Source organism: Siniperca chuatsi, linkage group LG23, assembly GCF_020085105.1.
Source record: "Siniperca chuatsi isolate FFG_IHB_CAS linkage group LG23, ASM2008510v1, whole genome shotgun sequence".
In the NCBI taxonomy this organism is placed as follows: domain Eukaryota; kingdom Metazoa; phylum Chordata; class Actinopteri; order Centrarchiformes; family Sinipercidae; genus Siniperca; species Siniperca chuatsi.
In genome coordinates, this window is record NC_058064.1 from 9,177,729 (window position 1) to 9,321,907 (window position 144,179).

At 39.7% G+C, this 144,179-nt stretch overlaps 7 protein-coding genes across 17 annotated transcripts; 4 read left to right on the forward strand and 3 right to left on the reverse strand.

The window, feature by feature from the left end:
* Positions 1 to 12,784: 12,784 nt before the first annotated feature.
* Positions 12,785 to 29,015, reverse strand: tspan11 (tetraspanin 11). 4 transcript variants are annotated; one of them, XM_044185567.1, is made up of 9 exons: positions 28,992 to 29,015; positions 25,401 to 25,508; positions 23,263 to 23,454; positions 20,684 to 20,758; positions 18,898 to 19,002; positions 18,421 to 18,579; positions 17,730 to 17,816; positions 16,480 to 16,603; positions 14,079 to 14,215 (listed from the first exon to the last, which is right to left on the reverse strand). In XM_044185567.1, the coding sequence occupies exons 2-8, from the start codon at positions 25,485 to 25,487 to the stop codon at positions 16,526 to 16,528; spliced, it is 783 nt and encodes a 260-aa protein (XP_044041502.1). In that variant the 5' UTR covers positions 25,488 to 25,508; positions 28,992 to 29,015; the 3' UTR covers positions 14,079 to 14,215; positions 16,480 to 16,525. The 4 variants fall into 4 exon arrangements, with proteins under 4 accessions (XP_044041503.1, XP_044041502.1, XP_044041500.1 ...); XM_044185565.1 differs by lacking the exon at positions 28,992 to 29,015 and adding an exon at positions 28,251 to 28,399; XM_044185566.1 differs by lacking the exon at positions 28,992 to 29,015 and adding an exon at positions 27,859 to 28,230.
* prmt8b (protein arginine methyltransferase 8b) lies at positions 25,564 to 50,829 on the forward strand. 2 transcript variants are annotated; one of them, XM_044185561.1, is made up of 10 exons: positions 25,564 to 27,503; positions 39,715 to 39,939; positions 41,211 to 41,366; positions 42,122 to 42,185; positions 43,398 to 43,540; positions 43,851 to 43,938; positions 45,996 to 46,111; positions 47,762 to 47,912; positions 48,913 to 49,034; positions 50,021 to 50,829. In XM_044185561.1, the coding sequence occupies exons 2-10, from the start codon at positions 39,886 to 39,888 to the stop codon at positions 50,102 to 50,104; spliced, it is 978 nt and encodes a 325-aa protein (XP_044041496.1). In that variant the 5' UTR covers positions 25,564 to 27,503; positions 39,715 to 39,885; the 3' UTR covers positions 50,105 to 50,829. The 2 variants fall into 2 exon arrangements, with proteins under 2 accessions (XP_044041496.1, XP_044041495.1); XM_044185560.1 differs by lacking the exon at positions 25,564 to 27,503 and adding an exon at positions 38,183 to 39,092.
* On the forward strand, positions 33,283 to 35,745 carry LOC122871035 (zinc finger protein RFP-like). The gene is made up of 2 exons (XM_044185559.1): positions 33,283 to 33,407; positions 33,568 to 35,745. The coding sequence occupies exon 2, from the start codon at positions 33,570 to 33,572 to the stop codon at positions 35,199 to 35,201; it is 1,632 nt and encodes a 543-aa protein (XP_044041494.1). The 5' UTR covers positions 33,283 to 33,407; positions 33,568 to 33,569; the 3' UTR covers positions 35,202 to 35,745.
* Position 50,830: 1 nt separating the features above from the next.
* cracr2ab (calcium release activated channel regulator 2Ab) lies at positions 50,831 to 66,399 on the reverse strand. Of its 5 annotated transcripts, none has more exons than XM_044185553.1 (18): positions 66,338 to 66,399; positions 60,268 to 60,645; positions 58,920 to 59,031; positions 58,475 to 58,664; positions 58,169 to 58,315; positions 57,111 to 57,201; positions 56,400 to 56,495; positions 55,852 to 56,039; positions 55,538 to 55,609; positions 55,280 to 55,328; positions 55,088 to 55,170; positions 54,108 to 54,798; positions 53,801 to 53,939; positions 53,194 to 53,275; positions 52,386 to 52,500; positions 51,761 to 51,862; positions 51,545 to 51,621; positions 50,831 to 51,452 (listed from the first exon to the last, which is right to left on the reverse strand). In XM_044185553.1, the coding sequence occupies exons 2-18, from the start codon at positions 60,418 to 60,420 to the stop codon at positions 51,365 to 51,367; spliced, it is 2,475 nt and encodes an 824-aa protein (XP_044041488.1). In that variant the 5' UTR covers positions 60,421 to 60,645; positions 66,338 to 66,399; the 3' UTR covers positions 50,831 to 51,364. The 5 variants fall into 5 exon arrangements, 4 of the variants coding, with proteins under 4 accessions (XP_044041488.1, XP_044041491.1, XP_044041489.1 ...); XM_044185556.1 differs by lacking the exon at positions 66,338 to 66,399 and adding an exon at positions 61,514 to 62,173 and having other exon boundaries at positions 54,108 to 54,705; XM_044185554.1 differs by lacking the exon at positions 66,338 to 66,399 and adding an exon at positions 61,514 to 62,173 and having other exon boundaries at positions 53,801 to 53,936.
* On the reverse strand, positions 62,178 to 64,749 carry ccdc59 (coiled-coil domain containing 59). 2 transcript variants are annotated; one of them, XM_044185562.1, is made up of 4 exons: positions 64,455 to 64,749; positions 63,767 to 64,127; positions 62,631 to 62,739; positions 62,178 to 62,458 (listed from the first exon to the last, which is right to left on the reverse strand). In XM_044185562.1, the coding sequence occupies exons 1-4, from the start codon at positions 64,600 to 64,602 to the stop codon at positions 62,294 to 62,296; spliced, it is 783 nt and encodes a 260-aa protein (XP_044041497.1). In that variant the 5' UTR covers positions 64,603 to 64,749; the 3' UTR covers positions 62,178 to 62,293. The 2 variants fall into 2 exon arrangements, with proteins under 2 accessions (XP_044041497.1, XP_044041499.1); XM_044185564.1 differs by having other exon boundaries at positions 62,631 to 62,742.
* On the forward strand, positions 64,840 to 78,995 carry mettl25 (methyltransferase like 25). 2 transcript variants are annotated; one of them, XM_044185557.1, is made up of 12 exons: positions 64,840 to 65,203; positions 67,406 to 67,567; positions 67,724 to 67,830; positions 67,978 to 68,562; positions 68,843 to 68,990; positions 71,673 to 71,767; positions 72,022 to 72,051; positions 72,603 to 72,676; positions 73,922 to 74,015; positions 74,500 to 74,574; positions 75,095 to 75,166; positions 78,646 to 78,995. In XM_044185557.1, exons 1-12 carry the CDS (start codon positions 64,987 to 64,989, stop codon positions 78,751 to 78,753), a joined length of 1,767 nt encoding a protein of 588 aa, XP_044041492.1. In that variant the 5' UTR covers positions 64,840 to 64,986; the 3' UTR covers positions 78,754 to 78,995. The 2 variants fall into 2 exon arrangements, with proteins under 2 accessions (XP_044041492.1, XP_044041493.1); XM_044185558.1 differs by lacking the exon at positions 72,022 to 72,051.
* A 6,573-nt stretch (positions 78,996 to 85,568) lies between these two features.
* Positions 85,569 to 143,214, forward strand: tmtc2a (transmembrane O-mannosyltransferase targeting cadherins 2a). The gene is made up of 12 exons (XM_044186557.1): positions 85,569 to 85,954; positions 112,044 to 112,656; positions 122,589 to 123,423; positions 124,676 to 124,790; positions 125,579 to 125,664; positions 126,381 to 126,565; positions 128,018 to 128,096; positions 129,581 to 129,702; positions 132,748 to 132,829; positions 135,393 to 135,507; positions 138,390 to 138,453; positions 141,251 to 143,214. Exons 1-12 carry the CDS (start codon positions 85,872 to 85,874, stop codon positions 141,452 to 141,454), a joined length of 2,583 nt encoding a protein of 860 aa, XP_044042492.1. The 5' UTR covers positions 85,569 to 85,871; the 3' UTR covers positions 141,455 to 143,214.
* The last annotated feature ends 965 nt before the right edge of the window (positions 143,215 to 144,179 follow it).

Below are 144,179 nucleotides of genomic sequence, written 5' to 3' on the forward strand. Positions count from 1 at the left end.
GCAGCAACAGGAGTGGACAGCGGTGTCAGTAATGAGAATAGATAGCAGCTTAGCTACACTGTCTCAGCCCCATTGATAACATGAAGAGTGATGGAGCCCGGCGCGGCGAGAGAGCAGTGTGCATGTTCTAATTCCTCTTAGATCCATTCTAATTTGGCTCAATATTGATAACTTCTCCCCTAGAACCCTATGTAGAAATGTGTTGTGCATGTTAGATTGCAGAACAGAGTAAACATCCTTTTACAGCCATTGAGCAGTATTCATCATTCTGCGGAAGGCGGATATAATTGGACACATTTATGGATGCATTCAAGACTGCTGTGTGTGTATATATGTTCAACTGCAGTGATCACTTCTAACTGAAGGCTATGTCGATACATATATTAATGGTTACTCTGGGCAAATAGCTGAGAGATGAATTATTTGATCTAGGTACTTTAACACTCGGCTGGCTCGGAGTTTGTCGCCATCAATCAGAATTGAATGATGCTGAGGTGGCAAATGCAAGAATGGCTCACTGTCATGGTGACTTCATCTTGGATGAGGACTTCATTTTATGTATAGATGTGGCATCTTTCTCCGCCCTGCAAACACACTTTAGTCCTCATTCCGTCTCTCAAAAGGTTTCTTTCTGAAGTGGTAGTGTGTGTCGGCAAAGGGTCACATTTGATCCAACACCATTACCCTGTACTATTTCCCCCTTCTTCTATCCTCTACTCCAGTCCATGCCTCATAAATGTCATCCCAGTCTGTCTAAGCATTAATCTCTATGAGGCCGGGGCCCTGTGACTGTCCAAAACAAACCAGTCTTGTTGAACTGCTCCCCTGCTGAACAGTAGAAGCTTGGCAGAGCTAGAGGAAAGAGAGAAGTATGGATTGGGAGAGAAGAAGGAGGGGTGTCTCTGTCCATTTTTTTAATGGATGCAGGGGAGTGCAGCAGCAACAGTGGGGTCTCCAGTGGGAAAAATATCAGCAGCATTATGGAGTGGGGTTGAGCCTGCCATCACTATCAATGAGAGGAAGCGGCCTGTCAGAGCACACAAAGGGGAAAAAGACACAATCCGAGACAAAAAATAACGGGAGGGATGGAGGGAAGGAGAGAGGGAAAGAGGGAGAGAGAGAAACAACACATGAGGAACTGAGAGAAGGACAAAGAGAGGGATTTAAAAGCATTCCAATTAGAAATGGAGGAGACAGTGCAGGAAAGAGCTAAAGAGAGCACTGATGAGAGTCTTAGATAAACCACAACAAACACCCTGGCAAATTGAAAGAGATAGAGAAAAGATAGGGAGCCAGAGAGAGGAAGACAAAGAGAGAAAGACAAAGAACAAGCAAGAGTGAGCAAAAAGAAGGCACAGGCCAAAGAGAAATTAATTAATGACTTTAGAGAATGAGGCGAAGAGGAACAATAGGGAAAAAATAGACAATAGGAGACAAAATTAGATGAAAGGAAGAAAAACGTCCTGTCACAATGGCACATCAGAGCCTGCATGTGGCACCACTAAGATAAGTCTTTGCCACCTTCCATGCTGGCACCCAAGTCTCCCCTCCTCTCCCTTCCCCAACCATCTGTGCCACACAAACACACCAAGCTGTCCGTCAGAGGCTCACGACAACGCCAGTTTTGTGACATCAGCCCGGAGTTCGGCTCCCGATGACAACGAGGGGCCACCCGGATATGTGACATCACCAACCCATATGTGAAAGGTGCCAAACAGTTAGCTCCCACAGAGGAGCATTTGAGTCATGTGAGCTCGGACTCCAACCACAGCAGCCTAATGGCTATTCTTCACACGGCACAGAGAGAGACAGAAGAGAGAGACGGAGTGAGTTTACTGGGACTTCTGAGAAGCCGGCCGACTTCACGACTGTCAAGTTCCGCTCTCCTCCCTCTTTCCTCTCCCTCCATCTTTCCATCTAAACGGCTGTGAACAGCTGTGGGTATTTGAGTTCGGCCTACACACCACTCAGCAGGGTAGCACCCGCTGGCCAAGAATGACTGACATCTGACAGAGAGGAGATAGGCGTGGAACACAGCGAGGCAAAGTTCGACACAAGGATGAATGACAAGTAGAAATCCGCTCCCCAAGAATAGAACCTTGATTTACTGATTTGTCGGGGGGGAGGGGTTAATTAAATTATTCACTTAGCCTATAAAATGGAAAAATGCCTCTTACATTTTTCCAAGTTGCTTCTTTTGTCTGACAAAAAGTCAAAACCCCAAAGGTATTCAATTTACAATCACACAAAACAGAGAAAAGCAGCAGATTCTCACATTTAAGAAGCTAGAATCAGCAAATATTTGGCTTTTTTGCTTGATAAATGGCCTGAACGATAAAATGTTGACATTTTTCTGTCAACTGACTAGTCGATTAAATGACTAATTGTTTCAACACTTATGTAATCAGTTTAATCATGTCCAAATGAAGACCTATTATAGACCTACTAAACTTACACTAAAGTGTACCTTATCCATTTTTAATAAATCCATTATTTTAAGTATTTTTATTGTGAAGAAAAGCCTTGAAATAATTATTTAGGATAACTACAAATACGGGACTACCAGAAATACAGAAGTTAGCATCAAAAGTGTTATTTATTATTATTATTTATTCTCTTCCTCTTTCCCACCTCAAGTTATAGAAGGCAAGACTTCCACTCATCATTGCCATATGTGTGCGTGTGTGTGTATATGGTGTGCTTGTGAGGGAGCTTTTTTAGAAAAACACATACTCAAAACCTAAGAAGGGACAAAAAGTAATATCATATCCATGGCAACAAATCAATTATCCCAGAGGAAGAGCCGAAAGGGGTGACAAGTAATGGAAAAAGATAGATGACTACAAGATATTTTCAATTGGTCAAAGTAAAAAAAAAAAAAGGCTGCACTTTATCTTTCTCTCGCACACACGCATATTACATGACCTATCACAATCTCGATATCCAGTAAAGTTCCTGCGCTGCCTGGTAGTATATAGAAGAGGCTATAACAGTTCTTCCTTAGCCCGGGCAGGTATCCAGACAGCCTCCGCAGGCTTTGATGAAGTGTCCTGTCATGATGTCAGCCTCCATTGGTCTCTAGCTCACCTGGGACCTCCCTCACTCTTAACAGCTCCCGGCTGAGCGGAAAGAACGAAAAAAGGAAGATATAACTGGCCTCCTCATCTAAAGCCTTTGCTTCTGCTTCTCCCCACGTCCTTTCCTAACCTTGTACTATAGCCAAATAATAATAAAAACTCAGATATGGACTAATTCTTATCTCCCATCCCTCTCCTTCCTCCTCCTCCTCCTCCTGCTTGCTGAGTGTCAGCAGGTTAAAAAATGGCTCGGCACTAGCGAGGGAGAAACAATTACTCATGGCGCAGGCTGTATAGACATTAGAAGCTCTGTACTCCTCTGCGATCTCAGGGCCATGTGTTTCTAATTAAACGGTGCACTGGAGGAATTATCAAAGCTTAGGATTGCATAATGAGCACTGGCAGAAATCTGCAGCAGGCTGTGACACTCTTTGTCTCAAGAGGCACACAGTGGTTATAATGAATTAAAATGGAAGCGTGTCAATAAGTGTCTGGTAGAAGCAATCATTTTTGTTGTGAGAGGATTCCCAGGCTGAATCTTAGACGTATTTGTTAGAGGTTTGTTACAGAATCATCACATGGTAGAATCAGTTTATAATATTGCTAAAATCTGCACTCAGACAGTGGTCAAATAGCTAGATTATGGAATTCATTCAAGGGAGCTTTTGCAAGGCTGTTTCTATTCATAAAGACAATTCTGCCTTCAGATCCCATTTCTATGCTTGTGTGATGATCACTAACACCTACCCTGTTTTTCTCTTGCCAGTGTTCTTCTATCATCACACAACACCAGTTGGCCAGAGACGGACATGGTTGATTTAGCTCGCCAAATGGAGGCATGTTCGTCCTTACACAGAGAGACACTTCTGTAATAGACGTCGGGTCAGCTTTTGTGAAACATCACACATGAGCCTGCACACGTATGTGCTTACCACACAAAGCACACTTGCACACACACGCACACTTAAATCCTGGTCTCCATGGTGATTGTTTTAGTGCCCATGTGAACTTGCCTCCTGCATCTGTTTGTGTTTGTTCCTTGTGTAAAAAAAACCCCGACAATTACTTATTCATAACCACATGACTATTTTCATTTTCTACACAGCATTCTCTGAGCACCATAAATGAGCACAATAAATACCAGAATACAACAACAAGAAACCAGTTCAGGGAACAAACAGTTCCTAATTTCTTTAGAGGCACACAATGTTTTGTTAAAGCCTGTTCTTGTTTTACTGAGGATTGCTGAAGACACGATTCACATGTTCGCCATTGATGCACACCATCATCACAGCCATCAGCACACAGTCCAAGTTGAAGGTTTACACTTCTAACAAGGAGGGAGACTAGAAAGGGATGCCTGCGTGCTCAGTGCCAAAATGGCCATTTAAAGCACCGAGTCCATCTGGTGGATAAAAGGAGAATCACATGTAGGTTACAGTGTCATTTTACATCCTAATCCTGTTATTTTAATGCTGACTCCAGCCAGCACTTTAGTGTAAGTACTATTGAAGCAAATTGGATTTTCATGGAGTACAACCCTCATGCAAACACATGTAAATAGATAAAACTGGACACACACACAAAAACGTATACAACTCACTATGAAAAGCAAGGAAGACGCCAGGAGTAATGTGAGGCATGTGTGTCAGAGACAGTCTCTTAACTCTATGTTATGTGTAGCATGGATCCTATTCTGGCAGAGGAGAAGTGTCAGACAGACAGACAGAAACACACACACACTTGCGGTCACAGTATTGGTGAAACTTTCCTTGCTACACCGAAGAAACAGCTTACCAATGTCTGCTGAACTGTCTGAACACCAAACCACACTCAGAGTTCAAACTGTCACCAATAAATCTTATGTCCGTGTAGTTCAGAACTCAAATCACCTGAGAGAAAACCGAAAGGAAGAGTCTTTGCTTTGAAACTTGTTCCATTTTTTTAAGGATCGGCTGCATTTAGGCACTAAAGCCCAGACTATATTTTCATACTATGTTCACATAAAATATAACAAAAACTACAGTGAGCTATTATACAATATGTGTGGACATACAATATATTGATGTATTTAATGAAATACAGAGTATGTATAGAGTTGATTTTTGGCGCATATAGGCTCTGACCTCATTACTCCCCACAAACGTGCAAATTCAGCACAGCAAAGACTAGGGAGTGACAATAACAAAAAACTCCTGGGAGCTTTTTATTTGCGGTTAGCACATTTAACATTGCAGGCCCCTTTAACAGCTTGAATCAGACTTTCAACATACATAGTGAGGGTAAGAACACCCTTTTCTCTGCCTCTGTTCTCTATTTTGTTTGCATTTGATACATTTTGTTCATCCTATGTACATTTAAACTATCAACAAGTGGGTAAAGAATGGGAATTTTATCCTTTATACTGAGGTGTTTTTAAATTAACAAACCAGCTCTAGGGCAATTTCTGAACTAAGAACCACCACTCTTTATTTAATCACCGACTGAAACCATTTGCAGGACAAATAATGTTGTTTTAGGATCACTAGTAGAGTGTTGGCAGTGCAGATTTCACTCACATTTGCAAGATTTAATAGTGCATGCAATTGAAGGTAAGCCCACTTATTTCTTTCTGGCCAAACTACCAGGTGGGTTAACTCAAAGCTCATGACTGCTCTACAGTAGTGTATCAAGGGTATACAGTACTGAGTTTCGTCATCCAGGCATAATGGGGAGGTTTTTCCTATAGTAGTGCTACTTTACATGAAAAAACTGAAGCTATCTTTGTTTATAAATTACAACAGACTGTAATCATTTTATTTGCAGATACGTTTCACAGATGGGATGCAGCAGCCACAGGGACCGACAACTACAACATTCAAAATCATGTTCACCGGATAAATCCTGATTTATTGAGACACGTTTCATCCTAGCCAATGTTGAAAAGGATATCCAGATGTAAAGACTGTAAAGCTCCCACAGCTGCACACCTTAAGGCCTGACACGTACCTTTGTGTCCTCAGTATCTCACTCCCATGAAATAGAACAGTATCTTACTCCCATGAAATACCATACACTGTTTATGTTTCCAACCCTGCATTACAGGTTCAGAAATGTCAAAGTTATATTCATATCAAGACTGAAATAAAGATAAATAACTCAAGTGCACTGCTGCCGTGAAACTGTCAATTAGAATATTCATTTTTGTAAACACAATTTCCTGTCGAGGCATGAGGAGATCCACATGCTTGGTTTACATTCTTCTGACTGTATCAAAGGTATATTAAGCAAAGGAATACAGGATAATTCAGGCAGTAATGACTGCTATGAGCGATGACAAATGCTGGAGAAATTGTTGGAAGAAATGTTACAACACTCTGCATTGCTGTAATGCACATCTGCTTTAGGGTTGATAAATTTGGTGTTTTTCTGGCTTAGACATAGAATACAATTTCAATCCTTGTTAGCTCGTGGTCCCACATACTTGATATTACCAGCTGAAATTTTGTAATCATATGAGTGGTAAAAGAGATTTAGTAAATTCCTTCTTTTAAAAGGCAATTAATATGAGATTGTGATGTGAGAACAGACCAAAAAAAGCCCTGTCTCAGTAAAAAAGTAAAGTTTTAAAGTGCTGTTTACTATGAAAGTGAAATTGATAAACTTAGCAGGAATCTTTGGAAAATCGTTTCGCAAGCTGCCTACAGTTATGCAAAAATGCCATTCAGCAAATGAGTCTGCTTTCTGAAACAAAGAATGTGCATCACAGTGTGATGCCGGTGCTCATTTGGTCTAAATTCTCTATTGAATTTAGTGCATTTTCAAAGTCCAAACATCTTTCTCCTCCCTTTCAACCAATTTGCCATCTGTCTTCATTGCCTCTATCTTACCTCTCAAGGCCATGCGCTGTAATGGCACAGCGCCTTATGTTTAAGTGTTTACTTCCTAAAGGGCACTCGAGAGCTGTTTACTGATTACAAACTCTCCCTCTCTGTTTCTGTCTCTGAGCTCCCGCCACTCTCACGACCAAGTCAAGGTCGCTCCCATGCTCTCCTCCATGCCAACAATCTCAGAGGGAGAAGCAAAACTTCCTCTCACGCTATTTTCTTCCTGTGCCCCCCCCCTCTTTTGTGTATGATAAATACACTTTCCCTCCAAATATCATATCCGCTTCTTCCTCTTCCATTTATCTTGGACGATAAACACACACAGGTTGACAGACTAATCTGTTTTCATACTAAAGTCGTATCCTTTCCAGCTCACAGCTCTGTGTTTAAACCAATACCACTGCTCTTCATTTCTGAAATACTGTCATGTTTTTCGTTGACCGGAAAGGTAGAGATTATTGATATCATGTGGCATTCTCACAAGCAAACACAAAACCACATATGTGCATCAGTTGTACGCATACATAACCCTAAAAACTGCACACACCAAATACATGTATAATACCAAATACTGTTTCTTTGTAATAAAATAGCATTTCTGCAGTAACAGGTTGTTGCAGTTTATTCTGTCTAGTTGCAGCTTTTCCCTTTTTAAGAGGTTTTTTTATAGACAAAACACTACAAAGCTGAGTGTGTAGTATTTCTTTGTGCTCGCTAACCAACTTACAAAACAATCCATAGGGTGCAGAGACAGACTACAGCCAGCTTGTAAAAGTTTACAGACTCCAACCATCGCTTTAAACAGAAACACCACTCAGCCCATATAAATTACAGTGTAACGACGCCATCAGTGAATGCCAAAGAAGCCGTGTTAAAGCCCAGCGCTCCTGACATACTTGAAGCATGAAACTCCATAGCTTTGTTGGCCCGATTTACCACATATAAGCAACACCACATCCATCACTTTGAAACACATTCTTCTGACCCAACAGACAGTTCTCTTGGACTCACGCTGGGAAACAAGCACAACTGTATGTAAGCAAATCTGATCACATACCACAAATCACAATCTATCTGGTACAAAGAATGGGTGTTACACAAACACACTGATACACAAACCTAGATTATGTAAGCATGCTAATTTAACTGTCAGTATTTCTCAGAGTGGTTGATGCTCGTCAAGTACACAATAGGACATCATTGACTTTATATTTCACAGGAAGTTTCAGTCAGAGGGCACAGACGCTGGCATCAGTCTCACATTTCTATTGCTATACAAATTCCTGCTTTATCACTGTTTCACCAGGTACCACTATGGTATCTGTGCAATACATCACAATGTGGCTGTGTAACCCTGTGACCACCCCGCCATCTGTTTGGTATCAATCAACACCCTCATCAACATGACGCTCATCATCATTATCAGAAAGCAGGCTTTTGAAACACTTTCTGAAGTTTGTTTCCATCTAAACTCATTCTCCCATGGACAAAGACCTTCCCACACACAGTGTGAAACACACACACACATATACCTCAGAAACCACATCTTTCTCAACTGTGGGGGCACTTGGAAGCGAGTGAGAAACATTTAGGGGTCTGGGGTATGCACTCATAGCCCTCATTTCAAATCGCTGGGTGACATGTTACAGTTGTGTTTGTCTGGGATTCAGTCTTATTAAATTACCACGTTCACCATCTTAGTTCAGCATGTCTGTTAGCATGTTTTAGTCTGACAAGAATGTCATTAGTTTTGCAGGTATTGGACAAATTAAAATTTTGACCTGATGATAAATGTCTGACTAGATCCACATTGTTAGCATGGCTAATAAAGAGTAGTTAATTGTGTCAGTATGAACCGTAAAACCTCAAGCTGCCATGTCTTCCTTCTGCAGACTATACTGTATGGACATAGTGTGACATCACCCATAAGTTTCAGAGGGGACATTTCATATATAGACAAAAGTTGGGTTTACGCTTTGCACCAGCTTTGTCCCTTATTTGAGCTACAAACCCCAAGTTTGGACAACATGGTGGAGCCCAGGTAGAGCTGAGGTGAATTAAGCAATCAGCATTTATCATAACTTAGTGCAGTGGTTCTCAAACTTTTTCTGTCACGCCCACCTTCAAAAGCCAAAAAAATGTCATGCCCCCACACCCCAGCAAAAGTGGATTTAATTTTTTATCAATCATTAACAATATGGGCGATTGAAATAAACAAAAGATTCAAATTTGCAAAATAGCCTTGCAAGCATCAGAGCACTTTTGTTTATGTCACCACATGAATCATATTCATGTAACTTTAGGTCTGCTCAACACCCACACCCCCCTGCTGTGGCTCCTGCAGTTTGAGAACCACTGACTTAGTGTAATGGCATAGCAGATCTGTCATTCAAGGCAAACACAGCTCAAAACATAGTCTGCTTTAAGTGCTTCCCAACCTTTTTGGCTTCTGACCCCTTAAAATTAAGCTTTGTCTAGTTACGACCCCTAGTCACAGATTACATTATGTGTATGCGTGGTGGCCATTTCAGCACAAAGATTGATTTAACTGGACCTCAAGATGTGAAATTATACAGCAATTCACAAGCAAAGTGCAAAGATTGCAAAAAAGAAAACAATGAATACAGTTTTGCGCAGCAGAAATGTGTCTTTCTGTTTTCCTACCTAACCTGTGTATCATCACACGACACGTCAGATTTATCTTGCGACCTCTTAGGTCCCGACCCCCAGGTTGGGGAACCACTGCTTTAAGACTTACATTTCTCCTGAAACCACTGACAAGACACACGTAGGAAGAAATTAACTACTGACACACTAACTTGTTGTGGAAAAGAAGTGTTGACTTTGTATTTCCAGAGAGAAGGGATTTCCTATTGGAAGGATGGATGGATGGATGGATGGATATATGGATAGACAGAGCACTTTATTAATCACAAAGGGACATTGCACTGTTATAGGAGCCACATCCCGCATGATAATCACAAAATACCATGAATAACTTAAGGACACTCAAAAGAGGTGGATAAGAAATAAGTAATAAAATATGGAATAAAACATACGTGCCTGGCAGTAGTGTATGTCCATGTTGGTACCTATACTAATTTCTAAATGCCAAATAAAAGTATTTTTTTCTCAATAAGGACAAATATTAGGTTTCGATTTATGTTGCCGTGCTGGTCTTCAGGCCCCTAAGCCTTGACGTCCAGTGCTGCAGTTATCTACACACGCCATCTCCCTCCCTACGCCTTTGATCCCTGTAGAAATCTGTCACACACATTTATGGCCAGAGATAATGTGTTGCAGGCCAGATGCACACTTGTTGAGAGGTGAGTCAGAGTATGAAGGTAAATGTAGATTTGGAAAACCAAATCGGATAAAGAACTGGTTCTAGTCTGAGGCTGGACCAAACCAGGCTTGGACTTGAATCACAAAATTTTATTATAGTCTCTGTCGTAGTGTTTATTCATATTCAACGATTATGTAATTCTGTAGTTTTTCAGCAAATACACCTGCAGTTTGTGTACAGATAATTTAGCCTCTTTGGACCTTGGTTGATTAACATGTTGCTTTGAAGTCCATTTCCAGACCCCTTTAATAGCTGACAAATGCTAACTGACATTCAACCTAATCTGACCCGCCTTTGTAGTAGTAGTGTCTGTAATTGTGATGGACTTAACGTCAAACTCCTTCTCCACAAAGTGTTTACAATATTTTGTCTAGGCAAGTCTAGTCAGCTACAATGGCCAGACAAAGACCCAATCCTCAGACACCGATGTAATCCTAGATTCAGTTCAGGACTCAGGTCTTCCTGATCTTAACACAGACATGTAGACAGAGGCAGTTTCAAAAACCATGCTAACACAACGAATCCTTAACCAGACTTGTGCACCTTTAGGCTTGTTACATTGGGCAAAAAATGTGTTGCTGAGTCCTTTCCCACACATCTATTATCCTAAAGTCACCGCACTATTCAAACACCACAACTGAGGCCTTAAGTATTTCTGCACATATTAAACACAGGTGCACTTACTAAGACAATAGCTTGTGTTATGCCAGAAAACGTTTTACGAGAGCTCAACAAACGCCTTATAGACACAGAAAACCCATAACTCAAGTATGTGATAGCGCGCTGACATGTAAGGGGACATATACAGAACTGCACAGAATCACATGCATTCATTTAAAATTTAGAGATGGCATCAGTACATTTTGTTTGTGCTCATTCCTGGAATGCTTTGTGTAATCCTTTGAGTAAATCCGCAGGTATTCATGTGTATTATACCTTATCTCTGCACATGCAAACACACGTTCATGGTCGACAGATAAATTACATACATTGCAACATGTGTTCTTAAGTAACTTCTTGAGCTGTCCCATTGAAATATCGCCCCTACGGCTACAATGTGATGAGGATGGAGGGTGTAAGTAATGTGCGAGTGTGTGTGTGTGAGTGAGTGTGATGCAGGGGCCTCAACACATGGGAGTGGTGAATCTCCAGCTGCTCCTAATTCTCCCTCATGGGTCTCTTCTGGCAAATGGTGCAAACCACATGCTAATGTGTGCAACCTCTGAGTCGTGTGTGTGTGTGTGTGTGTGCGTTTCTATCTTGTCAGTATCATTGTGCCCTTTTTCTGCATCGTGTGACATCTGCAGGAAATGAGAGCCATCCTCCTATAGCTGGTGAAGACAAAGGGACTGACAGACTCTGTAGACTCGCTGAAGCCGAAATGTTGGAGAACATCCAAACTCTTTTCAAATTTTTTGCCCTTTTTCCTAAATGGGTGACAATGATAGATTGCTCTGAACTGACAGTGTCTCGTAAGTAATCTGGAGCTGTGGGGAAACAAAAGAAAAAGTTGAAGTAGTGCTTCAAAGACAAATAGTTAGATCATATGGCAACAATATAGCACAAATTAATGCACAAACTATCTATGTGCATGGCATAGTATTTGATATATGGAGACTTTGCCTCAACAAGACCATAAAACTGCACTAGCACTGCATCATGAAGAAATGTGGTTTGAACTGGGAACCCAACAAGATTTTCCGAAGTGGAATTGTGGGAGACCCCACACGTGACAAGTGTTTTCACAATGTTCCCTTACTGAAGCCCACACACTCCATGATAATGTGAATCTCAACCTGAGATCTCACGCCAACTTACATTATCTTGCAAGACTTTGATAATGCTTATTATGTGTACACTATTGTGCACAGAGTAAATACAAAGACGGATTTAAAGATTTACACGAAACAGTCGTGGTAAAAGCACCAATTCAACTACTTTTGGAATTGCACTGCTGCATCTGGCCTACTACAGTAAGTAGGGGTTGTTTCTCACAGGTATCAAAACACAACAAGACACATGCAAATTATATGAAACATGTTTGTTCCTATTTGACTGGTCTCTGTGAGGTCCTGCACAGATCAGAGGTGTCAAAATAGAATCTTTACAAACATGACACTGCAAGATAATCAGGTAAGAGTATCTTCTGCTATCAGGGAATGTCACTTTGAGCGTGAGGTGAGACTTTAGCAAAACAGCAGGATTATTTGACATGATTAACTGGATTACAAGTCTGTACCTCTGCAAATGGAAACTATTTGTCTCCCTCTAGTGGTTTTCTACTCCAGCTGTTGTAAGCCCTCGAATATATGGGTACATGGAGACATGTCCCTCTGGGACAAACTTGTGATTCTGGCCTAGATAAATGAACTGACTTAACTTGACATAATGCCCCCGTGATCATAATCTCATCAACTAGAGTACTGCCAAACAGCAATCATAGCTGTCTAAAACAACTCTTAAATATTTGTCTTTCATTAACACAATGCAATTTCTTAATGCAACAATCTTTAAATATTTATTTGAGTTTCATATCAATATTTTGAATAGCACAGTCAGTAGTTGGAACACATGCCAATGCTTTATCATCATCCCATAAACAACCATCTATATTCATTTGTAAGTCAATAGGAGGAAAACAAACACAAATTCTGAGGTCCCTTTTCAGAGTACTGAGTCTTGGCAATGGGGTGATATTGTTACAAAGGATTTGAAAGAAAAAAAAACACTACTTCCTTTGGTTCTCGCAGAAGTTAGCTTCTTCACTGTAGAGAAAGAAACCTCAGTGTATCTGGTAAAGTAAGTAAAATAAGTCAATTTCACAGAAGGCAATGTGTGTTAATGTTACAATCTACAATCGGACATGTATATGTATCTTTAGTGTCATATATTAAGATAAATAGCTGATTTTGTATTGTGAAATTCTGAATTTCACAATATGGTATCAGAACAAAGTGCAGTATTCAGTTATAATGTCACACACTGTATAGTATATGACAAGTGCCAACCACTAGGTGGAGTTATAAATTCATGGATCTGCAACCATTTGAGAAAATGACTTTCATTTACTTATTAGACTGTCTGGGAACATAATGTTTAATGTTTGTAACACTTGAGTGTTACCATTGGTGTTCAGTTAATTTAAATAACTATCCTACAGTTCAACATTCAGTGCTATTTTCAGGAATATAGACATAACTACAAATATAAAGATAGTAAACTAGATTTCATTTGCTGCAGTTTATCACAGTGCATTGGCAGCTCCCTTTAAAAGATTTCAGGCACAGAATTAATACGTAATGATTTACCAGCAGAATTATGAAAGAGGCACATTGTGTTCACAAAAGATACAACCATAAATTACCTTTCTTCCTTAACAGTGACACCAGTGTACATTGCGCCCTTACTCAGCTTATTGAACTAAGAACTAGAATAGTCAAAAAAACACTAACATATAAATCTCTGCACAGTGAGAACATGATAAATCAATTTGGATCATCATTAGTTGAGTAGAATGCATTATGAGTACATATGTCCTTTTTTTGTCCTGCTCAAACTAAAGCATGCATCTAAGCCAAGGCAATGATGCAAACAGACATATTGTTCCAGTTGGCTGAGATCAGTCAGGTATCAGAAATGTATAAGCCTGGATTGAAGCACATTGTAACGTAAGTACAATACTGTACAAGAGGAACCAAAAATCAGCCTGGTTGGTCAATAGCACAATTTGTTTCTGACTGCGATGGACTGGAACACGTCTGTGCACTTGGCTTAGATCACCAAGATTCAGAGGTTGAAGTTTAGGCGTCGGCAGGTCATTGTTCCATGTGCCTGTTGAAGGTGGTGTGTTGGGGGGCCTGGTGTGCTCAGTAAGGGTCTATCTTGATCCTTTTGTACAAGCAGCTGGTGAACACCATCCCACAGATCTGAAAACAGGACGTGTTAGGTCAAAAAGCACTGCTCAGTCACCATGGAAGACTGCAGGAAGCTTGAATGCTATTGACTGTGGAGATAGAGAGGCGTTAAAGGTGATGGGGTTAGAGACAGCTGGAAAGTATGTAGCTGGTTACTATGGTGATGTCAGGAGTCAAGCAGCCATTATTGCAGCAACGTGTGTGCACAGGCTTGCACAAGCAGATACAAAATGAAGCGCTGGGGGTAGCGTCAAAAAGACGATTTATGCACAAACATTCATCTTAGTAGTCTGTTTTCTTCACAGCAAAAGGCTCCAAAAACTAAAATTAACTCCAAATATTCTGGCGACAAAAATCACAACTACTGGACACGAATACTACTGAAATTTGGGATTAGACTGAAGATCATTCCAAGCAATATAAAGTAACACTGTAATGGCTGAAAACATAATGTATCTAATAATTCTGATTACGTAATTTTGCATTAGAAAGCAGGGCCATCACTTCAGCCTTAATGCTAATGCTGACAACAGAAACTCTTATCTGACTATGATGTTGTAAGTTACCAATTTCACAAATACAAACCACATTTATTAACGTCAGTTAATAACTTCACCTTTTTCAAGAAAAGTTAGACTCTACTTGCAATGTCCCTGACAAAAATAGTTTGAACCCAGAAAACTGTGGGTTCAAAAGTCTCCAACCATGTAACTGCATGCTTCAGCTGTTGTTGATGTAATAAGGGAAATTATAAAAAATGTAAAGAAAAAGGGGTCTGGTTTTTAACAACTAGATAATCATTTCCAATATGAGGTCCTATTAAACAAAATCATATTGTACAAATCCTGTAAAATAAACTGACACTTTTGTTTCAAGCTAATCTATAGATTATAATTTATAGACAGATGATCTGATGCTGTAATCTCTTAGCACCAGGGTAAGCTCATAGGTGTATGCAGAACCTTAAAAAATCCACGAGACATGATTTACAGAAGCACTATACTGTACACTACTACAGAAAAGGTCCAGAAATAAAGGCAAGAACAGCTATTGACCTAAGCCACTGGGCCTGCCAGGTTTGATGGAACAGGCAAGTGCCCAGATTCAATCTTTGAGTTTCTAAAAGCCCTCTGAGAAAGCCTTATCGAGCGAGTCAGCATTGTGTATTGACTCATCATAATCTCTCTTCAGGCAAGTTTCTGATTTTTATTTCCTTCTCCTCCACCACCAGTGACAGATATGTAGAATCACATTTTGGGATCAGAATGATGACATGAGAGGAAAACTGAGAAAAACAGCCTCTATGCTTTTCTTGAAGCCTAATCTCAGAAGACAGGGGATATTGATACAAAAAAGCAATGATGTAACAGTGTAAAAAGAAAAATGATGAAAACAAAAGTAAATACTTCTTTCCGGTTGGATGGCAGGTGTCTGTTAAAATTGTATATCTGGGCACCGCAAACAGAGTTCCAGTCAATCACTATTCAATGTTCAACACACTGTCCATGATAGCCTAGTCTACTTTAGATTGCAAGTAACTATAGCAACACCACTAACATTATTCTGGAATAATAATTTACTAGAAGGTGTCCGAATAAATAAATAAAAAAGACAGAAAAAAAATAACATAAGTGTACGGTGCATTACCTCTTCTTTCAATTTCAGTAATTACAATAAGCATTATAACAAAACATTAAGCTTAGGTAGTGTAATTACTCCTGCTACCAACTTTTGTAAATTTTAGAACAAATTGTTATCAAATCCATCCCCACACCTAGTCACCATCTACTACAAAAATATAGTGAAGCCTGATGTTAAGGTTGAATTTAAAATAAATTACCATGCCATTAGGGATATACAGCAAAACCCTGGTATATACTTTAAATACACATTTCACTGTAGGCATTTTTCCTTTTCATGTCAGCACAGGTATTTTGTAGAATGAGGCACTACTGTATAAAGATACAGAACATGACTCTTGCTAACAACATCATTGTGCAGAAGCAGTTAAGTTTTGATTAATCAAGCCATTCAAATGGTGTGATGTATTTGACCTTTATCACATCTTCATCAGCCATAACAGCCCATCATCACAACATGCAGCGCAACAACCTGCAACATACAGCCAAAGCCAGGCAGCTGCATGCTTCACACTCAGCAAAAGATCGTGTAAGAACATAAATGTGTTAATTTAGTATTCAAGTAGCCCACAGATTTCACATTTAACACAGAGCTGACAAACATGCAGATATCGAATTTCCACAATGCCCTCCAACCTTGTCTTTCCAGTTGATTAAACCATAAAGATGCTCTAGAGCTATATCACAATGTACCGAAGTCCTCTTCCTCTTCTTTATAGAGCAGATAGATAAAGCAGGCTGTCAAGACTGCCCCGGCCAGCTACAGTGACACCACACACACGCACATAAAGACATAGTACAATTCACCATAGACAGGTTAGTGTGATACAAGACATACATGTAGTCTATGCCATAAATAAAAAAACAAAAACTACACTAGCCTGAATTAACATGAATTTCAACAAGTCTACAAGCTATTTCAGTCAGTCTGATAGTGACCAGAGACAACAGTATACCAACATTAAGACAAACTGGAACAGCTGACAATGACAAGACATACAGTAAGCCTACAGCACAAAAGGAAATCAAACATGTGCTTGGATTGAAAAGTGTTAAATCACACTAAGCAGGTTCATGTACTTTGGATTTTACATCTATTACATCTCCAGTTATGTTCTATATATTCAGCACCTTATCTATATGTTCAGCATAATCCCTTCAGATTATTTCGGGATGAAAAAAACTTGTCACCTGCTTTAACCATCAAGGAGATCACAGACTGGTGATTTCTCATCTTTTGCTGTTTATTATGATTATTACAATAGAGAACTTCTTGACTTATGTCAGCAGGACGCCTTATTCTCAGTTCCCATGTGCCTAATGAAAACTGTTTAGCCTGAACATCATGTAAAATGATGGGCATTAAAGGGCATATCAGGCTTACGAAAACCACTGGGAAGAATCAATGCAGGTTTGTTTGGTCTCAAGTTTCCCTCAAGTTAATTTACAAAGAGGCAGTGAAGAGCTGTAAGAGGACTGTCAGCCAGCACAGAATTGTTAAAAAGCACCCCTGTAAGCCTCCATGGCCTCTGTAAGCCTTAAAAGCTTGAGCCCATCTCAGACTGGGACAAATTAAATAACAGGAAGGAACAAAATCAGATAATGATGACTGAGAGACTAGGGTGAGATGAAAAGAAGTGACCAATTAGAGGTTGTTGACCATGCGATGGTACATTTTCAGTAATGGAAAGATTAAAACCCATCTGTCTGGGTAGGGTTTTATTCAACAAAAGGCAGCCTTTCATTCACAAAGGTAAAAGCAGCACCTCATTTTTATAAAATAATAATTGGGGTTATATAAAGTACAGTTTACTCTGGATGAAGACTGCAAAAAAGTATTCTGCTTCTTCAAACACTATGTGTACTACACATTATATTTTACTTACCTGCAGACAAGCCACTCCTATTCCCGTAGCACCAATGACCAACAGGTGGTCAGCCAGAAACTGCTCCAGCTTAGTGATGCAACCACCCTACAGAGTCAAAGGCTGAAAGTTAAAATCATATAATAAACAATACATATCATTGTACAGACTGTAAACAGCAAACAAGAAAACATCCGACAGAGAACATGTGGATTTATTAAAGCTGTTATAATCCAGCTTTATCTTCAGTACATTTTCAGACCCTTTTAACTTATTTTTCTCCCAACAGTTTTATTATTAGATATATTCATCATCCATGGTATGTAATATCATGTGGACATGTTTTTGTTTTATTCTGAGGGTATATCTTCGTGTTTATGCCTTTGCACATGATGTAGGCAGTGTACTGTGAGTGAGAAGAGGGGGAACTGAAGGGTTTGACACAAGAAGGTGGAAAAGCTTCACCTAAGCAGCATGGATGAGCATTCAAAACCTCATCTTTTATTCATTTCCACAGAGCTCATTTTATCAGAGAAAAGTTTCAAACTACAGTGTCTTCACTGTTTCTCTGTTACGAAGGGAAATATCAGGATATGGGAATATCTCAAAAGTAGTGATATTGTCTTATGGCGGAAAGCAATGTCCAGTGAACATTTGATGTGGTGCTTGTCATTTAGCATTTCTATTTTCCTGAGGCATGTAGTCCACTGACCTCCACCTTGTAGATGTTGGAGGGGTGGTCTCTCCTGCCACAGTGAGGGGTGATGGATTTACAGCAGCTGTCGGGCACCACCCTGCCTTCTGCCAGCTTTGATGATATGTAAGCACTTACCATCCAATCATGGGAGTTGTTGCTGCCACAGCACTTAAACTGGAGAGGCAGAAAGAGGAAAGCAAAGGGTTTGGTTTCATGATGTCACGCACTGTTAGAAACGCACAAATCCTTCTTCTTTTTGTAATAACTAAGCCAGTTTTTAAGGTTTAACTAAATTTATTTGGCTCAAACGACATCCTCTAATCAGTATTCTGTAAATTTTGACAATTCTTGCAGCTGAACGGAGTGGCATTCCTTCCTCTTGGCAACTTGGACAAAATGGCTTGGCTATTTCAGCCGTACTGGCTGAAGAAAGGTGCAGAATATAATCTTACATAAACCAAACACAGAGGCTTTTGTAAGTATAGTCCATACGTCCTGTTGTAGTCTGTCCACAGCTAATGTGATGGCCTCCTTCCCTGGCTGGGCGTAGTTCTCTGTCATAGTCTGGTTGAGATGCTGCTTCAGCTCCTCACTCAGCTGGAAATGAGGAACAAAGAGAGACACAGCAGACACACACAGTGAGAAACAGTGTGTGTGAGACAGAGTAGGTGGAGGGGTATTTATGGGAAATAAGAACATTTATTTTGTACCCACAAGCTGCTTCATTTATTACACATGGAACACATAAAATACATACAGAAATGTGCAGGAGCAAAGACTATAAAGTGGGAGTATTACAGTGATAAGTCTGACAAAAGTGAAGGAGTGAGAGGATTAGGGAAAGATAGTAAAGGTAGAAACTCCCACCCATCTGTGAGTGATGTGATTGAAAAGACAGAGGAACAACACATTGCAAAAAATAGACTTTAAATATAGCCTTTGATGTGTGTATATGTTTGTGTGCATGCACGCACGCACGCACGCACACACAGGAGAGACAAGGAGAAAGAGAGGGAGGATGAGAGCCCTTACCTTTAAAGTGATTCTATCCTGTACTGAACCCTTTTCCATTATTATAAATCTCTGAGATTGCTCGCAGACAGCATTGTGCTCTTTGCAGTCCTAGCTGACTGACATGCAGATGTTTGTGAGATAACAAGATCCTAAGAACTGTGTTAGATAAACTCCAGACACTGAACGCTCAGTGCAGGTGGCAAACAGTGACAACCCACATTCACATAAAAAGGAAGAACAGCAAAAAAGCAAAGCAAAAAGATCTACTGTAGATTATCCAGTGACTCATCGCCATCCATGTCCTATGAGATGGAACAAAGACCACTGGGAAACCTTTTCACACAGCGAAAAAATTATGAAAACAGAAGTCAGATGATTGCACTGAAATCACTCAGGGGTCACATGAGCCAAGACAACACAGCAAACGAATGGGGGTATCCATAAAAAGTCATTAGTAGGCACATGGCATTGCTAACATCCTCAAAGTACGTAATGATGCCCTGGAGTCTGTGTCGCAGCGTAGCAACTGTTCTGTTTCTGATCACAGATGGACTATTCTGAGATAAGGTAACACCTCCCTGAAGAAGAAAAACTTAAGTAGCATGTTAGTCTCTATTTCACGGTCTTCTGCTTTTAAGCACCTCTGCTTTTGTAACAGAAAATCATACTTTAATTTTAGTAGGGAAATTCTGTCTTCATTTTGCCCCTTCAGCAGGAAGGGTAGCAGCCCTGGAGCTGGTAGGGAAATGCTTACGACAGGGTTTGCCTTCTCAACATAATCACCTGATGCTCTCAGAGGTAACTATTCTGCAGAAAGTGCTGCTCTTCAACGCACATCCTGAGGACCAACACAATCTGTAACACTCAAACCTAAAAAGCAATAAAAACACCCTCAGCAAAACACCCTCACTGCCTACATCTTATATTCTATCTGCTACCTAAAATATAAGACACATCACAGCAGATTGGTCTGATGATGGTCATCTGGACAGAAACATTAAGGTTTTTGACTCCAGTGCAACGAACACAGCAGAAGGCCAACAGACAGCAAGTAAACAAAAACCTTAAAAAGCCTTCAAGTGACCACTGTGGCGTGCAGTTAAATGCAGTGATAATCGTTCAGTTACAGTTATTTAAAGAAGTGCAAATGCAGCATGTGCGTTATGTCTATAATTGGCTTTTGGTTCTGCTGAACTTGCTTTGGCAGTTTGGATTTTCATTGTAGAGTACCATTTCAACTAAATAATAAGTAGTGATCACTTACCCTCTGGTAATACACATAAGCCAGTACTCCAGCCACCAGTTCAATCAAGAAGATCAACAGCAGGCAGAAGAAATACTGTGGATGAGAAAGAGGACAGCGAGCCAGTAAGAGTTGTATGCTGAGGTAACATTTGAGCAAGTTGCTCACACTTGTGATGCTGAGGTAACATTTGAGCAAGTTGCTCACACTTGCAACTGTCATTGTGCTGCATCTGTCACAGATGGCAATGCTGCACAAAAAGAGACAACCACAAATCAATTTGACAGGCTGTAGAATCTGATTTCTCTCGGGCATCTTTTAAAGAGCTCTCCACGCTGCTTGAAACCACCTCCATTATGTATCATAATTAACTTCAAAACACGATTGTAGCAAAAACTAAATTATTATTTAAATATTAACGATCATCACAGCATAAACATTCATTTGTATTCCTCAAGAAAACAAGGAATATAACAAATCAGACATCAGATTAGTGTAATTAACTAAAACTAAACATCAATATCTCAGCAGCTAAAAACAAAAATGACAAAGAAAAGTAAACACTGGTGGCTCTAATTGGACGCTTCATCCTTAATGATAAGCACTTTACGTACTGAAATGCAGAGCATAGTTATGTAAACTGTGTAGCGAACAGATCGCCCACACATTTAGAGTGCTCAGACAGACACGGAATGAGCGAGATCAAAACTGCAGCTTTCTCAGGCTAAAATAACACAAGCACAAACTTTTGACTGTTCATAAAATGGTTCATATACCCCACACAAACATGGGCCATGCCACGTAATGCAAACACACATATACAACTAATTAAGCCCACCTGTCGCAGAGCGGGACACAACAGTTTGGAAGCAGCAACAGCGTTGCTTCACTCAAGACCATTATGGAGAGACAGATGCTACAACCCATCCTGAGCGACGTGGGCAACAAAGTGATGGCAAACTACTGATAAAAAAACAAACTGCCGCAGGGGAGCAATGATCTCTCTGAATTAATATGACACTTAAGCAAATGTTCTCTTCTATTTTGCAGTTATCACAGTAATTATGTCATGTGGAAACACAGCCTGCTCTGTATCTCTTGGTTACAAGATTTCAAAAAGCATTAGATTCTGTTTGCCTGCTGCCCACTCAAAATGTTAACTTCACTCCCTTTTTACACACACACTCTAGCATCACTCATTAATCTCCCAAAACTAATCTATAAATAGCAATCAATACACTTGGTATTCAACCAAAAGGCACCACAGACTCTAAATCCTCTACACATCTACCTCTTCACTCCTACAAGCCCGTTTCTCTTTCCTATTGCTCCATCCATCAACCGTAGATAGATAGACCTATAAATAGTCCTGCGGCAGTCACCTCCCGCCTGCTTCTCTCCCACTGGGCCCTGTCTCTGTAAAATAATGAGGACAGTAAGGGGCCTGTCAGAGCCATTTGTCAGCATCCAGTGATAGACCTTAGACCATGGAGAGAATGGATGAGTTTCATGTTAAGTTGTTGCATAGTTGTTATGTAGCTGTGCAGAGAAAGCAAACCTTTGCATACATGTGGGTGAGCATCTAGCTTCTTAGTGCAGACATGACAATCTAGGACCACTAACCAGTAGCTTGGACCATCAGCATTGTTGGCCACATGATCATTAAAATTACATAACTTTTGAGACAGTATGGCTGCACAGTATTTCAAACATACACATAAGGAATCACCAACCTTTCTGTATCAGAATGTTTTATAAATGTTTTCCTCCAACGTATTGCAGTCCATGTGTGTTGATCAGATAGATTTCTGGCATGTCAGAAATGTTCACAAATTTTATTGGAACTGCCAATGGACAACATGGACCAGGGGTTCCCTGTTTGCATTCAGTGTGAGCACCCACATCGTGGACGGTCAATTTATCCATACGGTGTGAGCGTAAAAGTCGCAGGTTCTGGCTGTGCAGAAAGGCAGATCTAAACGTGTAGTGTGAGCTAACACAATGTACTAGATCAACTAAATCTCACAGTCTTTGCCCAGCTTAACATAAAATGCAATCTTTTGTTTCATTCATCATTAGAGGCAACTGTGATAATATGTCCTGATATTAATTTCAAGTCATATCATGATCATCATGAGATATGTTACGTGATAATTCAGTCCTCTGTATAGACTGCTCTTGACCAAGACAGTAGATTTAGTTTCACTCATACAGACACTCACATCTAATAGCTTCCCAGTAAAACTGCAGTCTTCTGCTGCTGGCAACTGTTCAGTTACAGTGCAGCTACTAACTCAAGGGTATTTTAGAAGTAACTTTTTCCTGCACTTAGGCATTCCCAGAGAAAAGTACCCTTCTTGGTATTTGTAATGACATATCTTAAACTGCTACCTGTTAAAGCAAATACGGGTGCAACAAAATGTAACATTTTTGTAAAGGCATCAAAAAATGAGAAGATTTTAAATAGGCACTCTTGCAAATCTGTTAAACTTCACATTCCTTCATCCTATACATACTATACCATCTACCCAACACCTTTCCAACTACAAATACAAAGGCAGGGACCTCAGTAGAAACCCCCTCCATGGGTCCCGTCTCACCGTAGACAGACAGCTTCTCTGCTCCCGGATGACAGCACAACAGCCCAAAAAGCCTGTAACCACCACCAGGCTGCCGGCCAGAATGAGGATATATGCTGAGACAGCAAAAGTGCTGGAGGCCAGCAGACTCAAGTAGTCACTCTTCTCCACTAGTGTCCAGACTCCTACACCCAAAACAGCTGCTCCACCCACCTGGAAGAGAATGGGAGAAGGAGAGAGGATGTGGTGGAGTAAAAAAGATTTTAGAGTATAAAGGTAAAGAAAGAGATACTATAAAACTGATATGGGTGTAGCAAAAGTTTTCAGAGATGGAAAAAAAGATGTCAATTCAATCTTAAAAAGGTGAGGTATGCAATTCTGGAGAAATCCAATACCATGACAAAGATAAAGACAAAGAGATATTCATTGAATTTGACAAAAAGACATGTATTGGATTAGAATCGCATACTCCACCTCTAAAGAAAGACAAATAAAAGGCCAAGAAGTATAGCACTTTACAGGGCAGGAAGTGACAAATAGGAAGTGAGTTCAATGCTAAAAGGGCAACAACATGAGAGAACAGTGAGAGGGAGTGAAAAGGGGCATAAGATAGTGTAGAAAAGAGAAAAGAGGAAATAGAAAGAATAACAGGGAGAAGTAGCCAGGCATAAAGAATAACAGCCATAGAAGCAGTGGGAATTCAGAGGTCAAGTCAGGGCATAATGACCACTTCCTTACAAACAATCCTGGATAACAGACAAGGGTGGCGTCCAAATCTGTTCCTCTCATCAGTTTCAAAGGCACATGGATAGGAAATGCCTCTGAAAGTCTCTCCCCTTCATCCTTCCGTTCCATTTCCATCAAAAGCAAGATCCACAAACTCACAACAACACATGCCCAACCATGAGGCACCACTTGATACATACAGCACCCAGAGAGAGATGACTCTTGCCAAACTATAGCATATTTAGGACTTTTATTTTGTTTTTAATAAGTAAGATACCCACGTTCCTTTGAATTATAATAAATTGTCATATCTTTAAAATGTTTTAAACTGACATGGCTTGGGGTTTAATAGCAGTTTATCAAATCCCAATCCAGTATCAAAACCACTTATTAATTACAAATCCCTTAAAAACGCTTACAGAATCTATTTAGTGGGGATGCATTAATCCAATCCACTGCATCTGTATCAAAGTGGATAGATTTGATATTTAGCTCAAATGACCAGCTAAAGGTTTTGTATATTGCTCTTTGTTAATAAAAAAATGAGGAGATGAAAAGCAAGCAATGTCCTAACAAAAGATGTACTGCCTCCAAGATGATGCATGTTATAATGGTGCAGTGGTGGACAAAAATAGAAAAGTCTAAAAAAAAAAAAAAGTCATGTGAGGAAAAATATGCCTGTGGTCCAAGGAGGAGAGGAAGACAATGTGTTTCCTCAAGAGATGAGTTTTAAAGTGGTGACAGAGCATTAACCCTAGCCTGATGATAGAGCTTGATCCATTTTCTCTCTTTAACCTCTCCCACACACAGATCTGTCTCTCTCTACACACAATATTCTCTTTGCATTAGACTTTGAAAATGTTTCATAGTGACCTCAGACAGTCTGCACAGTAGCTGTAAGAGCATACACTTTTAGCAGCAAATTGCAGTACCATAAAGTGTGGTGCCAGAGAGCAGGTTTGACACACTGTTCCCCATTGTACACTGACAAGGCCTAAATAATCTATGACTCTGGGCCGAGTCCATAGCTCAGCCATTTCAGAATCAGACTCTCCTTAATCCTCTCCCTGTTTCTACATAGCTCCTTCCCTTTAATGTCTCTCTGCCTGCAGTTTTAAAGGAACACTAAAGTATTTTTACTGTCTTATAGCACAAAATTATGATTTCCCATTCACTAAACCTCTCTAGTAAAAAAATTGCTCTAATTACTATATTTTAAAAACATGACTTATTGATACCTACAGTCACTGTGAGACCTGACATTGTTATTGCAATGCAGTGGCTGCCAAGTTGGAGTATTTAATGCTGTTTCAGCACCATGTTGCAAGTAAATGCAAGTGAATAGATGACAAAGTGTAACCATTGTAGGGGTTTTTCCTTTCTGTGAGTGTAGGTAGCTTAAAAAGAAGACTCCATTTACAGCTCTCACTTACCCAGAAGAGAAAGTTGAAAACAAAGAGCAGGTACTTGAGACACACTGTCAGCCAGTCTTCCTGGTCATCTTTATAAACCGCCGACATCTTCCTTCCTCCTGTTAAATTCTGAAAGTGCAGATTTTTTCCTCAAAACAAGAAAAAATTTGACAGCAAACACTTTGGCATCCATGCTTAAAAAGCTTCCACAATAACAAAACTTTAATTTTAACTATATAGACACCGCTCAGAAAAGATTTATATAAAAATATCATCTCAGATGTAATAGAATTTGATACTGCAAGGCTGTAGATGAATGATGAGCCTCACACTTTCCTGACTGACCTAAATTTTCCCCTTAATACCAAAATGTCAAGGCGCTAGCAGATTAAAACAATAAACACAAAACAGATTAACTGTGAATCCCAAACAAATTCATAAACTGGCTGGTTACAAAGTAATCTGAAAATGTATATACCAGTGTGAAAAATAAATTGCAAGTCTATATTGCTCATATGACCCCAAATGTAGTCAGAATATAATGGAATTACTTTCCTTCTGATAATACTCAAGTTTTGCTTCTGCAACCCAAATGCCATAGTCTTAAGAAAGGAAATTAAATGGAATAAAAGGATAACACAGCTAACACAAATACTGACACTGACAGGTAACTGTAAGTGGTCCAAATTAGTCAGGCAAAATAAACCTACTCATGTCAAGGCTCAGCTTATTGTCATTTGACAGCTCTGCATAAAATCTGTGCCATAGCAAGTGAGAGTAATCAGAGTGATTGTGTTTGCCAAAGGGATACAGCTATCTGTCAAATGTCACAAGTAAAGCAACATCTCAGCAGTAATGTTCCGTCCCTTTTTCTGCACTTATAGTTTGCATGCTTTGCCAAGCCAAATAAGCTACAAATAAAATTTATATTATAAAATAAAGTATTGTACTCCTTTGTACTCCTAACTGCACATAACTCCCAGCTGCTCACACGTATTAAGTAACTTTGATTATGACTGGAAACATTTTTTAATCATACTAATAAGCTAATGTCACATTTCTGTCACTATTCTGCAACTCCTACAACTTTTTTCCTCACTGAAACTCCTTCTGCTATCCTCTTATTATTAAGGTCTCCATCGGGTTATGTCTTACTAGTTGCTCAGTAATGCAGCATCCAAGTTCACAATCTCACCTCTTCTTGTTATATCCACAAACATCTTTAATTATTCATAGCACTGACTGAACAGACCGTAAACCTGAATCATTAATTGAGCGCAGTTTCAGTTCTGTAAATAAAAGGGCCATGGGGTGGCAAGCACTTAGAAAATTGATCTACACATTGATCTACACATTATCCTTCAGTCACTTTTCACCCCACAGTCAAACCCCTTAATTTGCTTCGCAATTGTCTGTAAAACAGATGCCTGCGTGCACGCAAGTAAATGCACGTGCAGCGTTGTCTGGTTTCAGTTCTGACTGTAACATCAATATTTAAATATCACAAATGCAACAAATTTTAAAAATGTATTTATTTTGGGGTGCACGTTATGCTGCTTGCAGTCCCTATTTTTTATGTTAAAAAGTGGTTGCCCTCACAAAGGCCAAGAATTGGTTGCCAATTTCTCAAAATGGTTGCCAATGGCAACCTGCCTAAACTTCAGTATGGTACATAAATAACCTAGTGGTTTTGTTAAAAGGGTTGGTTCATCCAAATTACAAAAGAAAACGTTGTTTTCACTCTTGTGGCATCTACTGTAGCCATGCTGAACATTTTGGCTTTAGTCGTCCATTTTTTGAGATATTGTATCTGTCTTCACCCAGGTACAATGGAAGTGAATAGAGTTCATTCAGAGTGTTCACAGCATTAAGAAGATGTCATCTCTTTGTAAAGTTTCCCCATTGCTCTGGATAATCCAGACCTCAGTGTGAACCATTTTCACATGGATTATTTCTTCAAGAAAAAGTAGTTCCAATTATACTGTGCTTCTCAGTGCATTCTTATTTAGCATCCATTGGAGATGGGCATAGCATTAGCTTCTGACAGCAGAAACCCCAGAGATGGATATCTCCAGACCTTGGCAAATAACACCAAGCTATCTCCATGGCTAAATACTTCTAGAGGTAAGTGAGAGGAAATGTTTTTGTTTGATTGTTTTAATTTTGGTAAACCAACCCTTTAAACTTATTGTAAAAACTACTCCATACTTCTAGGATCAGAAACCATGCAGATTAACAGCCAACTTTCTATAGTAATGGAAGAACTGAAACAAAACATCCAGGACTTCACACTAATACATACTTGAGGTGACTATAAGACAGCTAGCTTAAGAGTTTAGTCCCCGCACTTTAAATATTTTTCCGCGAAACAAAAGTCACCACTAAACGTGGAGCAAACATGGAGTTTTATTAATACTATCACATTGGGGTCATGCTGTTTTTCAATTTGTGGTTTAAATATAGTCGTTTAAACAGGCACCTTTTGTCAATGTGGTTAGTGACTTCGCTAACGGCACCTGTTTACTCTTCGTAACGAGGCTTCCCACTATTCTTAAATAACCGTTGCCCGTCCAGATGCGCTGAATGGCTACCAAAATGGTTTCTTATATGGATGATAATGTCCTGCCCCGGAGATTTCAGACTTTGACCACTGTAGGTGTCCTTCCAGGCAGCCGACACATCAAGCGAACATATGTCCTTTACGGTTTAAGACTAACTTTCTTGGCTCAGGATGGGGGTGTAGGCTCGAGCATCCTGAAAAACACATCCCTCCACCTGCGTCGTCGATGCGCAGGACAAAGTTTAACCGAATTATCTTTCCGTTATATCGACAAGCTAACGGTTTCGTCTCAAAGCCGACAACATACTCACCAGACCAACGTTTAGTCGGGATAAATAACCTCGTTTTTTTTTTTGCTATTCACGTCAAACCAGAATGCACGGCACTGCAGCAGTGAGCGTTTCGTCCAGTCAAGCTTGTTGCTTAGGGTGTCCGACAGCAGGTTTGTGCGGATGCTGCCTTTGGGTGCAGCTCGTTTTTTAGAAGTTGATAAGCACTTTTACACTCCGTTTGCTCAGAAATAATAGCCTAGCAGAAGTCATTGGGATCAAGCAGCATTTTTCTGCTTCAAATGTGACAGCAGTATATATTTTTCATTAAGTGTATTTATCAAGGACCATGTACACATTAATCTCATACAAATAGAAGAGATCATTTTCACCAGATTTAACTACTACCTCCGTCCCATCTGCAGTCCCTGGGCAGGTAGACACAAACACTACAAAATACAATGAATACAAATACAAGTTCAAAATACAATAAATATTAACTGCAATGTACAATGAATTCCATTTCAATCATACACCCCAACCCCTGTGAAATATAAACACTCTTCCTACTCACACATAGCAGAGCAAACTACAGAACTATAGAAGTTGAGGTATATTTTGTGGATATTTAAAAATATAAATGCAGATACTTTAAGTGTCAAATTAATGTTGAAAGGACTGTTGTTGTTTTTTTTACTAATGAAAAAATAACTAAGTTTATTAGGCTACGTAAAATGCTAAAAACATCATAAAATAATTTATTCACTTCTTTCACGATCATACCTATATTTCTGACAGTCCATGAAGGCAGCGCAGTGCGAACTTGTGGAAAGGGTCACAATGTGGAGTGACAGAGAAGGAAGTGCAGCTGCTACCCTTAACCACAAGATAGGCTGAATACCACCTTGCCATTAACAGCACAACCTTGGTTACAATGTAACCACATAATCCCTGAAGAATTTCACAATGAGTTGTATAAGATAAAGATAAGATAAAGAGAGAAGAAAAAAGCACAGACTCCAGTGAACAAACAGCCTCAAACTTAGTGTGTAAGCCTTTTTTGTAGGCCAGTTTGTACATAAATTAATAATAAATGTACGGTAGACGCCCTTGCTGTTGACTTGGATACATCTCATTATGAATTCCAGTCAAGGCAGTAATAATAACAATTAATTTTCAAATTGCTCTTCATTATGTAAAGAAGACTACGAAATGACTGAACAGAGTGCCTCTGTGACCCCAAAGGGAGAGATGGTAATTTGGTATTTCAAGCAGTGAGCAGATCAGCATTGATTTGATTGTCTAGACTGTTCTTAGAAATAAGGACACCAAACGCTTTAGAAATAACACGATTGTATTTCTTGTGGTATCTGTGTATAACCATTTTCATGACATAAAAGCCAATAATATCTTCTAAAGTAAGTGAAAGACCTGGTCGCTGTCCCTCAGTTGCTTCACAACCTTGCCTGAACCATGTGCTCACAGATTTTTTTTTTTCTAATCATGATTCTTCATCACAGCAAGACTTCCTCTCTGACCAAAACAGACTCTTCACTATGTATTTGCCTCTTTTTCCACCTCAGTAATTCAATAAGCTTGCAAGCTATTAGGAGTAGACGATGGCTGCAGGGGGATGAACTCTGCAGTGGTCACCTGGACTGGCGACAATCAGTCTACCAAAACAACATTACTTAGCAGAGGATGTCATCCGTCAGGTCAAGTTTTCCTAAACATCATCCAACCAAAATGGGAAAAAAAACTACAGGATATAATCTTTCTGTTGGTAGTAATTTGGAGCGTGTCTGTTTTCCATTTCCTAATATTTGCATAGGTAACACATGATAGAACAAACAGAAATGTGGCTTCCACGAAAGCTAGCTCATTTCTATGCCTAGCCAGTGCCTCTGCGTCCAGTCCTCATTCTGCTGTAGTTAGTTTATCGCCTCTGGTGCTTTGTAGCCTGCTAAGCCCTCTAATGCTTTCTCCCACAGGGAGAGGGTAGGAGCAGGGCATGACTAAGCATGCATGTCAAATACAAACTGGTTAAGGGAAAAGCAAACATGATGTGCATTGGTGTGTGCATGTGTGATTGTGATAAGAGAAAAGACAGAGAGAAAAGAGGTATGTGTGTAAAAGAGACCAAAAAAATAACAGAAAGACTTGCACACTTGCTACTGCAGCTGCAGTGTTATGCATCCATTCATTTAAATTTCACATTATATTAGCCAAGTTTTAACATCGTCTGCTTGGATGTGTGCCAGTCTCGTTAGGTAGATAGCTGGGTGTTTGTCCCATGGTGAAATTGTGCACAGAGAAGATGAGAATTGGTTAAAATGTGTGAAAGTGATGAGTAAAATAAAATAATGAAAAAATGTCTTGCTTGAGAGATTTTTTTTTTAATTGAATCTAAATTACGCAGGGAATTAATATTGTTCTGAAGCATTTTATATGTTTTGTTTGCATAGTTAAATCAGTAGTTTTGTATAGTTTAAAAGTGCAATGGAGCAAAGTTTGAGCCACTCAGCTCCTGCTTGTCGTGCCTGACCTCTTGTGGTCAGACTCACCTGGAAGCCACATGACAGACTGGCCTCTTCAAAAAGAGCACAGTTCTAGTTTTACAAGTTATGAAGAGATGACAAGGGCGGTGATATCTACAGCACAACAGGGAGGGATAACAGACTACAAGAATCTTATCAAGAAATTATCAGACCATGCTATCCTCTTTGCTATTTTTGTTTGCTGGATCAGGAAAAACCAGGATGAACTTATAATAATCTTAGAGGAGAACCGGAGAATTTCTTGGACATGAACCAAGAGGCTGTTTTAGAGGTGGAGCAGGAAATTGCCACAGTGAAAGTAGGTGTTCCTATCTCAAAGCCCAACCTAGTGGTGATGGCAACAGCAGATGGACAGAGAACTGAGGACACTGAGATGGGTTCTCCAGTTTTAAGGTGAGGAACTGATGAGCAGACAGTTTCACAGATTGTCCATCAAAAATTATAATCAATCCTCGAGTCTGATTATGGAAAAGGGAGTCAGACTTTTGTGACTTAAGATTGGAACAGGTGTGTGTACTTTACACTAGGTACGCCTTTAAAGGCCGCAACATCTCATTCCTGATGTTTAGCCATGCTAGCTAGGTTCTGTCCAGACAGAAATATCTCAATAATTATGAATTACCATGAAATTTTGTACAGACATTCATCTTCCACAGAAGATGAATCCTACTGACTTTAGCGATGCTCTAACTTTTCCTCTAGCACCACCATGAGGTTCACATTTGTGGTTGTGAGTGAAAAATCTCAACAACTGTTGGACAGTTTGCCATTAAACTTGCTACAGACTCATGTCCCTCACAGGATGAGTTGTAATAATTTGGTGATCCCTCGCTTTTCATCTAGCACCATCATCAGGTCAAATTTTGAATTTGTTTTATGACCAAAAAGCTGCAGAACTATGACATTCCCATTAGCCTCAGCTGTACTGTATTAGTATTAGCAAATGTTGGCATGCTAACACACTAAACTAAGATGGTGAACAGGTTAAACATTATACCTGCAAAACTTCGACATGTTAGCTTTGTCATTGTGAGCATGTTAGCATGCTGATGTTAGTATTTATAGCTTAAAGCACCACTGTGCCTAAATAGCCTCACAGAGCTGCTAGCATCACTTTAGTCTCCTCCCTTCTCCTCTTGAAATAAGAAAACAGCTTAGATAAAATAGTCCCCTGTGGATGAATTACATGTTTGCAGTTGCAAAGTCAAAAGTCAGTATATGAAGACTATAATTTGTAGGATATGTACAAATTGGCCGTAAGCTAACATAACATTTGGGGGTGATATTTGACAATAACAAAACTGGTAAGTGTATTAACTTTACAAATAACATAATTCTCTATTGATAACATCCAGCCACTAGATGACGCACTCCCCCTTCCAGTGGTTGCCAGTTTGGTGCACAACCTGCACATTTCATGGTCGAGTGGAGTGAGACTCAGACATATCAAGTGATAAATCTTTCGCGATAGAGTGATGAATTAATTTTGCAACATTTAACTTTACATTAGCTATAGATTTAGGTTACTTTGTGCGGTGGTGTTTCATGTAACGTTATCTATGATAATCTTAGGAGATGGCTAGCTAGCTTTAGGTAACTCTTTTCCCCCATCATTTAATAATTATAGGGGCCCTATATTGCAACACTTAGCATAAAATGACATTTCAACCATCCTTACACTATAAGGCATAAGGTAAATATTTACATTTTAATCCAATCAAAGAGTACAGTACATAGTAGGGATGCTAATAAAACCCACAGCGCTCCACATTAGACAGACAGCTACTGTAAAAGTTTACGTTAGTGTTAGCTTAGCGTTGACCTAACATTAGTCGAAGTGTTTTCTTGCTGAAAACAAATATAAATATAATCATAGCGGATTATAAAAAAACAGCTGAGCGCCAAACAGCAACAATGGCTACAGGGAGAAAGTACAGCTGTATGATCATGTCAGTATTTTCAGATTTTTATATTAACGTGAGTACCGTAGCTGTTGAGCTCAATGCAGCTGGCTACATGGCTAGCTAGCCACAAGTACCTCAGCGAAGTGTCTCATAATAGGGCTAACGTTAGACTGCTATATGAGATGACATCCTCCATAACGTTTTGGGTCTAAACACTATAATGAGCAGACTTACAGTAGCTCGGAAGTTTAATTTACCTTCCACATGACACATTGGTCATATATTGTTATCCCACGTCCACTCGGTTCTTAAAGAAGAGCGACCGTATTTTTATAAGCGGACAGACCAGTGACTGATCAATCAACTTGACCTGCACAAACTTGTACTTCAGACATCTCACACGGAGATAAACAAAATTTTGTTTTGGACCCGTCAACATTTTTTAAATGATTAATTCACAATCATAATATTTGTTTTTAGGAAAAGTGATACTTTTATTTCGCACCTTTCTAAAAGCTCTGTGGATGTATTATTTGTTTTTAAATATTCGTCTACATAAAAATGTTATCAATATAACCTTTAATGGAGTCGAAAGAGTTAAATTTGACCAGGAAGTGGCTAATTACGCAGCAGGGGAAGAGCCCCAACGTCACCATGCTGAAACGAAACTTACTACAAGCTTTCAAACGCAACGTGTAGTTTTTGCACAGCTGCTTTTAAAACTTGCTACTTTACAGGTAAGAAACATAGTTTAGCTCAATTGTTCCCTTGTAGTATGTGTTTTTGGTCGCATATATGATAAAACAAAGCAAAAATATACTGTTTTAATAGATTATTCAGTCCATTGAGTTGAATTAAATGAGTTGTAATTGTTTTTACTTCTTAACTCTTGTCCAGATATGGCAATTGCCAGCTGTTTGCTGTCAGAGGAGCAATTCCTGTGTTCTGTCTGTCTGGATGTGTTCATTGAGCCAGTCTCAACGCCATGTGGACACAACTTCTGCAGTGCATGTATCCATAAGTATTGGGACAGCAGTGACATTTGCCAGTGTCCATTTTGCAAAAGGATATTTTCTCCAAGACCTGAACTCCAAGTCAACACTGTTGTGTCTGAATTAGCTGCTGAGTTTAAGACGTTAGTTCAAGTCAAAGCCTCAACTCCAGACAAACAACTTGCTGGAACAGCAGATGTTCTTTGTGATATCTGCTCTGAGATAAAGGAAAATGCTGTTAAATCGTGCCTGATGTGCCTTGCATCTTTCTGCGAAGTGCACCTTGAGCCACATCAGAGAGTTGCTAGTTTCAAGAGCCACACATTATTAGACCCTGTGAAGAATCTTGATGACAGAATGTGCAAGTCGCACAACAAGATAACAGAACTGTACTGCAGGACTGACCAGGTCTGTATTTGTGTCTTGTGTTTCAAAACCAATCACAAGAGTCACAATGTTGTCCCACTTGAGGAAGAATATGAAGCTGTAATGGCAAAAAAAGATGAGGCAATGGCAAGTATCCAAAAGATGATACAATCACGCTCCGAGAAGATAGTTGAAATTGAAAACTCAGTTGTTGTAAGCCAGAGAGAAGCTGAGAAAGAGAAAGAAGCCAGTGTGCAGGTCTTCACTGACTTGATCCGCTCCATTCAGAGAAGCCAGGCCGAGCTTGTAGAGGTGATTGAGGAGAGGTACAGAGCAACAAAGCAAAAGGCTGAATGTTTTCTCAAAGAACTGAAGATGGAAATGGCTGAGCTTGAAAGCAGAAGCAGCCAGCTGGAGCAGCTGTCACAGTCTGAGGATCACCATCATTTTCTCCAGAGCTTCCCAACCTTGTGCTCTCCTTTAAACAAGGACTGGACCAACATTGGTGTTCCCAGTGATCTGTCTTTTGAGGCAGTGAGAGGTGCTGTGACTCTGCTGAAACAGAGACTTGGTGAAATAATGGAAGGGCTTCCTGAGATCAAAATGAAAAGGATGAGAGAACATGCAGTGGACTTGACTCTTGACCCTGACACAGCATTTTGCTCACTTGTCATAAGCCAGGATGGAAAACAAGTGATACTTGTAGACACCAAACAGAATCTTCCCTACAATCCAAAGAGATTTGAAATGTATTCAGAGGTTTTGGCAAAGGAGGGGTTCACAACAGGGAAGTTTTACTATGAGGTGCAAGTGACAGGAAAGACTGAGTGGATTGTTGGAGTGGTCAGAGAGTCAGTTGATAGAAAGAAGGACATGGCTCTGTCGGTTAAAAATGGTGCCTGGGTCATTGGTCTTGATGACGGTATATATAGTGCATATACAAAATCAACAGTTAAAATAACACTGAAAGAAAAACTTCAGACGGTGGGCATCTTTGTGGACTATGATAAGGGAGTGGTTTCTTTCTATGATGTGAATTCTAAATCACATATCTATTCTTTCACTGGTGCCCTCTTTACAGAGAAACTTTACCCATACTTCTGCCTTCAAAGCAACGTGAATGGAACAAACTCTGCCCCTCTCATTATAACCCCTGTACCTCAAACACACTGAGTTCTTATTTGGTCCTTTTTTGGTCTCTTTAATACACTTAACAAATCTGTATTAGCAGCAAGTATTAACAGCAACTTCCAAAGGTTATCAGACTAGTCTCTTTAATATTAAAAATGTTTTCTATCCTTGCATGAATGAATAAGTAAAAGAAGTATGACACTGCATCATCAGGGCATTCTGTTCCTGTCTCTACAGTTTACTGTTGTATTACAACTGAGGTTATCAATGTCATTTATCATGATATAATGTAATGCTAATTGAGATATACTGTTGGTCTTGTGCATATTTTGATTGTTGAAATAGATTATATGCAGTAAATTGTAACATTCCTGTCATGTCAGACACGTTTTGCCGTTTGAATCAAGACATACTGTATATACATATGATTTATCAGATGGAGATTTACAGAAAGGGACAGTAGGGAAAGGGACCAGTGCATAAAAATTCTTCACTTTGCTGATTTCTTGTAATTCACAGTGGTTTGAAATGAAGAGGTTCTGTGCATTTGATAAATGGGCCTGAATAAACTACACACCTAGACTGATTTCCTCGTGTCTTTTCTACCTAGAAGCTCTGTCACAAGAACAACTCTTGAGTGTGTAATGTGGGCGTAACTCATAGAAATGTAACAACATGAGTGTAATTGCTTCCTAGTGAAGAGGATTCAGACTCCCTCTCTGTGCCATTTTGAAACTGAAGTAAAAAATAAATTGCCATGTATTTCACAAGACTTTAGGCATTTACTAGCCTTGATTACAATACCACTGTCTCTTTTTAGACCATTATACTGCCTGTATACATTTCACTACTAGAGGGATTACAGCACGAGAGCAGCCATGACCACCAGCAGATAGCAGGTTCAGTGTTTTACACAAAGACAGATAGATGACCTTCTTACATCTTTGACATGTTACCTGCTTTGTGTGGCTTGTATGTCAGTCAATAGTGGTCTGCCCACTGCTTTTACTCCTGCCTATGTGCTCCTGCCCCCACACTGATTTGTGTGTGTGTGATATGCACACATTATCCTCAAGTGTGATGCGTGGGCTGATGTTCTTAAGCACCACTGATGGAGCTCATCCATAACTGTGACTAAAACCTAGTGTGTTTCATTGTATTTGGATTTCATTAATGGGACACGAGCCCATTTCTCTTTAGTGAGAAATATCTATATATTTTTCAAAGTAGGTTACTACTGAATCCTTTGATACAGTATGAAATGAGTGAGCGAGTAAGTAATGAAAGAGGCACAGATGCAGACATCAACAGTACACGATAAAGTATGGAAATCAAATGTCGTGAAGTAGGAGATATTTTGACACAAATTCCAGGAGGAAGGCGGTATGTAGTGTGGATATAATTGATTATATTGTGTGGATTTAAAATCTCATTAATACACTTGAATATTTTGTCAGAGAGTATATTCCTTTTACACTCTCACTTAGACGAGGAAATTCCAACAAAAATCCTCCATCATGTCTTTAGTTTGAGACACACCTTCTTGCTTTTAGTGATATCTCTCACTACCAAACAGATGAGGGTCGGCTGCATGCGTAATCAGTAAATACTGGAAGACTGCTGGAAAAAGTGTTAAAATAGCCAATCATGATGCTTTCCATGGATTCAAAATACAAGCATGTTTTACTTAGAGCCACGCCTCAATCTGTGATGACACAGCAGGTGTTTTGCCTTTAGCAGCCCATGAAAAGCACCTGCTGTGATTGGGATGAAGAAAGAGGGCAACATGCTTTGAAGATTCAACCGATAGGGACGAGTTTTTGTGATACAGTTTTAACAAGTTCTCAGTAACAATTATAATATTTTTTAAACTACAAATTTGAATTTTCCTGTCATTAATGTGAACATCCAGTCAAACCAAAGCTATTTATTAAACTTTTAGTAGGGGTCATGGTTAGGTTATATTTTCTTTAAGGTTTGGGTAAGTTCAGTGGTGAAACAAGCAAGTAGCAATAGCACACTATAAAAATACTACATCACAAATAAAAGTCTGGCATTGAAAATTTTGCTAACGTAAAAATACATAAGTATTTGCAAACAAAATGTACTTAAAATATCAAAAGTGAAAGTACTTGTTATGCAGAATGGCCCCTGTCAGTGTTATATCATTACATTATTGGATCATTATTATTGATAGCATTAATATATAAGCGGTACTTTAAGGTGGAGCTAATTTTACATAATATACTGCTGGGTAATCTATAACAATGCATCAAATCTTAATCTAATACATAAATGTCATGGAGTAAAAAGTACAATATTTCCAGCTGAAATGCTGTAAAAACTGCAATGTTTGAGTCCACATAAACCAAAAACATGCCCTTTACTTTCCCGTTAATGGATGACAGTGTTGATTTACCCTTTAATATGTCGATATATTTCTGTGTGTCTGTACTAGTGAATAGTAAGGAATATAATAACTTAATAATAACTATATAATAACTTTTAAATTGTACTTGGAATAGCATATTGTCAGAAATGTCTCCTTCAAGCTACTGTAGCCTATCACAAATAGCATTCTGTAACAACATGACTATGATAAACAACTTGTTAAACTCCCTTCAAGTAACAATGTCACTACGACATGGATTAAAAAAAACGTATCTTAGAAGCTCATTGGTTCTTTTATTGGTCCTGATAATTCTAAGATTGGTCTTCGATTCTGATTGGCTGCGTTGAATTCTAAGACACTAGAGAACTAGCCTACTGTATAACTTAAAACTGCACACCTGTGACTGCATTTAATTTAAATAATAATCTATCACTGGGAATACAAATAAATAACAAATGAATGAAATAAAATGGTCAGTAATGGGCTACTGGAGCCTGTAAATGTCTTTAGCTCAAGAAACCATATTACCAGATGGACAAAATTAACATATTGTAGTCTATGTTGTTTTTTTCCCGACACATAAAACACATACATTATATAAGCGAGCGGCTGAGAGGCTCATTGGTTGACGGAGAGCTGCTTCTGTGGGAAAGTCTTGTGTGAGGAGGCAGCTGTCTTTGGGAAGCAGAGATGTATTCCCTTTTTGTGACTGTTAGTGCACTATTTTTTTTTAATCACGATTCATTTCATGCCATCGGAGGGGCTCGTGCGTAACGGAGGTGCAAGCTCACAGTTTGAACCCCCTTTTAACTTTCTCTCCGGGAAAACCCGTTGGGATTACGCAAAGGAGTTTCCACGGCGCACGCGAAGGCGAGAATTGTGCGGGTCTGCGGGTCCCTGAGAGATGCCAAGTGTTTCCAAGTGAAGTAGAAGAGAAGCAACGTTTTCTGGTGTGGCGTTTTGTGTCTAGTGCGCAACTGGGTGCTTTTTTTTTTGGTCGTGGGTGACACTTTACATTTTCTCGAATACTCTTACCCAGAGATTTAAAATGAGCGAGCAGGCAGTGCCTCAAGGCCTTGCATGAGGACACCTAACGGGGCACCCGGGTGTTGATGGACACGTTTACTCCTGCTGGGATCAAACCTGCAACCTTTTAAGTCGCAGCACAGTCTCTACAGCCAATAGACGGCTCTGCCATCCTGAGTCCTCCCACTAAAACAACCTGTATCACATTTACAGTATGGGTTACTGTAGCCTACGTTTCACCTCGCGCACATCCATTTAACAACTTTTCCCGGGGAATTTATTTGGTCGAAACTGTGATACCTACATGTTTCTTATTATGACTTTCATCTTTACATGTACTCCAGCCATACATTCGGTGGCTCAGCGTTATTTTTGACACGTTTCTGTTAAGAATTCAGATCCTCCGTACACTTAGAAGAGTTGTAGCCTAAATCTCGCCGGCTCTCATGGGACTGAGGCATTCGTCGCGTTGTTTGCTGCTACGGCGGAAGATGGCGGAGGCGGACAGCTCGGAGGTAGGGACCTTGTGGTGTCCTGCACCCGCTAACAGCGGGACCGGGACACTCTCAGTGGGGTTATTTCTGTGGTGACAATACGTTTGACTTTAATATTATGTGTGCATCTTTGTTTTTCTTATCATCATCGCAACCGCATTTAGAACCAATGTTGCACTATGATGGCGTGCAAGCAAAGGAAAAGTGAAATCCTGCAGATGTTATAGGTGATCTAAGTAGACTGTAATTGCAATAATAGTGATAATGCATGCAGAAGATTTGCAGTTAGGTTAAATGATCATCTTTGGATGCATGGACGTACTGAACGTGGCTATGTCCGCTGTCCTTGGTGCTGAAACGGAACCTGCATCTTTTGCCGGCTCTTCTCTGAGTCTCCTGTCTGTGTAATGACAACCTAATATTTTTAGGAATGTTTGACTTATTATATGAATCCCCTTTGGCTTGCAGTTCATTGACTCTGCTTCTATCAGCCACATATTAACCTATAGGCAGGACCATTGTGTAATTGCCTTCCCTGAAACACAATCCTCAAAAAGCCCTTTGCTTTTTAACTCATTCTTGTGTGTAATTTATAAATCCTGAATTTATAAATCCCCTTTTCTTCCTTATTCCTCCTTAATAGCGGCAACAGCCTGTCACGTCCCCCCTCTCTCAGTCTGCCCAGCCCTCCCCACTGCCTAAACCAGTGCCTACTACCCACCATGTGCCCTGCATCCCCCATACGCCTCATGTAGCGGCCCTGGCCACCTGTCCTGGTCGAGGCAAGATTGCCAAATTCCTCAGCCCTGAGGAAATGACATCAAGGGACTACTACTTCGACTCTTATGCCCACTTTGGCATCCATGAGGTAGGTTTGGTACGGCCAGGGTAAAAGAATGACACAAGATGCTTCCTGTTTTGTCTAACCTGATGCTCCTTAACTTGCCAAGGATCTTCAGCCCTGTTAGTCTGGCTTTCTGTCAGCAGGATATGTCAAAAAGTGTGGCTGATTTAACACTTAACAGATTTCCATGGACAGATAGGCTTTGATTTTGGTAATGATCCAAATGTTTTTTCTGGCATAGATGATATTTAATCCATAACTAAGAAACTATTGCATACAGACACAAATCCTCAGTTCATTGGATCTGAAATGAACTAAACACAATTAGAACACAATAATGCAAACATCTCTCAGAATCCTAAAGGTTAAAGCTGCTAATAGCACCTCTAGTAAAAAAAATACACTTTATTCAAATATCAAAATGTAACCTAATTATTCCCTCAAATTAAAATCAGCTCCAAGCATAAATCTCAGAGGCAACTGTCCGCCTACGAACAACCAACCTGAGTTTTAAGAATGATATTTTAGGGGGAAATAGAAAGTTGCTGAATTATTTGCACTGGTGGAGAGTGTCGCGTAGCTGACAAAAGAAGAAGCTTTTACGTTACCAACCAGCACTAAAGACACCAGATGCATCGTAATAGTCCATGTTCAGTGCTCCATAAATGCAAACAATCTATGTCATCTACAGTGAACTGCTAAATAAGATTGTAGAGCTATACCCTAGCCAATGACCTTGATCTGTGAAGGAGTGGTGGTGGAAAAGTTTGGGGACATATAGACCTTTTTATGTGTGTCCATATTTAGAATGTGGGTCAGGTTTTTGTCGGCTTGCAGACAAAGAGAGTGTCCTGAATAGAGGAGTGCAAAGCAAGAAAGCAAGGAAGACGGAAAGTGGGATGTGTGAATGGGCTCAGGGAGATGGATATCAGGCGGTCCCCAAAGGCTTTGTGTTGTACTCCTGTCTATTTCAAGAAGCTCTGCCGCTGTCACAGAGGCTTTTGGCCTAAATACTGCCTTATCTACCTCATTATACATGAAAAATGATGTATTCACAGGGTGAGGAAAATATGTAACTGCCTGCTTTTAGCATAATGTATACAAATTTGTATGTTAATTATGTAACATTATGTGTATTATGTATTCCTTTGAGCATTTTTATAAATAACACTATTCTTCTTGTAGTCTGAACCAGTTCAGTATAGAAACTATAGTGGTTTCCATGTTATTCAAGACTGCAAAAATTATTATGTATTGCAGCTATGAACTCTCAGTTTTCTCTCTAATTTAAACAGGAGATGCTGAAAGATGAGGTGCGGACGCTGACCTACCGGAACGCCATGTACCACAACAAGCATGTGTTCAAAGATAAAATCGTCCTGGATGTTGGTAGCGGCACGGGGATCCTCTCTATGTTTGCTGCTAATGCCGGTGCCAAGCACGTGTATGGGGTGAGACTGATAGATACACCCTTTGACCACAAACAAATTCTCCACAATTTATAATTCGTCATTATAATCATCTAACAGCCTCTGCTTTTGTTTAAATCTTTATGAGTGAGAAAAGCTGCACACCCTTTCAGTGTCCAAATTAATATTGTGTCTGGCTCTGCCATCACATTATCTCTCATCTGTGGCCTTTCCTTTTCCATATCAAACACAGACATACCCTGCCTTTTTAAAATTCCTCTTAAGGGGTACAGAAATTGTTAATCTATCTCAGACAATCTTACACACAGAGGCAATAAGAGACATCTGGCTCCTCTTAGAGCAGGGCTGTAAGTCACAGGTTATACATTACCGGCAGTATCTCTCACAGTTATGTATGATTCATATACTGTATTACACTTATGGATAGGAGAGCAAAATGATGTATTAGCTTTCATCCTGAACAGGGTCTGAGATGAGCGGTCAGTAGACATTACTGTTTAGATGGATTAGAAGGGTTTGATTAAATTTGTCCTTCTGATATTACCCCAAAGGTTAACCTGCTGTGTATGGGGAGGGAAAATGGTAGCTAACACCATTGCTGGTCACCGATGAGGAGGAAAAAAAAATCAATTAAGGAATATAAAATATTTTTAGGAATAATGAAAAGTTTCTGTTATGAAAAGATACCTATAAGCAATGTACATAGTGCAACAAACATTCAACAGTTTATTGTTGAGAAGACACCAGATCTGTGGTTTTGTCCTTTGTGCCTACAGATTGAATGTTCAAGTATATCTGAATATTCAGAGAAGATCATCAAGTCAAATCACCTACACAATGGTAAGTTGAAGTGGTTTTCCATTACTGCTATATATCTTATAACCATCTGTCTGAATGCAGAACAGTGTGATGACATCTGGAATAGAAGTAGCGTGAAAAATAATGCATATTTCCATCATTACTGTCACACCCGACAATATTAGTCACAGTTCTGATGGTTAACTGGCAGCTCGCCTCTGATGCCAAATAACCATAATCTCTGCCATCAATCAGAATTCCCTCAGTAGTGCTGATTACCATTGTAAAAAATCCCACCCTGAAGTTCACAGATGGAGGACTGGTAACACATGGTGGGTCTCATAACCTGCACATTTGATATTAGGCAGTTTTTTGTTTCATCATTTATATTAACTGCAAATGATAATCATCCATAAGTATCCAAGCGAATTAGATGCAATACTGGTTATTAATTAGGAATAAACAAGTACAAACACAGTGATATTACCTGTAATTGCATTAGCTAAATGCAGTCACTGCAGCTTTAAGGTGTTTAAGGTTAAGAATGAGCTAGTTTACAAAGAAAGCATCTGCACACTAAATGCATTTGTTTTTCTTCCACAGAGGGGTTAAAAGACTGTGCTGAATGTATGAACACCGTGCAGATACAATGATATAAAGGTTTTTCTCTGTTTAGTTTTATAAATAATTCTGCAGTATACATACATACAATTTTTTCACAAATAACAAAGTAAGGGAATGGGTTTAATCAACCTGAAAAGGATTTCAGGTAGAAGCAATCATAGATAACAGGACCCTTCAGAGACCTGTAGAGCATTACACATTTTTTCTGTTTAAGCTAGTTTCAAAAACATGCAGTGGTTCCACTTATTCTACACAATTACAGATAAAAATACAGTTTATTATTGTGTAATTACCAGACATGATAATGCTGAACTCTGTACCGTATTACATCTATTTTACTTTGATAGTACTTAGGCTGTGTTTAAAAAAAAAAAATCTATCTCCTAGTATCTCCACATTATGGGTCAAAGAGGCCAGAATGGAAAACAGAAAACAAGACAAACGAAATTCATGCATAAAATAGTGAGGCATGCGATGAGCGCAGTAATTAAGCTGTACTGATTTACAGCATTCCCAAGGCATAAAAACAGTGTCATCTAAGAATAGAGTCATTGTCCGATTTGCATTAATGTGATGAAGATGCCATGAAGTAATTTGTTGCCTGCTGTTTTGTGGCTCTCCACACCGCAGTCATTACCATCTTCAAGGGCAAGGTGGAGGAGGTGGAGCTGCCTGTGGAGAAAGTGGACATTATCATCTCAGAGTGGATGGGCTATTGCCTCTTCTACGAGTCCATGCTAAACACCGTCATCTTCGCCAGGGACAAGTGGCTGGTATGATGGTGCTGCTGGAGGCTTGGGGAGGGCTGGGCTTAGCGTGTGTGTAGCAGGCTGGACAAATAAGGCTTTTACACATAAACACACCAGACAGTGACGAAGTAGAGGATTTACTGTATGCTTGTGTCTGCTGCACAGCTGCTGAGGTCATACATGAATGATCTGGTTTCTAACCTCAGTAGTTGCCCGCAGGCCTTAAACTCTGCACGTGTGATCTTATATTACATGCCAGGTGTGCGAACAATAAAGGTGATGGATGGCCTTTGCGTGTGTGTGAGATGATTCCTGAAGCTTTTCTTGCATTCAGAAACCTGGAGGCCTGATGTTCCCTGACAGAGCAGCGCTCTATGTGGTAGCCATTGAAGACAGGCAGTACAAGGACTTCAAGATTCATTGTGAGTAATAGCTTTTTGTCTGATATTTTTGCTAAGTCATTGCTTTCTTCTGTCTCTGTCTCCCTTTCAGCTGTGCAGTGCATAATTATTGACCCCTGTGCTGATGAAGTAAAATCAAACTCAAGTTAGATATGAAATAGTTTGGTTCTACTTTCTAACAAGGCATTTTAATTTATAAAAGCTGTAGCTAAAAGATTTATCAATGTTAACAGAAATTTTATTTAACTGGCATTAATGTATATTTTGGCCACTTGGGGACACCGAAACAAGCTAACATATTTTCAGCTTACAAAGTAGAAATGGCGAATATGTTAGCAAACAGTTGCCTATTTACACATACAGCAGACACGGAGCAACATTAGTATTTATTTGAAGTTGTGTTTCTGTCCACCTGATGAATGTAAGTCCAATATTTACTCCTGAGGGAAATATAAGCTCTTTAGCTGCTAAATGCTCTGTTATGTTCACTAGCTAGAGATAGTTAACTAGTCAAAGTTGCTAGTTGCTAACTTTGTTTGTCTGCCGTTTGGTGCCGGGCCGGTGGCATACAATGGGTACATTAGAGCTTTAAGCTGAAAACAGCTGCCTGCCTTTGATGAGAGCAGTGAGACTAATTTAAAATAGCAAAGTTGCTGGATGTAAAACCAAAACAATGAGCTGAAAGATGCTAAAACGCTCCATAGAGCTGAGGGGAACTGCAGAGTTGGGTCAGTTCATCATTATGAGTGACCCTTTTTACATTACACAAAGTCATTTAATCCATTGTTAATATAAAATATTAATTAGAGCAGCTTTAAGGCCTTACTGACCAGCAATAAGCCATTAATAAGGACAACATGTGGGTTGCCAGGTTGTAAAAAATGTTTGGCTGATATTACTGCAGACTGAGAAATTAGCAAGTCATTAATCATGTCATAGGTCATGGGTTTGTCACATTTTAATGAGCCATCAGGTCTGCAATTAATAATGTTAGTAAATAAATAATAAAAGAGTATCTCTACCACAATCAGGTTTGGATTTGAAATGTTAATAACATATTTAGAAATGGACTTTGGTCAGCAGCCCTTTTGTAGAAGCGGGTGAACTGGTTGAGTTAACGTTAGCTAAAAAGACAAAGCAAGTTATGCTAGGATATACAACAGCCAAAAGGGTTTTTCACAACCTGGCAACCAAAATGATATCTACAAATAGCTTGTTACTGATATATAAACTAATAAAAAGTATTTTTAACCATTAATAAAGCCCAACATAGAAACCCTGTGTAAGATATTCCTTATTAGAAAGTCGTACCAAAAGTATTTAAACCAGTGAGGTGCCTTTATCCTACAGTAGCTCTATTTGTGTTCAAATAGTTATCACAGCAGGAGTGCTGAGCTTAACATTGTGATCCAGATCAAGGCACCAATATTAAATGTGGCATTCACACTTGTACACAGAATTTGGGTTAATAACTCCTACTGAGTTTCCTTTTACTGCACAGGTGGCCTTTCTCTGTTCTGTTATATCTAGACATGCACATAAAAGTACATACTTTCACATTAATCCCAAAAGAATTCAGTCTACCCAAACCCTTGCGCTCTTATTTTTAGTTTCTCTCTGCGTCGGTGGCACATTCCACCTTCGCATGGTTCAGACTTACTGTTTGGCCCCCTGACAAAGCAAGGTATAGTGGAGGGACAGAGGGAATGGGGGATGGAAAGCCTGCTTGGTGTGTTTTCAGCCCAAATTATAATAAAAAAAGCCTGCCAGACATGGTGGAGGAGGCGGAGGAGGCCGGAGTCTATTTTGAGGAGGGCTTGTCATTCTCCACATAGGGGCTGGATAGACAGAAAGACAGTGTGAGCGCGGGACTGTTTTCCCTGGCAGGGTTAAGCGCTTTGTTTTATTTTCTCTGCTACCTTTTTTGTGTGTGTGCTGAAAAGCTTGGCAGAAATGGAGAGAACAGAGTTTCGCAAGTGTATGAAAATTCAGAAAGTAAAAATCCAGTAAACACATACACATGTGCATGTGTATTCATATTGGTGCTGTTCTTTAGATTTATGTTTGTGTATGTGCAGGGTGGGAAAACGTGTATGGGTTCGACATGAGCTGCATTCGCAACGTGGCCATCAAAGAACCTCTGGTGGATGTGGTAGATCCCAAGCAGGTGGTGACTAACACCTGCCTCCTAAAGGTCAGTCTGTCGTTGTGTACGAATACATGCATGATGAAGGAGTGCGAACATACCTCGAGCATTTGTCTTTCATGCCATATTGTTTTAGACCTTGCGTGTTGGAGGCATACATCCAAACAAGCAAAGTTTTTCATCTTTTGTGTTCTGCTAACTATGTGAATTCCTAAAAAAAAAAGTCTGAGATAGCTAGCAATCCCTGAGCCTCTGAACTGTCCCCGTCTGCTGAGACTATTTTCTAGTACATTATAGAGGGTTCTGGAGAGCTGTAATAGTCTTCGGCTCTGTTGTCATGCTTGAAGATACAACAGTGGCTTGTCTTTCATCTCACAAATGAACAGAGGATAAGAGCATTCAGGGAGGTGACAGCTTTTTTGTTTGTCCCCTCCACCTCTACCTTTCTTTTCATTGCTTTTCCTCTTTCACTGTCTGTTCTCTCTGCTTCATATCATGTTATTATTTTTTTATTTTGTGTATCCGATATCTTTATTATTCTGTCTTCTTTTTGTCTCATATCATTTTGTAGTCTTATTTCCCACTCTTTCCTTCTTAATCGCTCACTTCTGCTTAACCTTCATCTTCTGTCACATTCTCTGAATTAAGCAATGTCAGGCCTCACTAGTTTGAGCAAATAGGGAGGTCTCACTCTGTCTCGCCCTCTGTGCGATGGTGAAATGTCACACGAAAGTTGAGTCACCAGTGGGTATAAGCACCAACCCTCCTTTTGTGTTCAAAAATGTGATTTATGTGTTAGGTTGGAGGGTGGTTACTAGTTAGTGACATGCTAGTCTGGAAATGAATTCTCACTGTCTGTATCTCTTTCACATGTATGTATTCGGGGCTTATTCGCCCCTTCCTCCTGCTGCCAGCCGATTCGCCCCGTCTTAATTCAAACTGCCACTCATTCCTCACATGCTAAAATTACAAAGTCGCTCCCAGGGGCTTTTTTTCTCTCCTCCTACAATTTGCTGTATATGATACTGGCCTTGTATCATTGGAAAGGACAGAGGTGTTAAATCACAATCTGTCATGCTGATGCCACATGGCTGGGCAATTCGTAGCCCAATAGGCCGGGCAAGATGAACAGGTTGCAGTGTAAAATCTCCCCCCGTCCTCTTAAATACAACATCATCTACATGCAAAGCAGAGACACACCTGCTCCGCTCCTATTTTGGACCCGCTGGAATGCCTGCCAGGTAACAAAATGTGATACTTGAATTTGTGGCCATATTCAGAAGGTAGTGCTTGATATAGACACGAGCAAACACACAGATGCTATGTTCGCTCACACACACACACATACATACACACACACAGCCTCCCTCCCTTGTAGACTTGAGGGTGGACACCCACACAGCATGTGTACTGTGAGCAGGCTTCGTTTGCCAGCCGTGATTCAACCTGTGGGCTTTCACACACATACACTCACACATGCACAATAATCATGGTGAATAATCAAGAAGGATTAACATATACATGTACCGCATGTGTGTGAGGGATGGCAAGTAGGGGTGACAACTTGTGTGTGTCTGTGCTTGTACATGTGGTGTGCTGTTTTACTGTGACATTTCATGAATTGAAAAGCACAGATATCTCTTGAAAGCAGTCTTTACAAAATAAAGCAAAATAAGTAACCTTTTGCCTTTTTTCCAGGAAGTGGACATCTACACCGTGAAGCCAGAGGACCTGTCCTTCACCTCAGCCTTCTGTCTGCAGATCCAGCGCAATGATTACGTCCACGCCCTGGTCACCTATTTCAACATCGAGTTCACCAAGTGTCACAAAAAGACTGGCTTCTCCACTGGTTAGTAATTTCTCTAAATACTCTAAATACTATGCCAACCTTAGATTGTCTGTTCACCCATCTGTCTCTGAGAGTGCTGCCTTCACCCTGAAACAGTGGAGGCGAAGGAAACTTTGTTTGTGGTTCTCACAGTATTTAAAAATTACTTTTATTTTCTTTTTTATACTTTATAGATTTTATTATTCAAATAACAATTTAGAATTTTCATAATATAACAAACTGTTCAGACATGAACTAACATACATACATATATATTATGAAAAGGAAAGGGGGAAAAAGGGGGAAAGTTTAATGTCATACACATGCACTCTGGCTTACCCTACAGTGAAATATCCAGCAAGTATTCTAATTTCTTTTGAGATCTTTTGAGCACAAGCATTTTTGAGCAGTAAATCAATGTCCATTAAAAGGAAGCTACTACACTTCAGCATCTTAGCTCTTGGCTACACTCTGCTGGTGTTACATGAGCCTACCCGGTGTTTGCACCGACGGAATCACCAAGCACTTTTGGTAACGTGGCGTTGAGGACGCCTGTTATAGAGAGAGTAGCTAAGCTGTTATGTAAGCTTATGTTAATGCATTCATGCATCCAGTGCTTACGTAATATTGTGTAGAGGAGGTTCTATGTTTGGCTGAGTCTGTTGGGCCTGAGGTTGAGCATCACTGAAAGAGTTCTCTCCTATCAGCCTCTGTATTTCTCCCACTGGGTGAGTGAGTTTCAGCCGCTTTGCTATTAAATTTCTGCCATGTTAACATGCCCAAGGGAGCTGAGTGCCCATTAGAACCAGAACTTTTTGTAAATTTTGTAATTTCTCACGCTCACCTTAACTTCTCTTTCCTGCCTTTTTTTCCTCATTTCCTGTCCTTTCTGCTTTACCCCTTACCTCTTTTACCTCCTTACACATTATCGTCTTTCTGCTCTATATCATGTTCTTTTTCACTCCTTTTCCTGTTGTATATATATGTTCCTCCCTTCCACTCCTCCTTTTCTCTACCTTAGCTCCAGATGCTGCCAGCACACACTGGAAACAAACAGTGTTTTACCTAGAGGACTACTTAACTGTCAAGAAGGGAGAGGAGATTTTTGGCAGTATTGCTGTCAGGCCCAATGAGAAGAACGTGGTAAGACTCATAGAAACTAGGCACAAAATTCTCAATAGTTAATTGAGGAAAAGTTTGGCATTTTGGGAAATTAGAAATGATTTGCTTTCTGGCGGAGAGTAAGGTGAGAAGACTCATACCATCTCATATCTGTCCAGCCAGCAGCTGGTTAGCTTAGCACAAAGACTGGAAACAGGGGGAAACAGCTAGCCAATTATGTACCTGACTATTTCTTGGCTGGGACCAGTTGCCAGTCAACCAACGAAGATTCTATCTAAAGACGTATTCACATTATCACAGAAAAACAGCTTTTGCGCATGTGTGTGCTTGGTTTGTTGCGATGGCTCTGCACAGATGTCCGCAGCGCGCCGCAAACTGTTTCTGCATTTCCAGAACTGTACAATAAAAGGCCCTTGTTTTTCCGCTGTAATGTGAATACACCATAAGAAATAGTCCAGGATTTTGTTACCTTTAGACAGAGCCAGGCTAGCTCTTTTATTAGTATTATTAGCAAAATATAATTAAAGTATTAAAAGTAAAAGTACTCATTATGCAGAAAATGTACCTTGAGAGTATTATACTATTACACATCATATTATTGGATTATATGATGCATTCATCTGTAAATAGTATTTTACTGTTGAAGTCGGTTGAAATGGTGCTAATTTTAACACTTTTATATGCTGTTGGATAGTTTAATTTATAACAATGCATCATGTTTTATAAGTAGTACCTACAGCTCTCAAATAAATGCATTAGAGTAAAAAGTATATTTGTCTCTAAAAATTAGTAGAAGTACTATGAAATTAAAATACTCAAATAAAAGTACCTCAATTTTGCACTTAAGTACAGTACGTGAGTAAATGTAATTAGTTAAATTCCACCACTGCATTTAAATACCTTTTAAAGTGCATTTTTTGTTTTGTGTGAAGTTTTTGTTTGGCTACTGTTATACAAAGTAGATATTTCAGCCATTCATTTCTTGGTTATTGTTTTATCTTTTGTAGCGTGACCTGGAGTTCACCCTGGAGCTAGACTTTAAAGGACAACTATGTGAGGCCGCCATTTCCCACGACTATAAAATGCGTTAGGAACAACAACAACCAACCAACTACCCTCAGTCCTTCGGGACCCACTTGGAGAGGAGGGGGAGGGCACAGGCTCTCCGACAAGCATTCCAGTTGGCGAGCGAGGGCGACCAGACGCATCTGATTGGATGCCATCATGCCAGCACCTAAGCGATGTCATCAGAATAGGCAAGTATCTATCAGCAATAGTGCCATCACCTGTACCAACTTGATCGACTCGGGCACGTCGTTGAATGTAACATCCTAAACGAACTTGATTTCTTTTCTCTCTCACTAGTTTCTGGAAATGTTATTATGAGTATTAAATGAAAAGCATTTGAGTCTTTATATTGTTAGTGCAGCTAATTGAAAAGCATTGATCTGCGTGATGTTAAGAGGGTTACAGCACAGTCATTATCTGTTTTTCCTTTTGTCATTTAAGATTTATTATGCACTGTATAATTGTATAGAGGGTACAGTAATCAATTGTGTTTTATTTTATTATTTATTATTTGCATGTGAACGTTTTTTGCTTTATTGATTTCAGAAAGATGTGAAATGTAATGTATTTCTTTAATTGAGGATATTTCAGAACAACTGTACTTTGGTGCCAGAATAAAACAGAACAATGCCTCAGAACAGTAACAAACACATGCAATATGTCATGTACCACTTTGTTTTGGAGATCAGACAAACAATGAATATGAAAAAAGATGAACACGATGATGAATAAAATGTTAAAGAATCAAGTCAGATTTTTCTTACATGATTTTCATTTAATTTTAATGAATTCCAAATAATTTATTTCAGTTTTAGCTTCAACATAATATATAACTACATTAACATATGCTACGCCAGACAAATACAGAGAAATTAAGACTGGAAAGCTAACATTCAGTTATGAAAAAGCTACAGTATATTTATCATTTTTCCTTATGATTTTGTATCGAAAGCAATTATAATACAGAATATGTTTCTATTTTAAATCTTACATGCAGCACTACTCTGATTTGGCAACATTATTTACAGGAAATGATGCAGCACCTTATTTTGTTACTTTAGACAAGCTCTTCCTCTGAGCCTCATCATTTAAGCTTAACAGTAGGTTTCACGTTCACATGGGCAACACACTCCTTCATGTCGACTTGATTTCTGGGTCAAAATGAAGACTTGTTTAAGACACAATTTCATTCTATGCTAAGGTCCAAGAATGATTTCTTTGCATTGTCTTAAAACACTGGAAATCCAATGTCCAAAAATAACTCAGTAAATTGAGTATACACTTCACTTGCAGCAGGCTTTCTTCTTTATGGGCTGAGCATTGAGGATGACTGTTGTGTCTCTCACCCTGTCCTCCTGCTCCATTAACACTCTGAGTAAAGACAGAGACAGAGAGAGATCACTGCACGATCAATTTCCTATTATTATTTTACACACTTGTTTGATTCACAGCATTGATCTTACCTGGCCAGGTGTGTCAGGGACTCTGTCACATTCTTGGCAGTGTAAGCACTGACCTCAAAGAACATCACCTTGTTTTCCTACACAGGATATGCACAGGAAGTCAAGAAATGTAACTAATTCAAGACTCGCTGGTGGTCATGATCAGAACTGTCAGCATCTGTGTTTTAGCATCAAAACCTCATTGCACTTGAGCACATACAATTGAATTTAACTCACATAAGCCAGTTGCTCAGCCTCTTTGAACGATACCTCCCTGTCTCCATCCATGTCCATTTTGTTGCCCAAAAGGAGGACAGGGATTCCTTCTCCTGCTGCATCCTGAAAGAGAGTAGTTCAATGATTTAATATAGCCCTTTTTACTGAAGACATTTTGACATTTCTGTCACGGCTTACTGGGACACTTGAATAGAACACAGCCATTGTTAATGTTATTAGGAAAACCTGTGCCTTTCCTACTATGACAAGTTAAAATGTCTGCTGTGAACTGTACTTCCATCAAGTTGGTGGACTTGAAGCAGCAAAGGCCAAGATATCCTGACCGTTCTTCTGTAGAATGGGTCAAGCTCTAAAATCACTGGATCCTACACTTCCCATAATGAAACTTGATAACATGACTTTAACATGTACAGCTGCTGGAGTGCACCTTTAAGATTTGAAAAATTATTTGATCTTTGCTTGATCTATGGGTTATAAAAATGTTCAAAAACTCCTTTGAGACTCAAAGGAATAGTGCAACAAGGGGTCAGTGTTTGATAATTAAAAAAACTCCACTATAATCTCCCATCTCTATACGTTATGAAAACAAGAGTTGCAGAGGACCTCCTTGGGTCAAAGGTCGGACCTGGACATTGGTGAGCCAGGGTTGCACAGCCTTGAAGCTCTCCTCCACTGTGACGTCGTACATCACCACCACACCGTCTGCTTTGCGAAAGAACTGCTTGGTTATGCTGCGGTACCTGTGTCAATGACAGAGTCTGACTGTCACCACATTGACCTACTGTACACAACTACTAGTATTATATATTTGAAGGGCACCTCAATACTACTACTGTAATATTTTATTGAAAAGATATTTTAAAAAGTGACTTTCTTCAGTCAATCCATTCAACATACTTCATAATAATATATGAAAACCCACTTTAATTGTGCTTATATTTCAACTAATCAAATCATACTTTTAAATAATATACTTATTGTACACTATTATGTGTTGCTTCATAGTGTACTTAAAAATACACCAATGTACACTTGTAGTAGTATTGCTTATTAGTTTACTTATTTTACAGTAAGTATGCTAAAGTACTGCTAGAGGATCAATACCCTTTGAAGTAGTACAGTGAAACACTTAAAAAAAAAAAAATTGAATTTAAACTTTTAGTATAGTTAAAGTATACTTAATTTTTACTGAATATACAGAAACATTTGAGGTATAATACTGCAAAACTATGTCCAAAAAACTGTCAGGACATATTATTCATACTCGGGTAGCAATTGGTAAACAATAATTTATAAGAATTTCAATATTACATTTATGGCTTATATCTTGATTTTGACTTATTTCATTTAGGTTAAAATATCCTATAGCTTCACTTGCTCTATATCTAAAAAAAAAAAAAAAAAAAAAAAAAAAAAAAAAAATAGAAACTCACCTCTCTTGACCTGCTGTGTCCCAAAGCTGCATGGCTACCTGCATATTGTCCAGGGTTAGTGTCTTCACACTGTAGTCAATACCTGATCAAGACATAACAAAAATCTATTTAATATAACCAGGATATATCAATAATTTGCTAGTTTAGTTTTTGTTTAGTTTCATTGGTTGAATGATAAAATATGTGGCTACATTTCTCATACTTAATTTAAATTTGATTAAATTCATTGTTTTCTGACAGAGCAACAAAGGCAAAAATGGCCACTAGGGGGTCTAGCGAGGCGTGATACCGACTGTGCCTCATTTCAGAGGAGAAGGGGGGAACAAAGTGGAGATAACAAGGCTGGAGTGAGGGTTGGGAAAGATGAAAGCAAGGAGAAAAATTCATCAGAAGTGACATAATCTGCAGTACAATGTGTGCCAGGACTCTTTGACAGGCAGTGTGACTTCACAAGCCCTTTCATGTGATGCTGAGTCGCCCTCTGATCTTCTGTGTTAGCATCCACAAACACACGCATACACACACGTGCCATTCGAATTTGTTCAAAAACAGCCTCTGACACTTTTGTACATACAATACAATATTATTACAATGTTTCTCTTCTCACCCACAGTAGCAGTTGTAGAAGGGTGGAAACGGCCCTCACAGAAGGAGCGTAGAAGAGATGTCTTGCCTACACTCGAGTTGCCAACCAGGACTACTTTAAACAGGCGGTCTGGGGCTAACAGTGCTCCTTCTTTTGCCTTCTGAAGAAGATAAAACACAGGCAAAGGCAGACAGAGACAGAAAAAGAAATTAATGTTAATGTGGTTCATTTTATCTGGTTCATTACCTCTGTAGTGACTTCTCCACAGGTTAGAACACATTTTTGTTAAGCTCAAAACATATTTGAAGCTCCAAGGCTGCAGACGTACTTGCTGGGTCTCCTTCCCGACAGGCTGTCCTCTTGGAGACACGGGCGTCTTTTTCGTGCGGGTGAAGCGGGATTTCCTTGCTGGAGGAGCTTCTGCTGACAAAGGGACCACAGGGTGACTAGAGGGTGGGGCGGCAGAGAGGTCTGCTACAACACTTGTTTCAATGTCACTCTGAGCTTCCTCTTCTTCCTCATCGTCCACCTCGTCTTCCTCTTCGTCTTCCTCCTCACTGAGCTGGTGCAGTAAAGGTTGAGGCCCTCCTTGGAGCAGGTGGGGCAGGTGGTCCTCCTCGATGGAGATGACTCGACGGAGGGGCCATCCGTCCAGAGGGGCGTCCAAGACCTCCTCTTCTACCCCTCTCTTCTTCTCAATTTCCACTTTCTTTGCTCTTTCTCTGTCTTTCCCTGTTACCCTCTTAGCGGTGGCCATCTTGCCGGGTGATTTTTTGGTCTTTGCCTTCACATCGTGCACTTTGGGTGGAGCGGGGTTGGCGTAACCATTGGCTAAGCCGGAGTTTTTCTTTGCTGTGGGCCGTTGTTGACATGCGGGGGCGCTAACAGTGGTTGTGGAGGACGGGGTGGTGGTGGTGTCATCCTCACTACAGGAGGAGGAAGCAACAAACACGATTTGAAGGTGCTCTATTGGCAAGGCCTCCAGAGACTGGTAGGACCCGTCCACCAACAGTGGGGCTCTTTAAAAAACAGAGGAGACACAGAGGATATACTGGATCAATTCACTTGACTGAAATGAAAATGTGGAGGCCAGAGCACTCAAATGTTTCTGGTTTTAGTCTTATCTAAACAAAAAAAGTGAATTTAGTTGATTGTTGTAAGTGTATAGAATCAGATATCCTCTGTTTTTCCTCCTCTGATAAATGATTTTTCACATCACACTGAGGCGGAAATTCTTCTTTGTCACACAGGAAACACTCTGACAGAGATGATTTGTGTTAAAGAGCTTTGGGAAGATAAATGAATCACCTTTTGGCCGGCTGGCTGGTGTCATCAAATATATTGGCGAGGCCAGCTCTCTGCTTCTGCTTCTTTCTGAGTGAGGTTCGAGGCTTATTTAAAACAAAGGGGACGTAAGTTTGTGTTACAGGGGTATTTTATCAATCAGGTAACGCCATGATAGATGCAGCTGCAATGCAGTTAGATCAAATGTATACTCACTACACCGCAGCATATGTCTCGCTCATCTTTTAAATGTTTGTTCATCTCTCTGGGGAGATTGAAAAGAGAAATGAATGAGAAAGATGGAATCTGCTGTGGAACAGAATGCACTGAAAAGCACAAAAAGCACCTGAATCTTTGCAAATCCTTTAACTTAATTTGCGATGTTTGCCAATTAGGACTGAACCAGAAGCCAAAAAAAGATTAAAACCAACTACTATCCAGATTTGATGTGCTCATGGGATGTCCTAATTGTACCTGAGGAGGTCAAGCTGCTTCATGAGACTTTGCTTCTCTCTCTGCAGTCCCTCTGTCACTCTGTACATTTCCCTGAAACAGGACAGAATGACAAACTCTCAACACTCTAAAGTACAAGTGAGTATGTGTGTTTGTAGTCTTAGAAACCTCCTCACTTCTTTAAGGTTAAGTTAAAACTTAAGTTTAAGGTTCAACTAAATATTGGTTAGGCATATCTTGGACATAGTTGGGAATTAACTGTAGCAAGGAAACACTCTTAAATGATTGTTAATACACACAATATTTAAATATGTGCAATAGGTGTGTATACCCACATCTCTTTCTCCTGGTGCAGCCGGGCAGCCTGCTCCTGCAGCATGGCCAGCTGCTCCTGGGCCAGCGCCAGCTCCTGGCTGGTGCTCTCCAGCGCCCGGGACAGCTCGTCGTTGGTCATCTTCAGCTTGACGTTCTCCACGTGGCTCTCCTGTTTCTCACTGCTCAGCTCACTGCACTGGAGTTCTAACTGGAGGGAGAGGTGGAAGAAAATATTAATGAAATGCACTAATGCTGGGTGAGTGTACTTAAAGTATATCTACAGTGGAAACGGGACTGAATGACTGCTGTTTAAACCCCTCCCTACAAGGATTAATACCATCTACCCACTTGACCATGGTCACACGCATTCTGACTTGGATCTAACTTTTCATGTTTTTAACATTTTAGTGTATTATGTCTTTGTCAAATGTTTCAACAGTTTGTATTGACTTTTCCACCTAAGCCAAGAATATTATCCATCTTAATATCAGAATGTTTAATATCTAAAATGTTGCGTGTTATTGTAATTTAACTTGAGTCATGAGACGTGTTGTACATGTGCGCTCACCCTTTTCTGCTTCTGGAAAAGATGTTCCAGCTCTTTCTCCTTTGAAAACAGTTGGTGCTCCAGGTCCTGGCTGCGCATCTGCAGACGCCCAGAGTCCTGCACGGCCAGAACAAGAAAAGGCTAAAGGTCAAATAGCTAAGGAGTAGGCACATGATATATTAAGATATTAAGACATATAAAAATACTCTGCTTTGAATACTAGTTTGTGTCTGGTTGGGGTTTTTGCACAAAAAAGTTCAACTACCTTGTTAAAAATTCTTAAAAACGACATCTACTCCTTCTCCCTCATTGAAAACTCCAGACTCTATGAATATGCAAATATTGTTTATTTCGAAAGTTTTCACATCACACTTGTGTAAGTTGCATATTGGACCATGACTGGCTTCCAAACTAGTTGTGATGTCACAAATCATTGTGTACGTACACGTCTTAAACTTTAAAATGAACACAGAAACGTTTTTCAATGTGAAAACAGATTCCTAGTATCAAACACAGATATCATTCTGCACAGTGAAGCTCAAACATCCAAGTGAAGTAACAACAAGCAAAACACATTTTTGGGTGGAGGGAGACTTTAAAAACATCTTTCCAAAACAAAGTCAACATTTTGTAAAGAACAGGAAATTATTTCTCTGACTCTGACAACTGTTATTTTGTTGCTAAAGGTGTTGCAGCTTTGGTCGGTTTTTGTTTGTGTTTGAGCTCTTGTACCTTTAGTAGCAGCCTGTCTTTCTCATTTTTGATCTGCGCCTCCATCTCTTCATATAAATGACGGATCTCACTATCATGTGTTGCAGCCTTCCTGCAAAGAGGGACAGTACTAGATTTTAGAGACATTACAGTTATTAAAGGTTAACGGTAAATCGATGAAAGACATGCAGTATGACATAATATAATATCTAGGAACAGAACAGCCTTGTTGTCTAGGTTGAGCTTAAGGTTCATTTTCAAAAGAATACTGAGAGGTATTTACATTCCCTCAGACAATATGTTAAGACCCAAACAGCCAATTAGTAACGTCTAGAGGAACAACAAACTATTGCACAGTACCATGCAGTGCCATGGGAAAACTACCATACACGTTTTACAAAACAGCCTAAATCACAGACATTCTGTGTACACGGACAACAGCAATTTGACGTTATCTTCACACGTTGCTCTGAATATTATGGGAGTAAATCTATCAAAAATATTGGCCAAGATATATTATACTTCTTACTGCTTTTCATGTCCACAGGCATGTCAGGCATAGTATTAATGGATTTCCACACCAGCAGAAGGTGGACTTCACAGTGTGCCTCCAGATTAGTGGTCATTTGACACGGATAAAGGGGTTGTTCTATAGAGAATTACAGGTAAATCCATGCAAACACTCTCACCGCTATGTTACTGATTCTTTAGGTGGCTAGAGTGAGAGAGAAGAACATTTGCTTTACGTGGTACATAAATCACTGTACTTAAAACACTTTAAGTGTGGGAACCAATTGAGAAATGTGGCCTTTTTAACCCAGGATCCACACTAACTGTTGCAGCAGTAAATAAACACCACATTTCTTTAATCCCTGCGTTTGATTCTCCTTCCTGCATACCATATGTTAATTCCCTATTCATTCCATCCCTTCCTCTTGTTCTCATATCCCATCTTTCACACTTAGAGGCAAGAAAAAGCTTATAAAAGAGTATAACACCACAGCTGAAGGGAATACAGTGTTGCTTTTTTTTGTTGTTGTTGTTGTTGCCATGAGTGCATGTGTGTCCTGTCCTATTACCTCTGGAGGGCACTCTCCATCTCCTTCTTCTCCTGGTGGGCCTCTTTGATCTGTTGGGTGACCCTGGCCAGAAACTCCTCAAAATTGGACAGGAGGTGAGGCTCATCTCGCCTGAGCTGGGCCCAAAGACTGCGCACCTCGCCTGGACTGGAGAGAGGGAAAAGGAGGAGACACAAAGAGGGAGATTAGTTGAATTAAAAACACACCTGAGGGTTTTTCTCATGTCAAGTATGGATTATGGTTTTCATGTGCAAAACACACCAAAAGATACATATACACTTGAGGGTTTGCATTGATTACACTCACTCCTCAAACACATTACTGGCCCCCAGGCTTTCAAGCAGCATACAGAAGTGCCCCTCTTCCTCGTCTTCAACTCCTGACAGCTTGGCTTCCCATTGGCTCTGATAAAGGGCTTCCTTGGCCCTAAAGACAGGGCTGGGGGCCTGATTTTGGTCATCAGTCACAGAGATCCTTCGGCCATGCAGGAACTGACCTAAGATAAACCCACACGTGGTGGCAGCATGGATGTATTAAGGGGTGGCAGCAGCACCTCAGTAGCATCTGGACATTAGCTTTAGCTAACTGCCAAAACATATACTGCCATCTTTCCCGTCTAGCAGGAGAGTGACATGCATTCTAAAGATAACAGCTACACAATACATACATGATAATAGTTTTAAAGTGAGACTTTGGAACTTTGGAACAAAGAATGAACCAAGCTAAAGGCCTCTGACAGCAGGAAACCTACTGAATCCAGAGGAGAATGCCTCCAGTGTGAGGTAACCAGTGTGATCTGTATCCAGAGAGTCAAACACATCCTCCAGCTCCTCTGCAGACAGGGGCAGCTCTCTGTGAAGCCTCTGCCAGGAAAACATAAACACACAGGACACTTAAATGCTGTTGTACTGAGCAGCCTTAACAGTCCAAACACAGCACATAGTTGAGAATAGACGTGGTTAGGAGCTAGATTAGAAACCATTTAAAATAACTTTTATAAACAGCATAAATAGTATCTAAATCAATAAAGTAAAATAAAAATGTATTGGTATAACTCAAGCACACCTAGCGCAGAATAAACACTGGCACAAAGTGGCTGTTTTATGTGTCACTGTACAGAGCTTTTCTTGGAAACCCTCAACACAAACACCAGCAACAAAAGGCATGATGCTCACAAGGGCCCTGTCCTAATTAACTGACAACACAGCTCGGACACTGTTAGCGCTTTGAAGAGACTTGTGTGTATGGTTCCTGCCTGTGTTCTTCATTTCAGCCAGTGAAATTGTGTTTGTGTGCCTGTGTGTGAGTGAGCTGAACCTATACTCAAACATTTCCATCAATGGTGCTACCCTGCCACTTCAATGGCTGTTCGAGTGTGTTAAGTGCTTCCTTAACAATAGTGACATAACACGGAGAAAAAAAGTTTTCAGAATTGAAGCAAAAACGGCAACCATGACACTAAGTGTTTCCTGCTTGCCATTCACCGTCATTACAGCACCACAGGATGCTAAATTATGCCACAGGTAAAAGCGTGTCCTCTTCACCTTTTGTTCTTCTTAGTGGAGGCTTAATGCATTCGCAGAGCACCCATGCATTTTAAAAGAATGTGAGACATTAAAGAATGAGTGTGTCTAGGGAAAACAAGCCTCTCTTAAACATGCAGAGTTAAAACAATTAGTCAATTAATGAATTCTTTTTTTTGACAGAAAATTAAAAAATGTCAAAAATGTGCTGGATCCAGCCTCTAAAATGTGAATCATTTCTACTTTTTGTGGTCTTATGTGACAGTTATATGAATATCTTTGGGTTTAGAGCTGTTGTTTGTGATGGGCATTTTTCTGCATTTTATAGACCAAACATTTCATTGATTAATCAGTAAAGTATCCAGCAGATTCATCTTTAAGAAAATAATGTGTTGCAGCTCTAAAATCATGCCATCAACATCTCTCCTGATAAACTGGACAGCTTAAATCTCCAATAGTGTGCAGACTTTACAAATGTGCTCTTAACCATAGTCACTCCATCCCAACTTCAACCTAATAAAAACACTTTAACACACACACACACACACACACACACACACTGCCTCCTTCTCTAACCCTCATATCGGTGCGGGTGATGAAGCCTTTGCCCTCCACATCGCAGGTCCGGAAGAACTCCTTGGTCTTGTCCAGCAGGGTGATTCGACCCCAGTCTGAGGCCCTCCTCCCTGGCTTCAGTCCAAAGCCATTCACCCTGCCTTCCCCCTCCATGTCTGGGACTCTTTAAGGACACTTGAGCAGCACGGCGTGTAAGTGAAATGTATTTCAATGGCAGTCAGGAGTGAAATCAGACATCAGGCCTCCTCACTGGCCCTGTATCCGGTGCTCTGGGGCTCTTATAGTCGCCATCACGACGGAGACAGGAAGTTGCATCAGATTATGAGACTGCTAATAACTTTGTGGCTTATACATGTACTCAAAACAGGTTGCAGGCTCCTGTGAGACAGAGAGAAACAGTACAAATACAGTTCATCTTACTAAAGCATGGGAAAGGTGACATTTTTTTGAGAAAACTAGTGGGAAAATGTTGGGTTACACAAGCGATCAGAACATTAATGCAACAGTACCACACTTGTTACAACTATACAGAACTTCCCTTTTCTAATAAGCTAGGAACAAGCAACTCACAAAAGGTATGTAAACACAGTGTAAAGGATTATCCTAATACCCCGCCATACAGAACACATGACAGCATAATGCCTGCAAGACTGCAAGAGCCGTTACACCAAGAGGCAGAGTCACAGCTGAACTCAGAGCTGTAATGTATCCCCTCTGTGCTCTCGCAGACGTTTCTTGTTTTCGTCACAATTTTACGACTCAAACAAGGCTTCGAAACACCGTCTTGTTTGCACTGTTAAAGAGCTGGAGTGCAGTTGGTCTTGTCAGAGATTCTAAATAATTTCAAATATTCTTCTTGTGATGGAAAAGTTTTTATTTGTTAGTTAAGACATTGAGTTTCGGCTTTGCAGAAAATTAAAAACTGAAAATTGGACATTAAATACATTATACTCTACTTAGTATCCTCAAAGGACTTTTTGAACACAAATAAATTCCCTTTATCCAGAGCCCTCAATATTGTTACCCTCTCCAGTATGACATTACTATCAGAAACTCTTTAACTCTTCTAAATATTAAGTATACAGGATAAGAAAAGCATTGGGCATATCTTTAAAACAAATAAAAAAAATTGTCATATTTTTTCTGCTCTCAAACGTAGTTAACTAGATACACAGCTTAAACGTGCTTTGCAGTGAACTACAAATCACTTCTTTAAATAAACCAGAAACAGCAGGAAAGGTCTTACCTTTTACAAATGATACGCAGAAGAAACTGAAGCCTTTTTCCGCTCTCAGTATCAACAGAGCAGTGAGGGCACTCTGTGTTTAGGAAGTCTTGCCTCACAGATGAATGCTAGAGAAGTCACTCTGCAACCATGTGATGTCATGAGGAAGCAGCCGGAGGCTTTGCAGCCTGAGTCCACACGCTGCTCCCACACTAAGAGGGCTGCAGGGTGAACTCTCTTTATGCGGGCTACATGTATGCAACCGGTTTACATTGCATGTAACTATGACAACAGCAGACTCAAGACCACTAGTATCTTGAATGTGTTATTGACATTGACGTTAATAGATTTATTAGGAACTTCAAAGTGGAAGTTTAGAATTAAAGTTGAATCAGAACGTTACAGGATTTTGGAGTCATTTGTAAGAGTTAATAAAAGCAAAACTAGTTGACTGTTGCTTAAATTACTGAATGATTATTTTGTGTCATGGTAATTAGCTACAGCTGGAATTGGTTGGCCATTTGAAAAAAAAAAAAACTTTACAAGAAACTAATATTTATTGATTGAAAGAATGTCTTACATGAGCATGTTTTCCCATCTCTTCATATCTTACAATGCCCTCTTGTGGTCTGAGATTAAAATGGGCCACAGTATTAAGTTTTCTGGGACCAAATACTGAACCCCCGAATGGCACAATCCTGATTGTCCTCAGGTAGTTGTAATTGTTTTTTAAATTCCATAATCAAATACAGGCATGGTCCATTTCCCATTAATCCTCCAGTATCAGCTCTGACTTGGGAGTCATTTCTCAGTTCTTTGGATCTTTTGAAGCAAATACTCCATTTGGAGGTTCAGATTAGGCTGTCCTTTCTTGGTCTTTTTGCTCAGCATCTGAAACGTCTCCATCTTTTTCTCTTTGTACTTCTGAATGGCCTCTTCTCTCTGCTGCTTGTTCTTCAGGTACTCCTGGGATTAAACAAACAAAACAAAAAAAATAAATAAATTAAAAAAAAGCAAAAGAACAAGACCTGTCAGTGGAAAGTCAGACAGCAATTTGATGTCACAAAAAAAACAAAAATCTGGGACCTTGCTTTTTCCATGAGTAATCGTTAATAAACAATAAAAAGAAACACTTCACCTCTTTCTTATTTTTCCGTTTTTCTTTGATTGTCTCAAATTCCTCTTTTGTCTTCTGGTAAGACGTCTTCTTCAGCATTTTCTTCCTCATGCGGTTGCTCATCGGAAGACTGCTAGAGAATATTAAAGGCAGTATTACTCTGTTACCCAATCTGCTTGAAAATTGACAGTCAAAGAATAAAACAAATAATGAAACTACACTCCAATTTAGGCAATTTTTATGTTTCCACTTAAACTGACAGATTTCTGTCTGTAGATTACAAACATTTACAGTGCTCTTATGAGACAAAAAAAAATCTGTGGATGTAAAAAAAAAAAAAAAAGTCTTAAAGCTTAAAAAGCTTTGTTCTATGGTTTCTGAAAGAGTTTACATTTTGGAGTTTCGAGGATTTCACCTTAAAACCAATGGTGAGTATCTAACACATCAAAATGATAAATATATAGCAATAATTAGCTAAAATTAATTATCAGATGTTGCACTGGCCACTTAAAAGAGTACCCCATTGTTTTAGCATTGCACTCCTATCACACAGTCGGACTCATGATGGACAATTAAAAAAAGAAGAGGATAAAATTCAATGCAGCAGAACCAGAGATATTGTCTTTTTTCTTCCATGCATTCTTCTTCCTCATCAAAACCTGGCACCTACATTACCAACTTGACCGCCGACAGCTCAGTCAGAGATTTAAGTGTGTTATGCTAGTAGCAGCTAATGTAGCCTCGAGCCGCTAGTCTCATGCAGAGATGAGGAGTGGGCTACAGAGGTCTGGTAAACTCACCGACGCTGCCTCAGGTGACCTCACTTTAGACAATTTCAGATTTCACACAGCTCCATGTGCAGCTACAAAAGACTAAACAACATTTTCACATATGCAGTAGAACTGCAAGACCTGTAAACAGACTATGATGTATAAAATCGGTGGTGTTCCCCTTTAAATTTAAGAGAACTCAAAGCTGTCGAGGCACAAGCACTGAAATTCTATTGAAAAAAGTTCATCCAAACAAGATTGTGCAACTGTTCTCCCATGTGCAATACTTTACGGTAATTGGGCACTCAGATCACTTAAAGTCACTCAAAATCTCAGAGATTCAGGCTAAATTATGTTTTACAGCTGCGAGTCTCAATGTTTTCTCACCTTTCTTTCTCTGAGGCTGCTGTTGGTTCAGGGTTCCCAGTGACAGAATCTGTCAGCTCAGATCCACCAGTAACTTCTGGATCTGGATCAGCAGCTTCACTCTGGCATGCAGCAGCATCATTTTCACCTCTCTCTTCTCCCTTCTCCTGCCCTTTCATTCTCTGCTTACTCCTGTTCATTCTATTGGTCCAAGCCGCATTCTTCAGTTGCTCTGCCTCGGCCATGTATAGATGCCTGAGGTGTTCTGGGTACTCATCCTCGTACAGCGGTTTGGACTCAGGGTTCTTCTTCTTCTCCTTCCGCAGCAGCTTGTTGTACTCATGTTTGACTTTTTGCTTCCTCTTTAAAGCAAACCCCTGACCTGAAGACAGAAGACAAAGGAATACCATGAAATATTATGTCAATATTGTATTTCAATAGAGGGTTGCCTGCTGGATATGCCAAATTTACTGGAAGTGAAATCTCGAGATTTTAGCTAGAATCAAAGTGTGTCACGTAGAAATACCAGTTTAAATTGAGAGATTTCTCAGTTGAGTTCGGCATCATGTTTATCTAGAGATAAAATTATATAGCTACATGTGCAGATAGGCTTTCTCTTTAAATGCAGCTAGGTGAATTAATCAAGCCCCCATAAATTATCTAACTACTGTTACAGAGTAGCTATTAGTTGTGTTTAGCATGAACTTACCTTCCTTAACACTGCCTTCGAATACTTTGTGCTCGGGGACCCATTTCCTCTTCTTCTTGACCCCCTGTGCGTTATTTTTTGATTTCTTCCAGTTGCCATCTTTCGCTGTAAACTTCTTATTCTTCATTTTTTGATCTGCCGGTGCCATTTCAGTTCAATCTTATCAGGAAAAGTTAAATGTTTACAACACTCATGCGTGGTTCAGTCTGCATGCCATTTCCTTACAGACGCGGGGCGATGACGTTTCCAAGATAGACATGAAAAATCAATTACGCAGCATCCAATCTTGAAAAAATTATATATATTTTACATATTTCCGAGTCGGTTCATTTAACACCAACGCATTTGGGGTGTGTCTTTTTGTACACCCTAAATGTCTCCCCTTGTATGTATGTATGCATGTATTATTTTTAAATCGCATATATTGCCAAATCATCGAACAATATTTTCGACTGGTAATGCCTAGACACACATCAGCAGTGGACGACTTCTTACATGCTTCATTCGGGTCCTCGCTAGAGAGCTTTTTAATATGATATCGTCCTCATACAGCCTCACAGAAATTCAGCGGCGGATAGATGAAGTCAAGCGGTTTCTGTCTATAACTCTGAGCATCGCCAATGCTCACACTGTGGCGTTTTACACTCACGACGTGTGGAACCGGTTCATGGCCGTGCCACCTCAGGAGGTCCTGTCAATCGTTAGCTCATGCAGTGACCAGCAGAGGGAGCCAGAACACAAAGCAAAAGGTAAATACATTTAGTTCTTGCTAATGAGAACTCAAAGTTGCCTTAAAGGAGCTATTGATAACGTTGATAACATCCAGCCACTAGATGACGCACTCCCCCTTCCAGTGGTTGCCAGTTTGTTGCACAACCTGCACATTTCATGGTCGAGTGGAGTGAGACTCAGACATATCAAGTGATAAATCTTTCGCGATAGAGTGATGAATTCATTTTGCAACTTATAGCTATAGATTTAGGTTACTTTGTGCGGTGGTGTTTATGGCTGTGCAGAAAAAGGAGTGCACCCGACATGAACATATCTGATACTGTACATTAAAATGCTGCCCTGATTATGATATAGATCTTACTAATAATTTCTTGTGTAAATTATGTAAATGGTAAGTGTAAATTATCCCACTGAGAATAATTTAGATTGCCCCCACCCCCAAACTCAGGATTGCAAAGGCTAACTATGACAAGCTTTTCAGGACTTATAGTAGAGGTCATGACATGCAAGTATAGCAAATTGGGTCAATGTCGGGCAGGCAGTCCGTTTTGGGCACAACAGTTGTAATCTTAGGAGATGGCTAGCTAGCTTTAGGTAACCCCTTTTCCCCCATCATTTAATAATTATAGGGGCCCTATATTGCAACACTTACCGTAAAATGACATTTCAACCATCCTTACACTATAAGGCATAAGGTAAATATTTACATTTTAATCCAATCAAAGAGTACAGTATATAGTAGGGATGCTAATAAAACCCACGGCGCTCCACATTAGACAGACAGCTACTGTAAAAGTTTAAGTTAGCTAGCGTTAGTGTTAGCTTAGCGTTGACCTAACATTAGTCGAAGTGTTTTCTTGCTGAAAACAAATATAAATATAATCATAGCGGATTATAAAAAACAGCTCAGCGCTACAGAGAGAAAGGACGGCTGATCATGTCAGTATTTTCAGATTTTTATATTAACGTGAGTACCGTAGCTGTTGAGCTCAATGCAGCTGGCTACATGGCTAGCTAGCCACAAGTACCTCAGCGAAGTGTCTCATAATAGGGCTAACGTTAGACTGCTATATGAGATGACATCCTCCATAACGTTTTGGGTCTAAACACTATAATGAGCAGATTTACAGTAGTTCGGAAATTTAATTTACCTTCGACATGCCTCATTGGTAATACTGGGATCCCACGTCCACTCGGTTCTTAGAGAAGCGCGACCGTCTTTTCATAAGCGGACCAGTCCCGCCAATCAACTTGCCCTGCATAAACTTGTACTGGCCCCGGGCCATCGGTTATGTCGGAGCCTGGCCCACTTCTAAATCCCCTCTGATACGCATCTTCGTTATAACGTTACATTCTTTGAGGGAACTATAACTTTAGGTAACTGGACGCAACCGTTACTAATGCTAACGTAGCTCATCAGGGATTGAAGGTGTTATTTTTCTGATTTTGACAATCTAACCGGTGACAACACATTAGTTCAGGTTTGAAGAACTATGCCGGCGATGGTAGTTGCTGTTTATTTTGTTTAAATATGGAGAACTGTAATTTTATGGGTTATGTTATTGACTATTAAGATATTAAATAGTTAATATGTGCTAACGTCTGTCCGTTTTTTCCACACTAACTGGCAACTATACCACGTGATACCAACGTCGTTATACTATTGGCTCACAAACCTTGTTAGAAGCAGGAACCAAACATCAGACATCTCACATAAAGACAAACAAAACATTCATTTTGGACCCGTCAAAGTTTTTAAAATACATTTTTAAATTAATTCACAATCATAATTTTTTATTTAGGAAAAGTGTTTTATTCCGCACCTTTCTAAAAGCTCTGTGGATGTATATATATTTTTTTTATATTTGTCTACATAAAAGTGTTATCAATATAACCTTTAAAAATATGAAAATTTGTAGAATAGCATTCTTGGTGCCACTTTCTAATAAGGCATACTGTATAAAAGATGTAAGCGAGACAAAATGTTAGTTTTTTTTGTCATTTGGGTGAACTTATCCTCTAAGTAATATCATTCCTAGCACTAAAATCTGAAAACTTTGAATGAGTGTATAAAGTTTTAGTATCTACCATACACACAGAACTAAATACAAAGTTCCACCAAAAAGAACAAAACACACAAAAAAATAGCTGTTTACTTGAAAAGCCAAACACAGTTTATGTGCAACTTTACCATGATTTCTTTCTGTCTCCCTAAACAGAGCAATCCAGGACCACATTCGGGTTTTGCAATGATACAAACCGGCTGGTTGATACCCGTGAACTGTTGCAGGCGGCCAAGGCCCACTCTCTGCCTGGCCTTGGAGTCTGTATGAGCCGGGATGAGCTACTGCAGGCCCTCAGAGAGAGCAGGGAAGAGATAGGTAGGTAGGGATGAATGGACGGTCTGAACACACACATTGTTTCATGCTGAGAGTAGGAAACCAGTCAAGGATTGTCCAGGAATGTCCAACTCAAATTGTGAAACTGTTATGGAATTGATGAATATTACATGCATTTTTTTGTTCTGTCTAACACAGGTGCTCAGCTGGAGCCAGATGAGTTTATGAACTCTAAGAAATCTCATGAGGTCCAGTCCATGTCTGAGGTGGTGGCCTGTCTGGCCCAGCGCTGTGGAGTCAAACAGGTAGAATAGCATTTTTAAAGTTGCAATGAATACCTTTAAAGGCTCTGTTTAGGAGAGACTTGATAGAACTGTGAACAGAATTACATTTAATGTTAGTAACCTGATTTTGTATTTGATTTTTCCTTTTCTCTTTTCTCTCCCACCCAGGTGATAGATGTAGGCTCGGGAAAAGGCTACCTGAGCTCCTTCCTGTCTCTGCAGTATGGCCTCCGGGTCTATGGCATTGACTCCTCCACCACCAACACCCACGGAGCCCAGGAGAGGAACAGGAAGTTAAAGAAGTTCTCCAGGGTGTACCAGAAGCACAGAAAGGCAGTGAAGGCACAGGGCGAGGCCACACATTCACCTCAGGAGGAGTTAGTAGAAATAAAGCTTGGAATGAATGGAGACGATGATGTTTTATATGGTGATGGGGCAGGAGTTGTGTCACAGGAGGAGGAGAAGTTGTTAATCGGCTTATCAGATGTCAACCCTGCAGTGGAGAGTCATTCAGAGCCAAACCCAGAAACAGAGGAGCTCTTCCTTAGTGCCCTATCAGTGGATGTGATACAGACTACATCCCCCAGAGTTCCCTCCAGCCAATTGAGTGGTGAGGAGAGGGAGCGAAGGAAGAGGGAGAACCTGGAGAGGAAAGCTCAGAACAGAACCGACGTCACCAGCACCGTGTTTTCACCCCTCACATCTTACGTTACTGCGGAAACGGAGCTCCGAGAGCTCATTAACGAGCTGGAGGTGAGCAAATCAAAGGCAAAAGAAGCCAAAAGTAAATGTTGAAAATAGATTTGGTGGTGGTGCAGATAGGAACCCTGTACAGTATAGTAGCAAAGCATGATTCCCACAGCAGCTCCTGAAATTACAAGTCTGTCATAGCAGCTGGAGTTTGCATTACTGGAGCAAGTGTGGGACGTTATTGCAGTGCCAAATCTGCAGCGCGTCATCATCAATAAATTTTACCATCGATCTCCACACCTCCCCTCCTCTTCTTCCCTCCCCTCCTTTCTCTGAATTCCAGGACGCGGTCATGGTCGGCCTGCACACGTGTGGCGACTTGGCTCCCAGCACCTTGAGGATGTTTGTGGCTAAACCGGAGCTGGCAGCAGTCTGCAGCGTGGGCTGCTGCTATCACCTGCTGTCTGAGGAGTTTGACCCTGCCGGACAGGGTAACCCCACACACACACACACACACACACACACACGTTTGTTTCACTATACCCGCGGAGGACAGTCATTGACATAATACTTTCCCTAGCCCCTTACCCTAACCTTAACCATGACAACTAAATGCCTAACCTTAACCCAATTGTAACTTGTACCCTAAAACCAAGTCTTAACCCTCACAAAGCAGTCTCTACCCATGAAGAAGACACATACACACTCCATCATTTTTTTGCGAACATATGGTTTCTTTTGTACACAGAGCTCACAGTCTTTCTCTCCATTTCTACCTCTCTCCTTCTTTTTCACTCACTCACACATCCCATAATCCCACCTCAGACACCTGCTTCATCACTCTGATCCAATCTGAAATGAAGTATCATCTTCCCATATAAAGCCACATAAACACTTAAACTCACATTTTATAGTAAACAAGTCAAATGTTCCGCTGACAGTCTGGAGATTCAGCCAACTTAACCTTCTGGAGATTGAGTTGAGCTCAGAAAGCCACAGTTTGAGCCATTAGAGTGGATTTATGGATTTAGGATGGCTGTTTAAGGCGGCTAAAAATGAATTTTTTTGACCTGTTAATTTAGCAGGGAATCAATTGGATGTGATTGATTGTCCAACTAGTGTGAGGTATTTAATCTTGGTTTAGTAGGACTTTGCTGTTATTTAGTTAGCTTGGACTTCCACACTGAGGATATTGTATGTCATCGTCTACAACCGCCTCACCTTGGAGGTTAATTCAGGTGCCAAAATGCGGGATAACAGGCTGATATCATCCTCGTTTTGTGCTCCTTCACTGCTCAGTTTATGAGGTATGAAATCGTCTACATGTGTCCTCATGCTGTGACTTTAGCCTCTGCGTATCTATAAGAAAGAGCTCTCGCTATAGTCGATACAGTATCACATCATCTCTTGTTAACAGCGCGACCTTCGACCCTCACGTCATCAGGGCCCCGCCATAGCTTAAGCCAAGAGCGGAAAATGATATCACGACAGCTGATTGAAAACACTCCTTTCCATCCTTGTTTCTTGAACTCTTGCTTGATCTTTTAAAGAAGTGAACAAAGGCATTCACACACACACACACACACACACACACTTTCTCTTTCCTGTTGGCCTTACAGTGAAGTCTGGGATGCAGGCCAGCTCATGTGGTGGCCTACCTCACCCTAAAAAAAGAGCTAAAAAGCTGAAAAGGTTCATTATAGAAGGCAGTTATACATTTATGTAATCTGCTCATTTAGGAATGAAGCAGTTCCTTAAATGCATTATCCGTGTCCACTACCTTATGTGGGATCGGGAGTCCAATCTCATGCTGTTTACTCACAACAACAACTGCTCTAAGATGAGTACATTCAGGCGTCTAAGGTCTGGAGCCAGCGTGTCTCTTCACAAAATATTTGCAAGTGTACGGTCACACACAAGGACATCAGAAATATTTGTCTTTCTGAATTGGAGAGCATGTACGTGGCCACTTCAGATGTGAACTCTGTGGCCAACATGAGGCCAGCTACTATAAACAGCTCTGTGTACGTACTGTAATCTACCCTTCAGACGGGAGGAAAGGCTTGTCCACTTCAATTGCCTCTGAGGGCCTGTGTCAGCAAGCCATGTGCCGGGCAGAAGGGAAGCTAACCTGATTGCTAACGTGTTAGTGTGTCCAGAGCAGTTTGCGAGAGCCCGGCCGGCCGCAGCTGCACATGTTATTACTGCTTCTTTTGACTGTATCCCTCTGGATTCACTGGGCTTTGGCCTCAGTCACTGACCCTTTTAGAAATGACATGAAAAGGATGGCAGGCTGTCAAGTAGTCACACTCCATACCCTCCCACTGTGTGTGTGTGTGTGTGTGTGTGTGTGTGTGTGCGTGCGTGTGTGTGTGCGCATGTGTGTGCGTGCTAAGGTTAAAAATGTCTTTATATATGTATATGTTTAATCCTAATTCATTTATTCATAGACTTGCATTAAAGGAATAGTTTGACATTTTTGGAAATATGTTTATTCACTCTCTTACTGCAACTTAGATTAGAAGATTCCGCTCTTATGTCTGTATCGTAAATATGAAGCTATAACGAGGAGACACTTAGCTTAGCTCAAAGACCGGAAATAGGATGAAACAGCTAGCCTCTGTCCAGATGTAAAAAAAATTCCCTACCAGCACCTCTAAAGCTCACTAATTAGCACGTTATATCTCGTATGTTTTGAACCAAACAAAATCAAAAGTGAGTATTATTGCTGCACCTGAGCAATGAATAGTCCGGCACATGATCTACTGCAAAACCACAAATTGTCATTTATTCACTTCGGTTTTTGAACGGATTAAACAAACGAGATATAATGTGTATTTTTAAAAATCATCCATCTTCTCATCTAACTCTGGGCAAGAAAACAAGAAAAGTGTTTTTCCAAAAATGTCAAACAGTTCCTTTTTAAGATAAATGTTGAACACACAAACTAGCTAGTAAATAATTTGAATAGTCATTCAAGTCCAGTTTAGATGATCTAAGACAGTCACATTGAAAAGAAGAGGATGTCTTGGTAAATCAAAATTAAAATGTTTCCCAATCCTGCTATCTTGAAGTTTTCCTGGCAAATGTTTAAAATTCATACCTACTGATTGCAGTTGTTTGCAAAGCCCCCAATCAGTTTACCCCTATTATCTCTGTGTGTTCCCTCACAGAGTGTTTGCGCGGTGTGTGTGGTTTCCCTCTGAGTCAGTGCCTCCGTGACAGGTCCTGGTTCTGCGGCAGAAACGCCAGGATGTCTGCTTGTTTGGTGAGTTTGGAGACACCACGAAAAATGTGCACAGCAGCATCTTTCCTACATAAACATCTTCAGATTCTTAGACTGTAATGGTTATTGTCAGGGATAGCTCAGTCTGTAACAAAAGCATCTATAATGAATTGACAGTAAACAGTATTTTTATTTACTGCAGGTTATAAGCAGGGCATGTGGTAAAGTAGTTTTAGTAGAGTGTCTTTTCCAAGAAATACTTTGTCGTAACGCTTTACCATTTGTCTAAAAAACAGGCACTTGAGAGAGTTTCACTAGGCCAAGGGGTAAGTAAGGCATGCATACTAATTGTAATCAATATCATGAATTAATAGTCATCATCGCACAAGAATGGGAGTTAAATGCCTGTCATTACACCACATCCAAAACAATTCAAAACAAATCTATCAAAATATTTCAAACCACAAATATGCGTGTTCACAGTCACTGAAGTCTGTATTATCTTCAGCATAGATCTTCTACATGCATTCAAACAATCAGCCCATTAATTCTGCTATAGTTTTAAGTCTGTGATCGACTACAGTGTATATATTGGAAATGTAGAGCCCGGTGCTTCAGGCCAAAGCTGATACACGATACCACCAGCCATTAATATGGAATGTTTATAAATATTAATGCAATCACGGTAAGATTGATGACTCGCTGGAAACTGGGGCTGGCTTGATTGCTTGCTAGTCTTGCATCAGGCTTTGAAAGTGTCAGAAATATTCATCAACTATTCGTACATGCTGGATGAATCACAAGGGAGTAACAAACTTTCTACGTGAAAAATACAGTAAACTACATTATGCTAAATGAAGTTTGACCTTTTCTATAGATTCAGATGGAGTCTCTGTTTTACCGGGCGGTCCTTCACGTTATTCTGAGGGATCACTACAGCTCCTTTAAAAGGTAACACACAGCAGTTTACATCTGGCATCACTTTAATATGAGAAATTACAGCAAGTGTTTGGCACCTTAAATATTTTATGGACATTTTTTTTTCTATAAATGTGTATTATTTCACAGTGTCCACATACAGTAACACATGTGCAGTCTGAGGGATAAAAACTCACTCACTGTACTTTTCTTTCCTCTGAACCAGAAAAGGTTTTTGTTTCTGGTTTGTTTATTTAGGTTCCAAATGAACCAAGACTTGCAAACAAAAGTCACATGTACTCAGCAATAGACCAGGTTTTACATGATAGGCTTTAGTGCTGAAACAAAGTGGTCAGTTAAGATAAGGATTAGCTTGACAGAAAATGTTGAACAAGAACAATTCTGATAATCAATTGATTAAGTCATTTCAAGCTAAAATGACAAACATTTGCTGAGTTCCAGCTTTTAAAATGTGTTTGTGTTCACTTTTTTCTTATATTTTATACAGTGGATGCCTGTGTTTTTGCACAGCTTTTGGATGTTACATTTTCTCACTGTTCTGCTTTCAGATCATTTGTAGCCCAAACAGTTATAAGAAAAACAAACAACACATTATTCGACAATGAAAATAATCATTAGTTGCACCCTTAATAGACTTGTCACTTTTCTGCTCATATAGTTCTGTGAAGAACATGAAGAAAAGGCAGCATAGACTGCAGTTTGGCCTTGGCTCAGTTTATGTTTTACTTTCCAAACATGAGTAACTGCTGGCTCTTAAAAGTCAAAACCTGCTGGTTTACACCCATAAAATCATAAGTTGTTGTTATTTTGCATTCCTAATGAATGAGAATTTTCAAGTGGATGATGGCCATTGCTCTCCTCTACCTAAAAAGACTGAATTATAGAAGTAAATACTGCAGAGTTCAATGAGCCCTTATCAAATGTACTCGGTGCAGACACAATCAAAGATTCCTAAAAGACACTGAGCATCGTCTGGTCCCCACTGCTCTGTGACCTTCAGTTTAATGACTAACATCAGATCAGGATCGAATATCCATTACCTTTCTCTAAGCAGCACCTATTCATCACTGTTTAGTCCTTTAGAAGCGTTTAACAGTTTGGTTCTGGTTGCTGATGGCGTGATTTAAAAAAAAACAACAAAAAAACAGGAGACACAACATGAGACTAACGGAGTGAATGTTGTTTATTTCATCGGGCAGAAATGAGATGTTCAGGGACTGAGAAAATAATGTATGTATATGTGTGTTTGCTCCGCAGTGAAAAGCGAGTTGGGAATGTCTACTCCAAGGCCAAATCATTTGTGGACTACGTTCGCCGAGCTCTACGCAGACTGGAACTGGATGAATCAAAGGTCGGCACCAGAATATTACAGTCATCTTACAACATCTTCCAGAAACAAACTGCAAACAGTACACTGAAAAAACACAGCACCGTAGGAGAAATGCTCATGATTTTGGCACGAGGGAAAATAGTGGGAAAATGTTTCCTTGTTGGTGTTTTATTTAGAAAATATTTCTATTCATGTCAGGTTAGTAAGCCATACAGGTGCTTGAGATACTTGCTCTCTTGGTTTAGGATGTTGCTAGGCACCAGGATGTTGGGGAGTTTGTCATCTGGTTGTCCTGGGTATCCATGGGAATAAGGATGACGTTGTTTCTGTCTGTGTTGTGTCCTTCACAATTCCAAAAGACGTAAACCTCTTTTTCTGTCGCTTCTCCTACTTCAACTCCTCTCGCCATCCTCCTTCCAACCCTCACTTTTATTCCCCTGTATTCACATTCAAAGCCGCCACGTTCTGACTCACATGCATGACACCTTACTCTCTTTCTCCTCAGCTTTCTGACAGTGACATCCAGGATTACCACGACACATACAGACCGCGAATGGGCGAGATACATGCCTTTAATATGGTAAGTCCTCACACCCATCTGAGTTCCCAGCCTGTACAGCATTTGTATTAAATCCTTATCCTATACTTTACAGCCACAACAACCTGTTTAAACTCTACTTTGTGTAAAACATTTTCGTTCCTGTAAAATGAGATGTATAACACCAATAAATTGCAGACCATTAAGTGAGATCATTGCAGTCTGCGGTGAAGTAATACAGGAATGGTTGTACAGAATGGGAAGCAGCCTAGTTTCAGCTGAGACCACTAATTGTGGTGTCAACCAACATACCAATTTTCTTTCATGACATAAAGCAGTAAAATGGTTTTTGGGGATCGCCCACCAGCTACTGGGAAGACACTAGTCATGGTGGGTTTTAGTATGTAGTTTTGGGAGTAGCCTAAAAGGGACAAGAAGAGTGCCATTTTGTATCCGAAAGATGGAAAACACTAATATGAAATTAAATAAACACATATATATATATATTTAAAGTAATCTCAAATAGATCTTTTTTCTCTCTCATGTCATCATCTTTGTGTAGTTGAAGGTGGCCCTGGCTCCATGTATTGAAGGTCTGATTCTCCTCGATCGCCTCTGCTACCTGAAAGAACAGGTAAAATCATTTCAGTCTCATCAGTCATTCATTGCAAAAAATAATATGAATTCATTTTGGAGGTGTGGCTCTGCTCCCATGATGCTTCAGAACTTATCTGCTCATGTGTGACACAGACTTGCCCATGAGCTTATAGACCCCCTTTAGTGGAACCCAGAATATTCAAAAAGTCAACTTGAACTTGCTGGGAAGCAGGAAGTGGTGTAGCAGCAAAGGTGTATGTAGAAATAAAGAGCACCGACTAAATCTGTTTATATGGACCGCCTACTGTAGTTGTTAAGTTATGATTGTATATAATAGAAAACGTATGGAACATTTGACTATAAAACAACATCTATGCCTGCATGAACTGCTGCAGGGCTCCACAGTTTCAACGTGTGTGTGTCTGTGTGTGTTGGAGAGAAACAGATGGTAATTTTTAAAGTCTGTGTAAAGCAATAATAAATATGTGTTCTGAGTTTGTCACACCACAGACACCGCAAGACAACGTTATTATCATAAAGTATATGGTATAAAAAAGATTCTAATCTGACTTAAAAATAGTCTAAATCTAGACTTTGTGAAAAACTTAAACCAGAATTAAAATTCCTTGTCCACAACTTACTTGAGTATAAAACATATAAAATATGAAAACTGTTTATATTTTTTATCTTTTTGTTTACTATGGAGTTTTTAAGGACCTATTGATCTACAGTTTATTTTCTGGATTAATAGATAAATCGTTTGGTCTGTAAAATGTCAGCAAATAGTAAAAATGCCCATTATAAGCTCATGGTAATATCTTCAAATATCTGGTTTTGTCTTACCGACAGTTCAAAACCCAAAGATACTCTATTTTCTATCACAGGAGACCAAGAAAACCAGCAAATATTCACACTTCAGAAGTTGAAACCAGTACAATGTTGCCATTTTTAAAATTCCAAAAAAATATATTAATTGACTATCAGAATTGTTTTTGATTTATTTTCCTGCCATGTAGTTTAGTAAAAATAGCCATTAGTGGAAATAAAGCAAAGAAATGTATCGTTTTATAGCTACAACTCTCAAACCCACTCTTAAAACAAATTGAAATTTAACAAACTAGAAAATAAAATGACATAAAAATTAAACACACAAACTGTACTAACATTGAAACAAGTGCAATCATAACAAACATGAGTGATTTTAACCAGCAGCCATGTGACACACTGGGCTCACTTATTCTCCTTTTTCAGCTGGACTCATCTTTATAATTCGCTTGTACAGCTCGTTGATTGGGATTTGAAATTTGCTTCCCAGATGATGAAAGCGAAGTATGCAGAAATCTCAGCTGAGATTTGGAAACCTTTTTTTGATCCAGACCACTGACAATAATATAGGTGTCGGCTAAATTAAATCCAGCCTGCAATTTAACGTCTTATGCTTCTGCAGCCAAACACAACATGCTGATCTTTGCTCTGAGTCATTGTGATGAGATACGTACAAGCCGAAAGCTTTGAAGTTGTGATTACATGTGTGGCTGTGTGTCAAATGGACTTCCTTAATAGGGTCGTGTAATCAAACTATATAGGGTCGAGAGCGCTGGTCAGCTTTGAGAGATCTCCCTCGAGGAAGAGCAGAGGATGGAAAAAGAGGTGATGGATGTATGTGAATATGATCCATATGATGATAAGTGTGCTGAAGCGTGTTCAACCTTAAAGAAGGATGTAAACACACATCATTATCATTCAAAAACATACTGTAGATTTCTGTATGTTTCCATAGAGTCTTCAGGCCCTTGCTCCAGTGTTAATAGTCAAACAATAATGCACTTATTAAGCAATGTATACATCCACTGTGTCTCTGTGTGGACTTGATGTCTGCTGAAAGGTCAAAGGACTAAAATGTGTATGCTAAAATATGCACTGGTGATCAATATTCCTCAAACAGTAAAGGACGATAGTTTATACTAGTAGTGTATGCGTTTTTTAGCGATGGGACATTTGTCTGTCAATCGGTCCTCCACCTTGGTCCAGGCTGAAATATCTCAACAACTATTGGATGGATTGCCATAAAATTTTGTACAGACATTCATGGTTCACAGAGGGTGAATCGTAACAACTTTGGTTATCCCTTAACTTTCCATATAGCGCCGTCATCTGGTCAAAATGTTCGTTTGTCCAATATTTTAGGCGTTCCCATCAGCCTCAGCTGTACTTGCTGTACTAACTGCTAATTAGCAAATGCTAGCATGCGAACATGCTAAACTAAGATGGTGAACATGGTAAACATACCTGCTAAACATCAGCAATAATGAAATGAAATAAGTAATGGATTAAATGGTTGAAATAAGTATCTTAAAGTAAAGGATAAATGGTTGAAATAGTAAGCTAAACGTACTGGATAAATGGTTGAAGTAGTTAGCGAAAAAAGATTGGTGAACATTGTAAACATACCTGCTAAACATCAGCATGTCAGCATCATCGATGCTAATGCCAAATTTACGTAATATCGTTCAGACAGTATTTATGAGAAAATGAGTTGGAAAAACCGCTCACGACAGCGATTGACTTAGCCTAATTCCAAGTCAGAGATATCATTTCTGACAGTGACCATATCTCATACTTGGTGAAAAGAACTACAGAAGTGTCAACAAACTGGTGCCAGTATGCCTGCAGCTGGATCTAACTGAAAATCAATATTAACACTAATTCATTTACAAGCAGCTATACACTGTTTGTATCTGGTTTCACTTGTTAGGGAACTCCTCAACACACCAAAAGTAGCTCATAGGCTATTTAAATTGTGTGACTAGAAGGCTAGCATGGAATAACACTCCCATATGGTTCCCACACCTTCTTAAACATCAAATTCAAGGACTTTTCAAGGACTTTCCAGGCCTAATTCCCTCAAATCCAAGGACCCAACACGGCATAGTTTGAGACACGGATCAAGGTTAATTACTGTTACAGTAACACTGAGAATTTTTAGAATGCGAACTAGCAGGCTTTACAGAAGCTCACAGACAACATTTAAAAAGAGAGAGGCTTGACTGTGTTACAGTGATGTTACTTTAAGTAAAAGAAAAAAATATCAAAAGAGCTTCACTTTCTATTCTTGCCCCCCCTCAAAATTCAAGGTTTTCAAGGACCTGTGGGAACCCTGCTCCCAAGTCAGAATAACAGGAGGTTTTTCCGTTCTTCCCATTCTGCCGACATTGTATGAATGCAGCCTTACATAGCCACTAGTGTGGATGAAAAAGACCTAAACAGCTTGCCATCAAGGAGGACAAACTTGTTTTACACATGAACAGGAGTCCACCTGACACAATATTTGTACAGATGTTTCTTCTCTGGAGATTCAATAGAGAAATCTTTAATACTGAGAACATCATACAGCACAGCAGAGGATGCCAGGGGTCACAAACTGGGAGGAGACTCAAGACTTTTTATGTCCATGTGTTTTTTATTCAGTTCTATTGTGTCTTATTGCTTTTGGGTGTGTGTCTCTGTGTCCTTCAGGAGGATTTATCATTCTCTGCATTGGTGCAACTCTTTGATCCCCTGCTGTCACCAAGATGTTACGCTGTCGTTGGCCTGAAGAGTTATGAAGACAGAATTTCATGCTGATGAACTTATACATATGCACATGATTTTAATACGCTGGTCATAATTATACATGATTATGTCAGCAATCATACTTCAGGAGTGATTGTATTATGTATGTATTCTCTCCTGCTTGTTTTAACTATGTGTATGGTTTAATCGAAAATTTCTAATTTATTCATGCTGTCTTTGTATCGCTGTCAGTAACATCTTGTTTTGTTTTCTATGCTTTACTGTTTTTGATGAAAAATAAATCTTCAATGTGTTTTGTGTTTCGTCCTTGACCTTGTGCTCCTTGTGAAAACATATGATCAAAACACCTGGAAAAACTGTCAGGCCTGTTTGATTGAATTGTATCCTTCTCAGACTGTTGACTTTGTTTGGTGTCTCTTGAGAAAACTCTTGCTTTTAAGGAGCGTTCATAGAGCCGGGGGCATTGTGGGATTTAGGGAGGCTTGGATCCCTTCTGTTGACAGGTCTGGAATCCCCATTTCTAGGCTCCCAGACCAGAGGAGGCAGGGGAAAAGATAGAAAGGGCAAGAGGCACCCTTGACCCCATTTTAATCTTTACTCCTGTTTTGCTTTGTCCTTGGTCATTTTAATAAATCACGCTCTTCTTACATGTTTGATAACTAATGTTATAGTCTTGAGTACATACATGAGTTATGGTAGCGGGAATTACACTAAAGCTGATAGAAAGCAGACCCAAGAGGTAAGGTGGGAAATGGAGCATTTATGGGACCAAAAACATCAAATTATTTTACAGTGGGTAGGATTGTAATTTCAGTTACAAATGAAAATACACAATTTGAAATACCATAAGTGACATTGTTTTATAATGAACTTACAGATACTTTGATATAGAGATCACCTCTGTGTGTAACATTTTGAGACTGGAAATTCACTCAGTTACTCTTCTGTAATTGTCTTTTACACTACAAGGAGATGGCCTAGTTCAGTTATTCCCAACCAGGGGTCCTCCTGCAGTTGCCAGGGTAATGTAGAAAGATCAGCAAATTTTAAAGAATAGAAATTATGATTTGATTAAGAAAACATATCCACATATTGTGTCAGCTGTAACACTTGAACACCATGTGTTGCAATTAAGAGGACATGAAATGTAAGCATACAGAGAAGTTGAAACAGCTTGAAGTACCCAAATGGATAAATAATTGAAATAGATAACCTAGCTAAAGTAAAAGATAAATTGATTAAATACTTTAACCAAAAGTAATGGATAAGTGGTTGAAACGTTCAGCATCTGCCATAGCACGAATACAAACTTGAACAAACCAACCTAAACATTGACAGTTCAATTGTATGAAAAATACTCTAACAACTACAACGTCTACTTTTATATCATTAATAGTTAAATAACATCCAGTTTAAAATCAATTCAAATAAACACATTTGGAACATGAGGAGTAGTGCCAATGAAGGAGTACTTGAGTTCGTCTGACTGGGCTGTAGGTATGGCTGACAAAAAAGGTTTGGAACCACTGGCCTAGGTTATCTCTTTCATAATGAACATTAATTCTGTCATATTGTGCCTTGTGTGTCTCACAGTACCCACCACTGCGTCAGTAATGGTCACGGCAGCTGTGCATGTGACAGTGTTGATTAAAGCTCTGTAGGAACATCCATTTTACAAAATTATGGAGACTATCTTGAACAAAATTAACCTGAAACAAAAGCAATATGATTTTTCCCCACTGTGCAGTACTGGTACAAAGCACTTCGTCCTATCACATCTTCCACAGTTTCAGTTATTTGTCACTGTAGCTGCAGCTGCCTGCACATCTGTAGGCCATCCATAGGTCTGTCAACGTCGCAGTGGTGAAACCATGTTCCAGAGCTTTATTTTTGTCTTGGTAAAGACAGATGGTGTTGCTCTCTGCTGTGTCTGGACCGTGTTTGGACGCAGCACCGTGTTTCGCACTGACAGCCTGCTGTAGTGGCCAAGCCGGACTGACACGAATGCAAGCAATTCAAGATGTGAACGAGGCTTGTTTTGGGATATAAATGTTGCCGGGTTTTGTTGTGGCCGTGTGAGTCACGTCCTGTCGACCTGTCCCATCCTTGATGCTTGCACGCATGTTTGTGCACATGTATGTATAATATAAACACACCCTGGCACAGTCTCTTTAATGTGCCCACATAGACGACAAGAAAAATGACATGATGAAAGGCCTGCTTCCAGTACACACAAACAAACATGCAAACCTGTAGGAAAAAAATCTGCAAGGAAAAGACTTACAGAATGTGATGACGGCTAGGAGACAGAAATAGTCTGAATGGGGAATCATGCATGGCAATCCCACCTCAGATGACTTTTCATTGCAAGGTAGGAATGAGAGGAAGTGGTGGGGAAGTGAGGGGAGTGCGTCAAACACTTAGGCCCTTTGCTCTGATCATTGTTTCTCACGGTGGTGTTTGGATATGAATCAAGTTCCTGCTAACCCTCCTTGATTTGAAAAATCATCTCAGGGTTCCTCCAACTTCATGAACAGGAAGGAACCTACATTTGCAGTTTGTAGACTTTTAAACTTCATCTACATGTCTATATAATTAGTTCTCAGCTGGTGAATGTTATGTTTTGGACTTTCTTGTGAATGGGGGGACCGGCTGAATCAGTGAACCCTAGAGAATCAAAGGGTAAAATGTGGAAGTGGAAGTGGCAGGCTTTATCAAGCATCAACACAACTTTAAAGTAGGAAAAGGAGTGACAGGAAGAAGTGGGCTATTTGAAGTGATCATTTGTGAAATGTCAGAAGGCACGGCGATGGTGAAAAAGCCATTTAAAGGTCTGTTACAGCATAACATGCACACACACACTCTTCTAAATCGCCTTTACTTCTACATCCACTCTTATACAAACAATCCTAATGTCTTCCATCTGAGCATGATCATCGGGGTGTCCTTTTTCAACTGTCCCAAGCACAAACTGTGATTTTTTTTTTTTTTGGCCTGGGCGTACAGCCATCAGAGAGAAGGATGCCAGGAAGTGGCCCTGGCTGCCATCACCATGCCCCTCCAATGACAAACACACATTTCTCTGCCAGATGCCCTGCTTGTGAGAAAGAGGGGATTTGGCTGGACGTTGAGCTGGGCACACACTGCTTGTTCTAGATTAAAATCGCTGTTATCACCTCAAGTCACTCTAGATTTATTCTCCGAAGAGCCACATGGACAAAAATGCATTTTACACCTGTCAGAGGTATCTGTGGACGTGTAAACAGGCACGTCAAGCTGTGCAAATGTTTGAGCCTCAAACGATGTCACCCTCAAGAAACACTTGACGGAGAACGGATAACTGTTGTTTTCAATGTGAAAAACAGTCATCACATATTTCCCTCTGATTCATATTTTCCATTAATCTTGCCCATTCTTTTGTTATGTTATCCAGATTAATATCAAATAACATCAATCTAAAACATCTGCAAAGTCATAGAAAACAGTCCGAGAAAACTAGAAACACAGTAATGTGTGGCTTGTGGAAAGTAGTACTCCGATTCTACAGCTTCAACCTCTAATGCAATTGTAAAACAAATGTAATGCTTTATTTTCCCCTGTCTTAATATGATGTTATATGATTAAAACTGCTTTGTTGGTATATTACTTAAATTTAATAACCTGTTTGAAGAACATAAATAATAATTATATAGTGTAAAATACTTTACGTTCAGGAATCCTGTAAGGTTCAACCAAGACAACACCAGACCAGTTTCGGGTTCAGCATCCCTCTCCTTTTCTTCCCCTTCTACACGGCAGCTTCACACTCCAAAACACATCAGATTTATTGTACACAGTTATGACAATAGTAATCATGAACTGGTCAAAGCATCCAAGTGTTTTAATTTGGATGTGATTTGGTGTTTTATTTTATCTCTTTTTTTTATTTAATTTTCACAATCAGTGTTTTCTTTTCTTTTCTGAAACAATACAATCCGCTGACCCTTCTAACCATTATTCAAGCCATTTTACAGTACACTACAGTACATTATTGTGTTTTAACAGTAACTGTAAAATAACAAACACTTATAACTGATCCATCTTAATTCATCGCCAAACCCAAGCAATCATCAATCATCATCATTTTTTTCCAGACAGAGTTATATTTCTGATCTTCCTGAGCAGAATGAGGAGGTGACACCCTGGCGGATGTTCCACAAACGAGGGTGGATTTGATTTGGTGTGTGATGTCTCCTGATTTTAGGTTGCTGGGTTTCAATGTTGATATTAATACCATGAGTGTGCTATTTCTGTGAGGGCAGGGCCCGAGCACAGTCCCTCCAGCTGTGATTATCTGTTTCCTGTGTGATGTTTATCTGCTGGGGTGAAGAAGCAGTGGTTCCGGAGTAAATAGCATGGGGAAATTACCATTGCTCGCTTTGTATGGCTTAAATGGGAGCGGAAATCTCTCAATAACAGTATCAGTGGAATTACACTTTGTTGAAAAGATTGTCCTGTTGGTCAGTTTTGTCTTTTGTCTCTTGAATTGGATATGTGAACTTAACAGGAACATTATCTTGTGATCTGTTTAAAAAAAACATAAGAAATTACACATTAAACCATGCCATTAGACAGTTCTGCATAATAACCCCTGCACAATGATGCTAAAAGGAATAGTTTAACATTATGGGAAATACGCATATTTACCCAGGGTGGCACAAATAGACCCGAAGATGATGTTGAAAATGTTTCAACTTCATTGAAAAATTCCTGTATATCCTGGGCCTTTATGAATCTGCTTCATAAACATACAGAGGCGAGAGGAAAAAGGAGAGATTGGAGGGAAATAACAGAAATAAACAGTTTCTGGTGAGTTCTGACAGACATGGTAGTTAGCTTAGCTTGGCATAAAGACATATAGGGGGAAACAACTAGCTTGTTGCGAAAAGCTGCGATTTTTGCTTATTCCTGAGCCCACTCCGTTTCCAGTCTGCAAATACTCATTTAAAGCCCATGCTGAAGCCCTCAACAAAGGAGAATTTGGACACTTGTTCAGTAAAATATGGAAGCATATCCTTTGTCGAAACAAACTGTGGTTTAAATGAGAAAAACCCATGTGCTTTAAATTATAAGCTTCATAAATGATTGTCACTTCCTAAAACAGAAGACACCAAATAGGAAATGAAAGAAGAAAAATACATTCATCAAATATGGCAAATATTTAGACTTAATGTTTGAAATGTAGTGATAAAAAGAGCAAACACTGCACGCATGCCGAATTAATCCTCATCATCCATTTACCAGAGCCCTCAACTGCCCCTTTAGACTCGCAATCGAAACCAAAGAAGGATGTTTTATTTAGGACTGTTGCCTGTTTACACCTAAAGAGCAAGCAGTATATTCATTACGCTCTGCTATGGTGAGGACATAGCAGGTAATCAGTCAGAGGGAGTAAACACTTCTCCTGTTATGTGTTTATTTTGCCCTGGGCCTGTTGTTTATACTCCCTACAGGAATATTTCCCCCCCTTTTCCTTAGCTAATCCCTTAATCACTTGTGACGACTGCAAGACAGAGCAGCCCTTGTCCCCATGGGGCAGAGTGAGGGCGCAGTGTTCATCTTGCAGGCTTTGTGTTTGTCTGGGTGTATGTTGTAATAATATTGGCGTACATTTCTCACAAAACTTACAAAACCAACAACAAGAAGGTCGTTTTTTAGGGACGTCTTACAGATAAAGTGTCAAAAGGACTGAGTGTCTTCCTACAACCCAAACACAGACTCTCACTGGTACCTCTCGACTGATAAATGCCATAGAAGAGGAAGTGCTTCAGCATAAGTCTCAGGTACAAAAACACAGCAGCCTGCCTTTCTAAATAGTCCAGCAAGTTCCATGAGGTCAAAGTCAAGTCTTGTTCAGAATAAGGGTCACTGTTACAAATGACTCTCTATCCTCGTAATGCTCCGTCACCCATCGTCAGCTGATGCCCTTATGCTCTATACATCCTTCTCCAACCATCTGTTTTTCTTTCTCCGCTGCTCTGCACTGGATTTCTTTGCTTGGAGCCCCGACTGAGGGACAGACGTCGGTCCAGCTGGTAGTCAGCGGGACCAGGTGGCACGTTTCCAAACTGACGGCCATATGCATCCTCACCATAGGGTGAGGTGCACCAGTTCATCAATCCCATCTACTCTCCCAGTTTAGCCTCTCCATAGAGACAGTGGGGGGTTGGTGTATAGCAAATTAATCAATATTATTAATTTGGGGTTAGAATGGGATAATATGATACCTACAGCAAGCAGCCCCAGCTCAGCTGTTTAGCAGGACACCTCAGCTTGAATATCAAGGTTAAAGTGCCACTGTAAGTATAAGTATACAGTAAATTACTTTCACAGCAAGTTACTGTGACATTTTTACAGTAAATGATAGTAAAATGACAGCTGTATACTGTGACTTCAGTCAGTTATGCCATCAAATTACTGTGATACAGCAGTATATTGCTGTAGAATTACTGGATTGAACAGTGATTTTACAGTAAAATGCCCATAGCCTAACTGTAAGAAAGAGTCCTATATGGAACATGTTTAAAAAGACTTTAACCTCTATTTTATACATTACCTTTTTATGGTTTATTTTTTTCTATATCATTTATACATATATTTTGTTACTTTCAATTTATGTTGACGTCATTTCTTTGATTTGAACTATTTTGTTCATGTCAGTATATTTATGTTATATGGCTTTAAGAAAAGAAAATACCACAAAGGTATTGTGATTCTTATTCTAGTCCATCAGTAATGCATAACAACAGTTACCAACACCTTTTTTCTCCAGTGCAGAGCTCAGTGCGCATGCTCCGCCTCCCTGAAAACCACATGCGTCTCCCCGCTCTGTTCTCTCCAGTTCCAAGGCGGAGAGACACCGCAGCACCGAAATGCGCACAGCTCCGCGCCAGACCCGGCGATAGCTTCACCTCCCAACACATCTGACCCGTCTCTCAACACAATGGGTTAGAGAGAATATGGCACACTTTGACACACTTTGCATGTCACGGGAAATGCCCTGCGTTGTCTGGAGAGCTGCGCTGCCGAGCGGCTGAATTGAGAGCACAATAACACAGAGACTTGTAAGAGCGGGGACCTGATTTCCAGTTATTTCTATCCCGGTTCCTCTCCCACTTTGGTTTTGAGAGATGATCACGGAGCTGGTGTGCAGCGCCGTGGCTGTGGGTCTCTATCTGAACACGCTGGAGGCAGATTTCTGCTACGATGACAGGTAGGTTTCGCCCACAGAGAGCAGCAGCGCCGCTGCCAACATCATCACCATCCGCTCCTCCACTTGTCGTCTCCTCTTGTTACCGCCGCATGGAAGCGGAGGGGGGCCGGGTCGTTGCGCCTGCCCGCTTGTTTGCATGTGCTGTTGTCCGTAGCCTGTAATAAATCACTGCTTATTTTCCGGCTGTAGTCAAAGGTACAAAGGCAGTGAGAAGGAAGGGGAGTGTACTGAAACGTGAACGGTGAAATTGTAGTAATATTACAAAATATGCCTGCAGTGGTGTATTCCTATAACTTGGACTGCGCTTTTGCTGCTCATTGAGTATATATTGCTTTAATGTTCTTAGTTGTATGTCTTGCCTCTAATGTTGTGCGTGTAATATTCCTTCAGCGACTTAAAACCCTTGTGTGTTTTTTTTCTTCTCTTTTTTAAAAATATGATTGACAAAGAAAGCGCACACCACATCGTCTATGTCCACATAAATATCTAACAGCAAAAGAGGTGAAGTTCAAGTCCAACACGTTTGAACCGAGAGCAGCCTCGGTCCCACCGCCTGCTGCTCACATGAAGAGGTTCAGATGCTCTCTGTGTTGATGAAGCACTCATGCCTGTTATAACAATGCCCTGCACCCTGGGGGATTAAAGCTAATTTAAACATCTTCATTTTGCAAACAGCTGAACAAACATGTCAGCACTGTCATGCTGTGGAATTTTGGGAAAACCTGTGCTGTCTTGATGGACATGATGCACGGAAAAGATGGACAAAACATGACTTTAACTTATGATCATTGTAAGAAACTTTTAGGCTTAACAACAAACTGTTGTAATATCTATACTATGAATATACACCAGTAATATTCATATAGACCAGTGGTTCCAAGCCTGGGGGTCAGGACCCTCCAAGGGGTCCCAAGACAAATCTGAGGGGGTCAGGTTTAAAAGAGAAAGACGATGATAAAAGAGAAAGACATACTTCTAACAGCTAACAGTTATTTTCACCATCAATTAATGTGCTGATTATTTTATCCATTAATCAATTAGTCATTTAGTCTATAAAATGTCCCAGTGCCCAAGGTGATGTCTTCAGATGTCTTGTGTTGTTCGACCAACAGTCCAAAACCCAAAGACATTCAGTGTACAATGATATAAAACAGAGAGAGACAGCAATCAAAGCAATTAAAGTGATTAATCAGTCATTACAATATTTGCCAATAATTTGTCTGTCGATCAGCTAATCGTTTCAGCCCTAAGACATGTATTTTTCTTACACAAAATAATGTTTATATTCAGATTTTTGTCTTGTTAAATATCCCATACTTTGATCTCTGGGCCTCTGAACATCACTCAATAAACTATGAAACTATTTCCGAAGGAAAGATCATTATTTGGTTGAACTGCTCGTGATTCATGTCCACACTGAGGGCATAACCTGTGATGAGGTGTCACAAGCCAAAAAGGGTGGGGAACCACTGATATAGACTCATCTGTAAATTATGGCTAAACCATAACCCACAAATAAATAAGATTAGATTGGATGACGCTTTATTGTCACATTCCTCTCCATCGCAAGCCTGTTGTGTTACATGCAAAAGAAAACTATGCTGTCACATTTGATTTTTTTTAGGTGCCATACATCTGTGCTTGTGAGAATAATCACCCTTCATGTAGATGTTAAGTAGTTGCACCACAACTAGCCCCCTTTTTAAAAAGAGGAGCTGGACAGGTAGTTCTTCACTGATTCTGAAATACTGTATATGTGCACAAGTGGTTTTGGCCCCTGCAACAGCTCTCAAAACTGGTATTAATTCGTCTTCCATTATCAAGTATTAAATCACAGGGTGAAAACTACTGATATGCAAGGTATGTGGTAGATTTCTCAGGAGATTAAAAAAACGAACAGTGAACAGGTCGCCTCCCTTCGTCCACAGCTCAGTCAGTGGTTGCTGTCTGGTATACATCTCCAGACACCCCTTAAAGGTCAAAGATCCACCCCACTTTACTTTTCAGCATTATCAGTGACCCCGCTGTGTGTTATGTGTGAGCAAGACAGAGTGTGTGTGGACGTGAAGGAGGAGGTAGTGGAGAAACATAGTGTGGTGGTAGAAATGAGCTCCGTATGCTCCGTTCCATCACGCCTCGCCAAGTATCCCCGTAAAAGCGCCCAGCGGCTGTTCATCCATCAGCCTCGTCTGGTACATGTGACCGTAGCACTGCGAGGTTGTCAAAAAAAAAAGCCCTTCAGGGACATATTACCCGCAGCGATTCCCTGCCCGTTGCAGCCTACGCTCGCACTCCATTCCCTCAGTGAAAGTTCAGTGTCTGCCGATGCTGTGTATCTATCAAAGTCAGCATGGTAATTTGCACTCTGGGGGGACACACGCTGGCGTTTTGGTTCAGCACTCTCTGATGGAGGAGGTTGAATACCAATCAGAGGTCTGACCTTCCCTGGTCGTTCATCAAACGCCATCCTCTGTCGGGGTCAAGAGTCGTGTACTCCCGGTCTCTTCCCTTGGGGATTAGAGAAGAGAGTTATGAGCAAAAGGTTAAGGCAAGAGAAGGATTGAAATGGAGGAGCGTTGCACTAATCATTCTGGTCTGGTGTTGTCTTGGTTGTAGACAAATTATACGTCTTTTTAAGCTGCCTTTTTGTGAGCTGAGATGATCTTATCTGACCTTTCACCCTATAATCAAATTCTTGTTACGTCGTGCGGTTTTTAACATGGAAGACGAGATGGCGAGGCAGATAAGTCTTCTATATCCAGGCGCTCCAACTGGTGGGGATGTTCTGGCCGGTCTCTGCTTTTTCAATCATGTCAAGTGTTTTTCCTGGGCACTGCTCAGGGCCCAGCCAAGCGCTCTCTTGGCCAATGGTAAGCCCAATGAAAAGCCTCTGCGTGTGAAGTTTTACAGGAGCTGGGAGAAGACTTGAGCGAGGCCATTTTTGATTCAGGGAAAAAATACTTTTTTTTAAATCATATTTTAAACAAGCTATTCACAATGCTGATATATTCATGTTTGTACAAGCTGTTAGATTGATTGCTTGAGAGTTGTGGTCATAGATTGGAAAATATATTTACCGTCACCTCTGAACTTGCCTTTGAATACCGATCGTCAAGGCTTTTGACAGGTTAACAAATGAGGTTCCGCATGATGCCAACATTTCAATGATAATGGTTTTTAACAACACCTTTTGACAAATGGACCCAGTAATGGATGTCTTTACCAGGAAGACTAGGACAATATTCAGTAGACACCAAGAGTGAAGCAAGGACAAGAGATAAAGGAGGCAACATGGTGAAATGAAATGCATCCTAAGTGGCTTTCAGCATTTCGAGTCGTGCATCCCAAAACATCTGTGACCCCAATCACATCACAGTCCCTCTGTGCAACTCAGAAATGCATTATGGTCCCTCTGGGGATTGAAGTGAAAACATCGTCCCTCTTTGTTTCAGAAGAGCAAAACAATTTAATCTCTGGGTGAGGAGGAGGAGTCTGGTGATTATTAGATTTCAAAGACTGGCACATTCCCTTTATAATTTCAGTTTCATTCTGTTTGTAATATCCTCACCGTTCAAACTGAAAATGTTCGTCCCAAACAAGGGTTTAAACAATTAAATATGCCACTCAAATAACACAGAGGTGACACAGAGTAGTGACTCGAGAGAAGACAGAAGATCACAGGGCTTGTAAGTTGCAACATCTGTTACTTTTCTAGCTCGGTTTCTGAGGTTGACCGATAAATGCATCAATATGGGACTGTCTTTAAGAAGTGCCCTTTCATCATAGTTCAAACCATAGTGCTTTGAGATGAAGTGCTAATGAACTGCCTTTACAGTATGTATGTTAATGCTGCACACATTGTTTAACCCCCTGGGTCACCTATACATTTGAACAGTATCTCTTTGAAATCCTCCCAAGAGCATAAAACAAAAACATACAACAGTTTTTTTGCTTCCTTCATGTAACTGCCAGTTGTCCCATGCATGAATCTCTATGTAGCAAGTATGTGGAAGTATGTTCAGTTAATAAGAAGCATTGTTGTGTCAGGAACATTCATGTGCTTGTATCAACTGAGATAAGAGTAGCCGTAAATTCAGGAGGCCAGTTTTCATTACAGTGTTTATGGTTGTTTCCAGTGACCAGTAGGTCTACTAAACACACAGAGACGAAACTTGTTATCAGCCCTCCATCAAACTCCTGGTAAGACAGGAAACAAGCCGATCCCCTAAAATGTTGTAGTAACGGAGCATTACTGGAATTAGTAACTGTGATTATTAAATTCAAATTGTAATCTTTTACACTACGTGTTGAAAAAAGTAGGCTAATCACATTACAGGAACAAGTTGCATAAAGTAATGTGTTACTGCCTAATATTGACCAGGACATATGGCCTTTTTGTTTAAAACAAACAAAGATACACTTTCACATTTCTCAAAATCCCCACTCTAGAGTATGGGTCGTAATAGTGTTGTAATGTAAAATTTGTAAAAACAGTTTAATGCATGTATTTTATTATGTTCCATCAAAAGGAGCCATGTCATCTCTTCATCGTCTCTGTTTTTGGTAACTGCTCATAATTGTTATGTCCTATGGGTTGGTGCTCCCAAGGCTCACTGTCATGGATTTTGGCCCACTGTAGTAAATGTTGCCAGGAATCTCTGTGCCTCTAGTGGAATCTAAAACATGTGCCCTAGTTGTGTTGAGGCTGTTTAAGTTGCACTATGTGCTTGGAGCAGATAAAAAATATTGAGGAAAGATGTAGGCTAATGAAATGAGTGAGCAAAATTGTGTTGAGTTTGAGTTGTGTGTGCAGTAAGTAATACAACTGAGGTGAAAAAGCTTGTTTCTGTCTGGAGGAATTTTCACTGTAAGCATTTTAGAAATCAGTAACACAGCCTAAAGACAAGTAGAGAATTAAAGTGAACAATGTGGTGAGTAAAACTGATGAAAAAAGTGTTTTATGAATAGTAATTTGAGATGGTTTTGAGGTAAGAGGCTTTTAACCAGATTTGTGTACATAAAGGATTATGTGTTTTCGAAGAGAAACAGGCAAACCTCATGGAAAGTGTGGATTGGTGGTGAAAAAAAGTGTATTTAAGCATTAACATATTTTTAAAAAAAGTTCTGCTATTGATATCTTGTTTTTGCAGTCCGTAGCCTCCTTAGATTTGGTGGTGGAGGGCTTGGACTATCAGTCAAATAATAGGAAGGCAGGAGCAAAGAGTCTCAATTTGATTACTAGCAGATTTTATTCACGAAAGCACTTAGTGGTCAACTCTGCAGATGTTGTGGCTTGAAACTGCTTTAAAGCCACAAATGAAGGCTTGAACCCAGTATGTTGAATGGGGTAAATTAGAATTTCTCTTCGAGTTTATAATGGTGTCCGGTTCAATGTTTAAGGAAAGAAATGGCAGTAGATGTGCTGAAGACAGAGGATGAAATGTTAAAGCCCATCTTCTTGCGCTGGGATGTACTCCAGCTTTTACAATCCTTAAAGGGGCAGGAAAAACAGACTTCTGGCAAACAGAAGAGCTCGCATGGCTTGTTCCTCATAATGAAAGGGTACTGAGGCACGCACAAGGCAGATTTTTTTTAATCAAACATTTTATGAAAGGTATTGTCATAATACACAAAATCTCCTTCATGTACAGTTCTAAGGTCTGCCTTGAACTTGACCTTCTGACTTTAGAACATGATGAAGACTTGAGGTTTCCTCCTAATTCAGTATTCCTGCTGTTTGACATCTTGATGATGATGCAGACGATGGGGCTGGGGGCTGTCATTTGGTTTGAGGCATCTTCTTTTGTAGCACTTAGTATAGTAACCTTCAGAGAGTTTTGACAGCTTTCAGACAGTCAGATAATCACAGTACTTGCCAGCCAGGGATCAGAGTTTGCAGTATCTGCTGCCCAGGGTTACTCTACAAAAAAAGCATGTATAAACACCTGATTTTGTGTGCTCTTAATTGCTATTAACATTAGTTTTGTGTAGTTACAAGTGATTAATTCAGTCATCCATACATAGATATAAACCTAGTTTTAGAAAAGCAAAGTCTGGTAGGTATGTATGTAAAGTTTGTCCAACACAGATGAAACCATAATTTAGTCGACTGACAGAAAATAAAGGGCCAACAATTTAGACAATCGAGTAATTGTTTGTTATATATTAAGAAAAAAGTAATTTGAAGATGTTTTTCATTATTTTCTGACATTTTTTAGACTTGACTAATCAAATAATTGTAAAGAAAAATAATCACCAGAGTAATTGATATTGAAAATAATTGTTAGTTACAGCCCTATAATGATAATTCAGACACAGTTAAGACAAAATATGGTATGTGACTGTCAGCTTGATGTATGAAAGGCAGCATGTACAAAAGACCAAGAACATCCTAAAACATATAACATATGCAACAGTTTGTATCAGCTTTGGTTAATTCCTGCGTTCTCTGCAAGTAGCAAGCATACATGACAGGCTTAATAACTAATACTTTATACCACCCTTGCCTTTGGAAGCACTACTCAGACATGGAGAAGAGATGGGTTTGTTCATTTTTAGGTTGTCCCTCATTGTCCCATTGGGTCCCAGTGATGCGCGATGCTGGTTGAGGCTGCTGCTAACCCTTGGCTGGCCCTTATGCTTCGCAGGCCGCAGTCGACCTGCCTGTCTGCCAAGACATGACCGCCAAACCTCAGTCCCATGACCCTCCCTGTGTGCACACCATATGTGGATCCCAAAACACTGGTATCCACGGACAACTGGGTTTACAAGTTTGCCAGCGCCCTGTAAGAAACACATGCCAAAGCTGTAGATTTGTCATGTAACACTAGATTTGGGAGGATGACAACCTCAAACCATAGATAAATGGGTGAAAACATAGTCTCACAAGTTTCTTATCTAGCTAACCGCATGTGTGTTCATCATGCTTTTCACTAACTGAGACCCTTCACAACTGTGTTCAGCAGCATGGGGTTGAATTTCTACCTCAGCGCACTAAACTCACTTTGTAAGCAAAGGTCCTTTTTGTGGCGTTAGATTACTCTTAGAAGCTGGCATCCACTTTCTCTCTTTAAACCTCGAGGTGGACTTCTAAAACAACTTACAGCAGTTGGAGCGTAATACAAAACCAAACCCAAGCTGGGGATCACACGAATCGCAAGCAGTTACCCTTTCTACCTTTTGTAATCAATAGCCACTGACTATCATCCTTCAGTGACTGTGGAGTTTTTTTTGTCTGGAGCCCCAACAGCTGTCAAACGTGTTTTTCTGCTGCACTTGAAAAAGCACTCACATTTCACTACAGCTTGTATCAGTTCTGACTGTGAAAAGCACTCTAAAGTGAGTTCTGACTTTCATCAGCCAGTTTCTCAGAATCTGAAGGGGTCTGTTTGTGTGTGTGGAGGGTGTTTGTGTTTTTCATGTGCGCTGGCAGCTGTCAGTAGTGGAGGGTGTAAATGATCAGAATGATGGAGCCAGAGTTGCCAGATTGGGAGGTTTTCTGCCCAATTGGGCTACTTTTTATTTAATTGGGCGTGAAAAAATTGTTTTGAGCTGGTTGTGATAAATTGGGCTCCTTTTTTGTACAATTTGAACAGTTTTCACCAAGAAAAAGTTAGGCTGTATTCCAATAAATCGCCCCCTCCTCTTATCCCAGTAGTATGATTGACTGACAAAGCACTGAGGTCAGTGGGGTCAGCTGGACATGCAATGACCGATAACTGATGACCGTCAAAACCAAATTCAGTCATTTCAGTTTATTATAACTAAATTTGAGCCTTTTTTCTATTCCAATTATTATTCTGTGATAAAAGACTTGTAGAAGCTTACATGTGTTCATATGAGTGAAGATCTTTAACGTTTGATGTAACATTATCTGGTCTAGACTGGTTTTGAGTTTGGCTAATTATACTGATAAAACAGAAGACTGGAGGCAACACACACACACACACACACACACACATATATATATATATATATATATATATATATATATATATATATATATATATATATATATATCATGGGTATATATTATCTATATGTATATAATGGTAATATACATATGTATAGATAGATAGATTAGTTATAAAAACCCTTTTTGGGCTTTTTTTTTGGGCTACTTTTATGATGATTAGCTGGGTTCTAGTCTCTGTTTGGGTAGCTTTTTGTCAGTCCAATCTGGTAATGCTGGATGGAGCAGACTCTGCTCTCATGCCTGTGGTTGGTATGATCTGTGAGCTGTGCATTTTTTCGAGTTAGTAGAAGGTGTTGGTAGGTGGAGGCTGAAAGGGTTTGAGGTAGTAAGGCAGCATCTGGTTGAACTTAAAGAAATAGTTCAACATTTTGGGAAATAATAAGAACTTTGCCGAGACGTAGATAAGAAGATCGATACCACTCTCATGTTGGTGTCCTAAATATATGAAGCTAGAGCCAGGAGCTGGAGGATCTTAGCTTAGCTTAGCATAAAGACTGGAGGGGGGAAACAGGGAAACAGCAAGCCTAGCTTTCTCAGTCGAGTGCTGTAACAAGCTGTAGTGACAACCGGCCTGGCACAGTGACCTCCTTGAGTCAGATTGTTAGCAAGCAGTGACGACTCCAGCTAGTCACTGGTCACTGGTTGCTAAGAAATAGTTAGCACGTAACTCCCCGTAAAAAACACATTTTAGTTGTTTACAGATTAGACAGACAACATACAACATGTTAATGAGTAAGCATTGGAAGTTGTATTTTTGAGCTTTGGACAGAGCCAGGCTAACTGTTTCCCCCTGCTTCCAGTCTTTATGCTAAGCTAAGCTAATCAACTCCCAGTTCTAGCTCTATAGTCCTGCACATACCCCCCATAAAACTGCACCTTGTTGTTTTTACTCCTCGATTTTTGTGCAGTTTAAACGAAACAAAACAAGATATAATATGTTAATTTGTTAGCTTTAGAGGTACTGGTAGATGGATTTTGTTACCTTTGGACAGAACCAAGCTAGCTGTTTCTCCCTGTTTCCAATCTTTATGCTAAGCTAAGCTAACCGGCTGCTGGCTGTAGCTTTATTTTTACCCTACCAACATGACAGTGATATCCATCTTCTCATCTAACTTTCAGCAAAAAAGCAAATAAGTGTATTTCTAATCTTGCTGATGCTTACCATAATCAAAGTTTCTCACATAAAGACCTCAGTGCAAGCTACAGCCTTTTGGTATACACATAAAATGTAAATATAATGGCTGTTTGAAATGAGCTGCACTAACATTTTAAGCTGCCTGCTGTTATCATCACTTGAAGCAATAACTTCCCCCCAAGCCTCATGCATTTAGCTGAGTTGGGAGAGATTGCTCCTGAAGGTAAAGTGAGAAAGAAATGTTTTTGTATTGCAAAACAAAATATTTGTTTGAAAAATACCTATAATATGATGAGGTAAAAATCGTTCTGCCATGCGAGCTGTGATGAAACTACCATTCATCTCAGCATGGGATACTGACACTGTGCTGTGCCTTAATTACAGTGTAAGTGCCAGGCACTTCACAAAACCAATAGAGATTCATTAGCTTGGCAACCTTGGCACTGAACCCTAGCTGAGCACTGCACACACGCTTTCCATCTTCACGCATGGCTAACTCTTGTAAAATATGTTAATATTCATAAGGCTTTCTGGGTCAGAACAGGGTCAACTGTAGAGAACCTGGTGTGTGGGGGGAAAATCGGTTTGTACTTCTCACCTCATAAAAAACTGAGAGGGGAGAGATTGAGAGAGTTGGTGTGAGGGCTTGAGGGACTTAAGGCTCAGGAGAGATCTGATGACAGCCTCGCTACCTTCACTTAAGGCCACAGTTATTGTGTTTGGTATTGAGATGTAGGAGGAGTGAAGTGATTATACTGGAAGCTATGTGGCTCAAGTGTGCTACAGTTGGTATTTGTTTGCCTTCAATGTCTTTGTAGTGCGACATCAGAGACTTTCTAAAGAAATTTGCCGAAACAGAACCTGTAGGAGGTAATCATGAATGTATTGTAAGAAATTTTATTTATGATTGTATCTTTTCCCAAGGGGACATCTTTCTACGTGAATAAATATGTCATAAAGTCTAAATTCTTTGTTATCTGTCAAAATTCTGTTCACACTTACTGGATTTATAAATGTTTAGAGGAATATAGTATGTTCATATTTCACTCCCATACACAGGATTTACACTGCGGAGGGAGATAGCCTTTCTCCTTTTCCTGTTTCCTCCTGATAAGCGCTTAAAAGCGGAGAAACCACACTAGATAATACAGATAGAGGAAGTGTGGAGTTCTCAGTACAGCTGTGTTGTTTAGAGGTTCTTTCATTGTGGCACAATAGAGGGCTATTTAGAGGAGTGATGACACAAGTTGTATTATGAAGGGAGATGAAAGTGATTGTTATAGTTGGAAATAGAAGGAATTGGTGACTGTGGTTGAAAAAGTGTTGATTTGTTCAAAAAGAGGGAATCTGAACGGCTTAGCATCAAGCTATACAGAGTTGGAATTGAAATTGGAATTTCCTGCTTCACCATATAGCCGCAGTTTTTGGTTTTGTGGTACATCATTTCCAGCCCAATTGAAAACACCAGTTCACTCAGGTTTGGCTAGGTCGGAAGGTAATTATTCTGTGTTTAGAACCATAAAGCACATCATCCTTCAAGTTAACTATCCTTAATTTTCTAGGCAGGGTCAGGAAACATTTAAGCCGATTTTCCCATTTTGATGGACTGCCCATTTAAGCATTGCTCAATAGTCCGCTCACCCATCTCACGGAGGGGAACTGAACTCCTTTCTGCGGAGTTAGTGTCATGATAGCTGGTTTTTCTGAGCTTGCTAGAGATATGGTGAATCACTGTTTAAGTAAACATGGCAGTTCTGACTACAAGCAACCCACAGTGGAAGTCAGCCTTGATAAATAGGAGAAATCTGCATTTGATAATGGCTGTTTACCCGCCTCAGTCAGCCCGAGATAAACCAGCCACCATATTTATCTTTCACAGAATGTAATTTGTTTCACACCATCATTTTGATATTCATGGATCAATGGCTATGGGAAAGGCTGTATGGTTATAGTGCATTCGTCATGAGTTATGACAACACTGTAATTTATTTTTGATGTGTTTTGGGGGGAAATCTACCACACCACACAGTTTTGTCTTTTTTGCAGTTTACCCTTTCAATTTATTATTTTCATCTTTTAATCTGGTGGACTGTACTGAAGGTCACTGAATTATGCATGTTTTGCTTTTGGTAAGAACACGGCCAGTTTATATGAGCTCTGTGGTGCATTTTCACTTTCATTTTGATAAGAAACACGCAGCAGGGAGCTTGGACTCAATACTTTGATTGGTTCCCCCCCGCCTAAAAGAAATTCAGTGTCCAAGGCAATCAGTTGTTCTTTTTCGTGTGAATTTGAGCTAAGGAAACATCCAAAGGTGCTGTCCTGTTGTAGATTTGTAAACATGGAGAGCAGACAGATTAGAGGACATCACCTAGTGTGACAGTACCAGCTCATCCACCACACTGGGTGCATTTCATCAAAAAATCCCCACAGACATTTTCACCCTAGGCTCACTCATTACCGTGATACCACATCCAGTCAATCCATTACAGAGGTGGCTGACAATGCCAATTTAATCTACGAACCGTGGCCTCGATGGTTTTTTCCTGCTATGACCAGCAGCATCTATTCAGTGATAGCGTTATCAGCACAAGAAACATACCATGTGACATCCCTGTTGCAGGAAAGATGATTGTCTGGGAAGTGAGATGAACCCATCCTGATGTATGTTTTTCTCCCTGTTACACACATACATAGAGATTCATGCTATTTGTTATTTTCTGGAGAGATGGCCTCATAGTGTGTCAATACATCAACTGTTTTTGTTTTGCAGCTGTAGAGAAGTTATAGGAAAAGTTTGACATGTTGGGAAATGCACTTATTCGCTTTCTTGCTGAGAGTTAGATGAGAAGATTGATACCACGCTGACGTCTGTACGGTAAACATGAAGGTACCACCAGTAGCCGGCTAACTTAGCTTAGCACAAAGACTGGAAACAGGTGGAAACAGCTACCCTGGCTGTGTCCAAAGGTAACAAAATCTGCCTATCAGCACCTCTAAGGCTCACTAATTAATGTTATATCTGGTTTGTTTAATTTGTGCAAAAACAAAGCATAAAACTGACCATTCTTGGCTAATGTACCAGACTGTTTCTTGCCGTTTTACACTTCAGATGTTCAGTTGGGCGGATTTTGTTACCTTCAGACAGAGCCAGGCTGTTTCCCTCTGTTTCGAGTCTATGCTAAGCTAAGCTAACTGGCTGTTGAACTTTTCCTTTAATCATTGCCTCATGTCAGTCCTTTTTAACTGTGGAAATAAGAAGGAAGAGTTAATTTTCTTTCCATCAGTGCTTTCTGTAGCTGTGATTTATATGTATATATTGAATAACAAAAAGAACAACTTGGCTACAATCACTTGTAACGCAGTCCTCCATACAAATGTCATGACGTTGTAGCATGACATCATGTCTGCTTGTCCCTTCAGTCCATCTCAGGAGGGAATATGGTACTTTTATGATGTTATACGATGCGTTTTATGGTTTCATAATGGAGTTTCCTGCAGTATTTTAAACAGGGCCATATATTTTGGAAACCCTGCTGATAGTTTGACAAACTTGGATTATATTAAACCTCCTGTGGGGAAATACATCTGACATATTTTGTTATTGCACTGAATTCTGTATTTGCGCTTGCCTTTGGACCGTTGATAGAATTTGTATTGCTAAGGTGTTTCAGAGCTGAATGAAAACATGGCTTGAGTACCTTTAAACCACTTTAGCCAACTTTTGCTTTGTCCTAAATTAAGGGTCAAATGGATGGGGTTTGCACTTTAGCGATGACTTCATTGGTTCCAATGTGATAATCGAGTTCAGGCAACTGGTTTCGTTGTACCAGCCGTGTTCAACAGATCACAGATCAGAATTTGAAAAGATCTTCGATAATTAGCATAGATCTTTGAAAAGAAGACAGATTTGGTTTGGGTTGGTCCCTGTGGTACCCCTCTATAGCTGACGTTTCTCTCTGGCTAATGCTGGAATGTGACAACTGGTCACGGCAGAAGAAAGGAGGGCCTATTCTGGATTGGATACAGTGCTGTGCAGTCTGTTAGCGCAGCATACTTGGCCATTACAAATGCTGCATGTGAATCTGACCAATGAAAGCTGTTGAAGCAGAAAGAAGCCTCGCTGCTCCAGAGTGTGACACTGCAGGATGTTTTGTTTTCTATACAACTCTCACTCATTCTTTACATACAAACATAAAGACACAAATCCTCCACATTCTCAAAATAGCTGCATTTTTTAATTTGTGATCGGATTACAAACCAATTCTGATGGAGCATTAAAATGTTTTTTTTTTCTAATCAGAGACAGAAGTCTTTTGAGTAGAAACAGAATGCTGCTTTGTTTCTCCAGCTGCTCCCTTGGCAGTGCTGCAGCACTCAGATCCTCCACTGGCTCCGTGATTTGTCATCAGCGAGTCAAATTGTCCTCATTATAATCTCGCAGCAGATCAAAAATTATCCGGTTTCTCAAAGGAATGCCGAAGTTTGAACAGAAGTTTGATCTCCACGGAACAGACCTGTAGCACAAAATATGGACTCTTCATATCCACATTTGATGAGCCTTCAGCAAAAGTACTCTTTACTCTTTATTACTGTGTGCTACTTCATAGCAGAACATGTGTCAGGTGAACACAACAGTTCAGTACTTCGAGTTCCAATGGTTTTCAGGGTCTGATACACAGAATTTCAGTGCAGACTAGAAAAAAGGGACTTTTTTCCTTGGCAAGAGACAATAGACCCAGCAAGACATTGCCAAGGTCTGCCATGCTGTTGATTCCAATGAATGTAGTGGGCCTGCAACACTCTGGAGAGGGTATTGGTGGGATTGATGCAGTATGTCCACACCTGGTGTTCTGCATGTGTGTGCCTAAATTCGAACATTTGTGCATACAGATTATACAGCTGGATTAAGGTGAAAAGCGAGCCGAGAACATTGGCAGTCCTTTCTGAGGTGTGACTCTTCACGACCCATCAACATTCATCTATTCCCTGTAGAGAAAAATCAATGCCAAGCAACGTATTTGTCCTCGGTGTTCAAGTCCCCCATTTTAATTCAAGTGTGGAAGAGGGGCTTCTATGATGATGAGTTCAGGTGGCTGGAGGTGCACGTTTTTATAGGTCACTGTGCCAGCACCTGCAGCTTTTCTGGAACTAGGCCAGTGGAAGTGATTGTAGAAGCAGAAGGTACAATGAATTAAAGAGGTAAGTGAAAAGGGAAAAGGATTTGTGCTAAAATAAATACATGATCACGTGCTGTTGATAGTGAAATAGTCATGCCATCGAGTTGTAATAGTAACCATAGTAACCTCTGCAGAATATAACTTGGACAGGAAAAAGTCACTTTTTCAAAAAAAGAGTGAGAAGTAACACAGAATTTGTTTTAATTAATTCAAACACAACCCACGTAGCCTAATCCTAAACTATGGCTGTGTCTGAAATCACTCCCTATTTACCCCATAGTGCACTATAATTTACTGTCGTCCATTTTATTTGAGTGTAAGAATTCTGAGTGTGAAATTTATGCACTATATAGTGCCTTCAAAAATTTCATGTTGGAACGAAAAAAGTGTCTATGCCATGTACACTACTTTCTGCTAACAATCCCACAATGCAATGTGTTGCATTTTATAGATTATAGAAATGACAGTCGTGCAACTCTACACCTGTCACTGATGACACAAAATGATGATGATAAGTACTGAGTGTTGAGTGTCCATTATATGTATGTATATGTGAACGATGGAGTTATTTCGGACACAGCATATGTTGTAGAATTCATCTTTCTTTTGCAGTGCCTCTGCTGCCAAACTGAGTTTTGCTTATGATACTGAAAGGCAGTTGCACTCTACAAAATCAACAAACAGCCTTACCATTATCCACACATTTAAAATGCTTCCTTAAATTATTTCTCAGATGATTTGGTGTCATGATTATCCGTTTAGCGTGTCTAGCTAGTTTTCTCCATTTTCCGTTTGCAAAGAGAACAACACTCGTTTACTGAATGGGCAACAGGGCATGCACTGGGTCAGACGGACAGTGCATTTTAGTAACTTCCCCTGCTGGATTAGAAGGCACAGCCTGTCGTACTTTTCACTGAATTTTGAATTCTGACAGATAATTACAGGTCGAATATTTAATTTTTCCCTCATTCAAGTGGTAGTTGGAATTTTGAATGAAAAGTGACAACACTCATTTTTGCATATTATAATTAAGATGGTGAAATTGGAAATCAGCAAATTAAGGCTCCAGTAAAATAGCATAATTCTGCATAAATTCCTGTAGAAGCAACAATATCTGCAGCAGCGAGCTGAGATACAGCAACATCTGTCTGGCATTTTTAAATCATATCCACAGCCTGCACACAGATGTGATTTATGCATTGTTTGGCTAAGTCAGAGAACAGCACTCTGCTTTTAATCAAGCATCACATTTATCACTGTGGATGCAGGCGACTCAAGGAGGCCACCCTAATTACCCGTCCACAGTCAGACACTGTAATCAACTGTCGAGACCATACTGGATGCAGAATTTGGACAGACTGATTGGCTGTTCATTTGTTTTCTTGTAACATGCTGGAGGTGATTTTCTGGTTTGATTGCACCGGTGGGATGGATGGATGGAGGGTGTTAAAGTTGGCCACTGTTTCACTGATAAGAGCTGGATGTGTGGGAAAGCCAAGGATTTTAGAAACCCTATAAAACTCTCAGCATCCAGTGCTCCTGGACATTGGCTCATTAAAATGTGTTTCTCACTGTGAATACTGTTGGGCACAGCACCATACTGTAGGCATATGGCATATTTATTGGGTGAGACGTTTTTAAAATACCTATGAATTTCATATTAAGAGCTCCTGTCTTAATGTATAAGGGAGAAACAAAAGTGTCTATGAGAGCCCTTTTCCATAGACATTCCCGGTGGTCTTTGGGGTGTTCATGGAGGTGTGAAATTGTAATTTGCTGTTGAACTGAACTGTACGCTCCTCAGACCTCAGTCTCAAGTGTTTTTCAATTTGATTGCATTCACACATTTTGCTTTTTTTATAGTACAACTCTAAATGGCAGGTCTGCTTGGAAGCTTGCTAAATATGCTTCAACAAGCTACTGTTCTGCAGGGACAAACAGAAAGACTTCTTGTATATCTGCAGTTGTACAGGAAATTGTCATGTTCATCATACAGTATAAAAACTCAATTAATTCAAAATCTTTTTTGAGGCACGAGTTTTGACTCCCTTAAATCCCAACCCAGTCTTTCTCTTCACTGCATCTGCTATATTTATGCCCTGGGGGAGAGTAAAGCATTAGTTTTATTAGCCATTGATTTCCCATAGTCTTTCCCCCCTGGCAAGGCGGAGGATTCATCACAGCCTTTTATTGACACCATCACTCAGGGAACGCTGCGGTGGGCTCAGCCTTCTTTTTAGCTGAGGTGGCAGTGGTGGCATTGTTGTCAGATCACCTCTATTTTGTGTGACCAGCTAATGGGAAGTGATCAATCAATCACTTAGATGGAGATAAAGACTTGGTAATCAATCTGCTGAAAAATAGATAAAGGAGTCCACTCTCAATGATTGGGTTCATAATTTTTTAACCACTAGGAATGTAGTGTATTGAAAAATGTCTGTGTAAGATATACTGACATTGGACTTGTTTCCACACTTGTAAGGTATTAAAACAAGTATAATTTCGGCCTTTTGGCTTTCTTGCCGAGAGTCAGATGAGAAGATGAACACCATTCTCATGTCTGTCCGTAAAGTATGGAGCCCTAGCCAGGAGCCAGACTTTAAAACTGGGAAAACATGGCGCCCACTTAGGCAGTGGTGTCAAATTTCAAGTATCCACAGAAGTTGAATCATCAATCATTTTTAGATCTACAATATCTATTTGAAGCACTCATGATATTTGGAAGCTAAGGGTGGCTAAGTGAGACAATGTTTGATGTTTCATGTAAAGAACATAAAAACAGGCATAAATATTATTTATTTATCAATCAGTATATATTTTCAAGTCATGGTTTATTTAAGTGCACAGCACATATTCACGTTAGGTACAATGAGTTGAGCGTGGTCTATTTGGAGTTAATTGTTCTGCTAATCAGGAAACCGGCTTCACAGGAGACATGAAAGCAAGTCCTTGGCCTGACAAAAGAGAGACAGCCAACTTCCTGAAGCTTAGCTCAGACTGTTTCAGCCTCTTTGAAGCTGAGAGCCCCCGGAAGAAATCTGTTTCTCCTGATTGGCTGCTTGGACAGACTGAGGATGTAGAGGAGACTTTATCTTAATCAGGTATGAGTTGACTTGATGATGAAGCTAAAACAGCTGGACTTTAGTGATGAGGAGTAACTATCCAGAAGTGTGTTCTTTTGATCACACCAATTAATACTGCACTGTTAACTATTTCCATAAATTGCACTACTTTATATTCATTGCACTGCTGTTCTGCCCAGTCCAGTTCATTATTGTACATATCCATCAGTATACTTCTTTTTATAGTAATGCCATCTGCATATGTTGTCCATGGTACCACCTGTAAATATTTTCATTATACTGCTCTATCCTGCATTTATGCACAATGACAATAAAGTTGAATCATCAATCATCATGAATACTTATATTACTTAGTTGGACTGAGGCAAAATATTGATGTGAGTGAAACCATACAGTTTGTAATTATCCTCAGTATTTTATCAAATTGAAAAAAAATCATTTGCCTTTTTGAAGCATTGCTATTTATTTGTGTTAAAAAGTATGTTTGCCACTCTTTGTCAGTGTTCATCATAATTTTTACCAGGTTACATATCACTAGAACACACTCTGTGTTCTAGGGATGTAAACAAATGCAAATATTTGGGTAAGAATCAACACATACTGTACAGATAGCAGCTTTAGCCCTATAGAGTGTCCATGCCAGAGTGGACTTGTGTGAAGGTGCATGTATGCTTTTGTACACTTTAATTTTGTATTACAGGCATTGTAAATAAGATGGGGTCAGCCATTAGTATTTTCATTATAATGCAGAATTTCAGATTGAGTCTTGTATATTTACCACAGTGGGAAAGTCATTTAAACATTCTCTTAATGAACACTCGATCAACATTGCATGGTTCTGTGAGCAACAAATACAATAACTGTAAATATTATCCTTTGCTGTATTAGCTGCAGCTGCTTAGAAAAAATACACTGTCTAAAATAGTGTGAGTGCTTTGTGTAATTTGCTGTGCTTTCACACTAATCTCTGCATGAGATTGAAATAAATCATTTAACTGGCCTTTTCATTCCACCAAACTTCTGGCTGGTTATTGTGCACCCTTGGGAAAAATGCTGGGAGCTGCACGATGGGCTATTTTTAATCAATGAAAAGATAGATCGAGCGAACTGAGCAGGAGAGAAAGAAAATGTAGGTTAGTGCATTGAATACAAAGTAAGTTTCATCCTTTGTGTCTCAGGTTTATTTTCAGTAATATGTGTGTGTGTGTGTGGTGTGTGTGTGTGTGTGTGTGTGTCTTCTTTTTTTCATGTCATCAGTGCCTAGCTATGCTGAACACCATCCAACAGCAGTTTATCACTGTTCACACATTTCAAATGATGGAAAGAAACAAATAATTGCATCTGAGCTGGGCATTAAATCTGCCAAATTAATGTCAAATTTTGTCTTACGCACCAGGAAAGGGAAGAGCCTCTGCAAGACTATGCATAAATCTTTCACAACTAGGCCACTGGCAGTATGAGTTTTATGAATGCTATCTGGACATTTATGCATTTTTCCTCTCCTCCCGTATTCTTGCCAGTTTGCCATGGGACGGAGTGTGGGAAAGTAGCGGTGCCACTTCTGGTATTGTTCTGCCAGTGGTGTCGTTGACGTATGATGTTTGAACAGACCCTTAATGCTCACTTCCTGACCTCTCAGCCTACAGATATACAAACTAAACAGATACAAAGAGTTGATTAAAAAAAGGAAATATTGTATTAACGTCTTTATTTATAGTCTGTGTCTACAGCATAACCGTTTAATGAGTAGAAGAAATACAGTTTAAATAGGAAAAGTATCTTTATTAAGTTAGGAAGAGGACACAAAATCATAAAGCCAGAGTTCTAGTGTCTTTCATCTTCATCATCATCTCCTCATTTTCCTGCCATCGTGCTGTGGCCACATACTGACAGGATTATAGCAGCTGATAATCAGCCAGTGAATGAATCGCTCAGGCCCAGCCAGCAGGCGTAATGGCTTTACGCATGATCGTTCAACCTTGCACAGTGATGGATGGGTAGGTACCTCTAGGATAAAAAAAATAACAAGGAAAAAAAGACCAGATTACCATCTCCACGTGTTCAGTTGCCTCATGTGGTGCAGGACAATACGCCCCCCGCTGGAGTGACCATTGAGGTGAAATTTATGGGATTTTTTTATCCTCAACCAGCTGTGGCGTTCGCTGGGAACAAAGCCACGAACAGTGTATTCCTGCCAACTGTAACACCACATGGAATTAGGACACTGTTTCATATAGATTGCATATGGTGTCATTTTCTACATGTGCAGTATGAGTGTGGAGCCTTGAGTGCACATACACACAACCTTTAATCCGATTACTCGTTGATCTCCGACCTTCGTGCATGTCTCAGAAACTCTATGCACTTCATGATCACTTTCTAATCCTGTTAGAATTGGATACACACTGAGGTGATCTGGACCCTGACACCCACCCTCACATACACTCTCTCCATTTCTGTTTAATACACTGCCCCTTATCCCACTGCTAGTGCGTGTGAGACAGAATCTAAATGAAGATAAAATCAATAATTGGTAGTGGGTGCGATGACAGCCTCATCTTCCAATGCAAATGTTTTTGAAAAACTTGTTGTCTAAATCAATTCTTTCGATTTATTGTCAGTAAATTAGCAAACATTACTTCTTATTTAAAACACATTCTCTATTTTATTTGTCTGCATTATCTTTGTGCAGTCCTGTGCTAATATCAAATATATTCAGTTTGAACACAGAATAGAACACAGAAAACCAGCAAATCCCCTTCATGGTGCTGCTTTCTCAGATAAAAATTGACAATTGTCAGAGAAACATGATGAAATCCTTGGTCGGCAGTCCAAAACAATGGTCCTAGATTGCGCTGTGATATGTCCACCAACCACTCAATTCTTCAAATTCTTACAGTTTGGTTGCTGCTATGCCTCATCTACAGCACAAACCAAATAATTAGAATATGGCATGAACATAATGAAGAATACACCAGCTACAATACACCAGAAGAATCATCGCTGTAGCCGCCATTTTCTAAATAAATTAAAAGAAAAAAAAGGGCTACCTAATGGCCAATGCTTGTTTTTTGCTGCATTTTTAAAAAACATGAGAACAGCACAGATGGATGACGCAAGATGAAGTTTTCTCTGGTTGCTTTTTTCTGTGTACATTATAGTGCTACAGTTTACCAGGAATAAGTGGCAAAATCTGATATGCCTCAAAATTGATATTGCACAGTCTGACACAGACTGTGACCAAGAGTTTATTAGATCCATATCACACAGTGTGACATGTAATGAACCTGCAAGATCACTGTTATTGCAAAGTAACTTATTTTTATTTTTTATTTATTATTTATTGATAGTGACAGTAAAGCTAGACAGGAAACATGGGCGGGGGATGGGGGGGAGACAACTGGGGATGTTGCAATTAATGTGAATGGCCATCAGGACGCCCTTTTAATCTGTGACTCTTGTTGATTTCTCTTTACCATTTAAGAACAAAATGGGTGTGCAAATACATGTTGATCCAGGCTGATTTCACTTCTTTATGAAGGTGGCAGCCCTGTAATCACACTGCTCTTTGGTGGCTCCACCTCAACACATTTTCCACTGTGCTGCTGTGATATGGATTGGTTTTGTCCCTTCAGTATGGAGGCTTTTTCTTCTCATAAAGTCTTAATCCACCACAGCAGCATCAGTGATGTGTTTACTTCAGCTGTGCGCCAGCCCAAGATTAGCATTGTGTGAATAGGCCTGTCTGCCGCAGATCTCTGTCTGTGTGCTTAATTAGCACTCAGATTGCTCAGTAAGGAGATGCAAATGGTTATAGATCTTGGCCAGACAAGGGGTATTGAAAATACCCAAATTAGACCAGGTTAGATGAGTTATTAAGGAGTAGAAAGATAAAACGGATAAAGGAGCACAAAGGAAGAAAGTAAAGGTGACAAGTTAGGCAATAAGATGGATGGAGGACATGGACGAAATAATGTTAACTTCATAAATACTATAAATTAAGATAAAAGAATGGAGGTGGGGAAGTGGGTGACTAGACAGAGACATAATGGTAGCAAGCAGAAGAGAAAAAAAGGAAAACGAACAAAGAGGTGATGATATCCATGAAACAATGTCCAGGCCAGTATCCATTAACAGTGCTTTTTTTTATGATTGGCTAATCCATCTCATTACTGCCATCAGGGAGCAGCACTCTGCTACAAAAGGTTGTGATTCAGCCAGTCCTGATTATGTTAAATGATGGGAGTTTATACTGCAGATGTTTATTAGAGTGAAGCAGGCCGGCCAGTGCACATGCTGCAGACAGACAGGCTGGACGAGAGCCCAAATATTTAAAATAGACTCAAGTGCAGTGTTTTGCAATGCAGTTAATATTGCTCTTCTCTAAATAGAGCACACAGAAATATTTAAAGTAAAGGTAGGTTTATGCAGTCGGGCCGCATAGAGTAGGAGAGAGAGTTATGTACTGTAGTGTAGTGTAGTGTGTATTTGTACACAAACTTGTCATCTGAAATCTGTAAACTAAGGAAGCAAATCTTTTTATAGGACTTAGTGTCTGACTCTGGGGATTCAAGCTTCCAGCTAAGAGAAGTCTCTCCATGGCTCCCTTTGCCTCATGAGAGTCACAAACTTTGTTTGTGTACAAGAAATCTCCACAGGGCACCTTTTAATATTAAGATTTTCAGTAAGGAAACTCTGAAGACACATATTTTACGAGAGGTAGCCACTTGATACACCTGATTAGTAGTCATTTTTGGTGACAGGTTGAAAATACTCATCTCAATCAAAGTTACATGATTCCTTTTATAGGTGCTGCACAATAAATACTACAAACAGTTACAGTATCTGCTGGTAGATTCTGCTCCATCTTAGCTGTTTTTTTTGGGAGATGCGATGATTTCTATTCCTCCCATACAAAAACTTTGCTTCCTCTCTTTGTCCACATCTCCTCTTTGGGGACTGATGTAGCATAATAATGACTAATGGCTTTTACTTGGATTCAGCTAATCAGTGTACAGAAAACATTCCCTTATATTTCAATGTATGTTTGCCCGCTGTCCCTAAAAGAGGCCCAGTGTGCATCTGTAGGCAGCCACAGCACATGAAAAATCAAATCACTGGTAGTGAGATCACTGCTGGGGAGGCAGGGGAGTGCTACATTTGCATATTGAAAAGACACATACCCAAACACTGAAAAGACGGCCAATTTTCTCTTCACTAAAAGCAGTGGACAGGTGAAAGAAGACCTCACCCTATTACAAATGGACTTCAAAAAAAAAATCCCTACCCACTAATGTCTCTTTTCAGCCCCTGATGGAAATCCCTCCGATTTTAACCCCCCCCCCAAAAAAAGAAGAAAATTGAAAAGACCAAACCCGTCCTGTACTTTGAGGATTGTGAATAGAGTGCCCCGCAGCCTGCCTGCCCCACATACGGTGGCTGAATACAAAAGACCCCCCTCTGTAAAAGCAATCACTACGGGAGACCACTCTATCTGCACCGCTGCAGCGACATGTCTCAATGAAGCTGTCAGCACAGGCTCTGCTGTCACACGCTCTCACACATGTGCACACACTCACAAACACAAAGACAGACACCTTGCATGTAGCTATTTATTCCTTTAGCCCTTATAGGCACAAACACACACACACACACCAGTACTTTTCAACCCATTCCCTAACCCTCATGGCTAATGCATTCTTTTCATCCTCCAGTGCTGGGCAGGAACAGGGAGGGAGATGAGTGGTTGGTGCTGATTTGAATATTCAAATTATTTATCACCAGAGAGTATTGAGATCCAACCCATGCCAAGGGACACAGGGGAGCTGGGTGAGGGTGAACCCAGCCATGTTTGGATTTGATAGTGAGCCGTTGTTGCCAGAGGGGACAGGAAAGTGGAAAAACACGAACACAATTGCAGATTTTAGTGGACATGTTACTTTATTCTGTATCAGTAATGAATCTTTTATGTGAATTTTGAGGATAATCATAGAGTCAGTGTAGTAATGTGAGATTGCTGTAGTCTGTACTCTCAAGACATTAATATAAATACAGCATCAATAAAACGTACATTGTCTATAATCATTACATTTCAATATATGTTTATTGCTCTTATATCCCGAGTCCTCCCACCATCATATCATACCTCGCACTGTGCTGGGACTGTTAAACATTTTATAAATAATAGCTCACTGTGGAACTGCAGTAAAAAAGGAAGTAAACTGAATGATGTAATGCATTGGGTCCTTAGAAATATCGGACAAGGGAGAGTTCCACTTTGGTTTGTTGCAACTCAGAGCCTGAGAAACACACATTTGCCTTTCCCTGACAGAGAACAATCCTGGGAAATAGAGGAATTTACTATAGCTCACGCGATGACAGGGCTGTAGGCTTGAAGGAAAAAAACATATGCATTTGGATTAACGCATTCAGCAATGTATTGCTTTGACACCGGATTCATCATTTGATGTCTTTGATTTTATTGTTTATGTTTCTCTTTTTCTCATTATCAATCTTTCCCTTTTCCTTGTTTGCTCTTATGTTGGGTATAGGCTGACCACTCGATCTCCCTCTTTCTCTCCCTCCCTCTTCTTTATGCGCTCAGCACAAAGTTACAATCTCTAGACAAAGGAAGTCCTCGGCTGGCCCCCCGTCGCTGTCCTTTTCCCTCTCTGGCGCGCCATTCTCAAGCACAGTAACAGCGCTAATCATAATCGAGCCCTGAGAAAGAAGATCGCCATTAGGCCAGTGTGATCAAATCTTGGAAACACAAAGTTTAGGACATTCATTCTCACATAACCCAAGTTTTCATGTAGCAACATGCAAAAACAATATAACAGAGGACAGGAAAACGTGGTATCACCACTCTGCTTGGTGTCCTTCCCCCAGCTTGTAATTGGCATGTCAGCAAACACAGCAGTAGATCTGTCTCATCTTTTGATGTTCTGTATGCTATAAGTGAAGCCTATCACTTCTGCGGTGCAAAGGTCATGGGCATAGTTTATTTATATTATGGGTTTGTTTTATAATGAATCATTTTTACATTCACTATAAGGTGAATTAAAATAAGGTTTTCTCCCTTTGCTCTGGGTGAACTGTCCCTTTAAGATTCAACCAGTCCTCATTCAGTTTGTTCAAATAAGTTTAAAATTGTTTCAAAGTGTTTAGAGAAAAGGCATGCTTTATTAACTGTAGCATAAAAACTGAACTCCAGATAGAACCCCAGATATTAACAGTGTATGGGAAACACTAGTTTTACCCCTGTGACCAGTTCCCTTTTGCTTTGTTTTGTTCGTGTTTGTTAGTTTTCTCCCTGGCACCCGCTTCCGGCAGACTGCCTAGAGTCAGGAAAGTAAAATTTGCTACAAAAGATATTTTTATTATTGATAGTCAGTGTGTAATATGTATACCAGCAAATTTTAGCATTTTTTATATAATACTTTATGTCGTGTGGCAGTTTCTCCCACTCGGCTGTTGTTGTTGTAGCTGCCATTCATCACGCTTAATCCCTGTGGTGAACCTGATTTGTTGCAGTCTGTGAGTATACATGAACGCGAATGTGTCCCCAGTAATGATCAGCTAATTATGAGAATCCACAGCAGCCTCGGGGGTGTGAAACCACCTGGCCGTGTGTGTTTGTGCGGGTACCTGCATGTACATATGTACATGCTGTGTGTGTGTTTGTGTGTGTGAGAGAGAGAGTAACAATGCGAGTCTGTGTATTTAATCACACACTCTGTGGCCTGTTTATTACATTTGGCATTCCCATTGCATTTGTCTACTAAATTTCACTTATGACTGGATCATCAGTAATGTGGAAAACATATTATTCCACAGGAGGCCATGCTGTACATGCAGCATGTGTCTCAAGCTGCAGGGGCTTGAATTTTTCACATTTTTTGTTTGTTTGAACTGTTAAACAAAAAAGTTTTTTGAAAATATATTATTTATTTATACACTCATGTTAAAATACTTAGTTTCATAATGTTTTTTATTGAGCGTAAAGCTGCTATATATATATATATATATAATGTTTTTATTGTGCTTAAAGCTGATATTATCTTTTTTTAATATTAACAATTCGTCACATGAATACTTTTATGTGAAAGGGGTCGCCCGTAGTGAATTCCCCTGATTTTGCTCTACAAAGCTTTATGGTGACTTTCAGTTAATTGTTTTGGTTTTATGGCACAAAACTTTACTGTTTTGGTTCACTCTAACTGCTCTCATCGACATTGTTTTCATCCGCAGCAATCAGAAACATAAATTCAAATTAATGCTAATGTTGATTTGTTGCTGCTGGATGTGTAAATAGGCAACTGTTTGCCAACAATTTCACTATATCAACTGTAAAAACAATAATATGGTTGTGTTGTGTTCACAGCTTGCTTCCACTGCCCCGTGGCCAAAAAAAAAAAATCAGTAATTGCATGTATAAAAAATATCAAACCAGAAAACAATCTGTAATTAATATATATAAAAAATAACAGCTACATTTGCCCTAACCCACCTCCTGACAGTCTGTCAACACGACATAGTATAATAAGAAAAACTAATGAAAAGGCTATATTAAAAAACACACAGCTGAAACAGTAGATAAGATTAAAAAGAAAAATAATAAAACAAATTAATTAAACCATTCATAATGTATCATAGTGAAAATTTTATTAGATGAACTTTATGGTTAAGAATAATTTATTTCTTCTGCTCTTTTTAGCCGAGCCATCAAGACCAACCAGGACCTTCTTCCTGAGACTCCGTGGACCAACATCTTGTATGACGACTTCTGGGGCACCCTGCTCACTCACAGTGGCAGCCACAAGTCCTTCCGTCCACTCTGCACCCTCTCCTTCCGCCTCAACTACACCCTGCACGGCCTGCGTCCCTGGGGGTACCACCTGCTGAACGTGGTGCTGCACGCGCTGGTCACTGCCCTCTTCACGGCCTTCAGTCGCCCGCTTCTCGGTGGAGGACTGTGGAGCCTGCTGGCTGGTCTTCTTTTTGCCTCTCATCCGGTTCACACTGAAGCAGTCGCTGGTGTGGTTGGGAGGGCGGACGTTGGCGCTGCGTTGTTTTTTCTGCTGTCTCTTCTCTGCTATATGAGACATTGTGGACTTCGTAGGGACCCACGTGGGACTTTTCAGACCAGGCAATGTGGTGGCAGCTCAGTCACCTGCTGCTGGGGCTGGATGCTGGGCAGCCTGTGGTGTGCAGCAGCCAGTATGCTGTGGAAGGAGCAGGGGGTGACGGTGCTGGCCGTGTCGGCTGTGTATGACCTCTTCGTGTTCCAGAGACTCCGGTTTCGCCAGGCACTTCTCCTGCTAGGAAAGGTAAATTAATGCATGCCACTGGGGCCGGTGTGTTCACTGGCTCTTGTCTTGGCGTTGCTAGGTATCCAGTTTCCTCTTCCTTCCCTCAGAGGCAAACCTCATCCAGCCAGCTGTTAATGGTTCCTGTATGGTGGATTAAGTTTTGTGTTTGTACTTAACATGGTCGTGCGTGGAAATTGTGTGAGTCGCACGCTGTTTGCTTTTCATTAGGAGTGTAATTAGGAAAGCTGTTTGCCGGTGCACAGTTGATGCATGAAAAGTAAGATATTTGTCATCCGCTAAACAGGAAGAAACTACATGCAGAGGGGAAGTTTTGTGCTTCCTCGCAACTTCAGTTTGCTGCAGTAAATAGATACACATTAATGCAAGGAAATTTAGATTAGGATCTCAACCTCATTATGTATGTGTGTGTGTGTTTTTCGGGGAAAAGGGCACTTGCACAGGAAAAGCTATTAAGTTGTTTTTGTTTTTTTTCCAATTAAAGGTGACAAAAGGTATGTGCGTAAAAACAATGACACATCCTACTCTGGTAAATGATTTGGTCCACTTGTCAAGTAAGCTGTCCAAACATACACAAATGTACACACACGTACACACACTATGCTTCCTCTGATGCTTCCTCTGTAGGACTCCATTTTCCCCTCCAAACTCAAGTTGTCTGAGGAGGACAACCTTGACACAGTGACTCATCTGATTATGGGGATCAGTGTTTGACTGGAAAACCTCCTCTCACAGGTGCTCTTCGTTTGATTAGAGAAACTGCTCCTTAGCCAACATGATGGTCCTTGTAAAATACATAAGTAGCGTAATAAAAAGTCCCCTTGGGTTTACTGAGCAAGGACAGTCTGGCTCTCAATGGTGTATGTGTGTGTGTGTGCATGGGAATCTTTTTATAGTGGTTTCTTCTTGAGGAAACATCTATAAATACCTCTTTTTGTTGCAAGGTTTGTGATGTAACCTTGAATAGTACATCACAAATGTCCAATGGAACTTTCTGTTGTATACAAACTCCAGCCCATTACAAACTTGTGCGTGACTGTCTTATTTACACAGCCAGCATCCAAATTAAAACATATTCTACCTGCAAGTGTGCAAGGCTTTACCGTACCTGCGGGGCATCTTCGCCAGTAGTTGTTACTGGCAGGATGATAACCCACAACTGTTATTAAAGGGCTTGCGGTGAGCGGCCCAGAGAGATCAGAGAGGGGAGAAAGAGGGAGTTATGATGTTTTTTATTCTCAATGCTTGGCAGGAGTGACTCACGTGTGTGTTCTTTCACAACTGCTAGAACGTAGCAGATGCAAAACAACACCTGTCTTTCAAATTGTACCCAGTCATCTATTAAAGCTGCTAAATCATGTTAGAGTAGCTATGCAGCAGGATAAAGGATGTAACTGATTTGCAGATGATCAGGCAGACAAATCTATAATCATAAATACAAACCAGAGACAAGAAAGAGAGAGGAAAATAACAATACACTACCTTCATTGTCTACAACAAAATGTATAAATCGCAGATAAAAACATTTACTATATAATACTGGAGCAATTAGAATAAATGCTAATGAAATACCACATCTTGCCTTCTTTTCCAGGCCTTTCAGACAATGTTAGCAAACTTAAAAACGTCAAAATCAAACAACCATTCCAATTTTTGATCATTTGTACAACAGAATATTTAAGGTTTTTTTGGAATTGCCCACCTCACTGACACTGTCTCAACCTGAAATTATGAAAAAAAGAGATATTGAAAGAAAGAAATATTGGAACAAAAAAAAATCTAATTTACTGAAAAATTTCAATCCTTTTGTCATCTGCTCCTGTATGAAGACAGTAGAGACAGAGCCTTGGAAATAAAACCACAACCTGAAAGACATCGAGCACTACTTGTTCCAGTCTGTTGCATTACGGTTTGAAAGATTTCATCACCCTCAGTGCTTGTCAGAAGCCGAAAAATCACATTTCCTGTGTATTTATCACAAAGGCGAGCAGGGATATCATCAGCAGTCTCCACCTCTCTGCCCAGACACAATAGCCCTGGCCAGCATCCCTGTGCCAGCCCGTCAGGTCCTGGTGCCAGCCCCCCAGCGCCACCCGCCACCGCCAGCACATCTGGCTCGTTTATCACTCTGGCAATGCCCTCCTCTATTGCCCCAGTCACGGTTATCTTGGCAGGGAGCTCGTTATGTGCTGGGGCCAGCCATGGGGGCCCTTGTTTTCTCGATTATGAGCCAGACGTCTCGGGGATGCATGGGAACAAAAAAGGGAGAGGGATATAGAGAGAGAATAAGCGAGGGAGAGGGAAACTATGCTCTCACTTCCTTTCCTTTATCTGTTCTTGGTCTTTCTCACCTACTGTGCCCTAAAAGCACTTTGGGAATGGATGACTTGGCTTCTGCTTCTGAGGCACAGTCAGTAGCCATTGAATTGGATGGTAGGCAGAGAGGTTGCAAACATTCTTGGTAGAGAACAGTGCAGCAAATAATATTTTCCATTCAAACAAAAATGTTCCATTTCTTCCATAATGAAGCAAAAGATTGAAAAATCCTCCACACCACATTACCTGACTGCTGCCTCACAGCAGCTACAAACAATAAGGAAATGTAAATCAGCTGCAGTGTAGCTGAGGAGACAGATGCGCTTCGGCCAGCACTCCATTTCTCATCTTATTAACTCCCTAATCAGACTGAGATGAGATTTCAAATGAGACAAGGTCAGACGGAGGGAGAGTTAGCAAGTGATAGATGGAGACAAAGGAAGGTGTGGTGTTCGCATTGCAGCCTATTGAGAAGGCAGAATGAGTCTTACATGCCAGGATCAGAACACCATAATGTCTTTGTTCTTTCCATTCTCAGTTTGTCAATGACTAAAACAAACGGGTCAATGAATGAGGCTCCAGGCTTTAGACGGGGCCCAGGGAAATAGTTTGCTTTTGGTGTTGGTCTTAGGAAGTCAGGCATCTCTCTGCTAAACCTGAAGTAAACTGTGACTCTTTTGCAGACAAGATTGATTTCATTAAAAGTGTTTGTTTAAATGTTGAGCAAAGATTTTAAGCATTTACATGATTAAATAACAAAGATGTCAGTGATTATACCTTTCAGATAAAGTCCTGCATTAAAAGCTCTAAATCAAAAGATGTGGAATTAAATACAGTTCCTCAAAAAAGAACAAGAAAAAAAAAAGGCTGGATTAGATGGGAGGACTTTTTCTCACTCTCCCTAATCCTCCATATTCCACACCTTTGGATTTTCTTAGTGAAACTTAAATATGTGCACCTGAAAGATGCGAGATAGCATTTTACTTGAGGCACATGGACAATTTGGAGGGATTTGGTTGTGTTCTTGCAATTAAAGTGTTACGGACTCCTCCTCGTTTGTCTCAATGAGCGCTGCAGGCACGCAGGTTAAGTTCATCAGGCTTGATGAATGTTGTGCCAATAATCAGCATTCGGCTGTGAAATGTTGCAAGTAAGTAAAATGCTAAAGTGCACAAGTTATTTTTCTTCTGGTGTTTTTCTCAGTCACCAAACAGCTTCAGGTGCATTACCACTACCCTCTGGGCTGGAGTAGGGCCAACACTGATTTGCATGTGGGAGAACCAAGATGGATACCAATCAGATTTGTGATCTAGCTAACGCTGACGCATATGTGGCTAAGTCGCATCTTAAATTCACATGTGGATTTTATCCAGATACAAGACATTTGATGTGTAAATGGGGCCTTAAATCACTTGTGCTTGTCATTTAAGAAGAAGTGGCTTTTGCATGAGGCCTGTTGTATTTTTGTACTTGGAACATGCATTTATGCTGTTCATCATTATCTTCAATAGTGCAAATCAGTTGATGAAAGTCTTTCAAGTCACTAAGTATGAAATGGGGCCAATAAGGCAAAATCAGATGCATGACATTTCATCAAGAGCATCAAGGATCCCTATGTTGTCTTAAACCCCCTTTCACACTGATGTCCCTACATTACTCCAACAGGAAGCTCTAAATGTCAAGTTTACACCACTGGGGCGCCAGTGCTTTGATCAGCTGCCTTGGTGGACAGCACGCAAGGCTTCAACCTGTGACCCATCTCATTACACGTCTCTGTGCCAGCAGCAGCAGGGCTTTCATGGAGAGAACTATGGGGTAATTAGGTCACTCTATCAAAGTCAACCCTCAATGCCAGCCACGGTGCTGCTGTCTGATGACTTGGGTGAGTTGCGCCAAGTCAGCAAAATCCAGAACACATTAGAGAGCTGGAAAAAGAACTGGATGCATGCCTCATTGTACCTTTCATCACAATTTAGCATGTCATTGGTAATGCATCAAATATGAGCGCTGCTGGATGTGTGTTGTGCAAACACAGTGTGTCCAAAACTTTGAAGGCCTTTCCATGCACATGTCACTGAGAAAGTATTGCTCCACAGTACGGTAACTTTAATGCAATATGTTTTTCTAACATGATTTGAAAAATATACTTTTTTAATATTTAAATAATATTTTAAAGAATAGTTGGCAATTAAACTTAATGGATGACTTGTTGTTTAGTCTTGTCTATAATTGCCATATATATTAGTTTTTACTAAACATAGATTTTGGAGGATAAGGAGATAACATTTGAATTTAAATTTCTCAAACAAGTAGTAGAAAAAAATCCCATGCATGATCAGCTCAGTATGCTGGAAAGAGTTATGAGTAGTTTAAATTGGACATGACTTTAACAAGAAAAGTCCGGAAGATTGATCCCCTGCTGTCTTGCGTCACTCCACAGCAGCTTTTATCAGTGCACGTATGAAGTCAGCCGTATCCCACTGTTTCTTCAGACATGTTTGAAACACTCTGCATGCCACAATATCAACATGCAGACCACACACTTCTGGTATTAATAAAATGACAGCTAATAATGAATGGCACTGTTAAAAGATGAAGGCTTGGGAGCTTAATATTGTATGTTGGTGTGAGGAAAGGGAGAGATAGAGAGAATGAGAGAAGGGTTAATTCAGGAAAGAAAGTGGATAATAAACTGAAAGAGAAAAAAATGTAGTAGAGGGAAAGCTACAGAAATTGACGCTGAATTCCAAATGAGGATCCAAAGTGGAGGAGATATGTGGAAGAACGTTGGGTTCAAAGGCTTGGAGCGAGCGGTATGTTGCATTTGACAGTTGGCGGGGGATTATGCCAGCTATCCTCCATGGATACACACAGATCTCATGAAGGCCAATCAATCATAGCTAGAACCAGTTCCCAGGAATTTAAATTCGATAGCAGGAAAGCTGAAAACAGTGAAATTAGAAGAAAAAAACTTTTTAAAAACAGATGATACATCTGGTATTTGTGGGGGGCATTTAGTTTTTTGGTGGTTTCACACTGATTAAACATTTTTTTTAGCAGAAAATATTTTCTCACATGGAAGCTAGCCCAATAGACATAGAAAACATGCTAACTTTGCACTCGCCACCTCTGTTGTAGAGGTTTGAGAAACAACGTATAGTTAGCTGGCAAATTGATCCTAATCCAGGGGGCTACTTTCTGTGTTTACTCTCAAGGGCATCAAGAATCCCTGTGTTGTCTTAAACCCCCTTTAACACTGATGTACATTACTCAGACAGGAGGCTCTTTAAATGTCAAGTTAACACCTCTGGCGACCCTGCTTTGAACAGCGTGCAAGGCTTCAACCTGTGAACAATCTTAGTACAGGTTTCTGTGCGAGCAGAAGCAGGGCTTACATGCAGATTATGGGTCGTGCAAATTTTGCATTTGCCACATATGTTGTAGAGATTTGGGAAACGTGACTCCGGCAAAACGAAGGGGAAGCAATGCGAGCCTCCTACCTTTCCAGATAAAATGAAATTTTGCATAAATCCTTTCAAATGCTTGTCTCTGCGTCCGACTGAAAGTAAACACAGAAAGCACCCCCTTGGATTAGCTATTGTGGCTAACAACGGAGCCACAATAGATTGGATTTAAGTTCGGTGCAACTTGTGCCATATGATACATTTTTTGCATGAGCACACAAGTACACAAGCCACAAATACAAGAATAGGACCAGGTTGAAAAATACCTAGATTTGACTTAATTTAAGTTCTCTGGTTGAAGCCAAGAAATCAGCCTGATCATATGAGGCTAGTGTGAAAAGATAAGTTGCTGTGATGACTTTGTTACAAAAGCTGGTTTTAAGTTTTTCATTGAGTTTGTAGAAAAAGCTCAGGATGTATAGAAGCAGAATAGACCTTTCTTGTAGTAGTAGTACTAGCTTGTCAAACACAGGTGGAACTTATAACCTTAATTAGGTCTGTCCTTGTGTTGAGCATGCTAGCTTTCTGGCACACTTGAATGTGGCAGAGCCATCATTAATGTGATTAGTTAAACCTGTGCTTCTCCAGGAGTCAAAGTATGCACCATGGGAAAGGTCCAAGACATGTCCAGAATTTTATCTAAGTTTAGGTGTTTTTCAAACTTGGTAGGCAGGTGCCCATTTTATGATGATGATTATTTTTTATTTTAGGCATTAAGCCACTGTTCTTACTCAAAATGTATGTACAATTAGAGAACCTTATACTTTCAAATCGCCACAAAAGCACAAAACATCTCATTTTAAGGGCTGTATTAGTCAGGATAGTGCCCTGCCAATATTCCTCTGACCATAGAATGGCAATGTACGCTGGAATTGTTAGGAAAATCAATAAATCAACAGCTAAGTAGAGAGGTTAAAAGGACTTTTTAGAGCAATTAGAAGTTGTAGTTGAGTGATTCAGTTGTTAGAGAGGGTGATGTTGAGTTATTGAAGATCTATTTTCAGCCAAATGCAGAAGACTTGAATGAGTGGAGAGGGAAGGTCATACCAGGCTTCAGCAAGTATTGGTTACCACTCTTACAGGAAATAAAACCAGCGATCCTTCCATTTCATGCCTGCTCCAATAACCAACCTGCAACCTGTTGCTTCTAAAAACACATTAATTATAAAAGCTTGTGTAAAGTTGGCTAGAAAACTGCACTTATTTTCTGCTGAGTTTGTGAATTCATGGTCATACATCAATGAAAAGCAGAACCAGCCTCTGCTCTTGCAGTTTGAGTTGTGTATGTGTGATTGATCGGGGAGTCAATTAAGGAACAATTTAGAAATAGACAAGGCAGCGAGGGGTAAAATGAAGCTCATTCACCTAAATACCACAAATGACTCTCTTACTGGAATTGGCTTATCTTCTAATACTAAGCAGAATTGGATTTCTCAGACGGTTTCCTCCCTTGACACCAATATGGGCTCATCCATCAATAAGAACACTCTCCTTTTTGTGTAAAAGGCACTCTCTCTTATCCTTTGTGTACCACCTTTCAGTGTCCAAATCAATATCCAATTTTTCCCCTACTCTCTCTTCTTCACTGCCTCTCAGAGTGCTCAAAAATGTTTAACTCCTTGAACTGTCCCTTTTCCTTCTTACTATTGACAAGTGACTTTCTGTAACTAGCTATGCCTACACTTCCTTCCACTTACCTCTTCAGGGCACATGCTTTTCCATTTCAGATCTGGAGAAATCAAGAACTGAGCCGGAGCATGTAGGTCAGGCGAGTCAATGCTAAACCTCTTATTCTAATCCCAACATGGGTTTCTTATGGCTAACTTGTGTTTTCCATCATGGTTCCTGAAAGTGCACACATGAGCTTACTCAAGCATGCTCATGGTAAGAGAGGGAATATTTCTCTCCAAAATGTATTAATGAGACAAGGGAAAGCTTTTTCTTTGTGTTCTGTGTAGCTTTAAAAAAAAAGATCATCTGCCTATTGTGCAATTCATTCAGAGCGGATTATACAGAGAGTCTGAATTATTACTATAGTAGAGTAAACTCACTTAAGAGATAAAAAGAAAAGAAGGGCTACACTGGATCAACACTTTGAGTTATAGAGGCTCTGATGGTGATTATCAGTTATATCAAAGCCGATACTGATAACACATCTACTAGACCACCAATATGTAAACTTATCCTGTCCTGCGCAATAATGCTACACAGTATAAACAGCATCTACAGTATGTAAGCATGTACTTTTGTGTGTGCACACGGCTCTAATTCCCCCCCAGACAAGTTCAGATAGAGTTCATATTACACTGGTGCTCGGAAAGAGTAAATGGGCTAAGAAAATGGGAAGTGAGCAACATCTCTGTGATCATCGCTCATAATGTTATATCGTATTTAGTCCACTAGGTAAACTCTGGGAGGAACATGAATAACAAGGACTTTTTGGTCAGGACTGCGCCAGGCTGTCTCTGTCAAAAGGTCTTTGCCTATATGACATTCCAGTTTAATCAGTATTTAATGAAAGAAATGAAATCAGATTTGCTTAATCTTGGCAAAAACACACCACTAAATCAGATTTAAGCAGTAATTGATTTCAGAAAGCATCATATCAAAATGTGGTTTGAAGAAATCTGACATCAGAGCATCTGACTGACAGACAGAAAGCCAAATAAAAAAATGTCTCGCTGTCATCAGTCTCACGGCTATGCCTTCCCATTTCTCTCTGTACTGTCACTGACGAATGTCATTTAACAAGCCAGTGATCAAAGGTCAAGAGCTCAAGGATGTAATCATATAACCTCGTCATGTCTTAGTAACTGTAACTCAAACTGCAGACTGACAGACATCCATACAGCCTGTTGTGAAGCAACTGAAATGAATATACTTTAGGCCCTGGCGAGTATCACATAGTTCCTCCTGTCTCTGGTTTTGAATCTAATTTATGCGTCAAAGACTGATTTTCCTGATTCTGAGTCACCGACCAAATGTCCTCTGTATTTCCTTCCAAGTGTGTATTAATACAGCCATTAGGAGTTTAACATGATTTTAAGTTTATAAAGGGACCATTCAGTAGAGGCTGCAGTGAGTGCCCGGTTGGTGTGTGACAGTTGGTTTAAAGGTGTTGCGTGACAGTGGACCTAATGGTGATCATGCTGCAGAATTAATGCTCGTATAAGATGTTAACAGCATCTGCATACCAACACAATGAGTCCTAAGCTGATTACCAGTCACACTCACTGCAACCTTGACAAGCAACAAGGAAAGACTTAGGAGGAAAGCCTCTCATGCTTCAAATTTACTTCAAAGTTGACCCAACTAGGTCAGAACTGAGGGGAGTGTGGTTTACTAATATATAGAAAATTATAGAAATAATCTTTACTTCACATCTATATGGAAGTATGTTGATTTTTCTTAGATTTGGGACTTTTGGATTTTCCTCTGTTAACCTTAATAAAACATGACATTTAAGAATTTATTGGCAAACCAAATGTAAAATTCAAAATAATACATCTTTCACCAGTTTGAATATGACACATTCCATTAAAAATGATTATTTCTTGATATAAACAGTCACATTGTTGCTGACTGAAAGTGACACCCATTACAACACACAGCTGTCCAAATCCCAATGTGTCTTTCACCAGTTTAAATGCGTCATATTTCAGTATTTTCTTGTAAACAGAGCTGTGTTGTTTCTGGCTATGGTGCATTTTAATTTTAAGAACTATGCTAGTGTTACAAAGAACTGTATAACTGTACATGAGTGCGGTTTATGCCCCAGGCAGCTATCAAAAACATTCCAGAGATTGCTTTTGAATAGATTTCTCTTTCTATATAACAGTGGGATAATACATTTCAACAATTCGAAGATTTAAAAATCAAACCCTAACAGCTCATACTGAAAGACTGGAACATCCTTCTTAATAACTTCTTGTCTACAGAGACCATAAATACATTTATAGGACCATGATTCAGCTCTGACCCAGACCTTCAATAACTTCACAGGTTTTAAAATAGCCTTATAAAATGAAAGCAAATTCAGGTGCTCTGGAACACTGACAAAATATTGTGGCTTTGATTAAGCTCTTCTGGACTCAAATGTTGATTTAGGTGTTTTCCTTTAGCATGAGTTTTTTTCTTTCTCCTCTCTTTCAGAGAAAGAACATCAGTGTTTTGCTGAGTCTCGGTGTGCTGGCTTCCTGGGGAGTTATTCTGCTGTCAGCTCGCCTCTACTGGATGGGCAATAAGCCTCCCAACTTCTCCAACTCTGACAACCCTGCAGCTGACTCGCCACATTTTCTCACTCGAACGCTGACATTCCTCCATCTGCCCGCCGCCAACGCCTGGCTCCTGCTCTGCCCCGACAAGCTCAGTTTCGATTGGTCTATGGATGCTGTGCCCTTGGTGAGGTCCTTGGCCGACTGGAGGAACCTTCACACTGTTGCCTTTTATGGTGGATTTATCCTCCTGGCTTTGTTTGGCCTTTGTAGCCCCACCTCCAAAACCAAGGAGACCAATGGGAAAGCCTATGTCACTAATGGGAAATCAATCACTAATGGGAATGGTTACCATGCCCCTGACACAAACCATAACACAGACCACGGGCTGCCAAAGACCACCATGAATGGGTCAGCTGGACTCCACCACTGCCCTCCACGGACGTCCCTGCCTCCTACAGAAAATCTAGTAGTATTTTCATTAGGCATCATGTCATTGCCTTTCATCCCAGCCACAAACCTATTCTTTTATGTAGGTTTTGTAATTGCAGAGAGGGTACTATACATTCCCAGTATAGGCTTTAGTTTACTGGTTGCTGCTGGTGCAAGAACCTTGTATGTCAGACTGAGGACTAGAGGTTGCAAGGCCTTACTGTTGTGTCTCTGTATGGGACTAGTGCTGCTGAATGGACTCAGAACTGTTCAAAGAAACAGGGACTGGAGCAATGAGGAGAATCTCTACAAGTCTGGGATTAGTGCGAATCCTGCTAAAGGTAAGAGAAGGGCACCGGTTATCATTACCGATGGGTATCAAACCTCAATACTTTTTGAGTACCGACTGAAATCTCTGCGTAGCACTCAGTATCAAAAACTATCAAGCATCAAAAGCTGATTTAAAGCAAGACAATATAATTGCTCATTTGAATATGCTCAGAAATGTTACTACTTGGCTACTTGGCCTGGTATGACTAGTAGCTTATGGTAGCTAATGTTAGCTAATGTCAGCAAACTTTAGATATTGCTGTACAACTGATATTACTGAGTCAACTTGCTGACTTAATGCCTCGTCTTTACTTGTGGTACCCTTATGTGTTAGCATTTACCATTATCCCATGTCACTTGTGGCCACAGTAGTTAATTTTGCTAATGCAAAGGTACCCTGTTGAGTTACCACTAGTAGCGCTACGGGGCAATGCCCATGAGGAAGCACAATGCGAACATTCCTGATGATGGTTTCACATTATTCCATTGATTGACAGTTGGTGGTGATAACGTGCAAAGAAGGATAGCGATACACCACCAAAAGAAGGGAAGAAGACTGCTAGCTAGTAAACATGAACAATATAGGATTTAAATATTCAAAAATACAGCTTTGAAAAGGTATAACGAGGAAGGAAATACATACAATACATTTGTTAGACGTCAAGGATATACACAATGCATTTTGGTAAGAAACTCTGACTATAAACATAACTTTTGTTTACAAGAAAACTCCACAGAACACCTTTACAGTAAGACTGTATTTTCTTAAGACAAAGTTCTTGTACCACTAACAAAATTAAACCAAGAAGATGTTTTTAGAAGTTTGACTTATTTTGTTAAATGGGGGAAAAAATACCCAGCCCTACTATATGTATCCTTAAGCTGGGTGTTTCTGAAACTCAGTGTAGTCAGCCTTGTTCATGATCTTGAAAGGTCTGAACAAGTGGGAAGGTATGCCAGACTAACATCTCTGCTTGGGGAACACAGTTAAGCCCACAGAGAAAACCACAATATGACTTTCTGCTCCTTCATGCAAGACTTGCTTTGAAATGGTTCAGATTAAATACAGAAGTAAATCTCAATCCCATTACATTAATGAACATAAGGAGTATTACTATGTACAATGTTTTTTGTGATTATTTAATTCACTAATTACAGTTTATTTAGGAAAATTAATAATAATTAATAGTTGTTAAATGAATATCAACATTGTGTTTTTCCACTCTGAAAGTGCAACTTTTGACTGACTCGTGTCTCCTGTAGCCTGGGGAAACTTGGGGAACGTACTGAAGAACCAGGGTAAGATGGCAGAGGCGGAGAAGGCATACAGAAACGCTCTGCACCACCGAGGGAACATGGCTGACATGCTGTATAACCTGTGAGTGTTAAAGATGCCCCGTTCCCCCTCCTCCTGCTTGCAAGTCTTGACACGAACGAGTTCTGATTCCTCCCATCCATCACTTGAGATCGCAGTGGCAGAACAAGAAAGGGAAAGAGAAAGGGAAAAGGCATAATGACAGAGAGGGTGACATGCAGGAAGAACTTAAAGAAGGCAAAACAAAAATAGATCTAATACAGGAGGAAAGAAGCAAGTGAGATGCAGAGCTAAGTGTGATGCAAGAGTGTGACAAAGAGGAAATTGTGTGTCCCTGGTGGCTCTTAGTACCTTCTGCTACTGATTTCATTAGTCGTGGTTTGCAGGGCCTGTGGGAGAACACAAAGCCACTTCCAATCCTGCAACACAAGGTGTCAAAGGTGCCAAAACCTCATAGCAGACCCACGTCTCTTGCTCTCATGCTGACACTGTTTTTCTCTCTTTCCTCTCATGTTATGGGTGTCAGGAAGCTGGAAAAGCAACATAGGGAGAAGGGAAAACCGAATTATGGTGTTTTTGCATTCTTTAAAATGGAGATACTGTTTTGATGGTTGGGTATGTTGGGGTTATGTGTTGGCATATTGGGTGAGGAATAAAGAAGCTGCAAACATTTTTGTTCTGTTTTTATTTCTTAGCTTTTACCCAAAGTCCCCTCATCACTTTGACATGCTGTAATTTTGGGTAAAGCTTACTGTACCTTCACAGATTGAAAATAACAAGACAAATCCTCTGTTATGCAGTTTATGGTGTCGTAAAATGTCTCACATTTTGGCATTTTTTTTGTCTATTAGTGGCTTGCTACTGCAGGAGAATGAACGTTTTTCCGAAGCGCTGCATTATTACAAACTGGCCATTGGGAGTCGGCCAACACTGGCATGTAAGTAAACTTAAAAGAGAGCTGATACATGATGACTGGAGTGGTTGTGTTTCGGGGGAAGAGTTATCAGCGATTAGACGTTCTCATTTTGGCTGTGTCTTTGTTTGGATTAATTAGATGTGAGCTAAGGGTCTGTTATTAGATCACCATCATGGTCCAGTTTAATGCTGAATTAGATGTTCTTTTGCCACGTGGTCACTTGGAGGGCCGTATTCAGGCTATTTCAGCTTGACGGCAAAATGATGAGATTCAATCTCACACTTGAGTGCTCGCATGTGAGATGAGAGTCTGTCTTGTACTGTACCAAGGACAATTTTCCAACAAGTCTTCCAGACTACTCTTTCAACTTGATAAGTTATCTTCAATTCTTCCTCAGCCTAATCTCCTTTTAGCCTAATTTATTTCTATTTCTTACTTACTTTTCTTATGGTAATTTTATCTGCCTTTGACTTCTGTCCTGTCTTCTTTCAGTTATATTATATCATGTAAATGAATCAGCATTTTTGAGTTTCCCAGCTGATCATAAATAAAAATAAACTTGTTTTAATTCTGTATTAACCAAAACTACAGATGTAAACAAACCTTTAACAGCATCAGAAAAGGACTTATTGATTTAGTTGTTGTCTAGTGTCAGTCTGTGAATAAAAAAAAAATGTTTTGTTTGCATTTGGATGGCAGGTTGTGCTGTTTTAATTCATTTCTCCTCCTCCTCACAGCGGCCTACTTAAACACAGGAATCATCCTGATGAACCAGGGCAACCTGGAGGAGGCCAAACGCACTTTTCTGACTTGTGCTGACATTCCAGATGAGAACTTGAAGGACCCCCACGCCCACAAGAGCTCCGTCACCAGCTGCCTGTACAACCTGGGAAAACTGCTCCATGAACAGGGCCAGCAGGAGGTTAGTGTGTCCAGGTTGTGCTAAAAGAACCAAGGGAATATTAAAGGAATATGTATGTGTGTAATATATATATGTGTGTATATATATATATATATATATATATATATATATATATATATATATATATATATATGTATATGTATATATATATATATATATATATATATATATATATATATATATATATATATATATATATATATATATATATATATATATATATATATATATATATATATATATATATATATATATATGTATGTATGTATATATGTATATATATATATATATATATATATATATATATATATATATATATATATATATATATATATATATATATATATATATATATATATATATATATATATATATATATATATATATATATATATATATATATATATATATATATATATATATATATATATATATATATATATATATATATATATATATATATATATATATATATATATATATATATATATATATATATATATATATATATATATATATATATATATATATATATATATATATATATATATATATATATATATATATATATATATATATATATATATATATATATATATATATATATATATATATATATATATATATATATATATATATATATATATATATATATATATATATATATATATATATATATATATATATATATATATATATATATATATATATATATATATATATATATATATATATATATATATATATATATATATATATATATATATATATATATATATATATATATATATATATATATATATATATATATATATATATATATATATATATATATATATATGTATATATATATATATATATATGTATATGTATATATATATATATATATATATATATATATATATATATATATATATATATATATATATATATATATATATATATATATATATATATATATATATGTATATATATATATATATGTGTATATATATGTATATATATATATATATATATGTATATATATGTGTATATATATATATATATATGTGTATGTATATATGTGTGTGTGTATGTATATGTATATATATAATGTATATATATATATATATATGTAATATTTCTGGATCTGAAATCAAATGAAAGTGCGTTGTCTTGTTTGCTTCTTCATGTCTGTTCATTGTGTCCTCAATCTCTAATCAGACCAAAACACTTGTTCTATTGCTTTTCGCAATGACTTTGACTTTATGACCACTTGTGATTTAACCACTCACCACTTATCCCTAATGTAAGACTAAAAGCTCAACCATTTAGAATTGAACAGGAAACTGTGTAGATAGAAAAGCCTGTTTTGCACAAAGTAGGAGTCCCTCATCAATTACAAGGACTGCATTATGCTGACGCAAAACAAAAACTGGACTGGCCAAGTTAACTTTTTTCCCTCCACTACAGGAGGCCCTGTCTATTTATAGGGAAGCGGTACAGAAAATGCCCAGGCAGTTTGCACCACACAGCCTTTTCAACATGATGGGTAAGTTACTGTTGGAGCCTGTTTCATCCTGAATCTACATTTATAAAGCAGAAACAGAAATTGCAGGATTAAAAATTCACTACTGTGTCGATACCTGCTTTGAAACGTTAATTAGTATTTTGATGAGGTAACATAACCATTTGATGATGCATATAATAAAATTTGCATCAACTATGAAGAACAATGTGATGGCTGTTTTATGTGAGTAAAATTATGTAGTCCTGGGAAAAGTCTGGCTTGAGCTTTAGTGATGAATTTTACATGTTTGTTTCCATTTTAGATGTTGGTCTTCCATTTTATCTGAGCTTTGAATTGAATTCAACAAATTGACATTAACTCGTTGCCAAAAAAAACCTTCAGAGGAGCTGAACCACCTGTTTGATTCCAACACTGTAGCTCATAAATGTGTGCACAGACTTTGTCCTCTTGGAGAGGATCGAAACTAATCCGTGTAATAAATTACACCCCTCTCTTTGTTATTGTAATGGAAGCTCATCCTGACAGCATAGTTGAGAATGCAGGGAGATGTCTGCAAAAATGCCTTGGACAAGCTAAATGAGAATTGGAAGTGTGTTTTGTCAGGTGGAGGGAGGGCAATGTTTGCAATAGTGTGATGTCCAGGGGATTCTTTGTTAAAACTGATGTCATTTTATCCCAGGGGCCAACAGCATGTCCTCAGATCAAACAATATCTCATGGAGTTTTAAACACAACAGTTGTTCTTTCAGAGAGTGTGTTTTCCAGATTGAACTACATTGGGATATTTATTCAGCATGTGAGGAATGCAGAGTTCAAGGCAGTTTATTTGTCCTATACCTACTCTATACTAAAGATTGGAGGAATTTTTTGAGAAGTAGTGTTAATACTTTTTATCTACGCACCAGGGTTAACATGAATAAACCAGACCTGCAAGCAGGAATACCGGGGTAACTGGGAAGCTGAGAGCATTGTTGAATATGACTTAAACAGGTGGTTCAACGCGTGTTTGTACACTTGCTAAGGCTAAGACGCCCTCCTCTGCACACTGCCATGATCTACTCCAGCCTTAAAAGTTTTGGCAAGGACACAGAGTCAACAGCCCTTATGGTTCTTTAATAAATCATTTTTGAATTTAAACAAATGGCCAGCATAGCCAGAGGAAACTAAAAGCAACAAAACATGAGTTCTGTCAGTAACTAGCACGAATAAAACAACCATATTTTTATTTTTTAAAGCGAAAAGAAATGTGGCAAAGTAGACCCTAGTATCTTATTCTGTTGAAATGAAAATGTTTTAGCTGTAAATGTTTCATTTTTGCATTTGACAGTATTCTTTATTTATAAACTCTTATGAAAATACATATGCCAAGAAGACAAATGTTCTGTAAGAGTTATACTGCTTTATAGAACATTCGTGCATATTGTGCCTTGAAAGTCTCTTCATTTCTAATGTTTTTTTAAGCATTATTATCCTAAAAAAGAAATTCTGATCTATGTTCTGTTTCAGGAGAGGCCTACATGAGGCTGAACAGGCTGGAGGAAGCAGGCCACTGGTACAAAGAGTCCCTCAGAGCCAAGCCTGACCATATCCCTGCCCACCTCACTTATGGCAAACTACTGTCCATCCTTGTAAGTCCCATTACACACACACACACACACACACAGAAAGAACCATGAGGCAAGCCAAAGCATTATCTTAGTAACGACTGCAGCGGTTAACTACCTGGCAGAGTGTAATTAAACAGGACCTGAAGAAGCAGAGTGGAGTGATGAATAATGCATATTGAGTGTCTTAAGGAACACTGGAGCAAGGCAAACCCATCCTATCGATTCCTCTGCAGAGTCTGAAGAACTGTGATAATTGTTATGAGGTGCGAGCTCCTGACTCTGAAAGGTGCATGCTAAACAAACTCTTCTCTCCTGATCAGAAGTCAGCAAGAGGATTTGTAATGCATTCATTAATCTAGTGTTTGACCTCTAGAACTACTTGTTGGATGAAAAAAGGATTACACAGTGTGAAAGATGAAATTAAGGCAGAAATGTTACGATAAAAACTGTGACCTTGGATTGACCCTGATCCAGGACTGATGCCAAATAGCTTAAAAAACAGCTACATAGTAGCTGCATAAATTCATGTCTGAAGGTCACAGACGCGAGTAGTTTGTCTGGTGTGGATGAAAGCTATCCCTCTGTGATTGGATAAATTCCCAATTATCTGTGTGTTGTCTGTCCCTCACTGTGTGTATCTGTATATACACATGAGTGTTAGGAGACATCAAGGGCACACAAGTTTTCCCGACTTCTCCCAAAAGTTTTTTTCTGCAGGAAAAACCACCACCTCTCCCATTCCATAAAAACAAAAACACACGTATGTGACAACAGATGTGTTCACAGCTGAGTCAAGTTTAGATGTGGGGGTTGAACTGTGTGCCCTCTGTATCCCCTCTAGAGATGATTGACCTCCTCCCTTCCACAGCCTTGGGTGCTGAGTGAGGACACAACCAACCTGCAGTGCCTTATTGCAGCTGCAACCCTCACAGGCTTTAAACCTTAGTTCTGATCATTTCCCCTCTTTGAAGATATGCATAGCGCGCGCGCACACACACACACACACACACACACCTAAAGCGCATGTTCAGATTAGAGTGGCCCAGTGTGGCTGGACATCTGCTGTGCTCCCTCAGGCTCAGGGCTGCAGATCCACGCAGGGCCCTGCCTCACAGAGAGGCCCCCTCTACTACTACAGGGCTTTAGGAACAGGAGATTGGATGGACCCTGGACAATGGGCCAGTGGACAGGCTTATAATGCAATTACTCTCCTTCCTTATTGAATCAGTCCATCAGCTACATTTTTTGGCCGTCCTGCCGGAGTCAATCGACAATACAGACGTGGGGAGGACAGGTCAAACTGAAGTCTTGTACCGTGGTTCACCCCAACATGCTGTTTTTCTCTGAAAGTTGATGTGTAGTACTCAAAGTTTCAAAGTGACCCTCTCATGTTTGTAAAAGTAAACCCACACAATAATAAAGCTGGAATCTGATAGTCTTGTACCCATCCACATCCCTCAGCAAATAACAAATGCAAATGCAATGCAAATAAAGCCACTGATTTGTCTTGTTCTTCCAAAGGTCAAAGTGCTTACAAATGAGTCTAGTGTAACATTAGAGCCCTGCTGTTGGAGATCTCTTGCTGAAGTCAGAAGGGCTTGTTGTGTATTCGGGAAAGTTGTGGTCAGTCAACACTCAGCTGATTTATAAATTTAAAGTCAGCTGTGTATTTAGATACATTCAGCACTGGTGCTAACCACTGCCTCTCACTGTGGAAGACCGGTCAGTAATGCACAAACAGAGGATTACATAAGGTAAAAGTGCATACATGGCAATAAATCAGTTAAAAAAAAGCATATCACAAAATCACCTTTTGATAGTTGACTTGAAGCCTTTCATAAATCTGTTAAATGGTGACTTGCTCCAACCTTTCAGTTCTGATGGATGGCTGGGGAAAAGGTTTAATTGAATGTAAAGAGAAAAGAGCCAAAGAAAATGTGAAATAAGCCATCTAGGCCTGATATTCGCTCATTCATTCAGAGCGATTGCGGGCATGGGAAAAAGCTAATGAAGCAAACCTAATATGCCCAGTCCTCTCATTTCTTGTTGCATGGCAAGTCCATTGGCAATATGGAAGCAATCAGTGCTGAAGCATGAAACAAAAGAGGTGGAGAAATTGAGCCTCATACACACAGAAGCATGTCTTTCTCAGTTTGGTTGCAACACGCACACACCTTGGACGTTTTTCTTTAAAGGTTAGGCATGGGAGGCAGGGTGCTGTGTTCTTTATGAGCATCAGTTTCCTGCTGAAACTTAACAGCAGGGTTACCATGCCTCAACTGATGCATGTCAGTGCTCTAAAATAACTCAGCCGATACAGTAAAATACAAGGGATTTTTGTAGCTGTGTGTGTCTGAGTATGCATTTGTGACACAAGATGTCCAGCTATACAGTATGCATGTTATACATTATATTTATATTGTAATTAAATGTTTCACAATTTTTCTCATTCATTATCATTTTAAATCACTGACTCAAATTAAATAATCTGGTAGTGCTGTGACACTTCACTCAGCTTCTACCTCAATCAGAAATTAGTATCTATTCTGCCCATAATATTGTGTAATTCTAGTTTGTAGATAATAAATATGCTCTCCATGCTTGGATTGGTTAATTTTTGGCTTTAATTTTTTTATGTATTGCTGGGAACCTAACCTAGGAGACTTTTGTAACTGAGGCACAAAAGGAAATGAATCCATGGCCCTTGCAGTCCAAAGCTGGAGCAGGTCTCGGCAGTTTGCGCTGCAGGAAGCCATCTCAGCCTGCATACAAACAAACATGAGTTAAACCACCTATTTAAGCCCTATTTAGTGATGGCCTCGTCCTTCTGGTTGCATCAGGTGTTTGACCCTGCGTCAGACCCTGGTATATCTGCTTGCAGGTCTAGTATATTTCTATTGCAGTTGAGTTGAGTGGTCAACAAAAAACTTTTAGGTCAAAGGGTGTCTTGTGCCATTGCAAAAAAAAACTAAATATACTAAATGAATGTAACAAAATATTACAAAAAAATCAAATTTAACTTAAATTTCAGGTGCAATTAATGATCTCCTTTCTTTTTCTTTTTAGGGGCAGAAGACAGAAGCAGAGAAGTACTATCTGAGAGCTATTCAACTAGACCCCACAAAAGGAAACTGCTACATGCACTATGGTAAGAGGAGATATCAAAGGTTTCCCTTCTAACATTTTTAGAAAAGACTGTTTGAAAACTGACATTAAAATCATGAAAGTATATAAAGTATCAAAAAGGTCTCTCTGTGGTTGACAGAGCTAAGTCCTTTTCTACCAACTATAACATGCCTGATTGCCTATAATCCAAACCTGTGCCATAGGCTTTACTGTAATGATCAGGCTTTGCTGCAGTAAGCTGAACTCAGGATAATTATTAGGCAGGGGTCTTTAGACTCTTGCATTTAAGACCCGAACTTTGTAGCATTACCCTCAGACTCAGAGTCATTAAATATACCAGGTCCTCTTACAACTCATGTTGTAAACCACCCTGGATCCCAGCTCATAGCTTGTGTAACCTGATAAGAGTTTTGGAAAGAACCAAAGCTATGTGGTAATCATTTGGAATTGTCAGATACCCTTCTGTTTTTATCGTTTTTCCCAAAAAATTATCGCAGGACGTGTTTTGGCACTCCCTGCACCACAGTAACTAATTTGTGGAAATGTACTGTTATTTACTGTTGGTATCAGTGCTGGGAGTACTGGAGCTGTTTAAGGTTTTGCAGATGGTGCAAACACACATACAAACAGGCATGTATGCTATGTTTATCTGAGTGAGGAGACAGGAGCAGAGTACACTGTTTACCTTTCGTAACAGAGCGTAAGACATGATACCACGCTCCGCTTGTTCTGCTGTTAATGGAGTATTTCATATCAGTTTGCCATGTTGCTATCTTCAGGATATTCATAGGAAATTAAATCTGTCTTCTATTTGCTGAAAGTGCCTTTGTGCGTTGTCCCTTTCTCCTCTTCTTTATCTCTCTCCAATCCTCCTGGTGCTTTGTGCTGGATATCTTGGGGTTCGAGTTTAGTTTGGTCCCTGGCGAGGGGTGCGTTGCTGTCTTTGGACCGAGCTGTTTCCCCTTCTCTGCCTCTCTGGCAATTTTCTTTTTCCAATGTTATCTTGTAGCTTTTTGCTATAGGTGATGTTTATTTGGGCTGGTCTCCTCCTTTATCGCAAATCTGGCTGCTTTAGCTATCCCGGGTTCACTGGATGAGCTCCAGGTGTGAGTGTGTAAGGAGTGATGATATCTGCCCACATTATAACACAACGGATGCACACACAAAGACACACATATGAGAGCGTGCAAGGAAGAGAGGACACAGAGGGTGATAGCTAAGACAAAGCCCCTTTTCCTGCCATTGTTCACAGTAACACATTTTAATGCAAACTGTCCCTCATACGACCCGGTTCTAAATAGTATTAAATAGCTTGTTTTTGGAAGCTGCACCTTAGTGCTGCCTCCCCCTCTTCCTACACTCAGTAATATCTGTGGCCGGGCCCAGCTGTTAATTTATAGCCACTGAGGCAGGCACTTGCCAGACCAGGTGGCCAGACTCCCACAGGAAAACGCATGAAATACCTCCGTCTCATCTGTGTGCTCTAACGTCACCGAGCAAAACAACAACTCTTTCATGGTCTCACTTTTCTCTCGCCTTCTCCTCTGCCTCCTTGTTGCATTTCCTGTGGCACTCTTGTCTTTCACTGCCTGCATTCATCTTCCTTTGTTTCTCCACCAATCTCCATCTCTGTCTGTCAGAGCTTCTGTACAAGCTTTCCCTGTCCCCTCAATACCACTTCTATCAGTTTGCCACAATAAGATACTAAAGCATAAACTTGTGAATAATAGCAAAAAACAAACAAAACCCAAACCATCTATTTCAAGTAAACAAGACAAAGAGTCTACAGCCATGCTAGTGGTTCTGTACATCTGTAGTTAGACTTAGTGGTGCTTTGATCAAAATCTAATGTCATCATGCTAACATGTTCACAATGACTCTGCCAACATGCTGATTTTTAGCTTATATATTGTTTAATATCTTAGTTTAGCGTGTTAGCATGCTAACATTTGCTGATTATTAAAATGTTGACCTGAAGATCCCCAAGATTACATTCTGTTCATCCTAAATTAAGTTCATCCTGAGGGGGAATGGTTTGCCATGAAATCTGGTTCCCAATATTACTTCAAGAATTGTCGACTTTTCAATTAAAACCAAGTGTCGGCCTCATGGTGGCCCTAGAAGAAAAGTCAGGTGATCACCTAAGGATTCATCATCTAGGAACCTTGAACATCTGTATAAACATTTGTGGCAATCCATCCAGTACGTGTTAAGATATTTTACTGGTTAAATGAAAACTCTGACCTGCTGGTGGTGCTACAGGAAAAGTCTAATGAATTGATTAGCAATTCATTATTACCAAAAATGTCCACCTCTTGTTGGCCCTAGAGGAAAAAGTCAGGGATCACAAAAGTCATTAGGATTCATCCTCTGGGGATCATCAAAATCTGTACAGAATTTAATCCTAATCAATCCAATATTTCAGCCTGGACCAAAGCGGTGGAACGACCAACCAACCAATTGACCGACAGACTGACATTGCCATCTCTAAAGCCATACCACTACAAGGGCTAAAAAAGCACTAAACAGAACTTCTGCTACCCCCTAGAAATAAACGCACTTCCTGTGTCTTCCCCTCTCTCCAGGTCAGTTTCTGCTGGAGCAGTCTCGTCTTGGCGAGGCGGCAGAGATGGCGGAGAGAGCTGCAGAGCTGGACAGCTCAGAGTTTGATGTGGTCTTCAGTGCTGCTCACATGCTCAGGTTGGCCACACTGCTGACACACAACAACACCACTTACAAGTGGAGTTTCCCTACTTGAAAAAGCACACAGTACAGAAAATTTAATTTACGTATATTTTGAGAAATGTTTTTTGAGGTTTTTGAAATCCTGTATTTACAGTTTGCTGCTGTGCCATTTGCTCACCATTTCTGTTTTTCTTTCTGTACTGCTATTTAATAACCATCTTTGAAATATAAATTATACCAATGTTATAGAATAGTAAATGTCCTCTCTATGGAAAAAGCTGCCATAAAAGCTATTATATCTAACACATATAAACAGCATTACAGTTTCAGTCCATCATAGCGACGTTTCAGTCCAGGGCTTGTAAAGAAGGCATTGGAGAATTTTCCCTCAAAGTTTGGCAAGCATGTAGACAGACAGCGTATGGGTCTTGAAACGTGTCAAAAGGGACTGCAAATGTCCTATACTCCCAGCAATTCGAGGAAATATTGGAGCAATGTGCCTTCATTCCTTTTTGCTCTACATATCTGGAAAAGTCATCACTGCTCTTTAGCATCCATCTAAATGCAACACCACAGAGGATTTGTAAAAAGTTGAAAGTCTCAGGGTTTGGCTGAGGTTTGCTTTTGGAAACGTAAGAGTAAATCTAAGTGACAGCTCATTCTGCCGTATTCTGGTCTAACTGGTTGTTTTCTGCTGAGACTGACTGACATAAATCCAAACTGATTAGGGTTTCAATGACGGTGACGCACAACTGTCATTAGCTGGATTTAAAACTTAAGATGCTCCACTAATAATAAAGCTGTGCTTCAAATCTTGGCTTTTTTATCTACAAACCTTAACTACAACCATAAACTGGTTTATAATCCAGTTTGATGCTTTGCATGTGCCAGGCCTATATTTCATTGCAACAAACCACTCATATGATTCAAATATTGTGTTGTTATTCTGGTATGTGATTTCTCCAATAAGGCAGTTAGTTTTTACATAGATGTTTCATTTTGAAAGAGAATGAATGACTTACCTTTCCCTCTATCTAATGTTACTTTCCTACAAGCCTGACTTCCTGTGTCTTTATCCGTCTTCTTTTTTTACTCTCCAGCACTTGACCAAACAAAACAAAGACCAAGGAAGCACGCTATAAGATGATGACTATGATAGTCACACATGAACTTCACTGAACCCTGATAAAGTGTTGCATGCATTCTCAAGGCATATTTTACTCAAGTCACAGTCTTAATTACCATGTCAGGAAAGAATGGTTTCCTTGGCTTTATTAACTTTGGCACAACAAAGTCCGGTCCATGTACTGTTTGGATAAAATTGTATGTATGGAGCAGCTGTTGCCATTTTATAAACCCAGCTTAACATGTAAGGGAGGACTGGTTGGTGAAGTGTTTCTGGTATTTTAAAAACATCCATCTCTCTTCATCATACTAAATAATAATAATAGTAAGGCATAATGGACAGCGAGCTAGTCATCATCTTAAAGTAAGTCATTATCTGCTGCATTATCACAGTTTTTACACAGATAATAAATTAATCACTTGACACAGAACATTTTTTCCTAATGATTTTATTAGAAACTCAAGTATTTTACAAGCTTATATAAAAGAATATTTCAACATTGCTGCAGCCGAAGGATCTTTACCATCTGTTGGCTATTATGTTACTGTATGGACTCATTTGTTTATTCAGTCAGTAGTCTCTGAATACTAATAAGTCCATGTTTTAATCTTGGCGAGAAACATCTTTGTGTGCTGGAATAAAGAGTAACATAATTTTGGCATGAATTATTGTTATTTAATTAGAAATAAATTCTAAATTGCCCAAAAGGATATCTTAATGCAGAGTAAAAAGGTTAGATGTGAAACAATTGTTAATAAGTACTAATAATCCTTACAATTTGATCATTAGCCAAAGAGAACTTACTTAAAAGCATGCAATAAAAATATATAGTTGAGAGCCTTCCCAACCTGGGGTTCTCTCAGGAGGTCCCCGGATAAATTTAAGAGGTCTGGAAATGATTAACAGAAGCCAAAAGCAGAAAAATAAAATTCTGCTACATAAAGTTATACTTATTTTTTCAGACTATCCTCTAATCTTTTTAATCTTAAAACCCAAAAAGGTTGGCAACCGCTTGTTTTTAGAAAATTAATCTGTGAATGTCCACGCAGCGTGGTGTGCAATATGTATTTGGTTTAAGCATCGTTATGCCTTTTAGGCTTACTCTGGCACATTTTGAATAATGTTTATTAATCTGTAGTGTATCTGCTAAAAAAGGTAAATGTTTATTTTATGTAATCATTTATTGAAACAGCTGTTCTCTAAATATAAGATCTTTATTTCAAGAGAGACCTGTGCACAAGACAAGGGGGGAAAAAGCATATTCAGTATAAGCATAGACAAACACACAGAAATTCACTACACACAATTTACATAAAGAAGAGAGATATTTCAATTTCAAAGTATAGTTAGGTAGTTTTTCCAGTAGACCCTTATAGATAAATAATGTACAGTGCAACCATCCCACCTTTTCATACGAGACAATGGTGACCTGTGATAAAGCACAGTGCACTGTGATACACAGAGGTAAGAGGCTTTAAATGAATACAGTGCACTGTGTGCTTGATTCCTGATAGTTTTAGTAAGATTAACATAATCTTAAAATGCAATGAATCAGACTATCCCAAAGAAAATTATAAGTAAAATCACCACTGAGGCATTTTATAGCAATTTACACAGTTAACGAATAGCTCTAATTACAGTAATTCATATGATTAGCTGTACAATTATGAATGAATTCAATTATCAGCCATTTGTATTAGTACAGTATTATTAATATAAACTGTGTTATGTCACATTTTTACTCTTCTTTTCTCTCTGATCTTCTCCTCAGGCAGGCCAGTCTAAATGAAGCAGCAGAGAGGCAGTATGAGCGTGCAGCCAGCCTCAGACCAGATGTAAGTACCTGGACTGGTGGGCCTGTTAGCACTTATCATGGAAATGCACACACACGCCTGCACCGTTAATTCAATTTACAACATACTATGTATTACCCATCATTCTGACAGTGTGTTATAGTACTGTTGTTCCTGGCAAACAGCGATGCAGCTGAATATAAAATGGAAACTGTGTTCTGTTCATGGCTGTGAACTGGTGCCTCAGTGTGCTTATGCAAACACAAAAATCCCAAAGAGAAAAGAGTTCAGTGGTAACTGTCGCCTGATATTGAATTCACACATTCAGCTTCAGAGTAAATTCTTGATCATCACAGTATAGTTAGACAGACATAGCCTCGTGGGATATCATGTCTCTCGATGGCAGCACATGCGGTTGAGGAAGTTGGGGGCTATTATATCCTGTTTCTGCTTAGTATGAATCAGTCACTTCAAAGGAAAAGGGTGCGTGGACTGGTCTGGGGGAGGGAACTTAGTGTCATAGCCTGTGTTTTTTAGACAAGACCTAGAAGGAGCTTCCTGCAGTCATTTGTCCTGTTAGTCTCCTCAGTGAAGCTCTGCTCTGTGACTTATGTTGCCAGTTCAGTCAGGAGAGAGGGTTAGACTTTCATCTTCATGCCCTACACTGGATTAACTAGTGTTATATTGCCACACCCTTTAGAGCAGTGTTTCCCAACCTTTAGTGTCAGATGAAAGTCAGATAAACTCAAATACCCCTTCATCGACACCACTCGCCATGTTCAAATGTGTTCATGTGAATTGATTTTGAACTGGATTGATTTTGAAATTTTTTTTTTGTCAAATTAGCTGAGCTACTCTACAATTTTTCCACGTACCCCCTTACAACTGCAGAAGTACCCCATGGGGAACAAGTACTGGTTCGGAATCACTGCTTTATAGCATCTTCCCCTTTTTAGATAAGGTCTACCTGTCTGTTTATGTCCTGTTTAAGCCTTAAAAGCTGAGTTAAACCCTAGAAGAGAAGAATGCTGGTTGTCCATTTTAATTTGGAAAGCTACCTCAAAGTCACAGTCATAATAATTCACAGTCTGGAAGCCTTCATGTGCACATTCAGACACGCCGAGGGCTTCTCTTGTCATTTGTCACGAGTAAAGCGCCTCTTGTCTTTGACATTTTCCCTGCACACATCTGCTTAGGGAATGAGTCTCTCAAATATCAACTTAATCCAATAGCTTTCAGGTCATGAAAGATTCAGCACTGGCTCTTCGTGCTAAGAAAGGCAATGATTGTGCCTCCAGGTGCAAGTAGAGTTTTTCATTTTGCACACACAGAATGAAATGCTTTATTTACACCACTCAGATAGAGGTTCATCTCAAATGTAACACTGTACTCTGAGCAGAATAGGCGATGTTTACTGACTGTGGAAGCTTCGGGCAGGGTGCATCTTAAAAGCTGAAGATCAGAGGCAGATCTTAAAAATACTGTATATCCATTTGCTGAAGGTCAAGAGCTTACATCCATTTCATCATCGCTGTGAGTGAACTACAGCAAGACCGACCAAACTACAGAAATAATTGTTTCAGTCAAAAGACAGGCACAAGAAAAGAGGAATTGCTGACTTACTTTCTGGCTGCCTTCCTGTGCACAGAAACACGTGTAAACAGGTCTCCATTTCTAATGATTTAGCCCAGGCTTTGTATTGCATATTATCCAGCTGTTTAGAATGACAAAAGGACCCTCATTTATCTGGCTTAGCATGTCTCGGCTGCTCACAAAGTTCCTCAATGGTACAAAAAGCAGAACAAGGGTTTGGAGCACTTTGAAATGTAACTGCTTGATGCATTCATTTGTTGCACTAGGTCAGAAAAACTTCTCTCTTGGTAAAACTGCATTAAATAATTCATTTTCATGCGTCTTCCACGCCACTACTTAAAATATTCCAGCTCTGTAAGGGTTCATTTGATACATTAGGTGAGGAAAACAAGCTCCCACTCCCAATGCTAGTCTTTTAACACTGCTTGAGAAGTGGAATGTAAACAAGTGAAATATCAGCTTTAAGAAGAGACGAACAGTTGTGTTTGGGGAGAGAAAATCTGTGAACTAGTTGCCAAGTTGCTAACCATATGTCATGCAGTGAGGACGAGGGCCTGGGAACAAGGCCAGGTCTGGGGGATGAGGTGCTGATGACTTTTAGGATGAGATTTGGGTGTGTTTGTTAATTATGGCTTGCTGAGAGTCATGTCTATGACCTGGATTTGGTAGATTTCCACAACTGGTACATACTATTCAGGGCCAGATGCTTTCACTTTACAACTTCAAAGATGGTATTTTATTGTATAGGACTCTTAAAACACACTAAATGGGTTTGTTCATTCACATCATAAAAAAATACTTAAAATTTGCTTCACACACAATCTCTAGCTACCTATTTGCTCACCGTGGCACAGTGTTTCCTTTGAGAGTGCCATGGTGGCCATGCCTGCTACTGTGCTGTAAGATTGCATTAGGGCTAATTTAATGCATATTTGATTTTCTTAGCCTTAAGCAAATTTCACCAGAGCCCCTGCCTTAATCCACCGTGCACAAAAAGTCTGGCAAGCTTCCTAAAATGTGTGTATGTCTCACATAACTGTCTGTGTCAAATGTAGAACTGAGAAGGGCAAGATTAAAATAGTTTGTCCAGATAGATAAATTCAAGGTCGACATAGTTTCCACAAGTACAGTAATCCTGTAAGTCGACACCCTAAGACCTAAGAACTCATTATAATTATGGCATTATGCACCACTCGTCCTCCTTTTTACTGTTTTGACCCTTTTCTCGCTGTGTCTTTGCCCCTAGTACCCAGCTGCTCTGATGAACCTCGGGGCGATCCTCCACCTGAATGGGAAACTTCCCGAGGCAGAGGCCAACTACCTGCGTGCACTACAGCTCAAACCTGATGATCTCATTACCCAGTCCAACCTGCGCAAGCTGTGGAACATCATGGAGAGGCAGGGACTCAGGATTAGGCATGGGCTCGGGATGCAGAATAGCGACCTTTGAACTGAGAGAGTTACTACACTCTGCCCTTAACGATGACCTAGTGTCCTCTGGAGAATGAAGCAGGACAGGATATGAAAGAGCTGGAGGCTAAAAGCTCCCTCTACGAGACAGGAAAGACAAATTCTGTAGAGTTGTAGCCTGTGATGCTTGTGGAAGACAGTTTGAGGCTTGGCATGTTTGGTTCTGCCCGATAATACGTCACCACCAGTGATGTATGGTGGCTCAAACGACTAAGACCAATGTCAACTTTCATTATTAAATTTTCTAAAGTAATGCTCAGTTGTTAAATGATGCACTAAAGTCAAAGGCAAAAGACTAGAAAATCCAAAAGAAAGTCTTGAGTACAAAGGTCTGCTCAAAGGTCAGCTGATTATTATTTCATTATTATTAAAAACTTGGGTATGTTTTTTTTTAAAGCACTTAATTTGAACGAGGATGTAGCAAAAGTATTTAAATAATAATTAGCAGAATGAGTTTTGAGGTTGTCAGCGCTGATGGGTGAATGACATCATATTGCCTTTCATGATGCAAGCTGGTTTGTGTTAAAGGGGAACTCCACCAATTTTACACATCAAAGTCTGTCTACAGGTCTTTGGGAGTACTACTACATAGGTGAAAAAAGTTGTATAAAGCCAGAGGGAGTCTGATAAATTGCATCTAGTGATGTCACGTGAGTCAGCGTCTGATGAGTGTGAAAACTTTAGAGTTAGAAAGAAGAGAGACTAACAGACCTCCTGTAGATCGCTCCTCATCTCTGCTCGAGACTAGCGGCTTGAGGCTACATTAACTGCTACTAGTGTAACACACCTGCATCTCTGACCGAACTGTCTGCATTCGAGTTGTATTGTGGGTAGTGTAGGCACCAGGTTTTGACAAGGAAGAAGAATGTACGGAATAAAAAAAGACATATCTCTAGTTCTGCTGCATTGATTTTGATCTTTTTTCTTTTAAACTGTCCATCGTGAGTTCCGACAATGTTATAGGAGCTCAATGCTAAATTGGTGGAGTAAAAATTTTAAATGAAAACCTGACTAATTACCCTCAGGGTGCTCTCGCCTTCAACTCCTACTCTTAACACAATAAAAAAGCATTCCAGTGCTAAGACATCTTCAGGTACCACCCTCTAATACAGCACTGTATAGTAAATTGCTCCAACCAATTAAAAGAACAGGTTAACTCATAATGCATAGCCAGTCACATTCTGTGGGTCCGAGTCACTGAAGATTGTTTGCGCCTGGTGCATTTTAAATGCCTGTGACTGAAAAAAATGTTAACAGATAATGAGAAAACGGTGCCAAAGCTTGTACTGGGTCTTTACGCCTCTCGTGCCAAGCAAGAACTGATCTCACTTATGTGTTGTGTTCCTTGTGTCAAATGAAGATGTTTCACTCCATGTGATCAAAAGATCAAATTTAATTTATTAATACATGTTATTTTATGTGAAAAAGCCAACACTGTGCCGTCACTGTCACAGTAGCCCACCCTCTCTGTTTTCTCCACATAGATAGGCTACAGTAGGCTACATGACAATTACATTAAAATGTTTTTTATATTTGTTTTCTCTCTGCTCAGGGACATCAGGTTGTGATTCCTGTCGCAGAATGGGTTTGACACAGAGAGAGCTTTTTAAAATGATGTTAGATGTTTTTGATGATTGTGATGTTTGGTTAAGTTATAGAAAATGTGTAGCTGAAAATGTGTTGTGTTTTGTAAAGAAAAGTGAACCTTTTTCCATAATAAAAAAATGACTTTTGCTCTCAGCAGTGTGATGTCCTCTGGGAAGCCTGTGCCTCTCAACAATCTAAATTTAGTCAGCCACCCCACATGTATATTTATGTTAATACAGAGTATGCGCTGAGTTGATATTTGGCTTTCAATCCTGTCACCGCATGCAAGGATACACCTCCACCTGCTTTTCACAGCAGAGATTATGGAGGGATTAGAGGTGACGAGACACCTTATTTCATCACTGTAAAAATCAAGCATGAAAACATCACAATCCACATTCAGCCTCTATAAAACTTACAATACCAATGCTAATACTGCATGCACCTAGGTATATGTAGTAGCATATGATTAGAAATAAGCAGCCAGCAGACACCAAAACATAGCTGGCAAGCTTGCATATAAAACTTTTTTTACAGCGGTCATTTTTACACGTCATAGCAGGAAAAACACAGGTGTAATTAATAACAGTAACGATGGCTGCCTTCCACTCAGGGGAGCCAGTTGGGTTTTGGTATTGTGCACGCTGGCTCACTGGACTATAGCCTTCTGGGAACTGAGCCATTGTTAATGTTATTAATGTTGTTAACCTGTGATTTTCCTATGACAAGTCAAAATGGCTGCTGTTAAAAAAAGGTCTATTCTACATGAGCAGCAGCAGAAGGTAGCAGTTTACAAAACACACAGATTTCGCAAATGAGCCGGGCGGCAGCAGCAATTAGTTAAATGAGAAAAGGCACAAGCAGAGCACTGTTGACTGCTTAACCCTAGAGAGGTCTAACTCCCTGTTAGGGACATATCAATCACAAATATAGAGCATATGAATATTCATTGCATTTAACCATGTTTAACAGCTGTGGTTGATGAGATTCTAAACAGGTAATGCATCATAGTCTATAGTATTCATCAGTTCAAAATCTTGTTTAAAAGCAATTCTCATAAAATCAAGAAAAGCCATGTTGTCTGTGCTGTTGAAGAGGGCCCAGGGTCTCCACCCCAA

Coding starts and splice junctions, on each gene's coding strand:
- tspan11 (XM_044185567.1), bottom strand. CDS start 25,487: ATGTCGGCGGTTTATAAAGATGACCAGGAAGACTGGCTGACAGTGTGT. Junction 20,759..23,262: donor AGAGAAGCTGTCTGTCTACG/GTGAGACGGGAC, acceptor TCTCATCCACAG/TATTTCTTCTGCCTGCTGTT. Junction 16,604..17,729: donor TAGGAGTGGCTTGTCTGCAG/GTAAGTAAAATA, acceptor GTGTCACTGTAG/CTGGCCGGGGCAGTCTTGAC.
- LOC122871035 (XM_044185559.1), top strand. CDS start 33,570: ATGGCAATTGCCAGCTGTTTGCTGTCAGAGGAGCAATTCCTGTGTTCT.
- prmt8b (XM_044185560.1), top strand. CDS start 39,024: ATGGGACTGAGGCATTCGTCGCGTTGTTTGCTGCTACGGCGGAAGATG. Junction 39,940..41,210: donor CCCACTTTGGCATCCATGAG/GTAGGTTTGGTA, acceptor TAATTTAAACAG/GAGATGCTGAAAGATGAGGT. Junction 43,939..45,995: donor CAAGGACTTCAAGATTCATT/GTGAGTAATAGC, acceptor GTGTATGTGCAG/GGTGGGAAAACGTGTATGGG.
- cracr2ab (XM_044185553.1), bottom strand. CDS start 60,420: ATGGAGGGGGAAGGCAGGGTGAATGGCTTTGGACTGAAGCCAGGGAGG. Junction 57,202..58,168: donor ATGGAGAGTGCCCTCCAGAG/GTAATAGGACAG, acceptor CCCTCTTTGCAG/GAAGGCTGCAACACATGATA. Junction 53,940..54,107: donor TCGGGAAGGAGACCCAGCAA/GTACGTCTGCAG, acceptor TATCTTCTTCAG/AAGGCAAAAGAAGGAGCACT.
- ccdc59 (XM_044185564.1), bottom strand. CDS start 64,602: ATGGCACCGGCAGATCAAAAAATGAAGAATAAGAAGTTTACAGCGAAA. Junction 62,743..63,766: donor GCAGCCTCAGAGAAAGAAAG/GTGAGAAAACAT, acceptor AATATTCTCTAG/CAGTCTTCCGATGAGCAACC. Junction 62,459..62,630: donor AACGGAAAAATAAGAAAGAG/GTGAAGTGTTTC, acceptor GTTTAATCCCAG/GAGTACCTGAAGAACAAGCA.
- mettl25 (XM_044185557.1), top strand. CDS start 64,987: ATGATATCGTCCTCATACAGCCTCACAGAAATTCAGCGGCGGATAGAT. Junction 68,563..68,842: donor AGCTCATTAACGAGCTGGAG/GTGAGCAAATCA, acceptor TCTGAATTCCAG/GACGCGGTCATGGTCGGCCT. Junction 74,575..75,094: donor AGATACATGCCTTTAATATG/GTAAGTCCTCAC, acceptor ATCTTTGTGTAG/TTGAAGGTGGCCCTGGCTCC.
- tmtc2a (XM_044186557.1), top strand. CDS start 85,872: ATGATCACGGAGCTGGTGTGCAGCGCCGTGGCTGTGGGTCTCTATCTG. Junction 126,566..128,017: donor ATGAACAGGGCCAGCAGGAG/GTTAGTGTGTCC, acceptor CCTCCACTACAG/GAGGCCCTGTCTATTTATAG. Junction 132,830..135,392: donor AAACTGCTACATGCACTATG/GTAAGAGGAGAT, acceptor CCCTCTCTCCAG/GTCAGTTTCTGCTGGAGCAG.